This window comes from Eubalaena glacialis, chromosome 4 (genome assembly GCF_028564815.1).
Source record: "Eubalaena glacialis isolate mEubGla1 chromosome 4, mEubGla1.1.hap2.+ XY, whole genome shotgun sequence".
NCBI lineage: Eukaryota > Metazoa > Chordata > Mammalia > Artiodactyla > Balaenidae > Eubalaena > Eubalaena glacialis.
Genome location: NC_083719.1, coordinates 32891423 through 33035601, shown reverse-complemented (window position 1 = coordinate 33035601; position 144179 = coordinate 32891423). Strand labels below are relative to the sequence as shown.

The 144179-nt window shown below is 37.3% G+C and overlaps 1 long non-coding RNA gene and 2 pseudogenes across 2 annotated transcripts; 1 reads left to right on the top strand and 2 right to left on the bottom strand.

Moving 5' to 3' along the window:
• Positions 1-41823: 41823 nt before the first annotated feature.
• On the bottom strand, positions 41824-138608 carry LOC133089645 (uncharacterized). Of its 2 annotated transcripts, XR_009700729.1 has the most exons (5): positions 138328-138608; positions 67918-68040; positions 57638-57752; positions 46001-46392; positions 41824-41947 (listed from the first exon to the last, which is right to left on the bottom strand). It is a non-coding gene; the product is annotated as an uncharacterized LOC133089645 (long non-coding RNA). The 2 variants fall into 2 exon arrangements; XR_009700730.1 differs by lacking the exon at positions 67918-68040.
• On the bottom strand, positions 74630-76325 carry LOC133089644 (probable inactive 1-aminocyclopropane-1-carboxylate synthase-like protein 2; annotated as a pseudogene).
• On the top strand, positions 135717-136938 carry LOC133089499 (cilia- and flagella-associated protein 53-like; annotated as a pseudogene).
• Positions 138609-144179: the final 5571 nt, after the last annotated feature.

The window sequence follows — 144179 nt, the reverse complement described above, 5'->3', positions numbered from 1 at the left end:
TGGTGATGTTCTGACTTGCAGAAAGAATGGTTTTCTACTAGTTGGGATTCCCCACATTGGTTGGGACTATTCTGCTATCCCTGGGTCCTTGTGAGCCTTAAGCTGCTTTTAGTAGCAGGATCAATCTACCTTTTCCATCAGATAAGGCAACAAATTCCTCTTTGACAGGAGTGGTGACACTGGACAAATCAGAGCTTTGGGATGGCAATGCCATACACACTGGATTCTTATATTTTGTTCCTGCAAGGTGATTGTCCAAAGTGGCTGAGGTTAGAATTTATTACTGTTTTGTCCCTTCTTTCTAATAATTATTTTATATTTGACAGATATTGGTTTAAACTTGCTTTTACCACAGCATTTCACCAAATAAAGAGATTATGAAGGAGCTTCTAAAATCTAGAGGGACTGACATTTATTTCTTCCAAAAACAAACAAATGAACAACAAAAAAAACCCTGACAATTAACAAATGGTTGAACTGATCAGTTCTCAAACTCTACCAAGGATAATAAATTATCATAACCAACAGATGATGGGAGAAATTATAAAAGAGGTAGGGGATATTTTGAACAACAATGGGAAACTTGGAATACTCTTTTAAGTTAAAAATCACAGATAAAGAACAATTACTAAATAAAACATCAAAAACAATCCATCTAAGTATACTAATATCAAAGATGAGGCAAAATCAGAGTGATGGAGTTGATCAGGGAAAATCTGCTGGAGATGAGTTTTAAATCAGCTCTTGAAGGAAGATGTTTGATTATATTATTAAAATCAGATTTTTCTGGTTTAAAAGGGCAATTCTTCATGTTTTAGATGAAGAAGTTCTCTAAGTAGGGATGCAGAGTAATACAGATAAGGCATGAAGATGAGAACTACAATGTAAAGAGAATCTAATGAAATGAGGATGGCTGGCCTAAGCCCTTGTAACATAATTTTGATGTTGGCAGCCCATGTAATCTGTGCAGTAACTCCATGACCTAACTCCAGCAAGAAGTGACAGAATCCCATTTCAAGATGAAAAATGTTTAGAATGCTTTAGTTATATAGAACTCAATGCATTAAAATTATATTTTTGGCATAAACTTGTATTTGGATTTTAAATGAAAAGCAAAATTTAAGTATTGAAAAACAAATGTAACATATTAACTTTTGGAAGCAGAGCGGAAGCAATTGTTAGAGAAAAGACAAGGACTACTGCCATGATTAAAAATGTGACCAGTGAGTTTATTTCCTTGCCAAGCAAAGGAACACAGACCAATAAAGCAATTTACTAAGGGATGATCTTAGCGGAAAATATCAAGGGGTTTTAATGTGCTAGAAAGGTGGGGTTCGTTATAGTTATGTTAATTAAGCATTGCAAATCACTTTCTGGATAGGATGGAATAAGTTACTAAGTCTGTGCTTAATTAACAAATCCTATTATTCCTTGTTAAGGAAAGAATCTTTATTTAGATCTCATGAGGGTATCGGCTACTGATAGCACTCCAAGTTCTTTGTCGTTGATCTCCTTCAGTGGATGGGTCTCTTCATGGTTTCAATGAGTTGTGATGAAAAACAGCATTTGGTTTTGATATCTTCTAGGTAAGTGCTGCTTTAAGTAGAAAGATCTCTTTTACACAATGTGCAAGTTATCTACACTGGATTTCTCTGTGATTAAATTTCTCTATTATGTCTTCTTCTTCCCACCCTCTATATTTCATGACCCCAAACAAACAAGGTCGGCAAAATATAGATCACATCAGGTGCAATTTCTGATAATGGCAACATGAATAAGCTTCCCAACTATAAGGTTCATTGCTTAACATTTCTGTACCTTGAATGAATAAAAGAATGGTGTGGGATAATAATGCTTTCCATTCGCTGGAAATGGTTCACTTGTGTTCATCTGGAATAACTTGATCCATCTTCTCTTGTACAATTTATTAGATTTACCAAAACAATGACATTAAATTTAGATGCTTGGAAGAGGAACTGTATGAGGCAACATGAATTTACAATAATATTCAATTCCATACCTCTTTCTTTTGACCAGAATAAATTGGCCAATTTCACAAACAATTTAACATTGCTTAACGCTAACACTTAAAATGCAGCAGTGTGTCCTTTCCTTATTCAGAGTAAGTTGGAAATGTGATCTGTAATTAAAGCACCATGACTTAACATCTCCCTAACAGGAAAGGTTGGCCTCTCTCAAAGGGAGTTACATTCCTTTGTGATGTTTGCCAAGTGGCATTTTGAAATGCAACCCTTCATATATGCCCTATTTTAATTCAGAAACTCAACAATTATATGTCAATACCCAATACCAAATGGAAGGCATACCAGTAAATGCCAGCCCATCCACTAATTTCCCACACTAAATAAACTAAAGTGGTCTGCATATGTGACCATGGACTGACTATAGTTGTGTAGCCCTAGACAAGTTACTGGAATGTTATATGCCTTCATTTCCTCATTTGTAAAGTAGAGATAATAATAGCATCCACTTACAGGATTCTTGTAAGGACCAAATAAGATAACACATGTAAAACTCGTGGAACAGAGTCTGAAATATACTAAGTACAAAATATTTTAGCTCCTGGTACTATTGCTACCAGATTCCATACATTTTGGTGATATCCTATTGTTCATTGTCACGCTACCATGAAATCATGCTATCAACTCACCAGATCAAGAACTGGGAATAATAATTCTCACAAGCATAGCATTTTATTTTGAGAGATTATGAATAGTCAATTTAACTTCTGCATTAGAAAATCTGAGATAAAAGGAATTTGGGGCATTAATTTCTTTCTTAGATGGGTCAAAAACAGAGCTAGGAATAAAAGAATTCCCTGGTTTGATACATCCTGATCATTGGCTGTGTGGGTTTTTGAAAGAATTATGGTAGAATTATGGCTAATACTTATTTTTCATTATGCTTTCCTTGATCTTCAAATTTTTCTAAGCCAAACAAGTATTAGTTTTTTGCTCTTGGCAAAATCTGAAACAAATAAACACACACAAAACGTTAATTTAATAACTTCACTTGTTGAAAATATAGTTTTGTGACCTTACTAAATAAGTTTTAGTGATCTAAAACATTTAAAAACCACAATTCTTAATCTGATGATATGCATGAAAAGTAGCCACAGTGACTTGAAGCAAAATTTCCAATTTATTGTCTATGAAAAACTTGTTCAAGACTCATCTTGGGTAAAATGGGAGACATCCCCTCCACCAATACACTCACAACAAAGCAAATACAATGTAGGACTATTAACATTAATATTCATTAGTACGCAAATCTTGAGCTCCGGATCCCTACTTGCCTACTTATGGAGATCACTTCTTAGTGTTTGTCTTCAAGGACTCTCACGGGTGCTTACAAGATTTGTCTCATCAATTCTGGCCTTTTGCCTCCTTCTGCTACCGGTGCTTTTCCTCAGCCTGGTAGATGTCTTTGCACAGGTACCACCTTGGAGCTGAAATCCTACTCCTGACCCATTACTGTATCACCACTCTTCTTTTTTTTTTTTTTTAATTTTACTTATTTATTTATTTATTTATTTTTGGCTGTGTTGGGTCTTCGTTTCTGTGCGAGGGCTTTCTCTAGTTGTGGCGAGCGGGGGCCACTTTTCATCGCGGTGCGCGGGCCTCTCACTATCGTGGCCTCTCTTGTTGGGAGCACAGGCTCCAGACGTGCAGGCTCAGTAGTTGTGGCTCACGGGCCCAGTTGCTCTGCGGCATGTGGGATCCTCCCAGACCAGGGCTCGAAACCGTGTCCCCTGAATTGGCAGGCAGATTCTCAACCACTGCGCCACCAGGGAAGCCCTCACCACTCTTCTTGCATGATGCTCAATTTAGGGAAAGGTCCTATAGCAAGGGGTTCATGCCTTAAAATCTCCTGGTAGCTAATGATAGCGCTCTTTCCACTTGTCATATGAGAACATGGCCAGACAGTTTCTCACAGCCCCAGGCATGCACTGAGAAGGGCAGCTCTATGCAGTCACCAGTTCCCTTGACCTTGAGTGTCACCACCACCACTGCCATCTCTGCCTTCGAGGTTGCCTCCTGATTTACCCAGGATCAGCATTATATGTGGTGAGGTGAATATGTATTTTCCACCTATCTACCATGTTCATATCTTTTGCTTAGTCAGGGAATACTCCACAGCAATGGTGCATGAGTCCCAAAATGTTTTAGCTTTTTCTGTGCTCACACATTTAATCATCAGTCCCAGGTCATGCAAATACACCCACAGTCCCCAACTGGAATAAGTTTCAAAATCAGCCATGTCCTTTTATACCTTTTTTGATTAAAAATAACTACTTGTAAGTATTGAAACAGTATGGGACCATATAAGGTAAAAGTGTAAGAAAGAGAGAGTTAGAAAAAGCACAGGAAAATCAAGGAGGAGTCATGCTAAAGTCCTAAAAGTGGTTGTGTTGGAAACGGTATTGGAGAAATTTTTCACCCTTTATATAATTGTGTAATAGTGTGGTTGAGGCTGAATTTCACTTTTTTTGGTAATATGAGAAAAAATGTAATAAAAAATGCAGTAATGTATTTGCACCTTTAGGGTACACATTTTTACTCTTTGAATGGCACTATGTTTGTACTGAATAAATTCTCTAAATATTGAAGTAATAGAAATAGAAATAACATCAACATCTTTTGGCACAAATTATTTTCAATTTAAACATTCTGCTATTCACTGATGTAATATTACTGTAATCTAGTTTTTCCATTTTTTAATTTTGTCCTCAAGCTATCAGATGAAATCAAGTTCAGTTGCTTTCTTATCAGGAACCTAAAGTTGTCTGTGTTACAAGTGGAAAAGGAACCCATTTCCCATAAATTCAAAACCCACTTCTATTCTGTGTAAGATGTAGTCAAATAGTAGGATGCATTATCTTAGATAAGCCTTTTGATTTATGTGGAAAACAGAAACTCCACCCAGTGTTCAAGGATTTCAAGCCTTCTGTCTTGAAAGTAGATTTATAGTTTCATATTTGTCATACTAATCTCATACTAATGAATGAACTATTCGTTCATATTTTCTCTCTCTCGCTTGCTCTCTTTCTCTTCTGTTGATATGTTTTTTGAAGAAAAAATAGCTGGAGTAAAGGTCAGGTTGTGAAAAATGATCCCATTTATGTTGTAAATAGTAAGACACAGCTTCTTACTTAGTTTTTAGATAAAATCAATATTTCATTAATTTCTTTGAAAGCTACAACTGATAAAGTCAGTTGTACAGCCTCTAGAGATTGCAGGGATCTATTTCTCTTTAATCCGTCCTTGATCTGACTTGTGAGCCCCTTTTGGAACAAATGACTCTCCAAGAAAGAAAAAATGTCTGTATTCCCATCCCATACCCCAACTTTCACTTAGATACTTTACAAAAAGAACAGTAAACATGGTCCTAGGGATGCAAACTTGAAGTTTGGAGGCCTGAAGCAATCCTTGTGGCTGGTGCTAGTGATGAGACATGGAAGAGAGAAAACAAGATTTATTGCCATATTTTTTCTCCTTTGCAAGCTTTTTATGTATTTCTTTTTTAAACTGAAGTATAGTTGATCTACAATGTTATGCTAGTTTGGTGTACAGCAAAGTGATTCATTTATATATATATTCCTTTTCAAATTCTTTTCCTTTGTAGGGTATTATAAAATATTGAGTATAGCACTACCAAACGTAAAATAGATAACTAGTGGGAAGCAGCCACATAGCACAGGGAGATCAGCTCGGTGCTTTGTGACCACCCAGAGGGGTGGGATAGGGAGGGTGGGAGGGAGGGAGATGCAAGAGGGAAGAGATATGGGGACATATGTATATGTATAACTGATTCACTTTGTTATAAAGCAGAAACTAACACACCATTGTAAAGCAATTATACTCCAATAAAGATGTTAAAAATATATACATATTGAGTATAGTTCCCTGTGCTATACATTGGTTCTTATTGGTTATCTATTTTATATATAGTAGTGTGTATATGTTAACCCCAAACTCTTTCTATAATATATGATAGAGATAAATGGAATTGGGTTGACTTGTCTAGCTAACCCCACGCCTGAAGAAGAATAACATTAGACCGACTAAAAATGAAAGCCCAGTGGAGACGAATAATATGGGTTCTCAGCTGTAGGGAGGGCAAGGAGCTGGATTCATGGCATAGCCTAACAGGGGAGGCCATAAGGACATTTGTATAGGATAAGCCCTTTTGTCCTTAATCAATAGGAAACAGTAATTGTGGGCCTTAGGAAGAAATGCACCAAAGAAGATTCTTCTCGAGCAAGGCTAATGTCTAGTGGAGTAGTTGTCAATTAATCAGGTGGTCTTTGAAAATCTTGAGCCAAGATAAGACTTAGCATTCCATCTGTTCTATTCTGTCATCAGGGAAGGATGGAATGTGAGAAAAGATGAGAGTTTTCATAAATCCTATTGAAAGGCTTAAAAAAACTAAGAGTAGAAGTCTATGGGAGTTTCAGTTACCAACTTAGATGCAGGTTAGGAACTACCTTTATAAGAAATTTGAAAGTCTTATCTTTCCTTATGTTTGCAATTTTGTCATTGTTATAGGGACTTAAAAAAATACTTATTTATTTATTTGGCTGCACCAGGTCTTAGTTGTGGCACATGGGATCTTTAGTTGCAGCATGGGAACACTTAGTTGCAGCATATAGGATCTAGTTCCCTGACCAGGGATACAACCCAGGGTCCCTGCATTGGGAGCATGGAGTCTTAGCCAGTGGACCACCAGGGAAGTCCCATATAGGGACTTTTTATTAGTAGTAGTAGCCTTCCTGATTATCCTTGAGAACAGTAGATACCAAGGGAACTAGGGTGATGGTGTCTCATTTATGAGTTCTATTTTGTAGGGCAGAAAGGAAGTCCAAGGGGCTAGAAGATAAGGTAGCCCTTACAAAAGAGGAAGAAATCATTTGAATCCTTGCAATCTATTGAAAAGATTAAAGAACATGGGTGGCTGACCTGGTTTTGCACGATTTTAAGAAAGATTTTAGCAATGAAAAGCACTAGTTGAAATTTTTTAATAGTTTAATTTTATTCACAAAGTCTATGGAAACTTTTTGATTTCTATAACATTGGGTTAAAAGTTTATACAAGTAGGAAGTACCAGGTTGTTCACTAAAGTCTGTTTTCTTGGCTGAAGGGAAACAAGGCTTAAACAAAGTCAAAGATGAGTATCCCCAAATTCCCTTCCTCAAATTATCTCATCCTTATCCTGGCAGAGACATAGTTGTACTAAGGGTTACATTTGTTATATTAGTAAAGGACAATCTGTTCCATTCACTTGGTGTAATTTTAGGAACAGAAACATATTTTAGTAGTAAGTTGTAAATTTTCTATCAAATATGTTTCCTCTATATCCCCACACTCAATGCTCAGCAGTCTCCAGAAAAAGTAATAAGACAATCCTGTGAGAACTTTCTTATTAAATCATTTCCCTTCCTGTGGTTCATATACTAGTTTCTAAAAAGAGTTCTAGAATATGAGCTCAAATGGGACATGCAATAATAAAAATTACAATCAGAAGACTAGATATACATGAATTCAGAATGCTGATGATCACTCCCCAATCCAAAAATGTAAATAGTTTGACATTTGCTCATGTTTTTCTCTGACCTGAAACAACTTAGTAGTGATGGCAATCATCGCCCACGTGCTCTTGTATCCCTCTGAAGTATTCTACCCATCCACAACCTCTGCTGCCCAAGTAGCCACAGGATCACACCCCTCTCATTACCTACCTCAGCTAATTGAAGCAAGACTAGTCCCTGATTAGAGGCAATTTATCCATGGGATGCTTAATCACTTGGTCTGACACGAGAGTTAATCATATTCTCTCTGTTGATTATAATGGGAAGTAAAAAATTCACAGCTGGAAAACCGAGAAAACTAAGTGTGTTCTTCATACTTTATTGGATACTTGCTCTGTGCATGTGTGTGTGTGTGTGTCTGTCTGTCTCTCCTAGCTACTCTTCCCCCATATGGTCTCTATGTTGATGCCCAAGGCCAAGGTCTATATCTTGAGCCCTCATCTTTTCCCCACAAATTCTACGGCATTAAAATGCAGCTGTATACTAAAGGTTTTCAAATTTACATCTTGATCTTCAACCTCTCTCCTAAACTCCAGACTTGAATATCTAGTTGTTCAATTCATATATGTGATGGATGTCCAATAAACAGTCAGGTTCGGCACAGATTGTATCTTCATGATCTTTAGGTCTTTCTGCAAACATCACCTCCCTGCTGACACTTCCCCAACAAACCTATTTAAAAGAGCAAATCCACCTTAAGCATTCCTGTTTGCCTTGTAACATTAAAATTTTCTTTATTATACTCATCACCATCTGACATCTATTATTTATTGATTGTCTTCCCCACAGGAAAGGTAGCTCCATAAAGATAGAGGCTTATTCTGTTGCCTTCACAGCTATATTTCCAGGGCTAAGTATAATCATGGGCTAGTAATGTGCACTCAAAAATATTTGTGAAATTAATATCCCTCACAACAAGTCTTTCCTGCTCAGAAAATGGCATCACTGTGTACCCATTTGCTCAGAATGAAAGCCCCCAGAATTATACCTAATTCTTCTCTTTCTCTCACCCTTCACAGTCCATCCTGTTAGTCTAATTCAAAATGCATCCCACATCTTAAAATTTCTCACTATCTTAATTGCTTTTCACTTTCAGTCCAAGATACCACCATCTCACTGGGATATTTCTGTAGGCTCCTAACCGTTTTCTCCGCACCACCAATTTTGCCCTCTGGCCCAAGAGATCCTCCTGCACACTACATTGAGTGTTTTTTCTAAATCACAAATCTGAGCCCACCACACCTGTACTCAAAATCCTTTAATGGCTGCGCACTGAAACTATAAAACATTCCAAACTATTCCACACAGTATGTGAGGTCCTATACAATCTCTCCTTTGCCTGTATCACCATCCTTATCTCTTACTACTGCTCCTAATCATTTCCTTTGGACACACCATGAACATTCCCATCTCAAGTTCCTCTGCTTGGAAGACTTCCCCTGGAGTATTTACCAGTTGATTTCTTCTCATAACTTGAATCTTAAATGGTACCTCTTCAGGCCTGGAGTTGTAAAACATGGTTAAATCTCAAATCACACCATTAACTCATTTTGTGGCTGAGTAAATAATTTAACATCACTAAATGCTAGTTTTCATAATATAATGATAACAGACCTATAAATTATAAGACTATAATGAATCTCAACTGAGATCACAAATGAAAAGTTCTGTATAAATCATAAAGTACTAGAATTATACTCCAGTCACCATCTATACAGATCGCCTATTTTATTAAAATTCTGTGAAGACTAATTGGAGTTTTATACAAAGCATAGGCCAGGAAATAAGTGAAAATTACAACTTCTACATGGAAATATATGCTTTTTTTGTAATAGTATTTGATCTTTGAAATAGTGTATTCATATGTTACTCTTTATGTCAACAGTATGAAAATAATATTCAATATCGGTTGTCATGCACCTTATTGGAAATTTATTTAATTAAAGAGGGAACACCCTTAAAGAAGAATTTTGTTCAGTGTTCTTAATTAAATTTTGAAATCTCAGACATGATACTTACGAAAAATCTACCAGTATGCCTCAGTACTGTGGCCCTTTCTGACTATATCATTTTACTAGCTACCTGCACAAATTCCTAGAGTTCAATCATGGGGAAACTCTTGAGTCAAAAAAGGAAATAAAAGCTACGCTTCAGTGGAATGGCAACTGTTAAATACAAATTGCAACTCCATCACACAGCTAAAGATACCATTGACTAACAATTAGCCAATTAAAATGACAAGAGTGAAAATCTGTAAATACATAGATTAAATTTTGACCAGAGTGTAGGAAGATTTACTGGAAAATTAAATAACCTGAATTATTCTGTTGAATTGAAAATAAAGCAGTGATATGGAAGTAAGAAATGCAGGTTCTATTCCTGGATTTAGAATTTATTAACTGTAATGGAATCTTCCACCTCTCTGGGGATCAATTTCTTTTCTATAAAAAATGAAAGGTATAGATGACTTAGATGACCCCCAAGGTCTTTCTACTTCTAGAATTAGAATGCCAGGAACATCTTCTGAGAGAGCAACTCCAGGATGGTATAAGCTACAGAGAAAAAATCCCAGTGATAAGAAGCTGAAAGGAGCTCTCAGGGCCTGGACACACACATCATTTAGATAGAAGGATATCCGGGTCGGCCCCAATTGAGTTCCTAGCTTCACTGCAAACTCTCTGAATGACCCCTGGGAATTTTTGCTTTATTTTGGTCCCCAAACTCCAGAGAGTTTTGAAAATTACATGAGATAAGGGTGGGAAAGCACCTTTCTCTCTTGGAAAATTCCAAAGGAAAATTATAAATAGTTTCTATAGCCCATAATCTCAGTGTTGCTCATGGGTATTTATTTAAATTTTTGCCCAGACTTTTGCTATCATAAATGATATCAGAGATGACAGATTACTTCTCTACTTATCAGGCTCTAAAAGGAATGTACACACTTTGACACAGCATGTTGGGAAAATTAGAATGAAAACAACTCTGGACTTTGTAATATTAAAGAAATAGAGCTCTGCTAAGGAATAAATTTAAGACATTTGTCTTCAGTAGATGTAGATTTTGCCAGATTAGGTGAATTAAAATTGCATTGGAAAAATTTTCAGGAAATTTGGTATTTTTACATTTTCCCACAAATCCACTTGAATAATTTTGAATGTTTATGACTTCTTTACACTTTTTTCCCTGAAATTCTCTCTCAGACAAACAGTGATTTAATTAATTACATTTTTAGGTTCATTGGTAAACGCAGCCAATCCAAAGTAAGTGTAGCTATCAGTGAGCAAAATGTTTGGGTTCCAGGTTTAGTCTAGCCTTGCCACAGGGTATTTGCTAAAAAGCCTGTCTCTTAGCTATGCCAATTTGTCAAGGAATTATGCTCTGAACCTGGAAGCTTAGTGGTCAAATGTTCTAACAAAGAAAAAGTTGTATTCTATCTAAAAAATACCAAGAACATTAAAATTAAATCAAAACTTTTAATTCAATTATCTTTTTTCCTTTTCTCTCTCTGCATGACAGAAAATAGATAGATTTGAATTCAGTTAAAAATATAATTAATTTAAAATAATCACTTAAGATCCCAGAGATGGATGTTAGCAAACACATATAGTCATCTTACCACAAAGCCCCTCCTGTTTTCAACTTTCCAGAAATAGAGAAGGGAAATGGAAGATGGGAGCAAAAAGAAAAGATGACAGAACAAATGAAAGTGAGAGAGGGATTTCAAGAAGGCAGGGGAGGAAAAGGCAGAGTGAAAAGAGAAATAAATGAAGAAAATAAGGGCAGAATAATGAGGCAGTAGCATGAGAGATAGTTAAATGACTTGCTGACTTTTCTTTTCCATGCCTTCCTGTTTGATACTTTGTGCCTCATGATTTTAAAAACTTAGTGTTTTCTGATTATTTTGCTTCATAGAAACTGTTTCTTCTTCCATTCAACTCACAGTCAAGCAAGTGGTGGTGGAGATCAATTTTTTTTTTAACATCTTTATTCGAGTATAATGGCTTTACAGTGTTATGTTAGTTTCTGCTGTATAACAAAGTGAATCAGCTATATGCATACGTATATCCCCATATCCCCTCCCTCTTGTGTCTCCTTCCTACCCTCCCTATCCCACCCCTCTAGGTGGTCGCAAAGCACCGAGCTGATCTCCCTGTGCTATGCAGCTGCTTTCCACTAGCTATCTATTTTACATTTGGTAGTGTATATATGTCAATGCTACTCTCTCACTTCATCCCAGCTTACCCTTCCCCCTCCCTGTGTCCTCAAGTCTGTTCTCTATGTCTGCATCTTTATTTCTGTCCTGCCCCTAGGCTCATCAGAACCATATATTTGTTTTTGGATTCCATATATATGTGTTAGCATACGGTATTTGTTTTTCTCTTTCTGACTTACTTCACTCTGTATGACAGGCTCTACTAGGTCCGTCCACCTCCTTACAAATAACTCAATTTCGTTTCTTTTTATGGCGGAGTAACATTCCACTGTATATATGTGCCACATCTTCTTTATCCATTCATCTGTTGATGGACACTTAGGTTGCTTCCATATCCAGGCTATTGTAAATAGAGCTGCAATGAACATTGTGGTCCATGTGTCTTTTTCAATTATGGTTTTCTCAGGGTATATGTCCAGTAATGGGATTGCTGGGTGATATGGTAGTTCTATTTTCAGTTTTTTAAGGAACCTCCATACTGTTCTCCATAGTGGCTGTACCAATTTACATTGCCACCAACAGTGCAAGAGGGTTCCCTTTTCTCCACACCCTCTCCAGCATTTATTGTTTCTAGATTTTTGATGATGGCCATTCTGACCAGTGTTAGATGATACCTCATTGTAGTTTTGATTTGCATTTCTCTAATGATTAGTGATGTTGAGGATCCTTTCATGTGTTTGTTGGCAATCTGTATATCTTCTTTGGAGAAATGTCTATTTAGGTCTTCTGCCCATTTTGGGATTGGGTTGTTTGTTTTTTTGATATTCAGCTGCATGAGCTGCTTGTATATTTTGGAGATTAATCCTTTGTCAGTTGTTTCATTTGCGAATATTTTCTCCCATTCTGAGGGTTTTCTTTTCATCTTGTTTATGGTTTCCTTTGCTGTGCAAAAGCTTTTAAGTTTCATTAGGTCCCATTTGTTTATTTTTGTTTTTATTCCCATTTCTCTAGGAGGTGGGGCAAAAAGTATCTCGCTGTGATTTATGTCATAGAGTGTTCTGTCTATGTTTTCCTCTAAGAGTTTTACAGGGTCTGGCCTTACATTTAGGTCTTTTTTAAAATTAAATAATTTATTTATTTATTCATTTTTGGCTGCATTGGGTCTTCGTCTCTTTGCGCAGGCTTTCTCTAGTTACAGCGAGCGGGGGGCTACTCTTCATTGTGGTGCGCAGGCTTCCCATTGTGGTGGCTTCACTTGTCGCAGAGCATGGTCTCTAGACACGTGGGCTTCAGTAGTTGTGGCATGTGGGCTCAGTAGTTGTGGCTTGCAGGCTCTAGAGCACAGGCTCAGTACCTGTAGGCTTAGTTGCTCCATGGCATGAGGGATCTTCCCAGACCCGGGCTCGAACCTGTGTCCCCTGCATTGGCAGGTGGATTCTTAACCACTGCGCCACCAGGGAAGCCCTACATTTAGGTATTTAATCCATTTTGAGTTTATTTTTGTGTATGGTGTCAGGGAGTATTCTAATTTCATTCTTTTACATGTAGCTGTTCAGTTTTTCGAGCACCACTTATTGAAGAGGCTGTCTTTTCTCCATTGTATACTCTTGCCTCCTTTCTCAAAGATAAGGTGACCAAATGTGTGTGGGTTTATCTCTGGGCTTTCTATCCTGTTCCATTGATCTATGTTTCTGTTTTTGTGCCAGTACCATACTGTCTTGATTACTGTAGCTTTGTAGTATAGTCTGAAGTCAGGGAGCCTGATTCCTCCAGCTCCATTTTTCTTTCTCCACATTGCTTTGGCTATTCGGGATCTTTTGTGTTTCCATACAAATTGTGAAATTTTTTGTTCTACTTCTGTGAAAATTGCCATTGGTAGTTTGAAAGGGATTGCATTGAATCTGTAGATTGCTTTGGGTAGTATAGTCATTTTCACAAAGTTGATTCTTCCAATCCAAAAACATGGTATATCTCTCCATCTGTTTGTATCATCTTTAATTTCTTTCATCAGTGTCTTATAGTTTTCTGCATACAGGTCTTTTATCTCCTTAGGTAGGTTTATTCCTAGGTATTTTATTCTTTTTGTCACAATGGTAACTGAGAGTGTTTCCTTAATTTCTCTGTGAGATTTTCCATCATTAGTGTATAGGAATGCAAGAGATTTCTGTGCATTAATTTTGTATCATGCTACTCTTCCAAATTCACTGATTAGCTCTAGTAGTTTTCTAGTAGCAGCTTTAAGATTCTCTGTGTATAGTATCATGTCATCTGCAAACAGTGACAGTTTTACCTCTTCTTTTCTGATCTGGATTCCTGTATTTGTTTTTCTTTTCTGATTGCTGTGGCTAAAACTTCCAAAACCATGTTGAATAATAGTGGTGAGAGTGGTCAGCCTTGTCTTGCTCCTGATCTTAGAGGAAATGGTTTCAGTTTTTCACCATTGAGAATGATGTTGGCTGTGGGTTTGTCATATATGGCCTTTATTATGTTGTGGTAGGTTCCCTCTATGCCTACTTTCTGGAGAGTTTTTATCATAAATGGGTGTTCAATTTTGTCAAAAGCTTTTTCTGCATCTATTGAGATGATCATATGGTTTTTATCCTTCAATTTGTTAATATGGTGTATCACATTGATTGATTTGTGTATATTGAAGAATCTTTGCATTCCTGTGATAAATTCCACTTGATCATGGTGTATGATCTTTTTAATGTGCTGTTGGATTCTGTTTGCTAGTATTTTGTTGAGGATTTTTGCATCTATGTTCATCAGTGTTATAGGCCTGTAGTTTTCTTTTTTTGTGACATCTTTGTCTGGTTTTGGTATCAGGGTGATGGTAGCCTCATAGAATGAGTTTGGGAGTGTTCCTTCCTCTGCTATATTTTGAAAGAGTTTAAGAAGGATAGGTGTTAGTTCTTCTGTAAATGTTTGATAGAATTCGCCTGTGAAGCCATCTGGTCCTGGGCTTTTGTTTGTTGGAAGATTTTTAATCACAGTCTCAATTTCAATGCTGGTGATTGGTCTGCTCATATTTTCTATTTCTTCCTGGTTCATTCTTGGAAGTTTGTGCTTTTCTAAGAATTTGTCCATTTCTTCCAAGTTGTCCATTTTATTGGCATATAGTTGCTTGTATTAATCTCTCATGATCCTTTGTATTTCTGCTGTGTCAGTTGTTACTTCTCCTTTTTCATTTCTAATTCTGTTGGTTTGAGTCCTCTCCCTTTTTTTCTTGATGAGTCTGGATAAAGGTTCATCAATTTTGTTTATCTTCTCAAAGAACCAGCTTTTAGTTTTATTGATCTTTGCTATTGTTTTCTTCATTTCTTTTTCATTTATTTCTGATCTGATCATTATGATTTCTTCTGCTAATTGTGGGGTTTTTTGTTCTTCTTTCTCTAATTGCTTTAGGTGTAAGGTTAGGTTGTTTATTTGAGGTTTTTCTTGTTTCTTGAGGTAGGATTGTATTGCTATGAACTTCCCTCTTAGAACTCCTTTTGCTGCATCCCATAGGTTTTGGGTCTCACTTTTTCATTGTCATTTGTTTCTAGGTATTTTTTGATTTCCTCTTTGATTTCTTCAGTGATCTCTTGGTTATTTAATAGCATATTGTTTAGCCTCCATGTGTTTTTATTTTTTACAGTTTTTTTCCTGTACTTGCTATCTAGTCTCATAGCGTTGTGGTCGGAAAAGATACATAATGTGATTTCAATTTTCTTAAATTTACCAAGGCTCGATTTGTGACCCAAGATATGGTCTATCGTGGAGAATGTTCCATGAGCACTTGAGAAGAAAGTGTATTCTGATGTTTTTGGATGGAATGTCCTATAAATATCAATTAAGTCCATCCTGTTTAATGTGTCATTTAAAGCTTGTGTTTCCTTTTTAATTTTCTGTCTGGATGATCTGTCCTTTGGTGAAAGTGGGGTGTTAAAGTCCCCTACTATGATTTTGTTACTGTCGATTTCCTCTTTTATGGATGTTAGCATTTGCCTTTTGTATTGAGGTGCTCCTATGTTGGGTGCATAAATATTTACAATTGTTTTATCTTCTTCTTGGATTGATCCCTCGATCATTATGTAGTGTCCTTCTTTTTCTCTTGTAATAGTCTTTATTTTAAAGTCTATTTTTTTTTTGATATGAGAATTGCTACTCCAGTTTTCTTTTGATTTCCATTTTCATGGAATATCTTTTTCCATCCCCTCACTTTCAGTCTGTATGTGTCCCTAGGTCTGAAGTGGGTCTCTTGTAGACAGCATATATATGGGTCTTGTTTTTGTATTCATTCAGACAGTGTATGTCTTTTGGTTGGAGCATTTAATCCATTTGCATTTAAGGTAATTATCGATATGTATATTTCTATTACCATTTTCTTTATTGTTTTGGGTTTGTTTTTGTTGGTCTTTTCCTTCTCTTGTGTTTCCTGCCTAGAGAAGTTCCTTTAGCATTTGTTGTGAAGCTCATTTGGTGGTGCTGAATTCTCTTAACTTTTCCTTGTCTGTAATGGTTTCAATTTCTCCACTGAATCTGAATGAGATCCTTGCTGGGTAGAGTAATCTTGGTTGTAGGTTTTTCCCTTTCTTCATCACTTTAAATATGTCCTGCCACTCCCTTCTTCCTTGCAGAGTTTCTGCGAAAGATCAGCTGTTAACCTTATGGGGATTCCCTTGTATGTTATTTGTTGTTTTTCCCTCGCTGCTTTTAATATTTTTTCTTTGTATTTAATTTTTGATAGTTTGATTAATATGTGTCTCTGCATGTTCCTCTTTGGGTTTATCCTGTATGGTACTCTCTGTGCTTCCTGGACTTGATTGACTGTTTCCTTTCCCATGTTATGGAAGTTTTCAACTATAATATCATCAAATATGTTCTCAGACCCTTTCTTTTCTCTTCTTCTTCTGGGACCCCTATAATTCGAATGTTGGTGCGTTTAATGTTGTCCCATAGGTCTCTGAGACTGTCCTCAATTCTTTTCATTCTTTTTACTTTATTCTGCTCCTTGGCATTTATTTCCACCATTTTATATTCCAGCTTACTTATCCGTTCTTCTGCCTCAGTTATTCTCCTATTGATTCCTTCTAGAGTATTTTTAATTTCAGTTATTGTGTTGTTCATTGCTGTTTGTTTGCTCTTTAGTTCTTCTAGATCCTTGTTAAATGTTTCTTGTATTTTCTCCATCTGATCCAAGATTGTGGATCATCTTTACTACCATTACTCTCAATTCTTTTTCAGGTAGGCTGCCAATTTTGTCTTCATTTATTTGGTCTTGTGGGTTTTTACCTTGCTCCTTTGTCTGTAACATATTTTTTGTTGTTTCTTTTTTTTTTTTTTGATGGGTGGGGCTGTATTCCTGTCTTACAGGTTGTTTGGATTGAGGCGTCCAGCACTGGAGTTTGCAGGCAGTTGGATAGAGCTGGGTCTTGGTGCTGAGATGAGGACTTCCAGGAGGCCTCATTCCAATTAATATTCCCTGGGTTCTTAGGTTCTCTGTTAGTCCAGTGGTTTGGACTCAGAGCTCCCACCACAGGAGTTTGGGCCTGACCTCTGGCCTGGGGACCAAGACCCCGCAAGCTGTGTGGCACGGGAAAACAAAAAAAAACAAAAGAAAGAAAGAAAGAAAAGAAAGAGCAGTACAATGTCAAAGAATAAAAAACAAAATAAAATTAGAAAGATTAAAAAAATTATGAAAAATAAAAATATAATTGAAACAACTGCAACAAGTTAATATAAAACCACAACAGGAAAAAAAAAAAAAAGGGGGTGTGGGGGGAACAAGCCAAAAGGAGAGAATAATAGCAAAGTATAAAGAGTAAAATAAAATTAGAAAAATAAAAGATTTATTAGAAAAAATAAAAATATAAATGAATGAACAGCAATGAATCAACAAGGTAAAATAGACTCCCAATCTAAAAGAAGAAAAAAGAAAAGAAAAGGAAAAAAAAAAAAGCCTTGGCTTTATGGGGGGAGTTTAGGTGGTGATGGAACTTAGGCAGTGGCAGGGTTTAGGGTGGGGCATAACCTAGGCATGTGGGGGTGTTGATGTTTGAGTGTGGAGTGGGGCCTAGGCTCAGGATCGGAAAAGGTCCTGGGGAAGGAACCTCAGTGGGGCGACGTTCAAGCATGGGGCAGGGCCTCTGCTTAGGACCTGCCCAGAAGGGGAGAGGCAGCATGTGGAAAGGAGGGCCTCTGGAGTGTGGCGTTCCGGAGTTTGGAGGTAGGGCCCTGAGTGAGGGTGTGTGGGTGGGGTTTAGGCCCAGCGTGTTGGAGGGGGTCTCAGAGGGGGTCTCCGAGTGTAGAGGTGGGACCCTGGGTGGGGGTGTAGGGGCAGGCTTGGACTCTGCACAGCAGGAGGGAGGCTCCAAGGGCAGAGGATTAGACCCAGGAGCCCAACAGGCTTCCCAGTGCCTAAGTGGACAGGGAAAGCACTGGCCACGTTCCCTTCCGTTCCTCCGCATCCCCCCACATCTTCCCCAGGGTCTCCCCCATCCTGGCTGGACCCCTAACCATGGATGGGTCCCGCTGGGTGTAGGAGCTCCTCCCCTCCCCCAGCCACCCCTCAGGAGTGCCGATCCCGGAGGTCTGGACTTTATTTTTGCTCCCCCTTCCCTCCCTCCCACTCCTTCAGGACCTGCGCAGCTGGAGGGGGCCTAGGTGGGCAGAAGATCAGGCCTGGGATCTCAGCAGGCTCCTGGGGGCCCAAATGGGCAGGGGAAACCTGGCCACGCTCCCTTCTGATCCTCTTCCCTCCCAATGGTCCCCCGATTTCCCCCTTCGGGTGTGGGATCCCTTCCCCTCCCCCAGACGCCCCTCAGCGGTGCCAGTCCCATCCCACCTCCACTTCTCCTCTCCCCTCACTCCCTCCACACACCACGTCTTACCCAGTCAATGGGGGGGGGGTTCCTTCCATCCCCTTAGGTGTCCATGGTCCCCCACCAGTGCCTGGTAGGTGCCCTAGTTATGCGGAGACACAAATTCTGTGTCCTTCTAGTCTGCCATCTTGGCTCCACCCTCTGGAGATGACTTTTGATACCATTGCCTCTTCCCCAAATCTAGTAGATCTTTATGGAGAAGACAAGTGCCTCAACTTCCAAGATGTTACAATTACACACTGATTATCTTTTCTATGTGTTCTGAGACTTGATATTACCCAGACCCATGCACCCAGTGGTGAAATGAGCTTGAGAGTCTTCGTACAAGTACATGCCATGACATATGCAATCTTTATATATTCGTGATGAAAATACAGAGAGGAATGAGCAGTGCAGGCATAATGAGATGATGAGACTATTTTACTGTTAATATTTTAGCTTATTTTGCTTGACTTTTATTTTAAATGCTAGAATTGGGCCTCTGGAAAAAACAGGCAAAGTATAAGGAAGCTTTAGGTCCCAGGGCTGACTCAGTCCTTAACTAGCTTTGAGAATTTAGATATTCCTCAATGAACAGTTTATTTTTAATATATAAATTCAAAATATAATATTTTCGTACTGTTTTCTGTTTTCTTTTTTTTAGTACAGTTGATTTACAATGTTGTGTTAGTTTCAGGTATACAGCAAAGTGATTCAGCTATATATATTCTTTTTCAGATTCTTTTCCATTGTAAGTTATATCAAGATATCAAATGTAGTTCCCTGTGCTATATAGTAAGTCCTTGTTGCTTACCTATTTTATATATAGTAGTGTATATCTGTTAATCCCAAACTCCTAATTTATCCCTCCCACCCCTTCTCCTTTGGTAATTGTAAATTTGTTTTCTATGTCTGTGAATCTATTTCTGTTTTGTAAATAAGTTCATTTGTATCATTTTTTTAAGATTCCACATATAAGTGATATCATATGATATTTGTCTTGTCTGTCTGACTTATTTCATTTAGTATGGCAATCTCTAGGTCCATCCATGTTGTTGCAAATGGCATTATTTCATTCTTCTTTATGGCTGAGTAGTATTCCATTGTATATATATAGATAGATATATATATACCACATCTTCTTTATCCATTCATCTGTCGATGGACATTTAGGTTACTTCCATGTCTTGGTTATTGTAAATAGTGCTGCAGTGAACATTGAGGTGCATGTATCTTTTTGAATTAGAGTTTTTGCCTTTTCTGGATATTTGCCCAGGAGTGGGATTGATGGATCATATGGTAACTCTCTTTTTAGTTTTTTAGGGACCCTCCATACTGTTCTCCATAGTGACTGCCATACTGGTTTCTTATTTGCTCTGCTTTGTAAACTGTAAAACAGCAACAAAAATGCTGGTCGCTATTACTATTTTTGTAGTAATGTTACCAACAACATAGTGGTATAATAATCTATTTCCCATTTGTAAGGTTCATTGTACCAGTTTACCCCATTTCTTATGTACTTATTTGTGGCATTTAAGGAGGTGTTTTGGTATAATTGTCCTCCCTTTGCTTTGATCCATTCTGCCTTGTCTGTAATTTTTTCTCTCTTTGGCAATTGTTCCCCAGTTCCCTTTGTTACAGTTCACTTAAGCCTCTGGAATCTCCATCCAAGCCTATAGCTCTGTTTGCATAGGCAGCAAACTGTTCCTCATATGTGGGGGAGACAGTAAGTTAAACTAACCTATTTACAATAACAGCCATGTGTTGCTATGAGATGTGCCACGACAGGACTGAAAATCATTCTCTTGGTCATGCAAGCAGAAGGTATAAATAAGGCAGCCAGAGAGGTTCTATTTGTATTAGCAACAGATGCAGTAGAGCAAAACAGCTACTCCAATAATACTGTCCATATGCTGGTGCAAACAAAAAGACCTAGCCGTCCCAGGCTAAGTGAATTAGTGTTCTTCAGTGATGCCATTGCCCAGGGCAGGGTTTTGTTCTTCCTCTATGATGTCTTTTCAGTGCCAGATATCTTGTCAGTCCCACAAGCAAAGAGCCAGGCCACCTGGGCTCTGAGCTGGACATATTCCAAGGATAGCAGTTGCTTTATTCACAGCCTGTTAATGTGATATCTTCTTTGACCTTGGATGCTCTTTGGAGTCCAAACAAGGCAAATAGGTTTTTGTTTTACTTTCCACTTTAGTTTTCAAAATCACCTCTCTTGGACCTGTCACCACTTCTAGCTAGAATTTTACATCCTCCCTTTATCATTTGCTTCACTACCCCAAATATGAAGTGGAAAAGACTGACCCTGCCCATGAGGCAGACTAAGTAGTTATACTCAGCTGAAGTTTAAAGAACAAAGACCTTGAAGTTGCATTTTAACTCACAATCCTATGAGACTTTTACATTTTTTTTTAGCACAATTGATGTGGCCGGTGAACAAGTCTCCCTTTCCCACCCCAGGGCTCCCTCCTCATTCATATCAACATGAAGAATAGTCTTGATGCAAGATGGAGAGAATATGGGGATATATGTATACATATAGCTGATTCACTTTGTTATACAGCAGAAACAAACACAACGTTGTAAAGCAATTATACTCCAGTCAAGATGTTAAAAAAAAAAAAGAATAGTCTTGAAAGAAAACAGAAGTCCTAGTCTGGTCAATGTGGACTCTAAAAGAAGGAGAAATACTCATTTTTGCCTTCGTGTCAGTGATATAATATGGATTCCCTACATGTGTATCTGAATGTCAGGATTTTTTAAAACAGCCTTTTTGCTCTGACTGGTTTCTCAAACAACCTCAGAAGATTTGTGGTCTGTAGATAAGATTTTGGTAGTCCACATTTATCCACTCATAAATCAAGTACTGCTTTGAGACTAATATTACATGCAGTATATTAAATACTGTAAGAAGTAAAAAGATGAATTAGTGTATTTATCAAATAGATTAGCATCCAATGGAAGAGATTAACATCTAAACATAAACAACCTTTATACCTGCTTTATTCTCTTTCATGGAGAATGGAGTTACCATTGACTTAGCTCAAGCTAGAAATCTCAGCATCCCCCTCAAATTTCTCTCCCCCTCATGTATCATACAACATTGGTTATAAGAGTCTGCATAATTCATTTCCAAAATGTTTTTGAATATTTCTCTTCTAATACACAAATTAGTTCATACATTTAACTTTCATAAATTTAGCACTAGTTCATAAATTGAAATTTTCTCATTTGATCTATTACAATGATTGCCTATTTGATTATTCTGGAAACAGTAGGAAGTTATTGAAATATTTAGAGCTGAAGGACTATGTGATTATGCCTGCTCTTTAAATGAATTTTTTTTAATGAATTTATTTATTTGTTTTTATTTTTGGCTGTGTTGGGTCTTCATTGCTGCACAAGGGCTTTCTCTAGTTGCAGCGAGCGGGGGCTACTCTTCGTTGTGGTGTATGGGCTTCTCATTATCATGGCTTCTCTTGTTGTGGAGCACGGGGTCTAGGCATGCAGGCTTCAGTAGTTGTAGCACTCAGGCTCAGTAGTTGTGGCTCATGGGCTCCAGAGAGCAGGCTCAGTAGTTGTGGTGCACAGGCCTAGCTGCTCCGTGGCATGTGAGATCTTCCTGGGCAGGGATGGAACTTGCGTCCCCTGCATTGGCAGGCAGATTCTTAACCATTGCGCCATGCCTGCTCTTTAAAAAAAAATTATTGTTGATAACTTAGGGTCTGGTTCCTGACTAAACAGTTTCTCTAGGAGTGACAAAGACCATTTCAATCCCATTGATGAAGAAAAAGAAGAAAGCAGTAAAACCAGAAATCAATTGCAACATGGAATTATCAGAAACTTAGTTTATTTCCTTTATTAGAGCCATAATAAATGTGTGACAAAATACAATTTCTCAAATCAACACACTATCCACTGAATTCAGAGCATCACATGTTGTATGTGTGATAGACACAGAAATGCGCCACCCAGATTCCCTTTTTAGGCCTGACTGATAATTGCCACAGACATACTTGGAAGTTGAAAGAACCCCCACTTTTAGGCCTTGGCCTGGGAAGCAAGAGGTATCACAATGGAAGAAGCCAAGTGAAAGCTCATAACACTATACTCCCTACTCTTGGCAAAGGTACCAACTCAGAAAAATAATCACATCCAAGGAAAGGACTCATGAGCAGTAAAAAATGATTTAGCTAGCTAGTCAAGGGCCTGGAGGAGAGAAAGATTAGAATAGAGTATGTGGCTAGACCTACCAGAGGAGACTAAATATGAAGATTTTTCTAGCGTATATTAACATGCACAAGAGATCAACCATCACAGAAGAGGCACCAAACCACCAAGTACACAAAATGATTTGGCAGCTGATATAAGCCAGCATCTATTATTAGCTACTCCAGTGCTGACATGATAAGCACATTAAAAAAATGGTCACGGTGGCAAAGATGGACCAAAGATGATATAACGAGTGCTATCACTGAACCTCCAACCTGCCAATAAGAGTGGAGAACTAATACCATTCTCAGTAGGGAAAAACATTGAACCCCCAATATGGCACCATTCCTGTAGCCACTATGGAAAACAGTACAGTGGTTCCTCAAAGAGTTAAAAATAGAGCTACCATATGATCCAGCAATCTTACTACTTTGGGTATATATCCAAAGGAACTGAAACCAGTATCTTTAGAGGTATTAGCACTCCCATATTCACAATAGCTAAGATGTAGAAACAATCTAAATGTCCATTGACAAATGAGTGGATGAAGAAAATGTGATATAAACACACAATGGAATGCTATTCAGTCTTTAAAAAGAAGGAAATGTTACAATAGGTGACAACATGGATATTCTGTTAAGTGATAGAAGCCTAACACAGAAAAACAAGTATTGCATGATTCCACTTATATGTGTAACCTAAAATAGTTAAATTCATAAAATCGAAGACTGGAATGGTGGTCACCAGGGGCTGGGGGAGGGGAAATGGGGAGTTATTAATCAAGAGCATAAAGTTTCAGTTAAGTAAGCTAAAGAAGCTATAGAGACCTGTACCTATAGTCAACAGTAATGTATTGTGCACTTAACATTCATTAAGAGTATATACTTTATGTTGTTTCTTATTACAATAAAATTAAATTAAAATGAAGAACACACACATGCACATACACACACATACATACATACAAAAAAATATGGCATCATTCCTCAAGGAGACCAATTAGCTGCATCATTAATCACTAGTTCACAGGCCAGCTATTTGTTTTGATAGAAATAGATACATATTCTGGGTATGGATTTTTCTTTCTTGATACAGTTGCAACCAGCAGCACTACCCAAGAGCTTATAAAAGATTTGACCCTCTAGTGTGGAATCCCACATACCATCACAACAGACCAGGCAGCTTGACTTTACAGTCAAGGATACTGGGGAGTAGGTCCATGACATAGCATCCACTAATCATGTCACATATCATGCCATCCAGAAGCTGCTGGCCTCACTGAATGCTGGAACAACTTCCCAAAGGCACAGCTGAAGCATCATCTCAGATATAATTCTTTTTGAGGATGGTGCCTACATACTCTAGGACACAGTATCTACATTGAATCAAATAACTTGATATGGTTCTGTGGCCCAACAAGAAGAATACAGTGGTGACCAGTCCCTCCCATCAGGAAACTTGTTCAAGCCTCTTAGATAGCCTCATCCACCAGAGGGAAGACAGCAGAAGCAAGAAGAACTACAATCCTGCAGCCTGTGGAACAAAAACCACAATCACAGAAAGATAGACAAGATGAAAAGGCAGAGGGCAATGTACCAGATGAAGGAACAAGATAAAACCCCAGAAAAACAATTAAATGAAGTGGAGATAGGCAAACTTCCAGAAAAAGAATTCAGAATAATGATAGTGAAGATGATCCAGGACCTCGGAAAAAGAATGGAGGCAAAGATCGAGAAGATGCAAGAAATGTTTAACAAAGACCTAGAAGAATTAAACAACAAACAAACAGAGATGAACAATAAAATAACTGAAATGAAAACTACACTAGAAGGAATCAATAGCAGAATAACTGAGGCAGAAGAATGGATAAGTGACCTGGAAGGCAGAATGGTGGAATTCACTGCTGCGGAACAGAATAAAGAAAAAAGAATGAAAAGAAATGAAGACAGCCTAAGAGACCTCTGGGACAACATTAAATGTAACAACATTCGCATTATAGGGGTCCCAGAGGGAGAAGAGAGAGAAAAAGGACCTGAGAAAATATTTGAAGAGATTATAGTAGAAAACTTCCCTAACATGGGAAAGGAAATAACCACCCAGGTCCAGGAAGTGCAGAGAGTCCCATACAGGATAAACTCAAGGAGAAACACACGGACACACATAGTAATCAAATTGGTAAAAATTAAAGACAAAGAAAAATTATTGAAAGCAGCAAGGGAAAAATGACAAATAACATACAAGGGAACTCCCATAAGGTTAACAGCTGATTTCTCAGCAGAAAGTCTACAAGCCAGAAGGGAGTGGCAGGACATATTTAAAGTGATGAAGGGGAAGAACCTACAACCAACATTACTCCACCCGGCAAGGATCTCATTCAGATTCGAGGGAGAAATCAAAAGCTTTACAGACAAGCAAAAGCTAAGAGAATTCAGCACTACCAAACCAGCTCTACAACAAATGCTAAAGGAACTTCTCTAAGTGGGAAACACAAGAGAAGAAAAGGACCTACAAAAACAAACCCAAAACAATTAAGAAAATGGTAACAGGAACATACATATTGATAATTACCTGAAACGTGAATGGATTAAATGCTCCAACCTAAAGACACAGGTTCGCTGAATGGATACAAAAACAAGACCCATATATATGCTGTCTACAAGAGACCCACTTCAGACCTAGGGACACATACAGACTGAAAGTGAGGGGATGGAAAAACATATTTCATGCAAATGGAAATCAAAAGAAAGCTGTAGTAGCAATACTCATACCAGATAAAATAGATTTTAAAATGAAGAAGGATACAAGAGACAAGGAAGGACACTACGTATTGATGAAGGGATCAATCCAAGAAGAAGATCTAACAATTATAAACATACATGCTCCCAACATAGGAGCACCTCAATACATAAGGCAACTGCTAACAGCTCTAAAAGAGGAAATTGACAGTAACACAATAATAGTGGGGGAATTTAACACATCCCTTACACCAATGGACTGATCATCCAAGCAGAATATTACTAAGGAAACACCACAAGATTTAAATGACACAACAGACCAGATAGATTTGATTGATGTTTATAAGACATTCCATCCAAAAACAGTAGATTACGTTTTCTTCTCAAGTGTGCATGGAGCATTCTCCAGTATAGATCACATCTTGGGTCACAAATCAAGCCTCAGTAAATTTAAGAAAATTGAAATCATATCAAGCATCTTTTCAGACCACAATGCTATGAGATTAAAAATCAGTTACAGGGGAAAAAACGTAAAAAATACAAACACATGGAGGCTAAACAATACGTTACTAAATAACCAAGAGATCACTGAAGAAATCAAAGAGGAAATCAAAGACTACCTAGAGACAAATGGCAATGAAATCACAATGATCCAAAACCTATGGGATGCAGCAAAAGCAGTTCTAAGAGGGAAGTTTATAGCTAAAGAAGCCTACCTCAAGAAACAAGAAAAATCTCAAATAAACAATCTAACGTTACACCTAAAGGAACTAGAGAAAGATGAACAAACAAAACCCAAAGTTAGTGGAAAGAAAGAAATCATAAAGATCAGAGCAGAACTAAATGAAATAGAAACAAAGAAAACAATAGCAAAGATCAAAAAAACTAAAAGCTGGTTCTTTGAGAAGATAAACAAAATTGATAAACCATTAGCCACTCATCAAGAAAAAGAGGGAGAGGACTCAAATCAATAATAAGAAATGAAAAAGGAGAAGTTACAACAGACACCGCAGAAATACAAAGCATCCTAAGAGACTACTACAAGCAACTCTATGCCAATAAAATGCAGAACCTGGAAGAAATGGACAAAGTCTTAGAAAGGTATAACCTTCCAAGACTGAAGCAGGAAGAAATAGAAAATATGAACAGACAAATCACAAGTAATGAAATTGAAACTGTGATTAAAAATCTTCCAACAAACGAAAGTCCAGGACCAGATGGCTTCACAGGTGAATTCTATCAAACATTTAGAGAAGAGCTAACACCCATCCTTCTCAAACTCTTCCAAAACTTTATAGAGGAAGGAACACTCCCAAACTCATTCTATGAGGCCACCATCACCCTGATACCAAAACCAGACAAAGATATGACAAAAAAAGAAAATTACAGACCAATATCACTGATAAATATAGATGCAAAAATCCTCAACAAAATACTAGCAAACAGAATCCAACAACACATTAAAAGGATCATACACCATGATCAAGTGGGATTTAGCCCAGGGATGAAAGGATTCTTCAATATATGCAAATCAATCAATGTGATACCCCATATTAACAAATTGAAGAATAAAAACCATATGATCATCTCAATAGATGCAGAAAAAGCTTTTGACAAAATTGAACACCCATTTATGATAAAAACTCTCCAGAACGTGGGCATAGAGGGAACCTACTTCAACATAATAAAGGCCATATATGACAAACCCACAACAAACATCATTCTCAATGGTGAAAAGCTGAAAGCATTTCCTCTAAGATCAGGAACAAGAGAAGGATAACCACTCTCACCACTATTATTCAACATAGTTTTGGAATTTTTGCCACGGCAGTCAGAGAAGAAAAAGAAATAAAAGAAATACAAATTGGAAAAGAAGAAGTAAAACTGTCACTGTTTGCAGATGACATGATATTATACACAGAGAATCCTAAAGATGCTACCGGAAAACTACTAAAGCTAATCAATGAATTTGGTAAAGTTGCAGGACACAAAATTAATGCACAGAAATCTCTTGCATTCCTATACACTAATGATGAAAAATCTGAAAGAGAAATTAAGGAAACACTCCCCTTTACCACTGCAACAAAAAGAATAAAATACCTAGGAATAAACCTACCTAAGGAGACAAAAGACCTGTATGCAGAAAACTATAAGACACTGATGAAAGAAATTAAAGATGATACAAACAGATGGAGAGATATACCATGTTCTTGGATTGGAAGAATCAATATTGTGAAAATGACTATACTACCCAAAGTAATCAACACATTCAATGCAATCCCTATCAAATTACCAATGGCATGTTTTACAGAACTAGAACAAAAAATCTTAAAATTTGTATGGAGACACAAAAGACCCCGAATAGCCGAAGCATCTTGAGGGAAAAAAACGGAGCTGGAGGTATCAGACTCCCTGACTTCAGACTATACTACAAAGCTATAGTAATCAAGGCAATATGGTGCTGGCACAAAAACAAAGATATAGATCAATGGAATAGGATAGAATGCCCAGAGATAAACCTACGCACCTATGGTCAACTAATCTATGACAAAGGAGGCAAGGGTATACAACCGAGAAAAGACAGTCTCTTCACTAAGTGGTGCTGGGAAAACTGGACAGCTACATGTAAAAGAATGAAATTGGAACACTCCCTAACACCATACACAAAAATAGACTCAAAATGGATTAGAGACCTAAATGTAAGACCAGACACTATAAAACTCTTAGAGGAAAACATAGGAAGAACACTCTTTGACATAAATCACAGCAAGATGTTTTGTGACCCACCTCCTAGAGTAATGGAATTAAAAATAAAAATTAACAAATGGACCTAATGAAAATTTAAAGCTTTTGCACAGCAAAGGAAACTACAAACAAGACGAAAAGACAACCCTCAGAATGGGGAAAAATATTTGCAAACGAATCAAGAGACAAAGGATTAATCTCCAAAATATATAAACAGCTCATGCAGCTCAATATTAAAAAAACAAACAACCCCATCCAAAAATGGCAGAAGACCTAAGTAGACATTTCACCAAAGAAGACACACAGATGGCCAAGAAGCACATGAAAAGCTGCTCAACATCACTAATTATTAGAGAAATGCAAATCAAAACTACGATGAGGTATCACCTCACACCAGTTAGAATGGGCATCATCAGAAAATCTACAAACAACAAATGCTGGAGAGCGTGTGGAGAAAAGGGAACCCTCTTGCACTGTTGGTGAGAATGTAAATTGATACAGCCACTATGGAGAACAGTATGGAGGTTCCTTAAAGAACTAAAAATAGAATTACCATATGACCCAGCAATCCCACTACTGGGCATATACCCAGAGAAAACCATAATTCACAAAGACACATGCACCCCAATGTTCATTGCAGCACTATTTACAATAGCCAGGTCATGGAAGCAACCTGAATGCCCATCGACAGACGAATGGGTAAAGAAGATGTGGTACATATATACAATGGAATATTACTCAGCCATAAAAAGGAACGAAATTGGGTCATTTGTAGAGACGTGGATGAATCTTGAGACTGTCATACAGAGTGAAGTAAGTCAGAAAGAGAAAAACAAATATCGTATATTAATGCATGTATGTGGAACCTAGAAAAATGGTACAGATGAACCTGTTTGCAGGGCAGAAATTGAGACACAGATGCAGAGAACAAACGTATGGGCACCAAGGGGGGAATGTGGTGGGGGGGTGGTGCTGTGATGAATTCGTCAATTGGGATTGACATGTATACACTAATATGTATAAAATGGATAACTAATAAGAACCTGCTACATAAAAAATTTTAAATAATTAAAAAAAAAAAAGAATACAGTGGTCAGGAACCAAGTGATAGAAGCAGGAGTGGCCCTACCAACTCTCACTTCCAATAACCCACTTGGGGAACTTGTTCTTCTCATACCCACAACTCTGGCCTCTGCAGAGTTAAGAGTTCATGGTTCCAAAGAGTGGACACTTCCTCCAGGGGACACAGAAAGAACCCCATTGAACTATAAACTTTAGCTGCTCTCTGGGCATTTTAGGTCAGTACCAGCAGTAAGAAGAATCATCATAGTAGCTGGCAATTAATCCTAACTATTGGGAGGAGGTAGGACTGCTCCCTGAAGAGGGAAGCAGCGAGGAATATATTTGATTTCGACTAGAGCACTTCCTGTCACTCCCTTGCCGTGCTGAGATGTTAAATGGACAATTGCAGCGCCACAGTCTGAGGATCGTAACCACAGTCTCAGATCCGCCAGGGATATGGTCTTAGTCCTGACACCAGATAAGCCACTGAGGCCAGCAAAGCTGTTCACTGAATCGAGAGAAATCTAGAATGGATGGTGGAAGAAGGAGACCATGATCACTTGTTGTGACCCCAAAGTCAGCTGCAATGGAGAGAGCTGTAGTTGGTCCCACCCGCCTCTTTCTCCTGTTTCTCTTGGGAAGAGGGGCCCACCAAATGCCTAGGGGAATTCCTCCCCAAATATATAAGAAGTGACTCCAAGCAGTGCAGGCCTACACTGTGATGGACATGGAGATATAACACTCAGATCTCCTTCCAGAAAGGACATGGTGCCCAGCCTCAGGGAGCTTGTCAATGGGTAGTCTCCGGCTTCCAGCTTCATCTGAAGAGAGTCAGCATACCCACAGGCATGTCCTTCCCGAGGGGACCCACATTCAATGACTGATGGAGTGGGGGTGATCCATTCCTGTCCAACCCTCCCCGTGCCACTTTAACTCTACAGCTCCCTGGAAGAGGCTGTTATTAGGCCTGTACTTCAACTTGACTTCCCTGCAAAATGCCTGCTACACTGTGTTTCAGACTATGGTTCCCAGAAAACCCAAAATTTAGAAACAGTTATACAGTGATTGATAGACTTTTAAAAAATGCCCTTCAAATGATTTGGGAAGCTTGTGTAACAATGCTAAGAAAAGGTATACAAGTTATAAATTCCTTGAGGGGTGGGAGCATGTTTTATTCATCTTTATATTTTTTCTGCCTGGTGTGGTAGTTGATAGAGAGCATTAAATTGCAACGAATTAAATCATACTGAACTGGCAGGCCGGAATAATATATAATATTCAACACATTTTAGAGGTTCCTTTTATAATTAGTCACCCTTACTAGTTCCTATTTACTTATTTGCTTTTAGAGAGCAAAGTGTGAGATAATTACAGCCATCACCTCTTTGAGATTTTACACACTTACTGTTGAAGGAATCCTGGTCCCCAATCCTCATATTTCCTTGAGGACCTATCCATTAACTCTACACTTCAGGCCACTCTTTTACCTTCTTATCTGACTTATGAGGTTGGGATAAGTTGTATGTGTAGTTCAGTCCCTTTATTTTGGAGCAACCTGCTCACAGCAGATACGTTTTTTTGCCTATTTTATAAGAGGTCTGCCTCTGTGGTGAGGGCCGTAGAATCTAGGACTATTTGGGAATTATTCCAATTTGAGGGAATATGAAAAAGTTTAAGGAAGTCTATTTATCTTTTAATCCAAGTCATATTCTCTAAAACCAGTTCTACCAATCATAACAATGATATTTTAATGTCTATCAGTTGACACTTGATATGCAAATATCTCAGATGGGGAGAGGGGTGTGATTAAACCCCAAACGCTAGCTGACTCTCCAACAGCTATGACTTCTCTTCCTGTTTCTAAGAGCCTACTCCCTCTTTGCACCCAGCCATCCAACCCCCTTCATCAACCCATCCTCATATCCCATGTGGCACTGAGTCTACCTGAGTCTTAACTCATTGTCAGCATATAGAAATTTAGGGCTAAGAGATGTATATAAATAGGGGTAGGAAGCATTATCCTCCCTAATCCATTGTACTTGCCTCTATAACCTGGAGGGCAGGCAACCAACCCTAGCAGGTAACCACTTCTCTGTTAAGGTGAAGAAGGCCTCTGTGATGATAGTAAGTCATTATCACCCACTTACCTTTCATTCTAAGAATTACATTGAGAAATGTTTGTTTTTCATAGATTATAAGCACACTTAACATAATGAAGAACTTATATTTATTTTCTTACTATTTTATTTCACTTTTATTGGGGAGAGTAAAACTTTGTTTTATAATTGTTTGTCCTGAATAACAAAAATAATATCTTTGAAAAACATTAAACTGGTATATTAAATCAATTTCTCATAGTTCAAGTTTCCCTGCAGGTACCCACAGATTGTAGATATCACCGAGAACAAAGAAGGAAATCGTAACTTCAAATCTCAAAATAAATTTTTGAATCTATAATGACATTATGGCCATGAAAGGTTTCTTTGAAATATGAAAGTTTTTTTCTGTATTACAAAAGCTTTCCTTTACATATTAAATCATGGAAGTCTGAGCTCAGAGGTTTACCTTAGTTATGGAGGATGATGAATATTCAGTTTCATATTTGTTGTATTTGTTTTAATGATAAAATAGAAAAAAATTATATTCTTCACTTTCATTTAACTTTATATTTTTCTATTTTTATAATGTCATTTTTTCTTCTCCATCCTCTCAACACATAACTGCATCCAAATAAACAGGTCAGTAGCCTAGTGTGTATTATTTCACTCATTTGTCCCTTTTCATATAATCACAATAAAGAAATAGGGCGCTTTTGTTTATATTTGTTTTTACAACTCAACTTATATATGCTAATCTTTGACCATCTTTCTCACTTAATAATGCATTAAAGATCCTTTTTTCAACTCAGAAAATATGCATCTGACTCAATTTTTTATCATTGCTTTGTGTATTTTTTTAAATTAATATAATTTTTAGGGCAGTTTTAGATTTACAGAAAAATGGAGCTAAAGTAGAAACTTCCCACATACTCCCGCAGACACACACAGTTTCCCCTGTTATTAACATCTTGCATTAACATGGTGCTAATGTAAACTATGGACTTTAGTTAATAATAATGTACCAACATCATCTCATCAATTGTAACAAATGGACCACACTAATGCATCATTTTTTAAACAACTACATGACATTATATTGTATGAATATAGTTCTCCATTCCTTAAGTGATGAGGATGCTAGCTGTTTATAATTTTTTACCACTATAAACAGTGCTGCAATAAACATCCTGAACATTTATCCATATGTACTAGGAGTTTTATTTCTATGAAATGAATTTTCATATGAAATTATCAGGTGAAAGTGTATGCATATTTTACTCATTTACTGTCACTTGGGTATTCACCCCCTTTTTTTCATGAGATATTACAAATGCAGATCACATCTTCTAGGGTCTTGGTACATATCTATTGAGATTTTTGAAGCTCATTTAATATATTTAGATTTTCATCAGCGATTGGATGACAGGTTTGGCTGATATTACTGTAAATACTGTGTTCTCAAAAGATGTAAATGACTATATAAGAATCTGTACCCACATACTCTTATTTGAATGTCGCAATTTTTTTTCACAAGTTTAATATTTCCTTTGCTATTCCTTGGCAGAATTATTCCCTGTGTTCTCTGCTAAATGATCTGTGGGCAGGTGGTCCAATCCAACATTCAAGCCTTAAAATTGATCTAGTTTTGTATTTTATATTGTGTATCCCATTATACTCATATCACTTCTCATGTATCTGGAACTATTGTTTAGGGAAGTACTATAAAGTCATGTGCTTATTATGAAATAAAACATCAAAGATTCATATGTAGTCAACAGTATGCCCGTAGCAGTAGTAATTTGCTTCTTGACTGTAAACTTGTTGACGAGGAACACATGTATGCAAGGCACTAGGAAGCAAGTGGAGTTAAATCACAATTTGTGAATGGTATTTTTGTGGGCAAGGAAATCTAGAGATGATCCATTTTAACAACAAAATTTTAGTTGGAGAAACTCAATTTCAGAGAAGCAAAGTGAATTGCTACAGATCACCCACTTAGTTATTAATAGGATCAAGACTAGAACAAATGTCTTCTGAAATGACAGTTCAAGCCTTTTTTCCCTATGCCACACTTAGTCCTTAGAATATTTAGGACTGGTTCTGTATGAACTCAACTATCCTACCTCCCTTCTCAGTTCATTCAGTTGAAAAATATAAACAAAATATCTGCTTCTCCTCAACCTTGCAGTATTAATCATTAAAGAGAATATTACATTCAAATTGTAATGGCTAATTTTTTTGATCATTTACTATGAGCCTGGCATCATGGTTGTTTTTTTTTTTTTTTTAGTGATAATAATTTTTTTAAATTGTGGTAAAATAAACATAACATGAAATTTACAACCTAAACCATTTATAAGTGCGCAGTTCAGTAGTATTAAGTACATTCGTTTTTGTTGTACAGCCAGTCCCTAGAACTCTCTTTATTTTGCAAACCCCAAATTCCATTTCCATTAAACAACAGCTTCCCATTCTTTGCTCCCTCCAGCCCCTGGCAACCACCCATCTACTTTCTGTCTTTATGATTTTGTCTACTCTAGGTACCTCATATAAATAGAATCACAGTATTCATCTTTTTGTGACTGGCTTATTTCACTTAGCATAACATCCTCGAAGTTGATCAATATTGTAGCATGTGTCAGAGCTTTCTTCCTTTTTAAGGCTAAAGTAATTGTCCTTTGTAAATATTGATAGAGACCACATTTTGTTTATCCCTTCGTCTATACATGAGCAGTTTGGCTACTTTCACCTTTTGGCTATTGTGAGTAATGCTGCTACGAACATGGTGTACAAATATCTCTTCTAGACTTTGATTTTACTTCTTTTGGGTATATAACCAAAAGCAGAATTGTTCAATTATATGGAAATTGTATTTTAAATTTTTTGAAGAACTACCAAGGCTGAAAAGTGAGCATTTCATCTCTCTCTCTTTCTCCTTCCCCCAATGGACATGAATAATAATAGTAGTAAATCTTTGGGAAAAAGCACAACAAAATATTTACACAAGCAGTGAGTTTATAAATAGAAAATTGATAGCAACAAAATTTTTTTAAAGACTATATATCAAATATGTTTTCTATCCCTTGGAGACTTTGTTGGCAATAAAACGGAGAGCTAAATAGATTGTAAGCATAGGGCAGTGTGGCAAATCCTATCTTCTTACAAACTAATCATGGGCAGGTTGACAATTCTACACCACGGAGATGCCAATGTCGATAAGGTTAATTTTAAAAATCTGGTATTCCTATCTGTAACCTGAATAATTCAGGGAATCAAGATTTGTGTATTGTTTCTCTTTGACCATCTATACTATGAAAACCTGAACAAAAATGATAAAGTTTTAAGTTTTCGGAGGAGATATTTTTGTTTGAATTGTGATTGAGAATATTCCTTGGAGACGAGTCCCACCAGTTTTCAAGGGGTAAGTCTGTAGCCAGTCAGCACAGGAAGGGAAACGCAATGGTGAGTGAGAAAGAGGCTGGCGTGTGAACCTGTCTTCCCGTCTTTCCAATCCCGATAGATAGCCTTAAGCAGAACCCTGTCTAAGGCTGTGGCAAGAGACGTGGGACACGGGGAAATCTGAGTCTGGCTGGAGCCCGTTAATGCCATTTTTCTCATAAAGCTACATCTAGTAATCCAGAGCCTTTGTGCCTGGCCAGAAATTTTTAAGTGGCTCTGATGCTTACTATCTGGTAACTCTGGGAAAGTTAACTTCTTTTTGCCTCAGTTTCCTTTCAGTAAAATAGAAATACTCATACTACAAACCCGAGGAGGGTTTTGTAAGGATTTTAGAAGGCAATACATGTAAAGGCACATACAGGGACTCAGCAGATGTTTATTGTAAAAAAAAAAATTAGAGTATAACTTGGTTAGAATATTCCTCTGGAAAAAGAGACTCTAGATTTCCAACACGGTGATAAATAGCTCACCACTGTTAATGACACTATGACTTCCTTATTTCTACTCTCAACTCCCCAAGGGACCACCAGGAGAAAATGGTGATCAAATGAGGTTAATGAAGACTCAACCGCAGATAGGAAGAATAACAAATGCACGGAGTCTGAATCGTGTCTTAGAGTGGAAAGTTTAAGAGAGAATATTTATAGGGTTTGGGGTTTGAGCTCCAGTGATGAAAGGCAGATCTTTCAAGGGAAGGAATGAATTGGGATTAGGTAAAATTTGTGACTAAAGATCTCATGCTGAAAAATCAGCTAAAGGATTCTGGATTGTGCTAGTCTTTTTCCTGTACATATTCCATAATTAGCATGATATTTGAAGGTAATTAGCACATAATGTTGATAAATTTAATTTAAAAATCTGTTTTTTAATTTATTTAATTTAATATTTAATTAAATTAATTTATTTATTTAATTATTTAGTACCTAAATAATTCAGGGAAACAAGCTTTGTGTATTCCCTCTGAATACCTATACTACAAGAATCTGAACAGAAATGATAAAATTTTAAGTGTTTTCTATTTTGAATTAATAGTAGATACAAAAAATAGAAGTTACTAAGAAAATAAATAGTGGGGCCCAATGAGAGTGGTGATTCCTGAGATCATTATACTATTACAACAGGAAATGTAGGAAACATTTTTTGCCATGGACTGGGTGATAGATTATATGATGAAGTAATAAGAATTAAGTATGAATTTAGTAGTGACCCTTGGCTCCATTGCAAGAAAAAAGAGAGTAAGTTATTAAAATCGTCCATTGAAATGTGCTTCGTATTATACTTTCATATACAATAGAAAACATGCAAGAAATATTATCTAAGAACTACAACATTGAATTAAGAACATAAAAACCTCTAATCTTTCAAGAGTGTCCTGTACAGAAGAGGGACAGTTAGACTTTCAACTACCAGGATCTAGAAATGTGAAAGATCAGATTGCATAGCTCTCTATTTCTTCTGATTTATCATTATATACAACAGTATATAAATCAAATTTCTCACTTAATTTTTTAGTAGTTATGCTCTTCTTTTTCACGATTATGAATCATATAAACATTTATTAAGAGTCTGCCCTAGGGCCAGGATCTGGGCTATCCATTGGGCACTGAAAGATGAATAATCCATAGCCCCTTTCTCCAGGAGTTTACTCTGATCCAGATTAATAAATAATCACCTAGAATAAGGAAACTTATGACAAAGAAATACTCTACAGGATGTAAAATTTGAAAATGTAGTTATGATCTTCTTGAGATATGTTGCCTTGTTTACATTCGATTCCACAGAATTGCACATTAATCCCTGTGGAGAATATATGTTCTACTCTGATACCTAGATTATCTTGGAACTGATTATAATTCACATCTCATAGGAATTAACTTCCACAGCTGATCCTGTCTCCTCTATCCATGTAGTGTGTCATTAACCCAATATTTTAAATTTTGTTATTGAAGTTTGAGTAACTATTTGAGGTGAACATGTTGACCTCTTTTTTCAGAATGCTTCCTAAATATTTGATCATCGCTAAAAAGTCTGGTAACCAAAAGAATGTATAGTTTGAAGAACACACACCGAATACCTGACAGTCATGGAGATTCTTGCCTAAAATTAGGGAAAGAAAGTAAAGAAAAGGAAGGGAAGAGCTCTTATATTAATCATCCCTTCAGCTTGGGATGATTAAGATGTGGGATGTGAGTTGAAGGTTTAAGACTGTTGAGTAGCTTCTAAGTAGTTCAATATTTGCTAGCAAAATTGAGACAAAAATTCCAAGGGAATTCATTTTCTCAACTCAGAGTAGACAGAAATGATCAAGCCAGTAACATTTTTTTCCTTGAAGAAGGTAAATGTTCTAATTCTAATTGATATGATTTTACTTATTTCATAGACTTTGGAAACCTTTGTTTTTCAGTCATTTTAAATGCTTTTGAAAAAATGGTCAATGATTATATAAGCCATAAAAATAATTGGTCATGTGAAAGTTAAACTCAGTTAATTTAAAAGGTTCAGCAGTCAGTAAGCTCATTTAGCTCTGCAAAGATCTGTTGTATCTAAACCACGTGAAAGCTTAATTTATCCTGACGCAATTAAATCTTGAATAATTCATGATAATTCTTCAACAGATAATTCTTTCTGCTTAGGCAAAGCATTGTCCATGTGAAAGTAATATAGTAGCAAATTTTTTTCAGGACAATTATGAGCCTAAAATGTGCTAGGTGTTTTCATAAGCATTATTATTTTGTCATTTTAAAATAGGTGCTAATATTCTCAGATTCCCCACATTCAGTCCTACCTACCTTTATGTGTTATCAGGCTTTGAAAAGTCCTCTTGTTTATAAAAATAATAATAGCCTGTGATGATTGTCAAAGTTTAATTTTCAAAATGTTAAAAAAATAATTGTCGTGTGTGTGCGTGTGTGTGTGTGTGTGTGTGTGTATACACACACACATATATATAGATAGTGGTGAGCATACCTAACAGTTTTATTTAACTCATTAACGAGGGAACCAGTAGAATGAAAAACAGGAATTTAATATGGTCAGTGAAGAAAGGTGCTGAAATAAAATGGCTAAATTAGATGCAAATTGAGTTATGTTCTACAGAGCAATAAAACTGTGACTTTGAAGTCCTCAAGTCTGACAGAAGAAAAACAAATCATTGCATCTTATCAGTTTTCCACAACTTAAATTCTGTATTTCAAAGCTGTAAAATGCCTGGTTCTTAATCAATTTTGATTACTACAGTGAAAGTTCCATTTTCTGAGGGAGTCAGGTGTGTTGGATAACGCTTTGGCATAGTATTAAAAGGTTGCACAATCATCTTGCTGATTTACTTCCAAGTTAAGAATAGTTCTCTGTAACATCATAAATAAATTATTAAAGAATATAAAAACTTTAAAGTTACTAAATACATATTGATTTAAGGGGAGCAAATTTACTAACTAATGTGAACTTCTAGTTGAACTTTCTAGTTGAAAACAAGGTTTTCATTTATTAAATCCGGTGCTGGCCTGTGCTACGTCAACTTGGTGAAGCTGGGATTTATGTTTTCCTGAATCTCCTTCTCTGTGCTAGATGGGACTTAGAAGGTGGAAGTTAAATAGCAGCCATGATTCATTGAAGGACAGTGGGATCATTTACAAAGATGTTCGTATACAGAGGCACCCAGCGATCCTAGCTTGTCCCCACTCCTTCCTGCTCTCTAATCAGCTTACCTTCCCAGCCCAGGGCCAGGCTGGGCAACTGCTGTTCTGGGCCCACAAGCAGATGTTTGGCAATGGCTACATGGAGGTTAAGAGCTTCTTGTAGACATCTCCATGGCATTCCCCTCTGCACGTACTTCATTGTCTGGGCACACTTAGCTTTTGTATTTACCTTCAAGCTCTGACTTATCGATTCTTGCCAGTGTTTTTGACAGATGAACTGGTTAGAAGTCTTTGTCTGATCTCTACTCCCTGTTCCAGACCTTCACTTCACCAGCTGCTCCCACATTTCTCTAAGATCTAATGTCTATAATAAATCTCTCATTCCCCAAATGCTCAAAGGAGCTCTGCTTCCCTGACTTAACCCTGACTAATGCATTCATATTATTTTAGACCTATGATCTCTAATTTCAACCCTCTCAAATGAGATATTTCCAACCACATTCTGACATTGAGTCTATCCACTAAAATGATGATGATGATAATAATATTAAAACAATAATAATAACAATAGTAATAGCTAACACTTACCTAATACTTGTGAGAGGCCTAGCATTATTGTAAATGATTTACTGCTAAATGCTTAGATATTTCTCAGTCTCTTTAAGACTGCTTCCTTTGTCTCTCAACATCACGCTTTAGCATGTTCGAAGTACTCTTCTTAATCCTGAGGTCATATTGGTATGAAAGGATCACAGGGAAATCTAGTGGTGTAGTTAGATGTATGGTGTGGGTAGCTAAATCTAATCATTATAAATTATGGAAGATGTTAAGAACCATTGCTATAAAGGATCACGGGCACATTTTTTTGGACCCAAAATGCTGTATATTGCAATAACAGGACTTACTGTGAATTTGTCATATGTCAAACACCTTGCAAATGTGTCTATATATACTATCTCATATAATCCTGCCAATGACTCTAAAAGATAGGAAATATCATCCTCTTTATATAGGTGAGAAAACTGAGACTGAGAAAAGTAACATGTCCAAAGTCACACATTATATATATAATTATAATGGAGACTTGTAGTTGTCTTCTTATATTCATTCTCTCCTATTACTAGACCCCTGAGTCTTAGCTGAACAGATATTCACAAAAATAGTGACTACATTCTTACAGTGCCTTGGAACTAAGTATTGCCACTTGGCTATATTCTGACTAATGAGGTAAAAGTAGAAGTGATGGAAAGTGGCCCTAGAGGGAGAAACTATATTCTCTTATTTGCCTTCTTCCCTGATTGCTGTAATGCAGATGTAATGGCTAGATCTTCAACAGCCATCTTGGGTCATGAGGTGATCTTGAGAATGGCGGTCAGACACAGTGGAGCAGGATTCTGTAAGAATCTTGAGTCATTGATACGCTGCAATGCCTTAGACACATTTAGAACTTTTACCTGAATGAAAAATAAATTTCCATCCTATTTAAGCCACTGTTATTTGGGATTTTCTATAACATGCACCTGAACCTAATCTCAGTTAACACAATAATATAAACTTTTATGTACACACACAAAAATAAAAGTGAATAACCTTACCATCAGTATCACCATTCATTCTTACCATTCTTTCCTCCTTGTGGTAGATTAGAAATTAGAAATATGTCTCTGTTGTTATAGATTTCCAACCTCAAGTCTGAGAACTTATATTCATCAGGAGTCCTTGAAAATGCCAGTTCTCTATCAACACGACCTCTCATCAGAGTACTAAAAATAGAGAGCTATTGCTAAACTGTAACTTTGATTTTTTTCTGTAATAGCACGTTGGTGGGAAAATGCATTACTCAAGATCTTGAAAATTAAAATGACTTCTATCTTAAGTGACAATCAATTGAAAAATTGGACTGGATTGCTTTTTACAAACTTTAAGAGCATAGCCCTGATGCACTTCAAAATATGTTTAGTCAAAACATATTTTGACTAACTTGGAGTCTTTTGTCCCTCCTTTATACCTATGGGAGAGCTGAATAAGTTTGTTTTTGGCTTGGCAACAAGAGTAAACAGGTTGTATCGTGAGAGAATATTTTCGTAGAGTTATTAAAATCAAAGAAGAATGCTAAAAAAAAAAAAAAACTCTTGTAAATGTGCATATGTAAATGTGCAGACAGCAAGGCTAATGCACTACGACATACCCAAGCTCAAAATATTTTCCTAGTTCTTACTATTCTTGGGGCCAAATTTCCAAGACCATTGATTTTTGTTGCCAATCTCAATTTCAGTATGGAAAGTGGTGGGCCTTCAGTTCACCAATAACATTTATTTCTGCTGGGCACTCAGACTTTACCAAGCCTTGTGGGTTTATGCACAATTTATGACCCAAGCACTCAGTTCTGGATGAGGGGAAATAAATAAACTCTGCGTTAAGAATTGATTTGGGTATTGTCCTGTGGTGACTTTATGGGAGGTAGACAAAACCAACTACATTTGGGATTTTAAGGTTTGATGAGACAATTTCTCTCTAAATTGACTCCCCCTGGACTTCTAGATGCCAACATTTCACCATTAGAGCTTCATTTAGTCATGAGATGAGTACATCTCTTGTTTAAACACTCCTGAAGTGAATAATGTGCTAAGTACATCAACTCCTTTCTAAGCATGTACATCAAGAGTAGACTATAAAAGAATGAGGGACATTGGGCTAGTACAGTGTCTCAGCCCTCCCATAAGTAGGCAAACTGGAGCAACATGCTTGGTTCACCAGGAGCATTAGGAAGGCATTTTGTACCTTTGGGCAGATATAAGATAAAACAAAGCAAAATAGTAAGCTAGCTGCAAAAAGGGAAGGTGATGGGATCAGAGACTTATTTCTCCTACTGGCTTCTGTGTTGTTTTCAGATTGCACTTGAAATCAAATCAATTTGCTTGTCAGTAATACTCTATTGAAGTGAGGGGAAAAAAGTTGTGAAATTCAGTTGAAGATTGAAAAATAAATAGTTCAATCAACTGAATATCTACTTTTATGATTTCAAGATGGTTTTACCAACGTATTTCCCTAAGTTTATTAAATTGAGCAACTTTTTTGGCATCATTGGAATGAGGCCAGGAAAAGAAGACATGAGGTTGATTCCCTCTTTGAGTGGGAAGGAAGAGGGTCAAGGGTGAAGACAAATTTAGCTAAAAAAATCATCCCATAAGGAACCTTGTACCAGTTTATTTATCCCACTTACTATATAGCAATTCCCCATTTGTTGTTGTTGTTGTGGGCAGCCCTGCTTCTCTTCTAGAAGGAACCAAAATTTCCAATAGCTTGGAATCCATTTCCATTTCATTAGAGACAAATTCAAAGACACATTTCTACTTCAACTTTCCAGGCCCGCTTTCAAAAAGTCATCTGCAATAGAGAAGAAAAACATAATACAATGAACATCATCCTACTTCTAATTTAAATACTAGAATCTATTCGTAACTGAATAAGCACAGAGTAAACATTGAAATAATCTTAATAGAACTTGGTCAAACACTGATCCCACTGGGAGAACTTTTTCCAAATCCTGAGTCCCTTCCCTAGGTACAGATTCAGAAAGGTCCAATGGAGCCAGAACTCGATGTCTGTAAGGATCTAAGTTGTTCAAATGGGAAGTGGGTTCAGTTGCCAGTAGTTTCCCTCTTGCTTTCACTATTTTTTCCTATCACTCTGAGATAAAATAAGGATCTTATGGTTTGTTTTTTGGAGGTATAGGCCCTCTTCCTATAGTTCCTTCCCTGTGAAAGCAGGTAGCGCTGTTATTGCATATTTGACTTAATAGAGCTACTGCTTTTAATGTAGTAATCCTTGCAAATGAAAATTGAGTCTGGAATGGAGACTCCAAAATAACGAATAACAAATGCACAACAGACAGCAGGACCCAACAGTCCAGCAGTACACACTTGTCTTCATTTGGAAAATTCTATGTGTGCTCACCTATAATTGGGGGGGCCCAACCAGGGCTACAGCAAAAAATAAGCAGCCAGGAATTGTCTTCATGTTTGTGAGCTTGAGATGACAGACCAGTGTCCAGCTTCTTCATTACTAGAGAACCATATGGCCTATTTCTACAGTAAACACATCTTTAGGCACTGACATATATACACTACCAAATGTAAAATGTATGGCTAGTGGGAAGCTGCTGCATAGCACAGGGAGATCAGCTCAATGCATTGTGACCACGTAGAGGGGTGGGATAGGGAGGATGGGAGGGAGGCTCAAGAGGGAGGGGATATGGGGATATATGTATACTTATAGCTGATTCACTTTGTTGTTCAACAGAAACTAACACAACATTGTAAAGCAATTATACTCCAATAAAGATCTATTAAAAAAAAAAAAAGAACATGAGAAAAGAGGCCCATATCGGTAAGGATTTGGGCCACATTATACTGAGAAACACAAAACAAGAATTTCTGAATTATGTTTTATTTTATTTTATTGTATGTAATAATATTCCTGTATTAAAATTACTGCTACTATATTAGGTGACAGTGTGCTGGATTCAGCTCTGATTTTTAAGAAAGAAAACTATTTTCTGCCTTCAACTAGCATGAATTTATTCACTTGAAATGGTTTCTCAAATACCTGTGAAATTATGTTTGTAGGGTCAGTCACCACATGCTTTTAGAAAACATACGTTCCTGGTCAAATAGGAGAAGAAAAATATGTTCCTTCATTTCCCTAAACATATAAATCCCTTAAATTTGTGGAAAGATTTCTCTGTTTTCTCATACTCAGAGATGAAGTATTTGTTGGGGTTTTTTCCCAGATTTTAATTTTTTAATTAAAATATAGTTGATTTACAGTGTTGTGTTAATTTCTGCTGTATAGCAAAATGATTCAGTTATACATATATATGTATTTTTTATATTCTTTTCCATTACGGTTTATCACAGAATATTGAATATAGTTCCCTATGCTATACAGTAGGACCATACTCATTCTAAATATAATAGTTTGCAACTGTTAACCCCAAATTCCCAACCCCATCTCTCTCCCGCCACCCCTCCCTTGGCAACCACAAGTCTGTTCTCTATGTCTGTGAGTCTGTTTCTGTTTCATAAAAGTTCATTTGTGTCATATTTTAGATTCCACATATAAGTGATATCATATGGCATTTGTCTTTCTCTTTCTGACTTACTTCGCTTAGTTTGATAATCTCTAGGTCCATCCACATTGCTGCAAATGGCATTATTTCATTCTTTTTTATGGCTGAGAGTATTCCATTGTATATATGTACCACATCTTCTTTATCCATTCATCTGTTGATGGACATTAGGTTGCTTCCGTGTCTTGGCTTCCATGCCTTGGCTGCTATGAACTAGGGGTGCATGTGTCTTTTTGAATTATATTTTTGTCCAGGTATATGCCCAGGAGTGAGATTGCTGCATCATATGGCAGCTATATTTTTAGTTTTTTGAGGAACCTCCATTCTGTTTTTCATAGTGGCTGCACCAACTTACATTCCCACCAACAGTGTAGGAGGGTTCCCTTTAGAGAGGAAGGATTTGAAAAAGAAAAAAAAAGTTATTTGCAAAGGATTACAAGGGATCTAGACTTTAGAAGACTGGCTAATCAAATAAAAATAAAACAGGTATCTCATTGTAGTTTTGATTTGCATTTCTCTAATGATTAATGATGTTGAGCATTCTTTCATGTGTTTGTTGGCAATCTGTATATCTTCTTTGGAGAAATGTCTATTTAGGTCTTCTGCCCATTTTTTGATTGGGTTGTTTTTTTTTTTGATATTGAGCTGCATGAGTTGCTTGTATGTTTTGGAGATTAATCCTTTGTCAGTTGCTTCATTTGCAAATATTTTCTCCCATTCTGAGGGTTGTCTTTTCATCTTGTTTATGGTTTCCTTTTCTGTGCAAAAGCTTTTAAGTTTCATTAGGTCCCATATACACTACCAAACGTAAAATAGATAGCTAGTGGGAAGCAGCCGCATAGCACAGGGAGATCAGCTTGGTGCTTTGTGACCACCTAGAGGGGTGGGATAGGGAGGGTGGGAGGGAGGGAGATGCAAGACGGAAGAGATATGGGGATATATGTATATGTATAACTGATTCACTTTGTTATAAAGCAGAAACTGACATGCCATTGTAAAGCAATTATACTCTAATAAAGACGTTAAAAATAAAAAATAAAACATACTTTATTATAAAAGTTTAACCATATTACCGAGTTTAGACTTCATCTATTCATAATGTAAAACAATTTTCTTACATGAATGTCAGACCCACAAATGTCTTCATATCATCAGGTACTACATTGCAAAATTCAGGAATAAAGCTCTTTGTGTTAGGAAGTCAGCAACTTAAGGTGAATGCTAGAGTTTTCATTTCTTCGGAAGACTAGAATTCAATCAGAAACCTATTTTTTTTTAAAGTATTTGTTTATTTATTTATTTATGGCTGTGTTGGGTCTTCGTTTCTGTGCGAGGGCTTTCTCTAGTCGAGGCAAGCGGGGGCCACTCTTCATCGCGGTGCGCGGGCCTCTCACTATCGCGGCCTCTCTTGTTGCGGAGCACAGGCTCCAGACGCGCAGGCTCAGTAATTGTGGCTCACGGGCCCAGCTGCTCCACGGCACGTGGGATCTTCCCACACCAGGGCTCGAACCCGTGTCCCCTGCATCGGCAGGCAGATTCTCAACCACTGCGCCACCAGGGAAGCCCCAGAAACCTATTTTGTTGTTGCTGCTGTTGCTTTTGGTTTTGTTTTGCTGTTTGGACTTATCTCAGGATGTAGTGATTGTTCTCTCTATTTACTGAAAGAAGTTTCCACTTATCCATGATGTCAGCAGGGCAAAGTATCATTGTCTTCACAATCAGATGCACTCAAAAGTTTTACATTATTATTTTGAGGAATTAAAGAAGAGTGGAAGGAAGAATGGTACCCAGAATGGTGTGAAGAAAAGAAGACAGCCAAGGAAATGAGGCAACAATTGACATGATTAATAACTCAGCATTATCAGAAATATGGACTAAGGAATAAACCCAATAATATAATCCCCTGTGAAATTCCATACTTTGAGAGAGCGTGGAGACTTCTCACAAAATGTAGACTGGAAGCTCAAGCTTTTTATTTGGATATTAATAAAGAGAAATCCCGCTAAAGGATTTCTGTATATTTAGATATTCTACTCTCTGATTTCCAAAGTGACAGGCTCCTAGGATAAATGAACACATGCGCAGTATTTTAGAAAAAAGGTGGTCCCCATAACTTTGTTCCCTTTTAGTTAAAATATGTGTTTTAGTACCAGATTTCTGAAGATAACCTCTTAAGCTAAAGGGGCCTTTGTACACCATAACAAACCAAGAAGGAGATGGTACGTCTGGAAGGAGAAGGAAGGGGTTTTATTGTGTTTCATATTATTCTACATAAAAAAATCAATTTTATAAATTCAAAGTTGTCTTACCCAAAACTCCAAATTCCTTTTTAGAAGAATTGTCCTCCTGTACATAACACTGCTCTTCACCTTGTGATTTTTCAAGTTACCACTCAAGGATAGTATCTTCCATCTCTTTAAATACAATTGACCATTTCTTTTTTGTACATGGCACTGATGTGGCATGAGCTTGCAGAAGAGAAAGGGACTGGTACACGGTGTGTCAGCCAGCAGAATGTCTTGCTGCGTAACCAGACAGCTCTCAGTGGCTTAGCACAATCCACTGGACATCCATACAGAGTCCATCACAGTCCAATGACGTGTTTACTGCGGAATCTTCTAATCAGTGATTCAGGGACCCAGCTCCTTCCATCTTACAACTAGGCCATCTCCAAGGTCTTTGCCAGGTTCTCAGAAGCTGGCTAACAGACAGAGGAAGAAATAATCATGCACAGAAAGATTCTATAGCCCAAGCCTTAAAGTAGCACCCATTCTTCCACTGATATTCCATTGGCTATAATTCAGTCACATGACCAGACCTGACTGCAAGGGAGAATGGGATTTGTAGCCTAACTGCTTATCCAGAAAGAAAAATAAATGCCTTTGGTAAACATCTGGCTAGTCTCTGACAAAAGGTACATATCATTAACTGTAACACAACTTGTTTTTTTCTTAGACATAGATATTTAACAACTTTGTATAAAATAATTTCAATTTCCAGCATCAAAGATACACCTGTAATCATATCCAAGAACTAAAAATGTTCCAGCAACAACTACACTGTGTTATTGCTTCTGTTTTGAATGTTCCCATCCCTACTCACCTCCTTTAATACTGACTGTGCTCAGAATAGGAGTATATATTTAATGAAAGGACATCTGGCTCTTTTTAATGTCCAAATTATCAAAATTTTATGCATCCATGTCAGCCCCTTGTATTTTCCTTTGAAACAGGTTCAAGTAAAGTTCACTTTGACAGAAAGCTGTAGTGACTTCATGCATTAATTAGCCTGGTTTAAGAGTAAGAGCTCTAAATGAAAGCAGCAGTCGTGTTTGTCATCACCTTTGGACCAGCTTTGCTACTATCTTGCTGGAAGTATTTTTGAAAACTCAGGACTCATTTTCTCCAGCTGTCACAGAGATAATCCTAGGGTACAACAGGTCATTACAATTCTCTAGGCTCTGAGGTATGACAAACTCCAGTGCTGCCAAAGTTCCTGCAGTTACTCAAAAGGGTACCAGAATGGGGGCATACACTGTTGCCCCAGGACCTGGTGTTCCATAAGCTCTAGATTCATACATTAAATGAAGTGGAGTTCCAACCCTTGGATCTGATTCCAGAGGCTTAGTGTCAGTGCTTAGGCATCTGCATTTCAAATGCTCTGTAGTCAACTACAATTGTCTCACCAGTAGAACCATGGATCCATGTTTGCTCCAAAATGGGCTGTGTGCATACATTGATGTATAAGGTCGTCTACTAGACTAGAACAAGAGAAGAAAATTTTGGAACGCTGTTGTATATTTAACTGTTATGAAAAAATACAAAATTAAGCTCAGCTAATATTAATATAAAGCTGATGCTGTCAGGCTCACTCAGACCTCTATAACATAAAGAAGAGAATTATCCTGATGGAAGAGTAAGAGTCCCACGGGTTTAAAGCTAGCCAGTTAAGTGGTTTAGTAAATTATATTATGTGGTTTTAATTAAAGTAATACTTATTTTTAAAATGGGGAAGGTCCATAAAATTTTTTTCCAAGAAACTAGGGATTGAACATAATATCATTATTATTACACATATAAACAAAAGCAGTCAACCAAAAAAATGGCAGAGCTGACTTCTTCTTCTGTCTTTGTTAGCCACATGGGGGCAAGGAGGTGACAAGTAATGATCTCGTAAGCTAATGTTACCTAGGATGTATTTGGGGAAAAAAATAAAAGATCTTTTTCCATCTCCTTATTGTAAAGAAGACTTTTTTTAAATCACTGAAGAAGTAATTGGTTTTTAAAAAATATCTGTGCTGTAGAAAGAGTATGTTGAAAATGGATGTTTGGAGAAATTTCCATTATTACATGATTGGATGCAGAAATAAATTAATAAAACTTTGTGTGCAATGTGCAAAAACATTGGAAAAAATCACCTGGACATAAAATTATCTGACTCATTTAAAAATTTTTCAAGTGAGGAATTTCAGTGGATTTTGAACTAATTTATTAAAATTGTACAAAATCTGATTGTTTTGCATGAATAAACAATTGACCTTAAGGACTATATAAATTTACTGATAAAATCACCAAATAAGCCCTTTATTTAATTTGTGACTGACATTTAAAAATAATAGTATCCTGAGTTAGTAAAGCAGCCAATAAAGCACTTGTTTTATTCGGGTTTGCATACAATTATGGGAATCTTCCTCAGCTATGATAACCAGTAGTAATAAGTGTCACAAAGAGCTACATAGAAATTAAGGAAGAAAACACTGATCTACTTTTAATCACATTTCTTCCCTTCCAAAAATCGCAGTCAAGCAATCCGTATGGGTTCAGTTTTGTTTTTGTTTTTGTTTTTGTTTTTGTTTACGGGGGAAGGGAAGAGACAGGATGACTGCAAATAGCTAAAATTAGAAACTAATTTAAAATTATTTTCTCATACTATTTTGTTTCTATTTCATTTTTATTTAAAATTTGCATAATGTATTAGACTATAAATACATATATAAATCATAGAATAATGAAAATATGCATATTTATTATAGGAGCATATTCAATCAATATATGCTCAAGTGTTCTTTAATGATAAAGGAGAATAATAAAAATTCTGGGGCTATAACATGAAGCTACAAAGAAGGATATACTAGCTTACATAAGAAATGTGCTTACATACCAAACATTTAAAGAAGCTATTCCCAAAATATTGAAGAGGAAGGAATGCTTCTGAATTCATTCTACAAGGCCAGCATTACCCTGATACCAAGACCAAAGACATAACATACAAAAAAAGAAAATTATAAACCAATATCACTGATGAACATAGGTGCAAGAATTCTTAACAAAATATTAGTAAATCAAATTCAGTAACATGTTAAAAGAATCACACACCATCATCAATCAATCCATGTGATACAATACATTAACAAATTGAAAAATAAAAATCATATGATTATTTCAGTTGCTGCAAAGAAAAAGCTTTTGATAAAATTCAATATCCATTTATGATAAATCTCTCAACAAAGTGGACATAGAGGGAACATAACGCAACATAATAAAGGGCATATATGACAAGCCCACAGCTAACATCATAATCAATGATAAAAAGCTGAAAGCATTTCCTCTAAGATCAGAAACAAGACAAGGATGTCCACTCTTGCCATTTTTATTCAACATAGTATTGGAAGTCCTAGCCACAGCAACTGGACAAGATAAATAAATAAATAAATAAATAAATAAATAAATAAATAAATAAAGTAAAGGAATCCAAATTGGAAAGGAAGAAGTAAAACTGTCACTGTTTGCAGTTGACATGATACCATATATAGAAAATCCTAGACACATCATCAAAAGACAATTAGAACTAATAAATGGATACAGTAAAGTTGCAGGATACAAAATTAGTATAGAAAACTACAGGCCAGTATCACTGATGAACACAGATGCAAAAATCCTCAACAAAATACTAGCAAACAGAATCCAACAGCACATTAAAAGGATCATACACTATGATCAAGTGGGGTTTATCCCAGGAATGCAAGGATTCTTCAATATACTCAAATCAACAAATGTGATACACCATACTAAAAACTGAAGGAGAAAAACCATATGATCATCTCAATAGATGCAGAGAAAGCTTTCGACAAAATTCAACACCCATTTAGGAAAAAAACCCTCCAGAAAGTAGGCATAGAGGGACCTTTCCTCAACATAATAAAGACCATATATGACAAACCCACAGCAAACATCGTCCTCAATGGTAAAAAACTTAAACAATTTCCACTAAGATCCGGAACAAGACAAGGTTGCCCACTCTCACCACTATTATTCAACATAGTTTTGAAAGTTTTAGCCACAGAAGTCAGAGAAGAAAAAGAAATAGAAGGAGTCCAAATTGGAAAAGAAGAAGTAGAGCTGTCACTGTTTGCAGATGACATGATACTATACATAGAGAATCCTAAAGATGCTACCAGAAAACTACTAGAGCTAATCAATGAATTTGGTAAAGTAGCAGGATACAAAATTAATGCACAGAAATCTCTTGCATTCCTATACACTAATAATGAAAAATCTGAAAATGAAATTAAGAAAACACAGTGGGAAAACCAACCATTTACCATTGCAACAAAAAGAATAAAATATCTAGGAATAAACCTACCTAAGGAGACAAAAGACCTCTATGCAGAAAATTATAAGACACTGATGAAAGAAATTAAAGATGATACAAATAGATGGAGAGATATACCATGTTCTTGGATTGGAAGAATCAACATTGTGTAAATGACTCTACTACCAAAAGCAATCTACAGATTCAATGCAATCCCTATCAAACTACCACTGGCATCTTTCACAGAACTAGAACAAAAACTTTCACATTTTGTATGGAAACACAAAAGACCCTGAATAGCCAAAGCAATCTTGAGAACGAAAAATGGAGGAGGAGGAATCAGGCTCCCTGACTTCAGACTATACTACAAAGCTACAGTAAGCAAGACAGTATGGTACCGGAACAAAACCAGAAATATAGATCAATGGAACAGGATAGAAAGCCCAGAGATAAACCCATGCACATATGGTCACCTTATCTTTGATAAAGGAGGCAAGCATATACAGTGGAGAAAAGACAGACTCTTCAATAAGTGGTGCTGGGAAAACTGGACAACTACAGGTAAAAGAATGAAATTAGAACACTCCCTAACAAACACCATACACAAAACTAAACTCAAAATTGATTAAAGACCTAAATGTAAAGCCAGACACCATCAAACTCTTAGAGGAAAACCTAGGCAGAACACTCTATGACATAAATCATAGCAAGATCCTTTTTGACCCACCTCCTAGAGAAATGGAAATAAAAACAAAAATAAACAAATGGGACCTAATGAAACTTAAAAGTTTTTGCACAGCAAAGGAAACCAGAAACAAGACGAAAAGACAACCCTCAGAATTGGAGAAAGTATTTGCTAATGAAGCAACTGACAAAGGATTAATCTCCAAAACATACAAGCAACTCATGCAGCTCAATATCAAAAAAACAAACAACCCAATCCAAAAATGGGCAGAAGACCTAAATAGACATTTCTCCAAAGAAGATATACAGATTGCCAACAGACACATGAAAGAATGCTCAACATCATTAATCATTAGAGAAATGCAAATCAAAACTACAATGAGATATCATCTCACACCGGTCAGAATGGCCATCATCAAAACATCTACAAACAATAAATGCTGGAGAGGGTGTGGAGAAAAGGGAACCCTCTTGCACTGTTGGTGGGAATGTAAATTGATACAGCCACTGTGGAGAACAGTATGGAGGTTCCTTAAAAAACTAAAAATAGAACTACCATACGACCCAGCAATCCCACTACTGGGCATATACCCTGAGAAAACCATACTTCAAAAAGAGTCATGTACCACAATGTTCATTGAAGCTCTATTTACAATAGCCAGGACATGGAAGCAACCTAAGTGTCCATCATCGGATGAATGGATAAAGAAGATGTGGCACATATATACAATGGAATATTACTCAGCCATAAAAAGGAACAAAACTGAGTTATTTGTAGTGAGGTGGTGGATGGACCTAGAGACTGTCATACAGAGTGAAGTAAGTCAGAAAGAGAAAAACAAATACCGTATGCTAACACATATATATGGAATCTAAAAAAAAAAAAAAAAAAAAAAAATTAGTATACAGAAATCTGTTGTATTTCTATATACTAACAATGAACTATCAGAAAGAGAAATTAAGAAAACAGTTGCATTTAGGATTGCATCAAAAAGAATAAAATACCTAGGAATAAATCTAACCAAGGAGGTAAAAGACTTGTACTCAGAAAACTATAAGACAGTGATTAAAGAAATAGAAGACAACGAAGACAAATAGAAAGACATACCTTGCTCATGGATTGGAAGAATTAATATTATTAAAATGATCATCTACCCAAGACAATCTACAGATTCAATGCAATCCTTATCAAAATACCAATGGCATTTTTCATAGAACTAGAACAAATAACTCTAAAATTTGTATGGAACACAAAACACAAAAGGCTCTGAATAGCTAAAGCAATCTTGAGAAAGAAGAACAAAGCTAGAGTTATCATGCTCCCTGATTTCAAACTATACTACAAAGGTACAGTAATTAAAACAGTATGGTATTAGTACAAAAACAGACAGATAGGTCTGTAGAACAGAATAGGGAGTCCAGAAATGAACCCACACTTATATAGTCAATTAATCTATGACAAAGGAGGCAAGAATGTACAATGGGGGAAAGATGACCTCTTCAATACATGGTGTTGGAAAAACTGGACAGCTACATGCAAAATAATCAAACTGGACTACTTTCTCACACCGTAAACAAAAATAAATTCAAAATAGATTAAAGACTTGAACATAAGACCTGAAACCATGTAACTCCTATTGAATCACTATGTTGTGCACCTGGAACTAACATAGTGTTGTAGGTCAATCATACTTCAGTTTAAAAAAAAAAAAAAAAAGAAGGAAAGAAAGAAGGAAATGAGCTTACAAATTTAATTAAATATCATTGGCCTTTGTGTCTCACCCTTACTCCTTAAAAATCTGCTGCTATCTTGCAAATGTATACAATTTGCTTTATAGAGGTAATAAAATAATATACAAATGGAATTTCTATAATGATCCCACCCAACCCATTGATTCTCTCAGGGAACCCTTAAACTAGTTCCATGAAAATAAAGTATGGTGCCTGATTAAATCAGAGTTACAAGTTATACAAATATTTTTAACATAGCTATTTATTGTGATCCTCTCAACACTCAAATTTTAGCCTGTGTTCACAGTGGGAAAACCAACTATTGCATTATGAATGACAGTAATAGTAATAAACATAATGGTTATATATCATGACATTTCACAGATTAAAAATAACCTGATTCTCTGTCTGAGAAGGCAGTAGATTCAAAGACATAAGCCCTGGATGTAGGGAAAAAACCTGCTTTTTGTACTGATTCTACTTATTATTATTAAACTATAGACAAAGAATTTACCTTCTCTCTGCTTCAGTTTCTTCATACAAATTGAGGATATCTGCTCTATCTCAAGGAGTTGTTGAGGGGATCAGATAATATTCACATGCTCTGTATAAGCTATAATAATTTATATTTGATATAATTTGATATAGGTTAGTATTGTTATTTTATCATATACCCACGTATCAAGCTCAGGCATGAGGTTATAGGACTATAAAGAAAAGAAAGCTATATAAGGAATAGGAATATAAAGATGCTCATCAAAAAAACCATAGGTTGGAAAGGTAAATAATTTAGACAGGAAGATGATTTTTGATGGATTAAGCCTGGGTCATGTACAAACCTATGAAACATACATTTCGCAATAGTCATTCAATTAGCATTTTTTTCTACTTGAGTCCTAGATGAAGTTGACATTTGCAAGTAATCAGGTCATTTGTTGTATAAACACTGACTTAGAAAATCAATAAGAATTCAAAGCAGATGTACTTATCCTCATAGCCTATTCTTTTTGAAATAGATTGCTGCCTGAGGGTGTAATCATTATATCTATCTGTGTTTGTGAAAAAAATCACAGAGGTATTTCTGAATTATTTCGCTTCATAATGAGACACAATATTTCTCTGAAGTTTGCATTTTTACAAACTTTTGCCTCCCTGCATCTGAGTTCCAGATAATTTTGCAGAGATCAGTTGGGTTCGTATATCATATAACTTACTGTCTGTAGTAAAAGGCAATATAATTCATGATCGGTTTATAAATCTGATTCTTTTGCCCAATTTTATATAACACTGAAGGCTTCTGTTGGACAGCTGTCTTTGAATAGTAGAAGTTGATCTACTGTCAATCAAAGAAGGAGAAACAAAGCAAAATTATTTAGAGTAGGCGTTTTTCTGTAAAGTGGCAGATAGTATATATTTTCAGCTTTGTGGGTGATATAGTTTTTGCTGCAGCTACTCAACTCTGACATTATAGTGTAAAAGCAGCCATAGGCAGTACATGAAGGAATGGGCAAGGCTGTGTCCCACTATAACTTTATTTACAAAAAGCGACCATGGGCCAGATTTGTCCTGCAGGGCAGAGTTTAACAACCCTGATGTAAAGATTACTGGAGGTCTATACCAGTCATTAAAATGAATGAGTTTCACAGATTGTTTTATTCCCTTGTTAAAATTAGCACCTGCCTTTTCTAAAACTAACTCCTTCATATTTTAACTAGTGCCTCCTATATACACTTGTCTTACACTCATTAAATATTTTCTAAAAGGAGGTCTATATAGCTTCTTCTTCACAATACTTAATCTTACTTGAATTAGCTTTCTGCTCAGAGTATCTTGCTTTCACCTACAAAACTTGTGCTGAGTGGAGTAAAAAATGATGATGCTTTTCTTCTTAGAGTTCAAACTCAGAAAAAATGGCGCATACAGAAGCAAAAGAGACAGACATAGGAGAGGGCCTGACTTGTGATTGCTACCTAACAAGAATTAATAATTTTTTTAAAAGGCATTAAAGAAACAATGGGTCCAATAAAGAAAATAAACTTCCTGAAATCTGTTAATGGTACAGTCATATAAGAAATAATCTAGTAGACCAGTGTGTCAGCCCTTGAGCGGTGAAAAGTAGGTACTGTATAAAATTCTTAGCAATCTAGTGCTTATTGGGTGGATTGGTCAAATGAAAACCGTACTCGTTTGAACTTGAGAGTATTTTATAGAACACTTAAGATGAAGTAGATGACAAAATTTTACATGCTATTATTTTAGAATAATGTCTTGAAGTTTTCCAATAAAAGAGCATATTTGAAAGTTTTTAGAGCAGTGAAAACACTCTTGAGTTTGAGTAAAACAATCAAAATACATTGCAAGCAGTGCAGAGGCAGGACTGCTTTTGTCCTGTGCCCTTCCTCATTTCTAGCGCGTGGCAGAGTGCCACCTGCAGCTATCCAGATAGTATTTGTTTAAAGAATATTGACTTTGTTTTAAAACAAAAATTTCTAACAGCACAATGTTTAAAATATTCCTATTACTAAAGCACCATTCTAACCTTAAGAAAAACACATAGTCATTGAGAGAGTTGTATGTGTGTGTTGTGTGTGTATTTTAGTGTGGAGTGTCCAATGAAAAGTGAATTATAATTCTTACCAGGTCATTTAAAAGGTCTTCTTTTCTGAATTTAGTCTTTGAACTGTTTAGTCGTGTTTTAAGTAAATATTCTGACTTTGCCTTATTTTTCAGCATTCTTTCTGGCTCAGCCCCTACTATATATTAATCTTTTATAATTCTAAGTACTTATCTATTTCCCAAACCTTCAGTTTCATCTCAGACTAATGAAAACTGATCAGAAGACCTACCACATTTACAAAAAATGTCCTAAGTTTCTACTCTTTAATGAAGCACACGCCAAATCAACCAAGTAAATAACAGAAAGTGAAGTATAAATGTCAGTCCTCAGCAAAGGTTATGGTTTCTCTCATTTCTGTGCCAACCATCATTAGGCTGGGAATGACGAGAACAGCCTGACAGAAAGCAGAGAAATGTCTTTGGCTAGCAAGATAGCAGGCATTTGGGGCTCTGTTGGGTGGCTAACTTACCTGGTCAGCCCTTGTTTCTGGCTTATTACTTCATCCCAGAGTCTTTCTCTGCCTCTTCAGGTACGTTAGCTCTCCCTGTCCTGTGTTCCCATAACAACCTGTCCTTCGCATTTCATTATATGCATCACATGTATCTCACTTGTCATATTATAAGTTCCATGAAGGCAAAGATTTTGCCTATCTTGTTCATTGCTGTTGGCCCAACACCTCGGACAGTCTCTGGCCCTTTGTCAGCATTCAGTAAATTTTTGTTGGATGAATAAATGAATGAAAATACAAATTGCCTGGGAGATTCACATTATTGGAACTGATCAGCTTGCTATGGTGGCTGACTGTATAATTTGAGTAGAGGAACCAGGAAAGCCTGTATTTTTAAATGTCTCACCTACGTCCTCCCCAGGATGCTTAAAATACCACCATTAAGGCATCATCTCTACAAGGCACCATCTGATCAAATGAAATTTAAAAACAAAGGACCTTGTTTTCATTCTCAAATAGCTTCTTATAAAAAGTCCAACCAGGGCAACCTATTCCAGGAATTAGCCAAGAGAAACGCCATAAAGAGTACCATCATAGGATGGAGAAGAAAGGAAGAAGAAGGGAGAAGAAGGGAAGGAGAAGAGGGAAGGAGAGGTGAAAGGAAGCCTGGCTGGGAGCCTGTGGCTGGCTGTCCTGGTCAGGGTCCTCCCCCTGATTCCACTACCCAGGGAAGGTCTGTGATGGCTAGCGCTTCAATTGACCTAGATGAGAGGCTTAAAACATAGAGAGCTGTGGTGCTCAGGACACAATGTGCCCCTTTGCTTTTCCTCTGTCTGTTCCTATTAATGTATATCCTATCATGCAGGGAACCACTTTTTTCACACATCTCATTTTTCCCTGATGCTACCCAGAATAGTTACTTTGTATACTAAAAATTATAAGACAAATAGTTTAGAAGACATTACCTTTTAAAAATTAGCATGTAATTCATTTACCTGGAAAGTACTTTGGTACTCCTATCTGTTTTTACAAATCACTTAGAGCTCAAAGTAAATGTAGCATTCTTTGAGAAAAACAAACTTTTCCCTTTCAAATTTCAATTATGTACATAATAGAATATGAAAAGGGGGCATCCTTGACACTGGAATCATTTGATTTTGATTTGCTACTAAGTACATATCGAATGGTATTTTAAAATGGGCCCTCTTAGTCATATGTCATTAAAGAGTACTTAACATTTCTTAAAAAGTGGTTTGCTAGTAGGTATGTCATCCAACAGAGAAGTATACCTTAGTGGATTTGTTTTACATTTTATTATTTACGCCACAATATCTTCCTAGTTCCAAGAGTCTATGAAGTCCAAAATGCATTATATAGATTTTTCAAGTGTGCAATGGCCTGAGAGTCTTATCATTAAATATCATGAAATTATCATAGAAGTCAAACACTGTTAAAATTTAAAGTCTAAATTCCTAAAGAGATGAACGGGAGTAAGCTAGGAAAAATCTATCCTAACAGAGTGTAGTGGTATTTGAAGCCACCTAAAAAGTTTATTTTTCTTTTCTCAAAACTTGTTACTGCATAACAAGAAATACATATTTCTGGCTCTCATAGCTTTTGAGTAAGGGATCTTTTACTTTAGGGGAATTTTGTTATTATAGGTAGAAACAAGAGCTGTGCAGCTCTTCAACAACCTGTTAGAAACCTCATTTAGGTTGTGTAGAAAGCAGACAGTTAGTGACAATGCATCAAATAAGCTGTTAACCTTGTGTGGTTTGAAGGTGCTAAACAGAAGTAGAGGAGAGTAGAAAAGAGAACAAGGGACTGGGAATCAGAAGGCTGCCTAATTGGATTCTGAGCCTCGGTTTTTCTCACCTGTTAAATCAAAAAAGAGTTCGTAAGAGGATCTGTAGCTTCTCTTCCAAGTCCATTCATCTTGTCTTCCAAGTCAATCCCACAACATTATCAACTCCACTTGGGGCAGCAGAAACTATAGAGGAGGGATGAGAGTAAGGAAACAGTTGTTTTTATTAGATTAAGGCCACAGTTTTAGATCCTCCCAGCAATTTCCCTTTGTGACTAGCAAAGATTCCTAGAGAAAGTCCATTAGCACCCGTAACTAACTTCAGTTTTACATAGGAGTTTTAACTAAATTATTCATGTTAAAGCTCTGTTTATATCCCAAAGATGCCATGAACTGTATCTAGTTCATATATTTACAATTGGCATTCAAATCATAAAATGTAGCTTGGCTTATTAAAATATTCCAGCAGCAACACTTCTAGAATTGACCATTTTGCAATAGTTCCAGAGGCAGATTATGTCATGTAGATAATGTTTGTTGTCTTGATTTACTAAGCCTTTATATCCCAAGTAATGACAAAGTTAAATAAGTAAAACATGAAATAAATCTTAAAAATTAGATCATGTAAGGAAACTTGGGAGGCTGAATGTAAATCCCATTTGATTCTTATGTACAGATACTTAGACAATTTATGGCACTAATTAAAGCAATCTACATCTTCCTGCCACTATCATGTGCCATTAATTTTGCATTAGAACTGTTGCCCAGTGAAATGATACAGATATGATTGAACACTGATGATGTATGTCTAAGTCCATCCCTTGAGTTCATCCCTCATTGGACTTCAAAATGAGGAAAGAATACAAATCAAAAAAGAAAGTTAATGGGCTTCCCTGGTGGCGCAGTGGTTAAGAATCCACCTGCCAATGCAGGGGATACAGGTTCGAGCCCTGGCCCGGGCAGATCCCACATGCCGCGGAGCAACTAAGCCCGTGCGCCACAACTACTGAAGCCCGCACGCCGTGCTCCGCAATAAGAGAAGCCACTGCAATGAGAAGCCCACGCACCGCAACGAAGACCCAATGCAGCCAAAAATAAAAATAAATGAAATATATTTATAAAAAAAAAAAGAAAGTTAAAAACAATTAATAATGGTGATAAGGGCCAAAATCAAATTAAAGAAGTTATCTTAGAACAGCATTAAAAGCTTCTGGGACATTCTTTTTTTGTTTGTTTGTAACCTTATTAATTTTATTCTTTACTGCGTGAAATAAGTAAGGTGTATGTGTTCATATTCATGGATATATTGTCACTGAAGGTCAAAAGTAATAAGAGGCCAAGCCAGGGTTGAATTTAATTCTCTTAGCATGCCCTTTAGCTTCAGAATTTATCGTGGTTATAGTGAATTCACTCCCATATTAATATCAGTGAGATGTGAAAAGTGATTCTTTTACATAGTCATACTGCTAAATTCAATTCAGATGCTTCAAGAAACAATATCATCAACTGTGTGGGGAAACCAAGTTAGGATATTAGTTAAATAAGTAATATGAATCATTTTCTTCCTACAATTCAGCAAAAAAATTAAATTTTCTTTCTGAAATTCTTTGATATGATGGTTAGGAAGCTAAAGTTCCACTGTAGACAGTAATTAGATGTCTTCTCTTTCTGATCAATGATCTAATGTTCAGGGTGTTTGGTGAATAAATTCAAGAAGGCACCCCACAACCTCTGCTCTCTTGAATTTGTTCACCAAACACCCCGTACCTGTGGGGTGCCATACCCTGCTGTCAGTGAACCTGGCCACAACTCTAGTTCAGCCACTCACTAATGTTGCCACCATAGACAACTTATTTAACTCATTAAGCCTTGGTTTCCTCATTTGTAAATAAAGATTGTAATAATCTATCTTGCAGAGTTATTGTGAGAACAAGAAGTAATGCATGTTAAACACTGATTGTGAATGATCTTCCTCATTTGAGTTTTATAGACATGTATGTCCCCCTAACCTATGACCACCAAAAGCCAAACCAGCTGCAAAGTCTAAAACAAAAACACTTCTTTTGTTTAAATGGAAGTACTCCCTACCCCTCCCCAACTTCCACCCTCCCCACCCCCAACTTGGGCAGAGGAATCACAGGGAACGAGAATAAAGTGTAAAACAGACTATAATTTATGTGCAATTCTCTTCCTTTAAGCAAGTTGCCTACACAAGGACTCCCATTTGCAATACTCTAAGGAGGGATAAATAAGGGTTCCAGAGGAAGTAAGAGAGTAGAACATACATAGAAAGGAAGGGGTTGAGGCATAGCAGAGAGCCTAGGGAACCTAGGCTGAATAAAAGCAATTTGTGAATGTGCAGTCAATTCATGTATGTTGCAGGCTACTTAGAGAGGACTTTTGCAGTATAAACTTCCAAAGCAGAAACTTTATCTTCTTATGACATTTAGTATTCAGTATTCAACAAATAATTTGCAAAGTAAGAATACTGTTATATAAACTTGACTCGTTATTCAATGTGGCAAGGTACTTCAAGAGAGAGACAGAGATCTCTATCTCTATCCATCTATCATCTATCTATTTCTGTAAAGAGAAGCTTAAATACCATCTGCTCAAGTCTCTTAATATTAAAGAAAAGAAAATCTAAGCCGGAGTTGTTTATTATTTCTTAACTCACAAAGTTAGGGACAAGGAGGAAACAAGCGCTCAGGTTTCCAGATTCCCAGGTGGAAAAGACCACACACACACAGCCATGCCCTACATTCAGTCAATCACAGTAGAAGATGTGGTCCTACTCTCTCTAAAACTGTTGATCCGTGGTCATAAGTCCATCAGGCAGGTCAGCTTTATATTTTGTTCCCTCTCCATTTTTAAAACCCGATCATTCAAAATTTCCCCACATGTCCAATTTCCTAAGTTCTCTTCAAGATTAGATTCTTTAATAAAATAATTCGCTTAACTTCTAACAGGTAGACTCCAGACAAAATAAGTCATCAGGTGAGACTGAGAAGTGAGACAGGAACTTTTAAGTTCTCAGGCGATGGTTTTCTGAGAAGGGCAGGCGATCAGATGGAAGAAGAGTGCCACACGCTGGGAAAAGAGAATATTGTCTCCTCAGATACTTCTAAAATGGTATTTAAAGGAAAGTTCTCAAACTGAGAACACTCAAATTTAATTCTCCCTCTCCCTTTTATTGTCATTTATTTTGCATCATCGAGTACAGAGGATTGGATTTTGGATTAGTCGTAATCCCGGTTCATGGCAGAGTCATCACTGTTGCATTTAAGGCAAGGTCTGCTTTTCGTTAGTGAGTCCTTGAACTGAAATTTTTCAGTAATGTAGTAAGCCTGATGGACCCACCACCCCAAACAAAAGCAAGGCCCTTGACAATAGCCTCCATGCAGCTATGACCCCACCCCATCTCCTTGACTTCCCCCACCCAGAATGACCAGGCTCATGCAGGTCTAGACCAGAGTTGAGGTGTGGTTGTCAGAGGCAATAACAATTCTGGGCTTTTTGTTATATTGAACTAATAATTATTTTTCCAACTGTCACCACTGGCCAAACCCACGATTCTCATACACTTAGTTTAATCAAATTTCAGATTTCAAACTGGCGAAGCAGTTGGGCACTTTGGTTAAAGGCTCGAATTCTGGAGTCAGACTGGCTTGGTTTTAATTCAAGAGCCACCACTTATTACCCCTACGTACTTTTACCCCGGGCAAGTTGGCATAACTTCCCTAAGCTTCAATTTCCTCTTTGCAAAGGGCAACGATAGTTAGTATTATGAGAATGTGATGATATAATCATGAAAACTGTTTAACATAGTGCCTGACACAGAGAAAATGCTCAATTTATGCAAGCTATTATTATTTCTATCTACTATTCTCTGGGCAGTATTTTTTAAGAATTATGTTTAAAAATAATGTCATAACACAAATTTCATGTCATTGTGGACCTTTACTTCCAAGGAGATGATTACTATTACTATGCGACATGTAATAGTAATGATATACTACATTTTTTGAAACTACATGATTTTTAGAACATCTTTACCTCATCTGATACATAAAAGAGTTCTAGGTATGTTTGAGCAGGTGACATTATTTCAAATGTATACAATTGAGACTCAGTGCAATTAAGTAACTGGTAAAAATGCATGACACTCATAGGCCTGACATAATCTGACATTCAATAAATTATGTTTGTCTTCAAACTCTCCATTCTGCTCAGAGAATGTGGACAACGTTTTAATGAGTCTCTCCTTTATGGTACCTGGTCATATTTTGTTAACTGGGACAAGGTAGATTCCTCTTTCCCAGCCAAGGAAATTTATCACTTAGCTTCCTATCATGAACCACTCCTTTAAAAAATCAAACACACACCAAAACTTTTTACTTAATTTATTATTATTACCATTTATTATATCCTATATTAGAGAAGATATTTTCATTTCCTTGGAACCTGTCACATTTCCTCTGCCATTCTTCCCACATCAGTCAACAAGTCTTCCAAAGCATTTGAATGACATTCAAATTCAGAAACAGCCTTGTGAACTTTTCGGAGCTAGAAGTCACACTGGTCTAAACCAGCCTGCACTTCCTGACACATTTTAATTTCTAGGTTAATAAAGCCCCTTGTATACTCAGAGTTATGAGTTTCATTATTTTATTTATATTTCTTTATTTTTAAACTGAATTTACACGAGAAATGAGAATCGTGGGGGAAAATAAAACTGAAGGAATGGTAGGAGAAGAAAGATCTATGAGAGAAGCTAAGAAATCATGGGTGGTGATTAGGAAGAGATGTTTCAGGGACTTCTATTTATATAAATGTATTATTTATATTTATATGGTTGAAGGAAAACTGCAGTGGGTTAAAAGCAAAATGAAGTAACAAAACCCCACCATATTGAAACTAAAATAAATAAAGAAAAGGTACATGAATAAATAAATATATAAACACATACTTAGTAATCCTTGTGTAAAGGAGAAAAAAATAAAGCAAATCAGAAAATACTTATAGGTGAATGACAATGAATAGACAATTTCAAAATTTCTGAATTGCAGCTAAGCAGCACTTTTACATGACAAATGGCTATAGTCATACTAGAAAACAGGAAAGACTGAAAACATAAGAGTCAAGAATTCAAATCAAGAAATGAGGAACAGAACATCTTCCTCACAAAAGAAAAGGAAGACAATTTTAAAAGGAAAGAATCAAGAAAGTTTATTTGTACTATTTACCATTTTATTGCTACATCCCAGGCACTGAAGCATAGTGAATTCTCAATAAATATTTGTTGAAGGAAGGAAGGAAAAGCAGTCCGTCTGTAATACCAATAGGAATGGAAAGCAGGATGCTGGCCCACAGGATGCTAATGGTCTCCCACTCTATGTTCTTATTGGACAAAAGCAGCAAGGAATTGAGAGCTTCTTCAGGAAAACAATGCCAACATTTGCATATCAAAAATTGAGGCTTATTAGAACTAGGAAAAACTATTAGATTGGGCAAACTGAGCAAGAAATCCCACAGAGCCAATGGAAGGGCTGAGCTTGACCTTTTCCTTTAAAATCCTACAGCTGGGTGAATGCCAACATAAGGAGGACTCAAAGGCCTTACCATACCATCTAATCCAGATCCAGCCTAGTCCTGTGAGTATCAGGAAATCAGTTCCTGGAACTGCAGTGAGTTAAATAGCAAAATGAAGCAACGAAAACCCCACCATATGGAAACTAAAATAAATAAAGAAAAAGTACATAAAGAAATAAATAGATAACATATACTTAGTAATCCTTGTGTAAAGGAGAATGAAATAAAGCAAATCAGAAAATACTTATAGGTGAATGACAATAAAAAGACAATTTCAAAATTTCTAAACTGCCTCCACCCCCCATCAAAGAACTGCTTTCTGAAGAGTCCTCTGATCTATGAATGACTTAGAAATGCACCAGAAATCCCAGAACTGTCCAAATCAGAACAGATGTAGGGAATATCCCTCTTCTAGATGAGTGTAAGTTTCTACAGTAAAGCCAAAACTGACTGTTTTCTGAGGAAAAGTTGAAGTTTCAGTTAGAATTCTGTTCTAAAGCAAGAAAATCTAAAATAATGGCATTCTTTAAACACTAGAAATTGATTTCTTTCTCACTTAAAAGAAGTCTCGAACTTAACAAAACCATCAGGGACCCAGGTTCCTTCCATCTTGCAGCTCTGTCATTTTTGGCATGTGGCTTTCTCTTTGTAGTCCAATATAGCTTCTGGAACTCCAGCCATCATGTCGGTATTTTAGCTAATAGGAAGAAGGAAATGAGAAGAACACACCATCTCCCTTCCAGAATATTTCCCTAAAGTCATATACACACTTCTGTTTACATCCCATTAGCCAAACCTTAGTCAAAAACCCATAACCAGATGTAAAAAGCCAGAAAATAAATATTTAGCCCAAGCAGCCATGATTGCAGCTACAAATGAGAAGTTCTGGTGAAAAGGAAGGAAAAAAATAGATATTTGGTCCAAACTAGGAGCTTCTGCCATAGAGAGTACAAACCATCTTCTGGGACTTTCTGTCCACCGTACTAAGTCTTCTACTTGCCCCAGTTAGGAATCTCAAAAGGAGGACTGAGCTTGGTGCCCTGCAGCATACTCTTTGGTTAAAGCTGCTACAACTTATTTTGCATCCAACTATTGTCCTCAGTGCTGGCTACCATGAAGCTAGGCTTGAGTTTATGAGAGCAAGTAGGACAACATGAGGGCATCAATTATTGAAAATCTTTTCTAAAAGCTTAATTTATCTGACATCATTTTATAATCACTGCACCTGGAACAGGAAACTGGGGTACAAGCCTTTAATAAGCATAAAATATTCCTGCCTGCTTATCTTTCCTTCCATCTCTGTATTCATTTCCTTGATGAGTAAGCAGTCTCAGAGTTTCAGGGATCACCAAATACAGGTGTCAGCAAACTAGTGTCAGCTGGCCAAATGTGGCCCACTGGTTGTGTTTATAAATAAAGTTTTATTAGAACACAGACAAATCCATTCATTTACATATCGTTTATGGCTGCTTTCATACTATAGTGGCAAAACTGAGTAGCTATGGAAGAGATCATTTGGCAGACAAAATCTAAAATAATTTCTATGTGGTCCTTTACAGAAAAAGTTCACCAACCCCTGACCTAGAATCCTGGAGCTGGAACAGTTTAGAGATGCCCCAGTGCATGGGTTCCCATCTTCGACCCTTCAAAAAATACAATATTCCTTTTTTCCCTCAATGTCTTTTGCCTTACACGTTTGTACCTACCAAATTATAATTTATTAATTAAATAATTTAATGCACATAATGACTTTCGATCAGAATAGCTGCTCAACATGGGACCACTTGTGGGGTTACATTAAACTGCTATTATTGCTGTAAAAAGTAAAGAAACAGTTTTTTTCAGACCATGTGACCCAATTGAGAACGACATAATTGATTTCAATTAAGCTTTATTTAAAATTCAATAAAGCTTTCAGATTCCCTTGACATCCTAAAGGACCCAGAGGGGTTTGGGGACCCCCAGGTTGAGGATAGAATAGGTGAGGAAACCAGCCTAGAGAGGTTCTTGCTCAATGTCACCAAATAAGATTTAACAGTAAGACCCAGGTATTCGGACTCACCTTTCCATGTATTGCCTTGACAACTGCACAAATGAATGAGAAACCAGGAAATAATGACAATGCCTCTTACAGCCTTGGTAAGTATACATCAGTAAACAACATGGATTCCTGAGAGAGGTGGGGCCCTCATTGAAAGATCAGGGTGGGTCCGAACCTTGGAAACTAATAAATCTCTTGGAAGGGAATTTTTTTAAAAAGAAAGATAGATAGAAAAATGTAATATTTTAAAATGTTAATGGATATTCAATGTTTCAACACCTAACTTTCTAAGGCACAACAAATTTAAAGCATCCTTAATCGTTACCAGAGAGTAAAACAATTGTGGAAACTTCTGCATTCTCTGAAGGATTTCAGGCAACTCTTCGTTTCTTCTCCATGTCAACATCCTGTTTTCTTTCTAACTTTACCCATTTGGCAAGAAGGGCCTTCCTGTCACTGTGGTCTCCTTCCCCCCATATAATGAAAGTTTGCAGAATAGTTTGTTCAGGTTACCAGGAGTGATTCCAGAACTGTATGCTCCATATTCACTAGCAACTTTGGAAATGTTTTGCCTTGAAACATGATTAAGCCTTGCACAAGTTGGAATGGGAAAAGGCCAGACAAATTCCATGGCGAAGAAGTCTGAGAATCAAGCTCCTTTAAAATGTATTATAGAGTTGCTGTTGTTATTTTGTGGTTCATTTGTTTCATTCAGAAATAAAGTGTCAGCAAGGTGACAACAAACATTATTGAAGTATCTTTTATCCATCCATGTGTTGAAGGAAGGCTTGTTTTAATTTACTAAAGATGCGAATAGGAAATAAAAACCAAGAAAGAAAGAGATATCCCCCATAAATGATCTGAAATTTGTAACCCTAAGAAACTCTTGTGATCACCTAGCTCAACCTTTTAGAGAAGACAACCAGCTAGTGTAGTCAGGGACTTGGCCAAGTCATGGAAGGAAGAGCTTGAAAGATGAAGCAAAGAGACCTGGTTATCAGCAGCTCTAGGTCCACAGATACATGAGCGCTGCTTTCCTCTTCCATAAAATAACAAAGAGAAGTACACCTCGGAGAACATTTCCACCTACACAACTCCATGACTCAGTGCCTTTGGGGGGGACTCCAGGCTGTTCTTGGACCCTAAGTCTCCTGATTCCCAGTGCAGTGATATTTCTGCTAAATCGTACGGTTATCATCTTCGATTTAATGAAAGTAATCAAACTTAATTGACATATGTCTCCATAATCCATCTACATGTTTTCTTTGATAATACCATGGTATAATTATTTAATATTTACAATTTTCAATAAATTGTGTGCCTAATGCCTCAATTCATTTCATTCACCTATTAAACTTTAGACCAACTGTTTTCAAGTACCTACCAGTGCCTAGCACTATAAAAAATGCTAGGAAAAAATCTCTCGAAAATGACAAGATCTCTGCCCTTAAGGAATTTGTAATCTGTGAATGAATGCATAGATATTATTGTCTGTATCTGACAGATGAAGTAACAGAACCACAGGGAAGTTAAATGATTTGCCACGGCCACACAAGGAGAATGAGGCAAATTTTAAGCCAGAACTCAGAGCTCCTGGTTACCACTTACATGTTCTCATCACCGTATGCAATTAGGCTTACCTAATACTGTACATTTTTTTCATAGCTTCCCTCCACCCACTATCATATTTAGTGCAAAATAAAAGTAATATTTAACTCTAACACAAAATTTTCACATAAGCTGAAATTACAGTTAAGTCCCCTACATACGAACAAGTTCCATTCTGAGAGCACATTTATAACTCCAATTTGTTCGTAAGTCTACCAAAGTTAGCCTAGGTACCCAACTAACACAATCAGCTATATAGCACTGCACTGTAATAGGTTTATAATACTTTTCACACAAATAATACATAAAAAAACAAACACAAAAAATAAAGGAAACATTTTTAATCTTACAGTACAGTACCTTGAAAAGTACAATAGTACAGTACAACAGCTGGCATACAGGGGCTGGCATCGAGTGAACAGGCAAGAAGAGTTACCGACTGGAGGAGGGAGAGGAGGTGGGAGATGATAAAGCTGAAGGATCGTCAGCAATAGGAGACAGAGGGCAAGCTGCAATTTCACTCACGCCTGATGTTGATGGCACAGGTTCTGGTTCCTTGCTGGATTCAATTCTATCTACCCTCTTGAAAAAAAGTGATCCAGTGATGTCTGGGTAGTAGCTCTTTTTTTCTCATCATAGATGACACGGTAGCACTGGATTGCATTGTGAGCAGTTGCTGCAACCTTCGTGTACCATTCTATGTTCGGGTCCTGTGCCTCAAAAACTAACAGTGCCTCCTCAAATAAAGAAAATGCCCTTGCCATTTCCTGTGTCCTGAATCTCTTCGGTTCTTCAGTTACTTCTTCTTCCTCTTTTCTTTCTTTGTCCTTTCTCTGGGCCTCCAATTCCATCAGGTCTACCATCTTTTTGCCTCGCTCCACTCTCAATCATTTTCACTTTTGTTTCCATCATTAACACTTGGAGCTTCTTAGCATTACCAGCTACATCACTGCTGCTTTTACGCTTGCTTCCGGACATCCTGGGCTTGAAATAAAGATACTGTACTACTGTACTCTATACAGTACTGTACAGTAAAGAACACAAAAGCACAACCACCTGTAGAGGATGCACGCACGTGACAATGTACGCCAGACACGTGAACTAACTTACCTGACTGGACATGCGAACGCACGTTTGCATCTTTGAAAGTTCGCAACTTGAAGGTTCATATGTCGGGGACTTACTGTAACACTGCTTCAAGCAGTACAATTCTGAGCTCAGGCTAGAACAGAACTGAAACAAAAAATAGTGATGTGAAAAAAAATCACATGATCATAACTAAATTCTTTAAGTATGCACTCTTAGGATTAAAAAAGTAGGACACGGTGGGTGGGAATAAGGGAGAATTGGATGAAGATAGGCAAAAGGTACCAACTTCCAGTTATAAGATAAATAACGGCCAGGAATGTAATGTACAACACGATAAATAATTAACAAGGCTGCAAGTTATATATGAAAGTTGTTAAAAGAGTAAATCCTAAGAGTTCTCATCACAAGGAAAAATATTTTTCTTTTATTTTGTATCTATTTGAGATTATGGATGTTCACGAAACTTATTGTGGTAATCATTTCATGATATATCTGAGTAAAAGTATTATGCTGTACACTTTAAACATATAGTGCTTAAACTTATACAGTATGTCAATTATATCTCAATAAAACTGGAAGGAAAAAAAAGAGAAGAACACTTTTTGGTCCAGTCCCACCATCTCATACCTATTTGCCCTAAATCATTCCCAGGAAAAATGACTTAAACTCTGATTGATTCTAGTGATCAATTTGGAAATTCTGCTCATTAAAAACTTTTCATTTATCTCTTCTATTTTTGATAGTTTTCTAAATCATTTTGTGAACGCAGTGCTCCAGGAGTGTTAATTGTCTGAATTTCAAGAGCTTTTACAAAACCCTTTTATCTGTGAAGTGCTGTTATCTAAAGCCATCTCTTTAAATGAAAGATCATTTAATTTATGGAGAAGAGGAAGTATAATTTTATACCTAAAGATTATCCCAATATTTTAAAATATTGAAATAATTATCTGACCATTTTATCTACATATTGTCAAATTTCTAGATATTGAAAACCTCCACAGTTGTCTGAGTTATCCTGTTTATTTTTTTCCACATAATTTTCACATGAAATTATAGGACTGCCTACTATTAAATAGTCAGTCCTGATCAGTGAGTATTTGCTACAACAATAAATTATGCTGTAACAGTAATGTGGGTTCTTTACGGACTTAAACACAAACAATTCAAAAACAAAACTTGCAAAGTACACTTATCATTAAATGGCATCAAATAATTTATTTCAATTTGTTATAACTGCTTATGAAATTTTAAAGAAACACAAACAAAAACCACCCCTGAATTATTTTGTGAGAGGTGTAGTCTATAATAATCTTAGATTCAAAATACCACACCTACACAGTAATAATTGGGTGAAAAAATCCAGTTATATTGATTTATTTCCTGCATCTTAGCCTGTTTTACAAACTCTTAACAGCAGCAAATATGTTTTCATTACTTTTCTTTCATGACAGTATGTCTTAAAATTCTATTCAAAATGCAAACGCTCCTGGTATTTGAGAATTGAGATAACGTTAATTCGAAGACAAAAGTTTTCCATTTGTTCAGAGTTGCCCTTTAGCCATTACCCTACCATCATTTTATGTGTGATTTTTAAAAAAAAATACAAGAAAGAGAAACACCAAAAAAAAAAAAAAATCAGTGTTTTCGTGAGATATTTTTACCTATCATTTGTCAATGTTTCATTGAAAACACTGCTTTCTATAGACTTTATTTCAATGAAAACCACCTTTATTGGATGCTTTTAGGTTTTCATGCTTTGAAGTTTGTGCAAGTAGACAAAGTTCCATTTATTTCTGTAGCTGGTGAAATGAAAAGTAAGATATTGTCCCTACCTAACCCTACAGCCTTGAGGCATCATTCATATCAAAATTCAGTTCTGTCACTTAAAGTGACAGTAAACTCCCTCTCACCTTTCCTGTTTTCCTCCCCCTTCTTACATTTTGTCCTCTTTCAAAGGAAACCATATATACTTCAATTCAGCTAATCCAAAATGCTGCATTATCAAAATGTTCCACTTAGAATAAAACTTTCACAAACTAATGTTTTTCCAGGAGCTTGGAGCTTTCAAGATAACCACTGTGGCATGTACTCAGTAGAAAGATAAGTAGCCATAAGATATTATTTTCAAACCATCCAATAGCTTTAATTTTGATTCTCATAGAATATCTAGGAGTAAGTTGCATACAGAAAAAGAGATTCTACAAACTAGAATGAACAAACTCTATATGTATACACATTTCCCCGATTTTAAGATAAACTTCCATTCTCCTCAAAATTAAAAAGACACAAATTTTAAATTAAGCTTGTGATATAAATTCTGCACAAATTATTTTAGAAATAGTCTCAGTGGTTCTCAACCCTCTCTCTTCATATTCACCTAGAAGCTTCTAAAACCAGCAGAAGCCCTGGTTTCATCCAAAGATTTAATCTCATTGGTTTGGGAGGTAGTCTGGGTGTCAATATTTTTTAAAAGTTCAAGGCATGAGTATAATATGCAGCCAGGATTAAGAACCAATGAGCTAGGGTAAAAATAACTTTATCACATAGCATTTAAATCACCTCTAGAAACTCACCCAAGCTCAAATGTACGTTGTCTATGTCACGCTTGGCCAAATATTTTCTATTGAAAAATTGATGTCACTACAAAATATTAAAGCATCCTTAAATGTTCAACATTGCTTGTAAAATTATTTCATGGAAGTATTATTTCATAACAATAATTCTTCCATTATTTCAGTGGAAGATAATGCATTCCTTCTGAAACCAGAAATATGGTCCTTAGAAATAAGTGGGAACTAAGTATACACAAACATGCAAAAAAATATTGTGAGGTAATTAAAATAAAGATATAGATCTATATTTATTGATATCCATTCAATAATACTAAGTGAAATAGAGATACAGATTAAAGAATATTAAATTAAAATGCTAATAATATTTTTATGTGAATGATATTTTTGGTTATATATATTCCATAGTATTTGATCTTTAAAATTAGTATGCATGCTTTTAACAAAACAACAAAGAAAACTCACAATTTGGAAGGAAAGAAAAAGCAATAAGAACAAGAAAAAGAGAAAAAAAAGAGACAAACTGGGCACAAAGTTGCTTGTATTACTTTGAGACATCAAAATTATAGCAGGTCTTGAAAGATGAGTTTGTAAAAGCCTTGAGAAAAAATCAATTCCAGTTTCCTAAATGTATTTGAAACAAACTGTACAATTTCCTTGTCAATGATACCACTGATAAAATCTTCTGAGAGTACTGGAACTCTTAAAAGAAATGTATATTATTTTAAGAGTTTATTATTATTATAACAAATTATGTTATATTATTATATTAATTATATTATTATTATAAATTATTATAATAAATACATTGTTATTTTAATGTATATCATCTACAATTTTATAGTTTCATTATTTACAATGGGAGATTCATAAGTGATGGTTTAGTTTACACAGTCTATTCTCCAGATGAAAAGCGATTAAAAAGTATTTTTTGTTTAAGGATGTGAGAATTTACCATACTTGGGAAAAACCTAGATCATTCCTCTATGAGATTTTCTCATTCATATAAGTATTTACTCAATAACAGCTAACTAACAATCTAGAAATAAATTATAATGTATGTTTCTATCATTCCCCTATTTTATCCTTCAGATGAAAGGATGCAACTTTGCAATCTTTTTTTCTTCCAAAGTTATAAACATATGGTTCTTTAATCAAAAAACCTTTAAATCATATTTTAATATCTATAAGACTCCACACCAGATATAAATGAGATACAAAGGTGCTATGAGCAAGTCTCTAGGAGCTTGGAATGCACTATAGAAAAGACAAAACGCACACACACACATAAATTCTAACGTGGAGATATAACTTCATACATGGCACTGACAAGCAGGACTTTTGAACTAGACCTATCTTGCCAATTTCAATAGTCAGAGGTTGTATAGTGGAAAAAAGTTCTAGTAGCAGAGCTATGAAAAGTAACTTGGGGTCTGATGAATACACTAGCTGGGCTGATGTGAAGAATTCATGTTAGGGGGCTATGAAAGTAAAGTTGGAAAAGGTTAAAAAAAAAATAGGCAGTGGGGAGCCTTGGTTACCCAATCAAGGCGTCTGAATTTTGTTCATTGAAATATATGGAAACATTTGAACAGGTTGGGGCATGGGACTCTGATGACCTGGCCATTCTGTATGTTTTCTGACTTTATCTCCTACCGATCGTCACCAGATTTGCTCTGTTCCAGCCACACTGACCTTCTTGCTCTTTGTCAAATTCATCAAGGTTTTCCTGCCTCAGGGCCTTTGCACTTGTTGGTTGGTACATCATTACTGCCGTGCTTTCCCCTCAGATCTTTGCTTACCTGGGTCCCTCACTTCACTGTTGTACCTGCTGGGATAAATCAAAAATAGCACCTTCCACACCACCATTCTATACTTTTATACTTTGCTTTAGTTTTCTTCATAGCATTACCTAACATATTTCCTTCTCACACAGAGACACATACATTTTGTTGTTTATTTATCATCTGTCTCCCTTACCAGAAGATGAAAAATAAACTTCATGCGGCATGACCAGCACAACTCTGTCATGTTTACTTCAGAGGCTGGAACATGGGTGAAACAAACAGAATGTTCAACATGTATTTATTAAAGAATTAATAGCATCTTAACTAATTAAGTAACTAACAAATAATCAAAGAAGAACTTTAGGAAGATTGGCATAGTATATGGGAATCTGTGACAATAAACTAGACAAGAGGTAATAGACTGACCAAGAATAAGCACCACGGGGATAAAAAGAAGAAAAGAAATGGATGTAAAAGCTTGGGTTTCCTCACTGGACTCAGTATCCTTACCTGTAAAACAAGGATTGTTGAACTAAAATTATGACTATAATTATTCAGCATAGTAAAAATAATGCCTCTCTCAGGGCTAAAGTTCAGGCAGGCTTACTGCTGATTATAAAAGAATCAGGTTCCCTACGTGTGGGTCTCTTCTCCTGCAACCCACCCCACTGCCTATGCAGGCATCACTTGGTCCTCCACATTTTGCCCTGTAGAAAGCAGGGCTTGGGGAACCAAAGCAAAAGTCATACTCTGATTACTGCTATTACCGTCAGTAATAAGTTGTCATTTGTCTCTGACCCAGGCTTCTCATGCCTTCTGTCAGCATTCGTGAAACCTGTTAGCTTGCAAGTAGGGTAAAACCTCAGAGCCTTCAATGTTCTTGATAGATACAAGATACAATATACTAACATCAGTTATTTCAATATACTAGCAACAAATAATTAGAAAATGAATTAATAAACAATACTTTTAAAATAACATGAAAAGCATAATATAGTGATAAATTTAACAAAATGTATGTAAGATTTTTACACTGAAATCCAGAAAAACGTTGCTGAGAGAAATTAAAGACCTAAATAATGGAGGGAGATTCCATGCTTGTAGATGTGAAAATGTTCTTTTTCTCCACTCTCTTACTTGAATCTTTGCAACAGAAGACAGAAACAGCCTATCCCTTCCACGGAAGGCACCACGCTTCCATCCCAGGGACGGTTCCCTGGTGAGACTGTCTATTAGCTGCTGTTAACAGAGATCCCAAGAGCATCTCTGGTCACAATAACTCCTTCATCTTTCCAATGAATTCCCTTTATGTTTTTATTAGCTGTAGTCGATTTCTAAAGAACACTCTCTGGTATTAAATAAAAACAACAACCTTCAAGAATTGGGATTCGTTGGTATGCTGCTTTTTGTTGATGTTTTAAAAGGAAAATTGTCATTGAAGAACAAGAACCACCAAACATAGACTCAAGAGAGGGAAGATGGCCACAAACCGAAGTGATTGACCAAAGCCACCAGTTGGTGCTAAAAGCCCTTTCATCATCTATAAAATGATGGTGGTCCCTGCCCCACCCATCTCACAGCATCAGTGCTCAGCCTGAAGCTCAGATATGCAAAAGCTTTGCAGAGAAACTCACAAGTGGTGTGATTAGAACAGTTGAAAACACTAGAGATAGAAATGGAAGACCCCAGGCTTGTCACAGAGATTCATTTTAAAAGTCTTTTGAAAAGGCAAGAATGGAAAGAACTGATATTCGGAAGCAGGAACTTCTGGAATTCAATCCCCACCCTGCCATTCAGTCATTCATGGGTAAGGATGGTGTGATCTTGTCAGGATCCTATGGGACAGTGCCTCCAACGCCTGGAATGTGCTCCATCAGTTAGGGATCATCTTTTCCCTTCCTTTCTGGCCTGCCTCTGACATTATTCTTCACATTCAACCTGCTTTAGAATTTTTGAAAGACAAAAAAATCATCTAGCTCCCAAAGGTGATTATGAAAAATATCAACAAGAAATAGAACAGGCCCGGAATTTAAGAGAATATAGAATTTAGAGGACATCAGATACAAAAATACACCCATCTAAATAGGGCCCCAGGAAGTTCCCTTTATTCCTGTAGGCTTTTCGGCCCCAACCGATAAAAATGTTTTGCACACACAACGGCTAGCAGAGACTAAAAAGATGCAAAGCTTCCAAAAATTACACATGCTCAGCTGAAGGAGGTTGATGACTGCGTCACATGAGCCCATTCCTGGAGGAGCCCGTTGTTTCCTCAGTCACAGCACCGGTTCAGTGCCCCAGCCTTCTGGACCAGAGGCTGATAGCAGGGCCCCCTGAGCGTTGTGACTGGCTGGAGTGACTGACTGGAGGGCAGAGCGCTCACTCCCTCTGCACATCCTCCTGCTGCTTCGCTATCAAATCCTGCTTCTGCTTCACTACCACCTGATAGAACTGATGCGGGAAGTGTGTTTTAGCCCGATGAGATTATCCACCATGATTAGGTGGAAAATTCCAGGCTTCTTATACTTGTAGGTCTCACCACGGGACAATATCAGCTTATTGTTCAGGAAGCAGCATTGGAGGAGCAGCTCTTCCTCAAATGCACACAGGTCCAGGAAGTTTTCCAAGTTGACCCAGATATAGGGGCCAGAGCCACAATTGAGAAAGGGGATCTTCAATGCCTTCAACTTGTTAATGATGTACCTGTGAGGGTCAGCAGGTGGATACGCTTTGTCAATCTGTTCTCTGTCCTGGAGCAGCCAACACAGTTTGTGCTGGGTGATGCCAGAAACGCTGCAGAGGCAGCCAGAGGAGCTCACGGCAGAGCCCACTTCCTTGTTGTGGGTCTACAGAGTGCCAAAGCAGAAGCCAGAAATGATAAAATCCTTACTGGTGCTTCAGATCACGTGGGCCCTGTTGAAACCAGGCAAACTTTCCATGCCCAGAACACTGTGAAATATAATGTATTCATCCAACACAGATAGCATGTAAATCTCATCTATAATGACACATAGGTTGCACCTCTTGGCAAATTCCAGGTACTCCTTCAGTGGGTCCCAGGAGTAGAGGTCACCCAGAGGATTCTGAGGGTTAATTAACACAAGGTCTCTGACCTCACTGCCCTTAAGAATAGCCTCAAGTGGGGCTTGCTCCACCTTCTACACATGAGCTGGAAAGGATGGATGTTCACATCAGTGATCTCACTGTCCGGGTGGGCAAGCTCAACTTTCACATACCGGTGGGAGCTGAAGAGGAAGCCACCATAGAAGGTGGTGAGGGGTCAGAAAGGCCTCGCCTGAATCGCACAGCACTATGGCCAGCACGGAGAAGACAGGGTGGCAGCCATTTAGAACAAGCAAGTTTTCTGGATCCAGGTGGGCAGGTGTCTTGCAGTAGTAGGTCAGGAACGAGCCCACTTCTTCCCACAGGGATGGTTGCCCTCTCTAATCAGGATATTGCAGCAGGATCTCCTCAATGCAGTTCATGTCACTCTGATTCAAGATTTCAGTAATCAGATCAATGCACAGCTTATTCTCACTGGTAACAAGATTAATGAAACCCAAAGTGTTCTTGTCCTCATGGTATTTGTCTCCATGGCAGTTCTTGTAGCCCTAGAAGCTGGAATGGTACAAGGCAGAGATGTCAGTCCCACAGTTGGATAGGTCATGGCTGGCAAATGCAGCTTCAAAATCACTCCGTTGATGAACTAGTTGGTCAGGCTGCCTGGCTGCTGGGCCCACTGCCCACCTCTGACTTCACCCCTAGAGTCCTGGGAAGGGCAAGACAGTTGGAATCCCAGGCCACCCATGGCCCCAGACTACAGGAGGTACACCAGTTGGCATATTAAGTGGCCCAGGAGGGCTTCCTGCTCCTGACTGGCCTGATTGTGCCTCTGCTCTTCCAGCACCAGGTCCTGCTGCATGTGCTTGGTCATCAGCTGCATGATATGTTCTTCAGTGATCTACAGCAAATGCACCATCATCTCCATCAACTGGCTAAGAATGTTCTGGTTTCTGAGGCCCTGGCTCCTCATCAAGCCACAAGGCACGTGGAGTGTGTCTGATCAGTGATTCATACTCTGGGTATTTGCACTGGCCTCCGCAGGCTGGCTAAAACTTTTGCCTCTGTCTCCACTCATCTTTCCCTGGTCTAAGATCCTTATGCCTGATGAAATCATCCTGGAACGTCAGGGCTCAGAGACCTCTCCAACACTCTCCTCTCACTAAGCTTGCTTACGCACCTTTTTTATTATAATCATCCTAGTTAGTTTGAAGTTATAGGTATTTCATTGTAGTTTTGCCTGGCATTTCCCTACTGACTAATGATGTTGAGCATCTTTTCATGTGCACATTGGCCATTTGTATATTTTCTTAGGATAAAGGTATATTCAATATTCTTTTCCTACTTTTTTTTTTTTTTTTTTCAAATTTACCAAGTTCTTTTTTTTTTTTTTTAAACATCTTTATTGAAGTATAATTGCTTTACAATGGTGTGCTAGCTTCTGCTTTACAACAAAGTGAATCAGTTACACATATACATATGTTGCCATATCTCTTCCCTCTTGCATCTCCCTCCCTCCCACCCTCCCTATCCCACCCCTCTAGGTGGTCACAAAGCACCGAGCTGATCTCCCTGTGCTATGCGGCTGCTTCCCACTAGTTATCTATTTTACATTTGGTAGTGTATATATGTCCATGACACTCTCTCACCCTGTCACATCTCACCCCTCCCCCTCCCCATATCCTCAAGTCCATTCTCTAGTAGGTCTGTGTCTTTATTCCCATCTTGCCACTAGGTTCTTCATGACCTCTTTTTTTTTTTTTTTTCCCTTAGATTCCATATATATGTGTTAGCATACTGTATTTGTTTTTCTCTTTCTGACTTACTTCACTCTGTATGACAGACTCTAACTCCATCCACCTCATTACAAACACCTCCATTTCATTTCTTTTTATGGCTGAGTAATATTCCATTGTATATATGTGCCACATCTTCTTTATCCATTCATCCGATGATGGACACCTAGGTTGCTTCCATGTCCTGGCTATTGTAAACAGAGCTGCAATGAATATTTTGGTACATGACTCTTTCTGAATTATGGTTTTCTCAGGGTATATGCCCAGTAGTGGGATTGCTGGGTCATATGGTAGTTCTATTTTTAGTTTTTTAAGGAACCTCCATACTGTTCTCCATAGTGGCTGTATCAATTTACATTCCCACGAACAGTGCAAGAGTGTTCCCTTTTCTCCACACCCTCTCCAGCATTTATTGTTTCTAGATTTTTTGATGATGGCCATTCTGACCGGTGTGAGATGATACCTCATTGTAGTTTTGATTTGCATTTCTCTAATGATTAACGATGTTGAGCATTCTTTCATGTGTCTGTTGGCAATCTGTATCTCTTCTTTGGAGAAATGTCTATTTAGGTCTTCTGCCCAGTTTTGGATTGGGTTGTTTGTTTTTTTGTTATTGAGCTGCATGAGCTGCTTGTAAATCTTGGAGATTAATCCTTTGTCCATTGCTTCATTTGCAAATATTTTCTCCCATTCTGAGGGTTGTCTTTTGGTCTTGTTTATGGTTTCCTTTGCTGTGCAAAAGCTTTTAAGTTTCATTAGGTCCCATTTGTTTATTTGTGTTTTTATTTCCATTTCTCTAGGACCTGGGTCAAAAAGGATCTTGCTGTGACTTATGTCATACAGTGTTCTGCCTATGTTTTCCTCTAAGAGTTTGATAGTGTCTGGCCTTACACTTAGGTCTTTAATCCATTTTGAGTTTATTTTTGTGTATGGTGTTAGGGAGTGTTCTAATTTCATACTTTTACATGTACCTGTCCAATTTTCCCAGCACCACTTATTGAAGAGGCTGTCTTTTCTCCACTGTATATGCTTGCCTCCTTTATCAAAGATAAGGTGACCATATGTGCGTGGGCTTATCTCTGGGCTTTCTATCCTGTTCCATTGATCTATATTTCTGTTTTTGTGCCAGTACCAAACTGTCTTGATTACTGTAGCTTTGTAATATAGTCTGAAGTCAGGGAGCCTGATTCCTCCAGCTCCATTTTTCGTTCTCAAGATTGCTTTGGCTATTCGGGGTCTTTTGTGTTTCCATACAAATTGTGAAATTTTTTGTTCTAGTTCTGTGAAAAATGCCAGTGGTAGTTTGATAGGGATTGCATTGAATCTGTAGATTGCTTTGGGTAGCAGAGTCATTTTCACAATGTTTATTCTTCCAATCCAAGAACATGGTATATCTCTCCATCTATTTGTATCCTCTTTAATTTCTTTCATCAGTGTCCTATAATTTTCTGCATACAGGTCTTTTGTCTCCTTAGGTAGGTTTATTCCTAGGTATTTTATTCTTTTTGTTGCAATGGTAAACGGGAGTGTTTTCTTAATTTCACTTTCAGATTTTTCGTCATTAGTGTATAGAAATGCAAGAGATTTCTGTGCATTAATTTTGTATCCTGCTACTTTACCAAATTCATTGATTAGCTCTAGTAGTTTTCTGGTAGCATCTTTTGGATTCTCTATGTATAGTATCATGTCATCTGCAAACAGTGACAGCTTTACTTCTTCTTTTCCGATTTGGATTCCTTTTATTTCTTTTTCTTCTCTGATTGCTGTGGCTAACACTTCCAAAACTATGTTGAATAATAGTGGTGAGAGTGGGCAACCTTGTCTTGTTCCTGATCTTAGTGGAAATGGTTTCAGTTTTTCACCATTGAGGACAATGTTGGCTGTGGGTTTGTCATATACGGCCTTTATTATGTTGAGGAAAGTTCCCTCTATGCCTACTTTCTGCAGGACTTTTATCATAAATGGGTGTTGAATTTTGTCGAAAGCTTTCTCTGCATCTATTGAGATGATCATATGGTTTTTCTCCTTCAATTTGTTAATATGATGTATCACGTTGATTGATTTGCGTATATTGAAGAATCCTTGCATTCCTGGAATAAACCCCACTTGATCATGGTGTATGATCCTTTTAATGTGCTGTTGGATTCTGTTTGCTAGTATTTTGTTGAGGATTTTTGCATCTATGTTCATCAGTGATATTGGCCTGTAGTTTTCTTTCTTTGTGACATCTTTACCTGGTTTTGGTATCAGGGTGATGGTGGCCTCGTAGAATGAGTTGGGGAGTGTTCCTCCCTCTGCAATATTTTGGAAGAGTTTGAGAAGGATAGGTGTTAGCTCTTCTCTAAATGTTTGATAGAATTCGCCTGTGAAGCCATCTGGTCCTGGGCTTTTGTGTGTTGGAAGATTTTTAATCACAGTTTCAATTTCAGTGCTTGTGATTGGTCTGTTCATATTTTCTATTTCTTCCTGGTTCAGTCTCGGCAGGTTGTGCATTTCTAAGAATCTGTCCATTTCTTCCAGGTTGTCCATTTTATTAGCATAGAGTTGCTTGTAGTAATCTCTTATGATCGTTTGTATTTCTGCAGTGTCAGTGGTTACTTCTCCTTTTTCATTTCTAATTCTATTAATTTGAGTCTTCTCCTTTTTTCTCTTGATGAGTCTGGCTAATGGTTTATCAATTTTGTTTATCTTCTCAAAGAACCAGCTTTTAGTTTCATTGATTTTTGCTATTGTTTCCTTCATTTCTTTTTCATTTATTTCTGATCTGATCTTTATGATTTCTTTCCTTCTGCTAGCTTTGGGGTTTTTTTGTTCTTCTTTCTCTAATTGCTTTAGGTGCAAGGTTAGGTTGTTTATTCGAGATGTTTCCTGTTTCTTGATGTAGGCTTGTATTGCTATAAACTTCCCTCTTAGAACTGCTTTTGCTGCATCCCATAGGTTTTGGATCGTCGTGTCTCCATTGTCATTTGTTTCTAGGTATTTTTTGATTTCCCCTTTGATTTCTTCAGTGATCACTTCGTTATTAAGTAGTGTATTGTGTAGCCTCCATGCGTTTGTATTTTTTACAGATCTTTTCCTGTAATTGATATCTAGTCTCATAGCGTTGTGGTCGGAAAAGATACTTGATACGATTTCAATTTTTTAAAATTTACCAAGGCTTGATTTGTGACCCAAGATATGATCTATCCTGGAGAATGTTCCATGAGCACTTGAGAAAAATGTGTATTCTGTTGTTTTTGGGTGGAATGTCCTATAAATATCAATTAAGTCCATCTTGTTTAATGTATCATTTAAAGCTTGTGTTTCCTTATTTATTTTCATTTTGGATGATCTGTCCATTGGTGAAAGTGGGGTGTTAAAGTCCCCTACTATGATTGTGTTACTGTCGATTTCCCCTTTTATGGCTGTTAGTATTTGCCTTATGTATTGAGGTGCTCCTATGTTGGGTGCATAAATATTTACAATTGTTATACCTTCCTCTTGGATCGATCCCTTGATCATTATATAGTGTCCGTCTTTGTCTCTTGTAATTGTCTTTATTTTAAAGTCTATTTTGTCTGATATGAGAATTGCTACTCCAGCTTTCTTTTGATTTCCATTTGCATGGAATATCTTTTTCCATCCCCTCACTTTCAGTCTGTATGTGTCTCTAGGTCTGAAGTGGGTCTCTTGTAGACAGCATATATATGGGTCTTGTTTTTGTATCCATTCAGCCAGTCTGTGTCTTTTGGTGGGAGCATTTAATCCATTTACATTTAAGGTAATTATCGATATGTATGTTCCTATTCCCATTTTCTTAAATGTTTTGGGTTTGTTATTGTAGGTGTTTTCCTTCTCTTGTGTTTCTTGCCTAGAGAAGTTCCTTTAGCATTTGTTGTAAAGCTGGTTTGGTGGTGCTGAACTCTCTCAGCTTTTGCTTGTCTGTAAAGGTTTTAATTTCTCCATCAAATCTGAATGAGATCCTTGCTGGGTAGAGTAATCTTGGTTGTAGGTTTTTCTCCTTCATCACTTTAAGTATATCCTGCCACTCCCTTCTGGCTTGCAGCGTTTCTGCTGAAAGATCAGCTGTTAACCTTATGGGGATGCCCTTGTGTGTTATCTGTTGTTTTTCCCTTGCTGCTTTTAATATGTTTTCTTTATATTTAATTTTTGATAGTTTGATTAATATGTGTCTTGGTGTGTTTCTCCTTGGATTTATCCTGTATGGGACTCTCTGTGCTTCCAGGACTTGATTAACTATTTCCTTTCCCATATTAGGGAAGTTTTCAACTAGAATCTCTTCAAATATTTTCTCAGTCCCTTTCTTTTTCTCTTCTTCTTCTGGGACCCCTATAATTCGAATGTTGGTGCGTTTAATGTTGTCCCAGAGGTCTCTGAGACTGTCCTCAGTTCTTTTCATTCTTTTTTCTTTATTCTGGTCTGCAGTAGTTATTTCCACCATTTTATCTTCCAGGTCACTTATCCGTTCTTCTGCCTCAGTTATTCTGCTATTGATCCCATCTAGAGTATTTTTAATTTCATTTATTGTGCTTGTCATCGTTTCTTGGTTCCTCTTTAGTTCTTCTACGTCCTTGTTAAATGTTTCTTGCATTTTGTCTATTCTATTTCCAAGACTTTGGATCATCCTTACTATCATTATTCTGAATTCTTTTTCAGGTAGACTACCTATTTCCTCTTCATTTGTTAGGTCTGGTGTGTTTTGACCCTGCTCCTTCATCTGCTGTGTGTTTTTCTGTCTTCTCATTTTGCTTATCTTACTGTGTTTGGGGTCTCCTTTTCACAGGCTGCAGGTTCGTAGTTCCCGTTGTTTTTGGTATCTGTCCCCAGTGGCTAAGGTTGGTTCAGTGGGTTGTGTAGGTTTCCTGGTGGAGGGAACTAGTGCCTGTGTTCTGGTGGATGAGGCTGGATGTTGTCTTTCTGGTGGGTTCGTCCACGTCTGGTGGTGTGTTTTGGGGTGTCTGTGGCCTTATTATGATTTTAGGCAGCCTCTCTGTTAATGGATGGGGCTGTGTTCCTCTCTTGCTAGTTGTTTGGCATAGGGTGTCCAGCACTGTAGCTTGCTGGTCGTTGAGTGAAGCTGGGTCTTGATGTTGAGATGGAGATCTGTGAGAGATTTTCGCCGTTTGGTATTATGTGGAGCTGGGAGGTCTCTTGTGGACCAGTGTCCTGAAGTTGGCTCTCCCACCTCAGAGGCACAGCCCTGATGCCTGGCTGGAGCACCAAGAGCCTTTCATCCACACGGCTCAGAATAAAAGGGAGAAAAAATGGAAAGAAAGAAAAAAAGAGGATAAAATAAAATAAAATAAAGCAATTATAATAAAAAATAAGAAAAAAAATTATTAAGAGTAAATTTATTAAGAAAAAAAAATTTTTTTTTAATTTTTAAAAATAGATTTATTAATTTTTTATACTAAAAATAAGAAAAAAATTATTTAGAAAAAATTTATTAAGAAAAAAAATTTTTTAATTTTTTAAAATAAAAAACATGAAAAAACTTATTAAAATTTTTTTTAAAAATAGAAAATAAGGAAAAAATTATTAAGAAAACATTTATTAGGGAAAAAAAAAATTTTTAAGCCCAAAAAAAAAAAAAAAAAAAAAGGACGGACCTAACCCTAGGACTAACGGTGAGAGCAAAGCTATACAGACAAAATCTCACCCAGAAGCATACACATCTACACTCACAAAAAAAAGGAAAAGGGGAAAAGTTAATATATCCTGCTCCCAAAGTCCATCTCCTAAATTTGGGATGATTCGTTGTCTATTCAGGTATTCAACAGATGCAGGCACATCAAGTTGTTTGTGGAGCTTTAATCCGCTGCTTCTGAGGCTGCTGGGAGAGATTTCCCTTTCTCTTCTTTGTTCGTACAGCTCCCGGGGTTCAGCTTTGGATTTGGACCCGCCTCTGCATGTAGGTCCCCTGAGGGCGTCTGTTCCCCACCCAGACAGAACGGGGTTAAAGGAGCAGCTGATTCGGGGGCTCTGGCTCAGTCAGGCCGGGGGGAGGGAGCGGTACGGAGGAGGCGGGGCGAGCCTGCGGCGGCAGAAGCCGGCGTGACGTTGCAGCAGCCTGAGGCGCGCCGTGCGCTCTCCCGGGGAAGTTGTCCCCGGATTACGGGAGCCTGGCCGTGGCGGGCTGCACAGGCTCCCGGGAGGGGCGGTGTGGAGAATGACCTGTGCTCGCCCACAGGCTGTTTGGTGGCGGCAGCAGCAGCCTTAGCGTCTCATGCCCGTCTCTGGGGTCCGCGCTGATAGCCGCGGCTCGCGCCCGTCTCTGGAGTTCGTTTAAGTGGCGCTCTGAATCCCCTCTCCTTGCACGCCGCGAAACAAAGAGGCAAGAAAAAGTCTCCTGCCTCTTCGGCAGCTGCAGACTTTTTCTCGTGCACCCTCCCGGCTAGTTGTGGTGCGCTAGACCCTTCAGGCTGTGTTCACGCAGCCAACCCCAGTCCTCTCCCTGGGATCCGACCGAAGCCCGCGCCTCAGCTCCCAGCCCCCGCCCGCCCCGGCGGGTGAGCAGACAAGCCTCTCGGGCTGGTGAGTGCTGCTCGGCGCCGAGCCTCTGTGCGGGAATCTCTCCGTTTTTCCCTCTGCGTCCCTGTTGCTGTGGGATCCGCGCTGATAGCCGCGGCTCGCGCCCATCTCTGGAGCTCGTTTAGGCGGCGCTCTGAATCCCCTCTCCTTGCGCGCCGCGAAACAAAGAGGTGAGAAAAATTCTCTTGCCTCTTCGGCAGCTGCAGTCTTTTTCCCGGACTCCCTCCCGGCTAGCACCGAAGCCCGAGCCCCAGCTCCCAGGCCCCGCCCGCCCCGGCGGCTGAGCAGACAAGCCTCTCGGGCTGGTGAGTGCTGGTCGGCACCGCTCCTCTGTGCGGGAATCTCCGCTTTGCCCTCCGCACCACTGTGGCTGCGCTCTCCTCCGTGGCTCCGAAGCTTCCCCCCTCTGCTACCCGCAGTCTCTGCCCACGAAGGGGCTTCCTAGTGTGTGGAAACCTTTCCTCCTTCACAGCTCCCTCCCACTGGTGCAGGTCCCGTCCCTATTCTTTTGTCTCTGTTATTTCTTTTTTCTTTTGCCCTACCCAAGTACGTGGGGATTTTCTTGCCTTTTGGGAGGTCTGACGTCTTCTGCCAGCGTTCAGTGGGTGTTCTGTAGGAGCAGTTCCACGTGTAGATGTATTTCTCATGTATCTGTGGGGAGGAAGGTGATCTCCGCGTCTTACTCTTCCGCCATCTTGCCCCTCCCTCCTTTTCCTACTTTTTAATTGAGCTATTTGTCCTTATAGCTTGGGTTGTCAGGGTTCTTTATATATTCTGGATACAAATCTCTTATCAGACATACGATTTGCAAATATCTTCTCCCATTTTGTGGGTTGTCTTTTTATTTTCTTGATTGTATCATTTGCAGCACAAAAAGTTTTAATTTGGATGAAGTCCAATTTAGCTATTTTTTTCTGCTATTTCTTTGCTTTTGGTATGATATCAAAGAAACCATTGCCTAAATTAAGGTCACTAAGGTTTACTCCCATGTTTTCTTCCAAGAGTTTTCTAGATGTAGTTCTTACATTTAAGTTTATGATCCATTTTGAGTTCATTTTTGTGTATGGTGCGAGGTAGATGTCCAATTTCACTCTTTTACATGTGGATATTCCATTGTCCCAGTACCATTTGTTAAAAGGATTATTCTTTCTTCCATTGAATTATCTTAGCACATTTGTTGGAAATAAATTTGTCATGAATGTAAGAGTTTACTTCTGGACTCTCAATCCTATTCCATTGATCTATATGTCTATCTTTATGCCACTACCACCCTGTCTTGATTACTGTAGCTTTGTAATAAGTTTTCAAACCAGGAAGTATGAGTCCTTTAACTTTGTTCTTCTTTTTCAAGATTGTTTTTGCCATTTTCAGTCCACATCCATTACTTTAAGCTGTTGAGAACATATTCTTCCAGCTTGCCTGGTTCCAGACTGAAATGTCTTTTTTAGTCCTTCCTCAAATGCCAGACCATTCATTCCCTTTGCTTGCAAACATGTTGCATGCCTCCCCAAATTATCACTCATGGTAATCAACACAAAGAACAGCTGGAAATCAAGGACAGGATGGAAAACAGGGGCTTTTAAAAGAAAATGACAGATTTAGGTCACCAGAAAGTCTTTGAATAGGATGTTGTGGGAACAAAGTGACTGTCATGGTGAAAAATTAGATCATAAATCTTAGAATAAATCCTAAAACAGATCTCTTGTGTTTTCCTCTTCCTCATGTGGACTGGGTAGATTGTGTTGATTAAGTTAGTTCATTCTCTCAGACTTCCAAAATGAAATAAAGCTGTGCTGTTTCTCAAGTTCTTATTGCAGACCCTGCCTTTTGGCCTTTTGTAGCTAGTGTCTGTGAGATTTTTTATACCTGTTAGAGATTAAGCACTTCATGCTTTAATTATGCTCAAATGAAAAAGGTTATCATTTGGAGATGCACCTATATTGAGAGGGTTACAATAAACATATCTATATATGAGGGCTTCTGAGATCACATGACCATGTGTGAACACTTTACATAGTCACATCAGACCTTGTCAGTTGGCCAGAGAAAGTTATTTTTTTATTATATTATTTATTCATTTATTTTTTTTATTGGAGTATAATTGCTTTACAATGTTGTGTTAGTTTCTGCTGTACAACAAAGTAAATCAGCTATATGTATATATATATATCCCTTCCCTCTTGAGCCTCCCTCCCACCAGCTCCATCCCACCCCTCTAGGTCATCACAGAGCACAGAGCTGAGCTCCCTGTGCTATGCAGCAGCTTCCCAGTAGCTATCTATTTTACACATGGTAGTGTACATATGTCAACGCTACTCTCCCAATTCGTCCCACCCTCCCTTTTCCCCACTGTGTCCACATGTTCTTTCTCTATGTCTGGCCAGAGAAAGTTACTGCTCTCATTTTACAGAAGCATAACTGAAGTGCCAAGAGGTAAACTGACTTGCTTAGGAAATTGAGCATGGCAGGGACAGAGCCAGTATGAAAGCACAGTATATCAGCCTCCTGGGGATGCCGTTAAGGGTTAAATTGTGTCCTCCAAAAGGATATGTTGAAGTCGTAAGCCCTGGTACCTGTCAATGTGACCTTATTTAGAAATAGGGTGTTAGTAGATGTTGTTAAGTTGAAATCATTAGAGTGAGCCCTAATCAAACATTACTGGTATCTTTATGAGAAGAGGAATGCCATGTGACAACAGAGGCAAAGATTGGAGCTACAAAGCTGCAAGCCAAAGAATGCCAAGAGTTGATGGCAATCCTCAGAAGCTAGGAAAAGCAAAGGCAAGATTCTCCCCTATAAGTTTCAGAGGGAGTCTGGCCCTGCCAACACCTGGATTTCAAATTTCTAGCCTGTAGAACTTTGAGACAACAAATTTCTGCTGTTTGATACCACCTAGTTTTAAGTACTTTGTTATGGCATACCTAGGAAATTAATACAGACACTATGCATTCCTTGACACAGCACTTAATAACAGAAAATCAGCCTTCTCAGAGCACCAAATGGTGCTTCACAATTTAAGAACCATTCCCTGCTATTTACACACAATTCCACTGCCCTAGGACAAATTCAGTCTTGGACAATGACCCTCGTATAAAATACTCTTCCCCTGCTTCAATACTGTCAATAAAGAAAAGCTTCCTATGTCATGATTCAGAGAACCTCCCCGTCGCCACCCTTTTTTGCACAGCTCTGGCTGTTTAAAGGTTTTTCCTCATAAACTAATTTGCCTTCTTCTCACATCTATCCATTAATACTAGCTCTGTTTTATGAGGGCACTCAGGAGGACCCTAATCCCTCTTTCATATGATAAGCCTTTAAACATTTAAAATCAGATACATGTCCCCCCACTTTCTTTTCTACTGAGAATTTCAACTGTTCCTCTTAGACCATGCTCCTGAAGACATTCACCATCCCTGCTGGACATCCCAGTGTCCCTCCTAAGTGTAGCATCCAGAAGTGAACGCCAAATTCCCAGTGTCAACTCCTTAGAACAGATGAAAGCAGAACCAGCTTTTCTGCTGTATAGACACTTCTTCTGATGCAGAAAAATATTACTATTACAGCCCAAACTGCCTTTCAATGAGGTAAATCTTGAGAAATGAAAGAACCCTTTATTCTCATTAGCATTTTGATATATTTGGGGAAGAGGTGAGGTCCATCCAGTTTTCCATGTGAAGAGTTTCCCAAAAGTGTAGGGACATGAGATGGCAATACACCTATATAAGTGTCTACTCCACAGAATAAAAGCTCAAAGTATTACAGACAGTTAGAAAGATGGGCAAAATAAAACTATATCAAATTGAATATTGATAAATATGAAATCCATCACTTAGGATTTTAAAGTTTATACTTGCTATAGACTGAATTGCATCCCCTGCCAAAAAAAAAATTATATATTGAATCCCTACCCATACCCCCCCACCTTTATGATTGTATTTGGAGATAGGGCTTTTAGGAGGTAATTATGGTTAAAATGAGATTATAAGAGTGAGATCTTAATAGAATGGGATTGGAGGCCTTATAAAAAGAGGAAAAGAGTGCCTCTCTCTCCACCTCTATCTCTATCTCTCTATCTGTCTCTCTTCGCATTAGTATGCATGGAGGAAAGGCCATATGATGATATACCAAGAAGGTGGCCATCTGTAAATCAGGAAGAGAGTTCTCACCAGGAACTAAATCAGCTGACACCTTGATCTTAGACTTCTCAGCCTCTACAACTGTGAGAATTAAATTTCTGTTATTTAAAGCCACTTAGACTATGGTACTTTGTTATGGCAGCCTGATCTGACTAAGACAATACTAATAAAAGATGAACAGAGAAGATGAATAGCAAATGTGACAGACTCAAGAGTTTCTCATCAGAGAGCAACAGTCAGCTCTACCCACCACCAGTGCCTCCCATCAGAAAACTTCCACAAGTCTCTTAGATAGCCTCATCCACCAGAGGGCAGACAGCAGAAGCAAGAAGAACTGCAATCCTGCAGCCTGTGGAACAAAAAACACATTCACAGAAAGATAGACAAGATGAAAAGGCAGAGGGCAATGTACCAGATGAAGGAACAAGATAAAACCCCAGAAAAACGACTAAATGAAATGGAGAGAGGCAATCTTCCAGAAAAACAATTCAGAATAATGATAGTGAAGATGATCCAGGACCTCAGAAAAAGAACGGAGGCAAAGATTGAGAAGATGCAAGAAATGTTTAACAAAGACCTAGAAGAATTAAAGAACAAACAAACAGAGATGAACAATACAATAACTGAAATGAAATCTACACTAGAAGGAATCAATAGCAGAATAACTGAGGCAGAAGAACGGATAAGTGACCTGGAAGACAGAATGGTGCAATTCACTGCTGTGGAAGAGAATAAAGAGAAAAGAATGAAAAGAAAAGAAGACAGCCTAAGAGACCTCTGGGACAACATTAAATGCAACAACATTCGCATTATAGGGGTCCCAGAAGGAGAAGAGAAAGAGAAAGAACCCGGGAAGAGATTATAGTAGAAAACTTCCCTAACATGGGAAAGGAAATAGCCACCCAAGTCCAGCAAGTGCAGAGAGTCCCATACAGGATAAACCCAAGGAGAAACACGCCGAGGCACATAGTAATCAAATTGGCAAAAATTAAAGACAAAGAAAAATTATTGAAAGCAGCAAAGGAAAAACAACAAATAATATACAAGGGAACTCCCATAAGGTTAACAGCTGATTTCTCAGCAGAAACTCTACAAGCAAGAAGTGAGTGGCATGATATACTTAAAGTGATGAAAAGGAAGAGCCTACAACCAAGATTACTCTACCCAGCAAGGATCTCGTTCAGATTCGATGGAGAAATCAAAAGCTTTACAGACAAGCAAAAGCTGAGAGAATTCAGCACCACCAAACCAGCTCTACAACAAATGCTAAAGGAACTTCTCTAAGTGGGAAACACAAGAGGAGAAAAGGACCTACAAAAACAAACCCAAAACAATTAAGAAAATGGTAATAGGAAAACATATATCAATAATTACCTTAAATGTGAATGGACTAAATGCTCCAACCAAAAGACACAGGCTCGCTGAATGGATACAAAAACAAGACCCATATATATGCTGTCTCCAAGGGACCCACTTCAGACCTAGGGACACATACTGACTGAAAGTGAGGAGATGGAAAAAGGTATTCCATGCAAATGGAAATCAAAAGAAAGCTGGAGTAGCAATACTCATATCAGATAAAATAGACTTTAAAATAAAGAATGTTACAAGAGACAAGGAAGGACACTACATAATGATCAAGGGATCAATCCAAGAAGAAGATATAACAATTCTAAATATATATGCACCCAACATAGGAGCACATCAATACATAAGGCAACTGCTAACAGCTATAAAACAGGAAATCGACAGTAACACAATAATACTGGGGGACTTTAACACCTCAATTGCACCAATGGACAGATCATCCAAACAGAAAATTAATAAGGAAACACAAGCTTTAAATGACACAATAGACCAGAGAGATTTGATTGACATATATAGGACATTCCATCCAAAAACAGCAGATAACACTTTCTTCTCAAGTGCGCACGGAACATTCTCCAGGATAAATCACATCTTGGGTCACAAATCAAGCCTCAGTAAATTTAAGAAAATTGAAATCATATCAAGCATCTTTTCAGACTGCAACGCTATGAGATTAGTAATCAATTACAGGAAAAGAAATGTAAAAAACATGAACACATGGAGGCTAAACAATACGTTACTAAATAACCAAGAGATCACTGAAGAAATCAAAGAGGAAATCAAAAAATACCTAGAGACAAATGACAATGAAAACACGATGATCCAAAACCTATTGAATGCAGCAAAAGCAGTTCTAAGAGGGAAGTTTATAGCTATAGAAGCCTACCTCAAGAAACAAGAAAAATCCCAAATAAACAAACTAACGTTACACCTAAAGGAACTAGAGAAAGAAGAACAAACAAAACCCAAAGTTAGCAGAAGGAAAGAAATCATAAAGATCAGAGCAGAACTAAATGAAATAGAAACAAAGAAAACAATAGCAAAGATCAATAAAACTAAAAGCTGGTTCTTTGAGAAGATAAACAAAATTGATAAACCATTAGCCAGACTCATCAAGAAAAAGAGGGAGAGGACTCAAATCAATAAAATTAGAAATGAAAAAGGAGAAGTTACAACAGACACTGCAGAAATACAAAGCATCCTAAGAGACTACTACAAGCAACTCTATGCCAATAAAATGCAGAACCTGGAAGAAATGGACAAATTCTTAGAAAGGTATAACCTTCCAAGGCTGAACCAGGAAGAAATAGAAAATATGAACAGATCACTCACAAGTAATGAAATTGAAACTGTGATTAAAAATCTTCCAACAAACAAAAGTCCAAGACCAGATGGCTTCACAGGTGAATTCTATCAAACATTTAGAGAAGAGCTAACACCCATCCTTCTCAAACTCTTCCCAAAAATTGCAGAGGAAGGAAAACTCCCAAACTCATTCTATGAGGCCACCATCACCCTGATACCAAAACCAGACAAAGATACGACAAAAAAAGAAAATTACAGACCAATATCACTCACGAATATAGATGCAAAAATCCTCAACAAAATACTAGCAAAGAGAATCCAACAACACATTAAAAGGATCATACACCATGATCAAGTGGGATTTATCCCAGGGATGCAAGGATTCTTCAATATACGCAAATCAATCAATGTGATACACCATATTAACAAATTGAAGAATAAAAACCATATGATGGTCTCAATAGATGCAGAAAAAGCTTTTGACAAAATTGAACACCCATTTATGATAAAAACTCTCCAGAAAGTGGACATAGAGGGAACCTACTTCAACATAATAAAGGCTATATATGACAAACCCACAGCAAACATCATTCTCAATGGTGAAAAACTGAAAGCATTTCCTCTAAGATCAGGAACAAGAGAAGGATGACCACTCTCACCACTATTATTCAACATAGTTTTGGAAGTCCTAGCCATGGCAATCAGAGAAGAAAAAGAAATTAAAGGAATACAAATTGGAAAAGATGTAAAACTGTCACTGTTTGCAGATGACATGATACTATACATAGAAAATCCTAAAGATGCCACCAGAAAACTACTAGAGCTAATCAATGAATTTGCTAAAGTTGCAGGATACTAAACTAATGCACAGAAATCTCTTGCATTCCTATACACTAATGATGAAAAATCTGAAAGAGAAATTAAGGAAACACTCCCATTTACCATTGCAACAAAAATAATAAAATACCTAGGAATAAACCTACCTAGGGAGACAAAAGACCTGTATGCAGAAAACTATAAGACAGTGATGAAAGAAATTAAAGATGATACCAACAGATGGAGAGATATACCATGTTCTCGGATTGGAAGAATCAATATTGTGAAAATGACTCTACTCCCCAAAGCAATCTACAGATTCAATGCAATTCCTATCAAATTACCAATGGCATTTTTTACAGAACTAGAACAAAAAATCTTACAATTTGTATGGACATACAAAAGACACCTAATAGCCAAAGCAGTCTTGAGGGAAAAAAATGGAGCTGTAGGAATCAGACTCCCTGACTTCAGACTATACTACAAAGCAACAGTCATCAAGACAACATGGAACTGGCACAAAAACAGAAATATAGATCTATGGAACAGGATAGAAAGCAAAGAGATAAACCCACGCGTCTATGGTCAACTAATCTATGACAAAGGAGGCAAGGATATACAATGGAGAAAAGACAGTCTTTTCAATAAGTGGTGCTGGGAAAACTGGACAGTTAACCTGTAAAAGAATGAAATTAGAACGCTCCCTAACACCGTACACAAAAATAAACTCCAAATGGATTAGAGACCTAAATGTAAGACCGGGCACTATAAAACTCTTAGAGGAAAACATAGGAAGAACACTCTTTGACATGAATCACAGTAAAATATTTTTTGATCCACCTCCTAGAGTAATGGAAATAAAAACAAAAATAAACAAATGGGACCTAATGAAACTTAAAAGCTTTTGCGCAGCAAAGGAAACCATAAACAAGATGAAAAAACAACCCTCAGAATGGGAGAAAATATTTGCAAATGAATCATCAGACAAAGGATTAATCTCCAAAATATATAAACAGCTCATGAAGCTCAATATTAAAAAAACAAACAACCCCATCCAAAAATGGGCAGAAGACCTAAATAGACATTTCTCCAAAGAAGACATACAGATGGCCAAGAAGCATATGAAAAGCTGCTCAACATCACTAATTATTAGAGAAATGCAAATCAAAACTACAATGTGGTATCACCTCACACCAGTTAGAATGGGCATCATCAGAATATCTACAAACAACAAATGCTGGAGAGCACGTGGAGAAAAGGGAACCCTCTTGCACTGTTGTTGGGAATGTAAATTGATACAGCCACTATGGAGAACAGTATGGAGGTTCCTTAAAGCACTAAAAATAGAATTACCATATGATCCAGCAATCCCACTACTAGGCATATACCCAGAGAAAACCATAATTCACAAAGACACATGCACCCCAATGTTCATTGCAGCACTCTTTACAATAGCCAGGTCATGGAAGCAACCGAAATGCCCATCAACAGACGAATGGATATAGAAGAAATGGTACATACATACAATGGAATATTACTCAGCCATAAAAAGGAATGAAGTTGGGTCATTTGTAGAGACATGGATGAATCTAGAGGCTGTCATACAGAGTGAAGTAAGTCAGAAAGAGAAAAATAAATATCATATATTAATGCATATATGTGGAACCAAGAAAATGGTACAGATGAACCGGTTTGCAGAGCAGAATTTGAGACAGATGTAGAGAACAAACGTATGGACACCAAGGGGGGAAAGCAGCGGGGGGTGGGTGTTGTGTTGTGATGAATTGGGAGATTGGGATTGACATGTATACACTGATGTGTATAAAATGGTTGACTAATAAGAAAATAAATAAATAAATAAACATTAAAAAAAAAAAAAGTTTCTCATCAGAAACTCTATGTGAATTGCAAATGTGTTAAAGCTGTTCCAAAAGGTAATACAGCCAAAGCTGTCCTAATACAGGTGTAACCCAAATGCCGGCTGGGGCCTCGTCTCCATTAGATTTAGATGAGCTTGCACTGAATTGCCAATTTCTAAGCTGCTTACATATAAATGCTTCCCTGGACTTCCGTGCATTCCTAAAGCTTGTGAGCTCATGTCCTCACAATCCCCTCAGCCCCCCAGCTCCTGCGTTCACACTTCAGTCTCTGCTTTGCCTTGAGACAACGATCTCCAGCCTTTTAGTGCCACATCTCAAAGATCACAAGCAGGGCCAGCTTCATGAGCGTGTAACCACTGCAGTTATGCATGGTCCTGCATTCAGAAGGACCTGAGTTTAGTCCCCTGTTGTAACTCTCTTGAAATTCTTAATTATTCTGTCTTTGAACTTGTGTTTCTGAAGTGAAGTCTGATGGGACAATGGTGCATGTACCTTCTAAACAGCTCACCAGAAGCTGGAATTGAGCCCCTGTAGCTACAGTAATGACCAATTTGATAAATTATTCCAATCATTCCTTTCCCTCCTTCCAGGTTACACTCCCTCAGTCCCCATTCCTGTTACCTGGGGTCTCTTCCTAAATGAATTACCTACACACAAGCCCCTGTTTCAAACTTTGTTTGAAAGGGAAGGGAAACCGAGGCTAGGGCAGTTGTGACACTAGACATTCGGATTTAGTGTCCCTAGAAAATGGACCCTCAGAAACAATTGAGGCCACCTATACAAATTTCCTGAGTTCCTGTACACTTACCCTTTCAAATAGTTAATATGAGTCATGTATTTATTGGTACATATATTCAACAACATTGTAGAATGTGGTCTATTTATGTCATGTTAAAATATGCAGATAGACAATATAATTGATGATCTTACAAGCTTATCAAATGGATGTCTAAGTCTGGATAATTGAAAACCATGACCTTGGTGTTTATGACCAATTATCATGGTAAGACTAAGGAAAATGAGAAAGAAAAATTATATTTCTAAGAAAAATCACATTTTAAAATATCTGCAAATAAGACACGAGAAATGAACTAAAGGGAGATAAGCTGTGACTGCAAGAAGCAGGTTTTTTAGAAGGAAAAAAATCCTTAACTTAAATAAAATATTTATTCAATTATAGAATTAATAGAAGTTAGATAACTTGTAGCAATAGAACAGTCTGAGGTTCAAATACATTTATTTTAAACTGCTAACTAGTACAAAGGTTACTTCCTCTATTCATACCACTGCAGCAAGTCCAGGTCAAATAAATTAATTTCCTTTTTCCTAGAACTTTCTGGTCAAAATAGACAAACAGAGCTTTATAGTAAAGCAGAGTAAGTATAAAAGTACAAAACAGAAATGATTTCACACTTGTGCAAGGCTTCCTGGAGCTGGGAAATTTTGCTTGGGTCATGTTTATCAGAGTAGTTCTGAGTTCACCTAATGGATAGGAAACTTTCAGAAATATAGTGCAATGAAAATGATTTTTAAAAGTAAGTTTTCCATGAATCCAAAAGAATATTTGATACTTGTTTAGGTTGTTTTTTTTTAATTGAAGTACAGTTGATTTACAATATTGTGTTAGTTTCAGGTGTACAGCAAAGTGGTTTGGTTATACATATATGTATATATCTATTTTTTTTTATTCTTTTCCATTATAGTTTATTATAAGACATTGAATATAGTTCCCTGGTCTATACAGTAAATCCTTGTTGTTTACCTATTTTATATATGGTAGTGCACATTTGTTAATCCCATACTCCCAATTTACCCCTCCTCTCTGCCTTCCCCTTTAGTAAAAATAAGTTGTTTTTTTCTCCTATGTCTATGAGTCTGTTTCTGTTTTGTAAATAAGTTTATTTGTACTAGTTTTTAGATTCCACATATAAGTGATATCATATATTTGTCTTTGTCTGACTCACTTCGCTTAGTATGATAATCTCTAGGTCCATCCATGTTGCTGCAAATGGCATTATTTCATTCTTTTTTATGGCTGAGTAATATTCCGTTATATATATGTACCCCATCTTCTTTATCCATTCATCTGTTGATGGACACTTAGGTTGCTTTATTATCTTGGCTATTGTAAACAGTGCCGCTATGAACATGGGGGTGCATGTATCTTTTCAATAGTTATTTGTGGTTGAATTACAAATCACCACAAAACTTAGTGGCTTAAAACAACAGCAATAGTTTATTGAGCTTTCATACCTTCAATTTGGACTGTGATCTGTGTGGAAGGCTCATCTCTGCTCCACGTGGCATCAGCTCAGCTGAGGACTATGGGATCACTTCCAAGGTGACTCACTCACATGGATGGCAAGTTGGTGCTGGTTGTTTGTTGGGAGTTTAGTCATACATGGCTGATGACTGGACCCTTGGAGGCTCTCCATGTGTACCTCTCTACGAGCTTCTTGGGCTTCCTTACACTATGGTGACTGAATTGAGTGAGCGTCCCAAGTGAACAAGGCCAAAAAAAAAAAAAAATCACCTTTTATGATTTAGCATTGGAAGTCACAAAGTGTCACTACCACTGACAACGGGATTTAAGTGGAAAGAACACAGATCCCATTCCTTGGTGGGAACAGTGTCAAAATTTAGTTGCAAGAAGAGCATATGGAATAGAACACATTGTTGCACTCATCACAATCATAGGAGTGAATAAGGGAAAGGAACAGGAAGACTTTCTGTAGAGCTGATTTCATTTGAAAATCCTTTTGATACTATTTTTGATACATCATTCTTCTAAAAAGTGTAGGCCTAAGTACACCAGGAAAATAAAACAATTTAGTCTTTAAATTCATGGGCTCTGCAAAAATCACGAAAAAACTTAAGCAGTAGGGGAAAGGAGCATTACCACTTACTAATATGACCTTGGCCAAGCTTTTGAACATCTATAAATCCTAACTTCCTCATCTCTAAATTTTGGAATTAATTATATTATAACAGTTGAGAGAATAGAATAAAATATTTTATGTAAAGCACAAAACTAATGAATGCATTCAAATAACATTATTTACCCTCTTTCTTAAGCGTAGTATTTCATTGGCTATTACCACCAACTCTTGCGATCCATAATGTGATATATTAAATAACAAATATGAAAGGAGATCACTTCTAGAATTGTATTTCACTAGGAAAATTCTAGATACTGGGCTGTGGAGTGATGTATTGGAAATTGTCTTTGTTACCTATTAACCAAATACTTCATTTAAAAAAAAATAACTCATTTAATAAATGGTGTGTGGGTATACTTTAGTGATTGCTCAAATATTCCGTGGCAAGTTGTTGCCTACCCAAGAAAAACACAATTAAGAAAGCCTTGGGGAACAGTAAAATTAAAAACAAAAATAGAAAAACCCTGCTCAACTTCCAGTAAAAGCAGGAAATGGGTTGTGTAAAGGAAATAACCAAAATGTGAGCATGGAAGACACTTAAAGTACTTATATGAAATTAGAATCCACTAATTCATGTGGATTAAATACAATTAAAATCAAAATATATTTATTAAATGTTATAATCAGTAAAAATATCCAAATTATTTGTGTATAGTTTTACTATTTAATCACAACTAATCAAATAAGTACGAAGAATGTTAAATGCAGAAAAGTTAGGAAAAGAGCAAGAGGTATGATTAGAGTTTTAGAAAATGGTAACCAGGAGAGAAAGTTTCACATGAAATTTATGCAATCGGGTTAAAAGGAAAAGACAGGCAAGCACTTATTAATAACTGCTTACAACTATGCAAAAAATATATAAAAGAATTCTTGCGTTTCCTTTAATTTCCTCAAAATGTTAATAAAGGGGCTTAGTCAATGACAAAACTTAAGTGCAATAGTTTTTAAGCACCTGGGACAAGCTGTAGAATTAGGCTTGCAATCAGTCTTTCTAGAAAGGAGAAACCAATTTGCTTCTTAGTGTTTATGTTTTTCTAGCTACAGATCATGAACTTGACCAGTGATGACTATCAATACATTCTCAAAGCTAAAATCCTTTGGGAAAAAAAAATGAACTACTCTCTGAAAAAATTACATATAACCTGTCATTTATGTAACAAAATAGGTAAAATGCCATTCTCTTGGCAGTCCCTACAAGAATTCTTTTATGGAGGGACACACATTTGTTAAAACAATCAGTTATAATCTTGGCAGTGGAGGGGAAGGGAGTTGGTAAGGGGCGTTACCAGGCATGCAGCGACAAAGAGAGATAGGGATTTGTTTGTTGCTTCTGAGAGGAAGGAAAAAGATGGGTGGGTGCGGCAGTGTCAGCCTTGACCCCAACAGGAGATCGAACTCTGTGAGGCTGCCCTTAACACATCACATCATCAGTACATCTTCTAAAATTTGACAGTGGAATATTATTCAGCCTTAAAACAGAAGGAGATCCTACTATTTGCAATGACATGGATAAACCCAAAGGGAATTATGATAAGTGAAACAAGCCAGAGAGAAAAAGACAAATACCCTCATAGTATCAATTATATATGGAATCTTAAAAAAAAAAGTGAACTCATATAAACAGAGATTAGAAAAGTGACTGCCAGGGGCTAGGGGTGCGGGAAATAGGGAGAGGTTGATAAAAGAGTACAAACTTTGTTATAAGATGAAAAAGTTCTGAGGATCTAATGTAAAACGTGATGACTATAGTTGATAACACTGTTACGGTATAACTGAAATTTGCTAAGAGAGTAGAACTTAAATGTTCTCACACACACAAAGAAAGATAAATACGAGAGGTGATGGATGTATTAACTTGGGATGAATCGAGATGGGATGAATTTTACAATATATATTTATATCAAATTATCACACTGTACACTTTAAATATCTCACAATTTTATTTGTCAATTATACCAAAATAAAAGAGGAGGGAAAATGCTTTCTTGGACTGGAGTAAACAGATTTCCTGTGAAAACAGCTGAAGGAAGATGAGATTTGCATCTAAGGTGCTATGAGGCCTGACATACCCAGTGAGGTACCAAGTGCAGAGCTGTGGGTAGTGGGAGAGGCACAGTGAATGATGGGAAAGGGGATTGCCAGTAGGAGATTTAAAGACACTACTAAAATGAACTAAATGTCTGTCTGTTTAGGCTACCAATTCTAAACAACATGAGTGATACAGTACTCTTCCTTGGAAAAAAATTTGGTTTTTTCTTGCTCTAAGTTCTAAATCTAAACAATTGTCCTTATTACTGTTGAAATTTAATACCATATAAGCAAGCTAAAAATGGGCACACTTTTATTACTTATCTTTTAATAAGCATTGTGTTCTACATAGAAGTTAATTTGAAGAAATTCCAATTAAACCATCAGCCCCCAAATTTGCAGACTTGGTGTCATGTATTCATTTCAAGACTAAGAAGTCAACTGTTTCTTTCATTTTACAGTCACTGTGGTATCATTGTTCATTTCAAATTGCTTTTTTTTCCATTGAAATATAGTTGATGTACAATATTATGTTAAATTCAGGCATACAACGTAGTGATTCAACGTTTAAATACATTACAAAATGATTACCACAGTAAGTCTAGTAACCATTTGACCCCATACAAAGGTATTACAGTATTATTGACCATAAGGCTAATGCTGTATATTACATCCCCATGACTTACTTATTTTATGACTAGAAGCTTGTACTGCTTAATTCCCTTCACTTATTTTGCCATCCCCCCACCTCCTCCCCTCTGGCAACCACCTGTTTGTTCTTGGTGTCTATGAGTCTATTTTCATTCTGGTTTGTTTATCCATTTATTTGTTTATTCATTTGTTTTGTGTCTTGGATTCCATATATAAGTGATAAAATATGGTATTTGTCTTCCTTTTGTCTGACTTATTTCACTTAGCATAATGCCCTCTAGAGCCATCCATGTTATTGTAAATGGCATTTTTAATGGCTGAGTAATATTCCACTATATATATCACATCTTCTTTATCCATGTGTCAGTAGACACATGTTGCTTTCATAACTTGGCTATTGTAAATAATGCTGCAATGAACATAGGGGTGCATATATCTTTTCTAATTAGTGAGATTTTTTTGCTTCTGGTTTTCTTTCCTTCCCAGAAAGGAAATTGATGGACTATGTGGTAGTTCTATTTTTAATTTTTTGAGGAACCTCCATACCATCTTCATTAGTAGCTGCACCAATTTACAATTCCACCAACAGTGCACAAGTGTTCCCTTTTCTCCACATCCATGCCAACACTTGTTATTTTTATTTATTTTATTTTATTTTATTTTTTATAATAGCCATCCTGACAGCTGTGAGGTGATATTTCATTGTGGTTTTGATCTGAATTTCCCTGATGATTAATGATGTTGAGCATCTTTTCATGAGTCAGTTGGCCATCTGCACATTTTTGGGAGAATGTCTATTCAGGTCCTCTGCCCTTTTTTAATCCTATTGTTTTGTTGGTATTAAGTTGTATGAGTTCTTCGTATATTTTGGTTATTAACTCCTAATCAGATATGTCATTTGCAAATTCAGTAGGCTGACTTTTTCATTTTGTTGATAGTTTCCTTTGCCGTGCAAAAGTTTTTTAGTTTGATGCAGTCTTATTCGTTTAATTTTGCTTTTATTTCCCTTGCCAGAGGAGACAGGTCAAAAAAAATATTGCTAAAACCAATGCCAAGGAGTGTATTGCCTATGTTTTCTTCTAGAATTTTTAGTTTCACGTCTTACATTTAAGTCTTTAATACATTTCAAGTTTGTTTTTGTATATGGTATGAGAAAGTGGTCCAGTGTCATTCTTTTGCATGTAGCTGTCCATTTTTCTCAGCCCTATTTATTGAAAAGGCTGTCTTTTCATCCACTGTGTATTCCTACTTCCTTTGTCATAGACTAGTGGGCATATAAGAATGGGTTTATGTCTGGGCTCTCTGTTCTCTTCCATTGACCTATGTGTCTGTTTTTGTGCCAGTACCATAGTGTTTTGATTACTGTGCTTTGTAGTATGGTTTGAAGTCAGTGAACATGATACCTCTGGCTTTCTTCTTTATTCTCAAGATTGCTTGCTATTCAGGGTCTTCTGTGATTCCATACAAATTTTAGGATTACTTGTTCAAGTTTTGTGAAAAATGCCATTGGTATTTTGATAGGGATTGCACTGAATCTGTAGATTGTCTTGGGTAGTATGGTCATTTTAGCAATATTAATTCTTCCCATCCTTGAGCAAGGTATAACTTTCCATTTGTTTGTGTCATCTTCAATTTCTTTCACCAATGTCTTAATAGTTTTTCAAGTATAAGTCTTTTACCTCTTTGGTTAGATTTATTCCCAGGTATTTTATGTTTTTTATGTAATTGTATACAGAATTGTTTTCTTGATTTCTTTTTCTAATGGTTAATTATTAGTGTATAAAAATGCAACAGATCTCCATATGGTAATTTTGATTGAGTGCTTCAATTAAAAGGCAAAGAGTGGCTGAATGGGTAAAAAAACAAGACCCAAATATATGCTGCCTACAACAGACTTATTCTAGATCTAAAGACACACATAGATGGATAGTGAGGGGAAGGAAAAAGATATTCTATGCAAATGGAAACAAAAAGAATGCTTGGGTAGCATACCTATAAATTACACTTTAAAACAAAGACTGTAATAAGAGACAAAGAAGAGCATCACATAATGATAAAGGGACCAATCCAACAAGAAGATAGAACACTTGCAAATACATACGCACTCAACATAGTAGCACCTAAATACATAGGGCAAATATTAGCAGACAGAAAGGAAGAAATTGACAGTAATACAATAATAGTAGTAAACTCTACCACCTCACTTACATCAGTGGACAGATCATCCAGACAGAAAATCAAAAAGGATACATTGGCTTTAAAGACAAATTAGACCAGATAGACTTAATAGTTATATGTATAGAATGTTCCATCCAAAAGTAGCAGAATACATATTCTTTTCAAGTGTACATGGAACATTTTCCAGGATAGATCACATGACAGGCCACAAAACAATTGCAGTAAATCTAAGAAGATTGGACATCCTAGCCATGGCAATCAGGCTAGTGAAAGAAATAAAAAATAATCCAAGCTCCCCAAAATGGCTGCCACCAGTGTATCAGTCCCCAGGGGGTGTCCCTGCTGCCTCCTGCCTCTGAAGGAGGCTCTCCAGCATGTGGGTCTGCCCACTGTCCTCTGTGGTGGGACTCGAAGCGTGTGAGATTTTTTCATGCTCCCTTTAAGTGTGGGGTCTCATAAACAACAATGGGTTTCGACCTTGTAAATTGATAATAACTTAAAATGTAAAAAAAATTTTACATTCATGAGCAAAAAAAAAAAAAAAGAAGTGGACTCCATTTCTCCAGTCCGTGTGAGTTGCTTTGGCATGTTAGGTGCTAGCAAACATGATGCAAGCAAAGGCTTGAAAAGCACTTGTGCACTGGGGATTGTTGCCTCTTGCTGCTGGGAACACTGCAGTCACCACTGTGGGGAGGAGCCGGGCTAGCCCACTGGATGATGAGGGATGCATGGTCATCGAGCCAACTGCTGCACATATGAATGTAGAGGACCTCTAGATCTCCCAGTCCCAACTGAGCCCGCCAAGGCCAGAATTGCCCAGCCAATTCATGGAATTATGAGAAATATTAAATTTTTGTTGATTAAAGCCAAAAAAAAAAAAAAAGTGGAGTCTCTGTTTCCTATAGCCCTCATGTAAGCACCACTAGTTTTCATAGCCTGACTTTTGGGGGGTTCATCTTCCTGGGCAGGACCCTTGGGCAGGGGTTTGGACCCCTCACTCCTCAGGGAGGACCTTTGTGGTTGTGATATCCTTTCCATTCATGGGTCACTGACCAGGGGGTGTGGGTCCTGACTAGAGTGCGTCTCCACCCCTTCTACCTATCTTGCTGTGGCTTTTTCTTTTTCTCTTTAGTTCTGGAAAATCTTTACTGCTAGTCTTCAGGTCATTCTCATAGTTAGTTTGTTTCTCTGTAAATAGCTGTAATTTTGGTGTATCTATAGGAGAAGGTGAGCTCAAGGTCTTCCTACTCTGCCGTCTTGATCAACTCAAATTGACTATTTAAATTCAGGAATATGTAATATTAGATCTCAAACTTCTTCAAACCGTATACAGAAATTATGAGTTTTTGGTGAATATATCATTTGAAAGCCACTAACTAAAATTGATCTAGGCAGACATGACAGTTTTGCAACTTCCTGAATGTATTGTAAAATGGGGGGGGTTTTATGGATCTCTGCCTAACATTCTTATGCTTACATTTTTTCCTAACTAGCAAACAAAGGACATTAGGTAAAAATCTAAGGAAATTTAAATAAAGTACATGCTTTAGTTAATAATAATGCTTAAATATCAGTTTATTAATTGTAACAAATGTACCATTCTAATGTAGCTTGTTAATAGGGGAAATGGGTGGTGGTATATGGGAACTCTTTGAGCTAGCTTCATGATGATTTATATAATTATTATTGCATGTGGAAGAAAAATTTTGAAGCTAAAATTAATAAAAATTGTTCTTTCATCAAGTATGAGCAAATTTGACTATGCTTTCTATTGAACATAAATACACAAAGAAAAATAATTTCTATGAAGTCACCTCAATTTTTCAGAAGTTAGAGATTAAAAACACAGTAGTGTTATTTATTATTGTGACAGACTAATATGTAGTTATAAGTCCTTATGTCTTTGTTTCAAAAATGCATCAGTGTAACTTAAAAATATTAGCCCATAATTTTTTCTTTCAGTACTGTTGTATTTATTCTATTTTTCATGTTTTTATGGTCATAATTGTATATATGTAAGAAAAAAATATATATGTATATATATACAGTGCAATACCCGAGAATTTTCACTATCTTTTCTGGCCACTAGTATTATTTGTTTAATTTCATGATTAGCATTAAAAATACTTTAACATGTAGAAGGAGAATTTTGACAAAAAAAATTATCCACTCCAAATTGTGCCAGTGCACAGATCCAAACAGCATCAAGATAGAATAAGCTCTGAGAACTAGTAAAAATCTTGTCAAGGTTCACATGATGCTCCCAAGGCCAGGAGAATCCAACTGTTACCTGGGTAATACACTTAATAATAAAAGAAAGAAATAGAGGTGTGGGTACATGTATAGAAACTAGGTATTTTACAGAGATACCAGAGTGACCAAAGTTTTATATTTAAAAAAGGATATTTTTTCTTTCTGGTTTGCTTCCAGCAACTATTCTTCTCATATACATTCTATCTTCATATAGGACACTAGTTGTCAGGATTTCTTTTTCCCACCCCAAACACATGGGTTTCTTACTGCTTTAATGTCAGGGTAGGAGAGAAGGAGGACAGAAAATACAAAACACAACCCTAGATATACATTTCTGAAGTACAGTACATAGTGTAAAAATGATCCCCCAAATGATTTATGATTGTGATTAACTCTGTCCCTGGGGGTATAGCCCCATCCCCTTGCAATCCCAATTAAGAATCCCTGATATAAAGGATCTTTCATTCATTGGACAAACATGTAATAGATATTGACCATATATTGTATCCAGGCTGGATTTCTCAATTGCATTCTTACCATTAGTTCACCACATTACTGCTATGATAGTCTATCTCTGGGGTTGGGTCATCTTCTGGCAGTAGTTCTCTATCTCAGCTCAAAATCATTATCAACAGCATGCATGATTCCCAAGTTTCAGAACATCACTGTCTCATACCAAACATTACCTCACTTCACTTTTAAAATCCAACCTCATCTCCTCACCCCCTTGGTGAAATACATTTGAGAAGGAGGAGGAGGAAGAGGAAATTTATTCCCTGAAAGTTTAAAAGAAGAATCTGCAACTATTCACCATGTAAAACTCCTGTTTTTCATAACCAGGATTTTGTCTCATTGTTAGCTTTTAATCCACTGATCTCACATTCTCATTTTCCAAGCTTAGGAAATAAACACAAAACCTATAAATTTGACAGTCATATAGTTCTCAGATTTTCAAGGATAGTAAAAACTATTTTCTATTTTGCCCTTTAAGAATATTCATATTTAGCTTATTTTGTGTCCTCATTTTTGGTACAAGAAGTAACATTGTTTTATCTATATATCTACCTACATAACATCAAATTAAATAAGAAAAAATTTAAGTTCCTTCATAGCAACATACACTGAATATTTGAGTTTTTCCTCATGAAGTCAGTTTTCCAAAGTTTCTATTACTTTCAAAACTCTCCTTGTGAGTGAACAGTCATTGTAATAATAAAACAACCAGCTAAGTAGATCAATTCAGAGAGAAAAAAAAAAATCATCACCCAATTCAGTCAAAGCATTCAGGATTATTCTTAGACCCAAAGAATGGGCCCCATGTTTACTTCAGCATTTGGAGTAGCAAAGTGACCCTAGGGTCTCCCAACTATTGACACAACATGTTCTCTTCCAAAGCCTATATGCTTTGCCCCCACTTAGTCTATTCCCAGCGTTAATAAATTGTGTTCCAGATGTCCATTTATTGAGCCTGTGTGGATTTGTAATGTATTTTCCCAGAGAAATGTGATGGGTGAGTTCTTAGGCCTGCTCAAGAGCTCTTTTTAGTCATAAAGTGTTAGAGCTAAGGGGACCTAAAAAATCATCTAATCCAACCATTTTAAAACCATGATATTGCTGAAACTGTAGTAAGAGTTGACCCAAGAGAGTCTTTGGAGACCTTCTTGAGTTCGTCAAGTCTCCTCTGTGTCCTGACGGGGCCAGTTTGTTTGGGGTTGTAGAAGACAATGTCCAAGGCCTATACCAGGAACTGGGCTTATCCTGGGAAAATCTTTGCAGCACAGAGAGCATTCTCTAGTTTTGGAGATCCAGTGAGGAAGGGACACTAGCAGTAAAGCATCACTGAAATCACTCCCAGGGTGGAAGTGTCTCTCTAGGAAGCAGGAGTCTCAGTCTAGAATTTCTCTACATAAACCAGATTTTATCTATTTTATCATAGTTTTCCTTGACTGACTTGACTTTATACTGTGGTTCTCTTGAGCAAGTGATGAGGGGAAATGTCACTTCAACTGCCACCAAGACCCCATGCTCAGCTCAGAGAACTTTAGATGGCAGGAATGTTAACCCAGGAGTTTGGACAATCTCACATGTATTTCCCAAATGCCAGGACTCAGGATTATTTACCCTCTATAGACTCCACGCAACAGCTGGGAGAAGTCAGGCCTCACTCCTAAATAGCAAAATCGCAATAAGGCAAAATAATATTTGTAAATAGATTCTTTCTAGCAAGAAAGATTCCAGAATAAGATTGTTCCAGTTTTTGTTTTCTCTAAAATCATGTCTCTTTTAGCTAATCACGTCAGAAAAATCTCATCTCCTTCAACCCCATTTTCAAAAAATTTTATTGAGGTATAGTTGATTTACAATGTTGTGTTAATTTCTGCTGTACAGCAAAGTGATTCAGTTATACATATATATACATTATTTTTCATATTCTTTTCCATTATGGTTTATCACAGGATATTGAATATAGTTCCCTGTGCTATACAGTAGGATCTTGTTGTTTATCCATCCTACATATAAGAGTTTTCATCTGCTAATCCCAAACTCCCAATCCTTCCCTTCCCCACCCTCCTCTCCTTTGGCATCCACAAGTCTGTTCTCTGTGCCTGCCCTTCACCCCCATTTAAAGTCACTTACTTCCCCCTAGGATGACACGGACAAACATAAAGAATTACTCTCCTGGGACCAACTATGATTTCTTCTGTAGAGAAAATAAAACCAAAAACTCATGGTACCCTATTTGGTAGTCTGTACAGTATTATGATACTGTGATCATATAATTAGAGACTTTTTACTTCTTACTACTGAAAAAGGTACCCCAGCTGATTATTCAGGCTAATACAAACTCTGGAGTCAGATCCAAATCTTTGTTCCACTAACTTAATAGCTTGCAAACTTGGGAAAGTTACCAGATGATGCCAAGCCTTAGTTTTCACCACTGGTGAAATCATGATAATAATAGCACCAAAACTCGCAGGCCAGTTTTAAGAATTAAAAGAGTAATGTATAAAGAGGTACAAATGATTAGGTATAAAATAAGCTACAAGGATATGTTGTACAACACAGGGAATATAGCCAATTTTTTTTTTTAACCATCTTTCTTTATTTGGAAAACTTGGTTATTTCCAGTTTCTCATCATTATAAATTACACTGAAAGCAATATCTTTAAATACAAAGCTTTTTCCTTTAAATACAAAAGAGTATTTTTTTAATGTTTATTTATTTATTTATTTATTTTCTTATTAGTCAGTATTCTATAATAACTATAAATGGAGCAGAACCTTTAAAAATTGAGAATCACTGTATTGTACACCTGTAACTTGTATAATATTGTACATCAACTATACGTCAATTTTAAAAATGGCTGCAAAAAAAATTTAAATAAAAAAAAAAGAGTAATGTATATAAATGGCCTAGCACAATGACTGGCACCAGAGCAAATACTCAGTGAATACGTAGCTTTTACTATTGTTAATATTGTTATTTCTGTCATTAGTTTTATTTTAAATCTGATCTAATTCCTTAGATCATTTGGCTTCCTATTTGATTTGCTGTAACCATGTAAACTTTAGTCATATTTATATAAAACAGTCTCCCCAAATTTACTACAAGTTATTTTTAGATAAATTTGCTTCTCCTTAAATGTTATTTTGGCAGTGTTCATTTATGTTTCCAATTTGTTCAAATAATTCTGAAATCTAATCCTCTCTAAAGAGCAGCTTCCTCCTCTTTTTTTTCCTGTTCTCCACTCAGTATGATATTGTTGTGAACACAGATTATGTCACGAGCAACATCAAACACACAAATGTTTAACATCAATTCCTAGAACTCTTCACTACCCAACAAATTCATGGAGGGCAAAGATGATACTTTATTAATTTTTCCCTTTTTTTTCTATTCCCCCACCTACAAAATGCAGATAATCTTTTCACCTAATAGGTGATCATTTAATGCCTTGAACAAAGTAATTTCAAATCTTTCAATATAATTGTCCACTTATTATTTTGTCTCTTGCCCCCCCCCCGCCGACTAATTACTAAAAATGTTAAGCATATGTATTTGAAGTGAAGATATATTACCTCTCTCACTTCAAATTTGTCACTACATTGCAGAGGTATTTTCCTTTCAAGTCAAATATCACAGAACATAAGGGAACACACACTAGGGTGGAATTTAATATTCTGAGACTGTTTGTCAACACTGGGCTGTGAATATGATCCAAATAGTACATTTTGTACTGTCTGCTGGAGCATAGTGAACTGAAATTTAAAAGACTGAACAATTTCGCTAGATACCCTACTGTCTTAAATAATTGGCATTATCTATCCTAATGTGGCCTAAAAAAAATGGCTGTAAAAGATCTGAGAAGGCACATTAAGTGGCAGTCACACAGTGTACCTTGATTTTGTTAAGTAAACTAAAAGTAAAATCTGGTGGAGAGATTTTTAACAAAATTTACAGGAAGTAGGGATCTTAGATGCTTTTTAAACTTCTGATTTGTCTGCAATTTTTATGGCTTTTCCTATTTTTCACTACCAAATACACATTTTTAATAATAACAAGGCAGTACATCTAATTGGCTTGATTTAAAGAGCATTTGAACATTACTCATCAGTTCAGAATGAAAATGAATAACATATTTCTGATATTAAAGTTTACACACTTTTTCAATTTATGGGTTTATTTCCCTTGAAGAAATTTTGTACTGGCCAGTTAAGAAAGCAACACGGTTGTAACTTTTTCTATTCATATTTGCTGTGTCAAAACACTGTTATTTAACATTTCTTTCATGAAATCTGATAGGAAGACCACTTTCTGGAATCTGAAGAACTCATTTTTGTTAAAAAAACTCTATGTGTTATCATTGGTTTATCTAGTTGCTTATTCTCTCCGCCCTTGTATGAGAAATGTGACATTTGCCACTGTCGAAGATACATAAACACTAGTTAAAGCAGTGAGGATGGATTTTATTCAGTAATAAACTCTTGCAATAGGGAAAAGGGTCTAACATGAACTGAACTCAACTTCGCAGAGGCCACTGGGATTTTAGGGAAGAGTGAGGGAATAGAGATTGAGCAGAATCGGGGAAGGGAAAACTTACAAAAAGCAGGAAGGGGGTCAGATAATGTGACCAGGCCATCTGGGTTTGTTAACTGGTGCTTATCTGGAGGAGAAACAAATTTCTGTATCTTTATGACAGGAGGTAGTGATGTAAGAAGTTAGGCTCTTATCCTCCCATGGGGAGCGGGAGCTAGAGTCATCAAATATTTGAGTTTCAAAGAGATGGCTCTCAGGTCCCAGAGGAGTGGTTCTAGTTGGTGGAAGAGTTACATGTCAAAGAGGCAGAGAAGGGATTTATAATTGCAAGCTTTCTCAAGTAACTGCTCTAAGAGGGGGTTTAGGAACCTACCTATCACCAGGTTTGGGCTGGAACAAACAGTAAATATTCCTGGCAGTACTGAGCTTTCTCAGGCATGCATTTTAAGAAGGGTTAGGGTCATCCAAGATGTGTGTGAGTGGGGAAGGGAAGAGGGGTGTGCTGAGGATCTGATGTTTTTATGAGCCAAGATTAAGGCCTAGTGGAGAAAAAGGATCAGAGGAATTTGACTAGAGTTTGGTCAAAGAGACCCTCTTTGCCATCATGCTGTCCAGAAGAAGCTTTAAATACCACAGAATGACTTGTATGCTGCCCTCTTGCTCTGGCCTTCCATCATGGTAACAGTATATCCCCAAAAGTAACTACCAAAAGATATATGGAGCTGAGTCTAGCCCACAGAACCCAATGGAGCTCAGAAAAGCCTACTAGTAGAGCTAAGTAGAGTCCAACAGAGCTTGAAAAGGCCTAGAAAAACCCAAGAGAGCCCAGTGAAGCCAGTGACGTCCAATAGATCCCAGTAGAGACTGGGAAAGTAGCAGATAATCACAGCAAGAAATGAATGTTGTTTCCTATATGCGATTGTTTACTGCTGTAGCAAAGCTGACTGATAAACCATGAAATCCTTGTCCTGGAAGATGCTTTATCACCTGATCCTTCCCCCTCCTTCAGTCAGACATGGGTGATGAACTACATCTACCCATGCCCAAATGGATTCAATAAAGCAAAGGAAATAAAACTGTAATTAAGTCGGACCTGTTTGCCTCCTAACTGTCCCAAGCAATGCACAAAGTCCGAAAAGAAAGGGGTGGAGGTGGGATATTTGTCTTATCTGTATTGTGGAGAATGTTTCCTTTCACACACATAAAATAAAAGCTTTTGATTCCCTAGGTTTAGAAAACTATAATCAGCAACAGTCGTTAACCAGAATATATCCAAACCCCTTTTTATAACATGTAAGAGCCTTCATAAGCTGGCGCAAATCTGTTTCCTCTCTCTGTTCTAGCAGCATAGAACCACCCACCATCCCCTGAGTGGTTTTTTGTGTCCAAGAACTTTGCACATACTATTTCCTCTGCCAGACATACCTACCATTACATTTTCTCTATGTAGATCATTCCTATTTCTCTATGAGATCCAGGTCAGATGTCCCTCCTTTTATGAAGCTTTTCTCAGTTTCATTGTTCCCCAGTGTCCTAATCGCTCCCCCATATTAATCAAATTCTATTTCGACCTAAAGATCTATTATAATTCCAAGTGTCTCCAATATCCATGTGGTTGACTCGTTTGACAACCTAGTTTGACACTTCTTTGACTTCCTGAACCCCAGTGGTCTTCATATTTAATCCATCTACATGGATGGCATCCATAGGAATTGTTTCACCTCTGAAATCTTAAATTCTAAAGCCCTTTTTCTGACTACAGCTTCCCCTCTAACTCTTTCTCCCAATGTGACAATTTTTTAGTCTCATCAAATATTGACTTTCTGTTTTTGGTCATCCCATCAAAACCATCCTGGCTCTTGGCATGTCCCTACCCAGCGCCAACCTCGTGGTTCAGTGCTTTAGGGAAACGCCTACACCGTCGACTGCTTTTATTCAGACAAACTCACCCTGCAAAACTTCCACCGGTAATTCGGTAATTTGCTTCATTTTACCTTAATCTAATGTTCTGAGGATTTTAACAGAAAAACCACAAAACCGTTTTCTTTTACTTAGGAAACTCTTAGCTGCAAGTTGTGGAAAAACTAAATGAAAATGCTTTAAACAATAAGGATGTTTATTATTTCATGTAACAAGAAATCCAAAGGAATGGTGCTTCATTCCTAACATTGATTCATCAGATTGTTATCTTGGCTTGGTCATTGGGCTTATGCCTTTAAGACTGCAAAATGTTGCTACAGTTTTATGCATCACACATAGATAGAAAAATATTCAGAACAAGAAAGCACGAGTTTAATCCTATTCATTTGTTTGAATGAGATGAAAGTCTCTCTGAAAATTCTCTCGGTGTATTTCCCCTAAGCTTTCATTGGCCAGGTTTGGGTCATAAGCCTTTGATATAAATGTGAGAGAGAAAGCAAGGATCTGGCATTTTAGTAGGAGTTCAGGTTTGTCACCAAGCATGGATTGGCTTCTGGATAGTCAACGATAAGTGTTTACTATACATTGATATTGATGCTTATAAATGTATAGTCTCCATTTTCAGCTGGCACTTCAGTGGTACTTGACAATACGCCTGCTTGTCCCAGTGCATCTCAAACTTTAATGTACACACAAATCACCTGGGGATATTTCAAAGAGAAGATTTGATTCAGTTGGTGGGGTGCTGAGATCTGCATTTCTATCAAGCTACCAGGGGATGCCAAAGCTACTTGACTGATGGCTACTCTTTGAGTCACAAGGCTCTATCGCCTTCTCTTATTTCAAATATTCATCATCGCTCTCCACTAACCTAGCACTATCCCTGTCACTGTCAGGAAATTATCTCATTCTCTATTTCACAGAGAAAATAGACCCATAAAGTAGGGTATTCTCAACTTAAGAGGTAATATTGTATAAGCATCAAGAGAGAATGGCCTGTAGCATTAAAAAGCTGAGGTTTCCAACTCCCGATATACTACTTCCTCCCCTGTGATGTTTTCCAATATCTTTAACCTTCCTGAGCACCAGATCCTTAACATATAAAAATAATAATGCCAAACTCTTGGTGTTTTGAGAATTGATATAATTTGAATAGGTCCTATTTAAGTTTTTTTGATTATAAAGAAACAACTTAACTTAGAAAAAAGAGTTGAAAGCATTTTTTAAAAAATTGGAGTATAGTTGCATTACAATGTTGTGTTAGTTTCTGCTGTACAGCAAAGTGAATCAGCTATATGTGTACATATGTCCCCTCTTTTTTGGATTTCCTTCTCATTTAGGTCACCACAGAGCATTGAGTAGAGTTCCCCGTGCTACACAGCAGGTTCTCATTAGTTATCTATTTTATACATAGTAGTGTATGTATGTCAATCCCAATCTCCCAATTCATCCCACCCCTCCTTTCCCAACTTGATGTCCATATGTTTGTTCTCTACGTCTGTGTCTCTATTTCTGCTTTGCAAATAGGTTCATCTGTACCATTTTTCTAGATTCCATATATATATACGTTAATATATGATATTTGTTTTTCTCTTTCTCACTTGCTTCGCTCTGTATGACAGTGTCTAGGTCCATCCACGTCTCTACAAATGACCCAATATTGTTCCTTTTTATGGCTGAGTAATATTCCATTGTATATATGTACCACATCTTCTTTATCCATTCACCTGTCGATGGACTTTTAGGTTGCTTCCATGTCCTGGCTATTGTAAATAGTGCTGCAATGAACATTGGGGTGCATGTGTCTTTTTGAATTATGGTTTTCTCAGGGTATATGCCCAGTAGTGAGTGGGATTGCTGGGTCATATGGTAGTTCCATTTTTAGTTTTTTAAGGAACCTCAATACTGTTCTCCATAGGGGCTGTATAAATCTACATTCCCACCAACGTTGCAAGAGGGTTCCCTTTTCTCCACACCCTCTCCAGCATTTACTGTTTGTAGATTTTTTGATGATGGCCATTCTGACAAGTGTGAGGTGATACCTCTTTGTAGTTTTTATTTGCATTTCTCGAATAATTATGAAAGGATACTAAGTAATATATTGGTTAAGATTAATTTTAAGTGTAAGAGAAAAACCCAAAATCACAGTGGCTTAAACAAGTTAGCTACTCATTACTGTCTCATAGTCAAGGGTCTGGAGATATCCTGTCCAGGTTGGTATGGCTCTTCACAGTGACAGAAACTCAGGCTGGGATTCTTCTAGTTGTAGAGAATATTTATTTCAAGCACACACTTGGAAATAGAGATGGACTCAGTATGTACTGAGCTTACTGTGAGATGGAATCAAATTAAAACTACATTTATCAGCTCACTACACAAGGCTCCACTATTCCTGGTTGGCTGTTGTGTTTGTGATCTCAGGAGCTGGAGTTGACTCATAGTCTGTACTCAATGAAACCTGAAGGGTCTGGTTATTTCCCTTTGCCCAGTGCACATTTACTCTGATAAATGGATGTAAGCATATTAGAGAAAAGTAAGAAGAAAATTTACAGAAAGTATTTGTGAAGTGATTGATCCATCCTGCCTCAAAGTTACCCAGCTTCTTTTTAATTCAGGGGATGCTAGATTTGGATTTGGGGTGAGATATTTTGACTTTATATGGTGATGGCCTAAATCAGGCCTCTGGTGGCCAGAACTAGAGTCCTTTCAGTTATAAAAATCAAGTATAAAACTAGTGGGTTACACATATATTTCGGTTGTATGCTTAAATCAGGTCTCTGGTGGCTAGACCTAGAGTCCTTTCAGTTATAAAAATCAAGTATTAAACTAGTGGTTTACACATATATTTCTGTTGTGTGCTCAAATCTTTCTGATTACTTTTACACACTTTCTGCCTACTTTGATAAACATAGCCCATCTATTGTCTGGAAATTTAGATGTCATTTGTCTCCGACAACTTGAGAGTCTTTCATTTCTCTGAAATATGGGAACCGATCTCAATAGCACTCTCTCTACCAGGGACTACAAACAACAGAAAACAGTCAAAATGCTTTTTAAAGCTGAAAATGTTCCTGACCTTTATCATTATCACTATCTCTCTCTCTCACACACACACACAAACACACACTCATAATTGTAAAAATAAAGGAGAGGTATATATAAGGCAAATGTATCAACCTACAACAAATTAGAAAATAAAATAGCCCTTCACAATAGATAGTTTGAGAAACACTGCTAATGCATCTGTGCATCTCCTAAGGATCCATGAAATCCAGTCTATAAAACTTTGGGAAGAAAATCAAGCTTTAACAAATGTGATTTAAATATATTTACATTTCTTCATTTGAAATGTAGTAATTTCTCAGCATTTGTGTATTTAGCATTCCATATTTCAGCTATTTTTAAGCAACTCAGAAGGTTCTTGGCATTCAGTACTTTGTCATTTTGCAGAGGCAACCATTTGAATTTTGCTTTATGTCCAAGTGAGTTACTGCTAATAAGTAAGGCTTGTCTGACCCAACATCCATCACAGTGTGATTCTGTAACATTTAACTCCTTGTCACCCACACAATTTATAGTGAGGATTTTATATTGCCATTGTATTAAGGAGTATCTGAACGTCACAGGAAGTTCTTTCAAATGCCTCTAAAAGTCAACATTAATTAAACAATCATTATAGTTAACATTAAATAAATAAACATTCAAATGGAAAGAGAAATATACTTAAATGTCAGATATATAAAATAACAAGGAAAACAAAATATATATGTTCACTGAAGAGAATGAGAAGACAAGTTACAGAGTAGAAGAAAATATTTGCAAAAGACATATCTGGTAAAGGACTGTTATCCAAAATACACAAAGAACTCCCAACACTCAACAGTAAGAAAATGGACAACTTGATTAAAAAATGGGCAAAGGTCTGAGCTGACACTTCACCAAAGAAAATATACATATGGCAAATAGGCATGCGAAAACATGTTCAACATCATATGTCATTAAGGAATTTCACATTAAAACAACAATGAGATACTACTGCATACCTATGAAAGTGGCAAAAATCCAAAACACTGACACCACCAAATGCTGGCAAAGAGGTGGAACAACAGAAACCCTCATTCATTGTTAGTGGGAATGCAAAATGGTACAGCCACTTTGGAAGACAGTTTGGCAGTTTCTTGTAAAACTGAACATATTCTTACCATATGATCCATCAATTGCACTCCTTGGTATCTATCTAAATGAATTGAACACTTACGTCTACACAAAACACAAACACCTGAACATGGATATTTATAGCAGCTTTGTTTATAACTGCCAAAAGTTGGAAGCAACCAAGATGTCCTCTAATAGGTGAATGGATAAACAAACTGTGTTACGTCTAGACAGTTGGAATATTATTCAGCACTAAAAAGAAATGTCATGAAATGCTATGAAAAGACATGGAAGAACCTTAAATGTACATTACGATCTGAAAAAAATCAACCTGAGAGAGTTATAAATTGTATGATACCAGCCATGACACTCTGGAAAGGCAAAACTATGAAGACAGTAAAAAGATCAATGCTAGAGGTTGGGGAGTGGTGGAGGAGGAAAGGATGAATTGCCAAAGCACAGAGGATTTTTAGGTTAGTGAAACTACTCTGTATGACGCTATAATGGAGTACACATGTCATTAGAAATTGGTCAAACCCATAAAAGGCGCAACACCAAGAGTGAGTTTTAACATAAACTACGGACTTCAGGTGCTAATGGTGTAACCATATAGGTTCATAGATTCTAACAAATATACCAGTCTTGTGTGGGATGTGGTTGGTGTGGTTGGGAGTATGTAGGAACTCTCGGTGTTCTGCTCCATTCTACTGTGAACCTGAAAAATAAATCCTATTAAAAGAAAGAGCCATGCAGACAGAATTTATTCATAATTAATTTACAGGCATGTTGAGCCATGATTCCATAGTTTAGAATAGTAATTACAAAGAAACCTTAACATGGCAATTTATTCATTTAAGGTATGGCCCTGGGAATAGATGCATCATCCATTATTTTGTAAAAAGCATGCTCTGTATAACCAATTAATTGGCAACACACTCTCTAGAAATGGGCCTGATCAATTCAACATGGAGCGTTTATCCCGTAATGTGTTTGCTTGCAAAGTCATATGTTTATTTACCAAAGATTAAAGACTATATTACAGTGCCAAATGTTTTGTTTCAATTAAAATATTTTAATGCTAGTAATTCCATAACTTGCTTAGAAAACAGACAACTGGGAAAAACAATGTTTATTAAGTACAAGTGTTGCTTTTACTGGAAGGAAGCTAACTCTCAAAGATAACTCTCAAATTATAATGCCCTACATATTTTAGAATTAGCATGAAGATTCTGATATACACAGCTTTTAGCCCTCTGGCTTGTTTTCTGATTGAGTGTCATTTGTTTTAGCTCCTTATCATTTAATATCTGACAGAGTTGAGTGTGTGTTATTTTGTTCTTTCTTTCTTGTATTCCACAAATGAATTGAAATAGCCTACTCTCATATGAAATAATTATCTGATATAAACTTTCTGGCAGAGAATAAATTAGTTTATAGGAATTTGGTAGCCATTTTCCCGCAGCAACCAACGTACATTCTTCAAATTTTTTCACTTCTTTTTTCCAACTTTAAAGAAATTTTGCTGAGAAAAACACCTAGAGTTAGACTCAATAAATCAAATTATTACCATATTTTGTCATACTAATGACAAAAAGTTACTAAACTTTAAATCAGTGTATAGAGAAAACATGAGGAACATAGTATATGATAAAAGTATCATCTCAATTAGATTAGAGAATTTTTCATTTTAAAATCATTTATATTTGTATTTTCAAATACATGGGGCAATTATTTGGAAAAAATTCAATCAGATTCTTACTTCATGCTTTCAAAAAAAAAAAAAAAAAAGATGAAATGAATGTTTGCATGTGTGGTAGGCTAAATAACAGCCCCAAAGATACCCAGGTCTTATTCATTGGAACCTGTGAATGTTACCTTATCTTGCAAAAGAGATATTGCAGGTGTAATTCAGTTAAGGATTTGAAATGGAAAGATTATCCTAGAATATCTGGGTACACACTGAATGTAATCACAAGTGTCCTTATAAGAAAGGGGAAGACAAAGAGAGATTTGACTACAGAAGAGACGTGACAATGGAAGAAAGAGGATGGAGTAATGTAAGAAAGCGACTGCCAGCCAAAGGATACAGCCATTTAGAAGCTAGAAAAGGCTTGGAAACGGAGTGTCCCCTAGAGCCTCCAGAAGGAACCAGTCCTGCCACCTTTAACTCAGTGAAACTGATTTCACACTTTTGGCCTCTAAAACTATAAGAGAATAAATATGTTCTTTTAAGCCACCCAGTTCTTAGTAATTAGTTTCAGTTGCCATAGGAAACAAAACTACATGTAAAAGTAAAAAGACAAAATATATATATCAAATACATACGGTATGCATACTGAGGCATTTGGGAAATGTAATTGATGAGTGCCACTTTGAAATGAACAAAACTAGATTGATGTGATGGATAGAGTGATGGAAAGATGGATAGATATATAAGAAAGGAAGAGTACAATGATAATGGTAGAATCTAGATGGTAAGAATATAGGTTTCCACTGTGAATTTTTTTTTCAGGCTTTCTAAGTTTGAAATATTTCATAATAGAATATTGGGGAAGAGTCATAGATGAAAATATAGGTTATCATGGGGTAGGAAACAATCTTTTTTCCATGAGACCAAGGGTAAAAGCTGGAAATTAAAAGATTATTGGATTTGCATGAGTCAAAATGAAAAGCTTTGAAGTAGAAAGTTTTTAAATGAACAAAGTTAAAACAAAAATAATGAAGTGGGAAATATTTGCAATATGTGTATCAAAAGATATGTATCCATAATATGACAATGAAATATTGTCCCTAGAAATCGACATTATATACACTACTATGTGTAAAATAGATATCTAATGAGAACCTACTGTGTAGCACAGGGGATCTACTTAATGCTCTGTGGTGACCTAAATGGGAAGGAAATCCAAAAAAGAGTGGATATATGTACACTGTGCATACGTAAAACTGATTCACTTTGCTGCATAGCAGAAACTAACACAACACTGTAAAGCGAGTATACTCCAATAAAAATTAATAAAAGCAGAAACATTGTCCCTAGAGGTTTTTAATGGTCTCCTAATGATGCTGAATACATAAAACTATTGTGTTTAAGATTCAGATTAATACTCTGTAGCTAATCTTTGGAGTCAACTCCTTTCCTTTATCAACTATATCATAACTTTTATTATTTGGGGAAAATTATATGCAAAAAGTATGGAAAAAGAAACCCAATAAGAGGTTATGAGAAAGTTTTCCTTTATTTGTCATAATAAATGATGCTAATTGGTGATGTAGATGATATTCTGGACCTTTCATCTCAGAGCATGCACATTGGACGTTAACTCTGAAGTAAATGTGCATCTAGATGACCTCGCCAGTCTTTCCTGGATCTCTCTTCCAACACTCAAGGTGGTTTCTTTAGAAACTAGCTCACCTCAAGTTAATTTAAACATTATAAACCAAGTATAAAATATGAAGTGCTATTTTCTATAATAAAGATCATTTAACCATTATAAAGATGAGATACCACCTCAAGAGTCTCCACTGGAAAAAGAATGAATAAGAATATTATGGTGTAACTAAACAGTGGAAGAGTATGTAGCCAGTGCAAATTGTTTTCAGAGAATTCTCAGCCATCAGACAAATTGTTCATAAAGGATGTTCTATGAAATAGCAGTTATGTATAGTTATTTGTATGGTATGGTCCCAGTATTTCAACAAAATCTTCTAAGTAGAAATAAATACACAAAAAATAAAGACCAGAAGGAAGAACATCTAATTGTTGGCAGTTGTTTTCTAGATTGTGGGAAATGGCCTTTGTTTCTATCTTTTGGTTTTCTACTGTATTTTTCTTTCCTCCCTCCCTCCCTCTCCTTCCTTCCTTCCTGTCTTTCTTTTTCTTTCTTTCCTTCTTTTGCTGTAACCATGAATCATTTTTATAATAAAATAACTATCTATCTAACACAAAGGTACATTTCTGTATGCATGTGTGTATAAGTGGACAATGTGATTCCATGAAATCATGGCAGCAATGATTCCAGTCTTAGCAAACGGAAGGGGGTTGGTCACTAATGATTCCACCCTGCCTGCTTCTCACCTGTGCGTCCCCAATCAGTGAGGGAAATTTTTAACATAAAATACTTGAGCCCTACCCTTAGAAAGGCTGAGATTTTCTTGAATGGGGACAAAGCATTTGTATTTCATTAATTTTCCCCAAGAAACTCTAATACACAAGCAGATTTGAGAATTACACAGCTAAGCAATGCTTCTCAGACTTTAATATGTAGAATTACCACCTGGTGCTTGTTAAAAAATACAGATTTTTGGACTTTTACCTTTCAGTCTGAGGCAAAGCCCAAGCAGAAATCTGCATTTTTGACAAGCACCCAGCTGTTCTATGTGTTTGATAGGAAACACATTATGAAATAGAGCAATCATGCTTTAAAATATACAGGGAAGTTGAGAGAAAGTATTTTATGAGGGCAATTTTTACCTTTACTCTAAATTCACCCTGCCATGAACACATGTGTATGTATGTACTTTTTAAAAAACTATTTCATGGCTTCCAACTATTAGTTTCTGTTTGTAATTTATTTTATAAATACAGAACTGTCATCTAGGGGTCAAAAGAGGTAACTGCAAGTTTATTCAAGTTTTTGCATTAAATTATTTGTACTTAGTCCATTCCTAAGAACCCCTCGCCCAAACACTAGAGAAGCAAGACAGTTTCATGCTTGAAAGAGTTCTGAAGTCCCTCTGATCTTTGACTGCTTGCTTTACCACTTACTAGCTGTATGATCCTCTGAGTCTCAATTCTCTTATCTGAAAAATGGGGCTGTCAGTAGTGCTTACTCCACAGGGTTAGGTATCAGTGCATGAAAGTACTTAGCACAACACCTAGTGTCCACTACAAGCTCAGTGAAAGGTTATGTTTTCTTGTACCAAAATCCATGCGCTAAATTTGATTCATATTTAAGTTGAATAATATGACTCCAGTGGTATGTATTATTCCTGATCATTGCAAAAGTGCTAACATCTAAAATCTGGAATAAAAGTTTAGCTACAGTCACACTGATGCAAACTACTGATGTTGTTATGATTGCTAGCCCTAACATGTGTACTCAGAACTAAGAATCAGTTGTGAATTCAAATTAGTTCATTTCTTTCTATGACCTAAAACTTATACAACACACTCCAAAGCATACCATGTATGAGGCAGTCCCTGTTTTCCAGGCATGGGCAATTGCTCTCCTGAGTCCTATAATTTTTGTTGCAGAACACCAGCCTACAGCCCATGGGCCAAGAGTAGCCTGTGGGTGATTGTCATCTACCTGTGTTCCTCTTGACACTTAATAGAATACCTATCCTCTATTGCTTTCTAGAGACATTGTGGCCAGCTGCCTAAGAAGCTGTGGCAGGAAGATGCTCCCCAACACCAGCCTGCATACCAGGATCAACAAATCTACCTTTGTCCTATACAAGAAAGGCTACATATCATGTTGCAAGGATGGCTGGTCCCAGGTTCACAGTTTATTAGCCTGGTTGCTTAGGACATGAGGTTCATGGAAGTAATGTCAAGGACATGGCAATATTGGCCTGAGTGGGATCTGTAGTTTATCTGACCCCAAACAGGTGCCTCTCCTCTTTCTCCCTCTCTCTCTCTCTTTCTGTCACATACATGTGTGTATGTCTATATTAAATATTATACTATAACAAATGGGAATATATGTAAAGCTTTTCACACAGTGGTTGGCACATATAGAATATTTGCTATATGCCAGCCAGTATGCTATGAGCTTTACATACATTCTCATTTATTCTCACAAAACCTTAAGAAGTATATTACAATATACTCATTTTACAAATATTATTGCAGGATTAAAGAAGTTAAGTAACTTATCCAAGGGCATGAAGCTATGAAGTGATAGAGCCAGAATTCAATACTCAATCTCAGGATTTCTAACTTCAAGTTATATATACATATGATATTTTATATATATATATATATATATGTGTGTGTGTATATATATTTGAAGTTATATATATGTTACATATAACATATATGTTTAGATGTAGTTTTTCAATGGAAAAAATACATATATAGATACATAGGTATACATTTACCTACATATATATATTTAAGCTACTATAAGTATAAAATTAAAGCTACTGATCCACCATTAGTAGAACATATGTTTTGAGTTATTTTCTCAGTTTATAAATGAATTTAGGTTACACCTCTACTGAGTTCTTTTTTGTTCACCGAATAACACATACGTGTGTGTGTGTGTCTTGGATACGTTTTATATATATGTTTAAATCTATACATCTATTTGTGTGTATATATATATATATATATATATATATATATATATATATATATATATATATGCATACCCCCCCCCACACACACACGTTCTTCAATGAACAAAAAAGAATCCAGTAGATGTGTGACCTGAATTCACTTGCAAGCTGGGAAAATAACTTAAAACATATGTCTTACCCCTTGTGGATAAGTAGCTTAAATTTTACAGAATATGCCAATTCCATGAGTTTTATGCAATCTCTTGGTTGTAAGGTACACATTTTTAATTTGTTTTCTGATCCTCAAAGAATAGGAGAAAAGATGCAACAATCTTAAGAGATCGCTTGGGTTCACAGCAGATATATGCATTGTTGCTGTTAATCCTTGTTTAGAACTGGGCAAAATCCAGAGACATCAGAGCTCTCTCCAGCATTCCTTCAGTGTTATCTTTGGAAAATCAAGTCACTCTGTATTAACCACACAAATGAAAATCTTCATGCTTTAGCCAAATGAGTGGATTTGTTAACTCTGTTGACTTAACCTGGTTCTCCTTTCTATTCATTTCAGAATATTTCCTTCTTTAATTGTCCTTTATGTGTCTATTCATTATCTACCTTGATTATTAGCCAGATTAACTTTTAAAGCCAACTAGAATCTGTTTTCAATTTGTTTTAGAATGGTCAACCACACAGTGTTCCCAGCCTTTAGCCTGGAGTTTTCAATTAGGTTGCAATGACTTTTTAACTTGAAAATATTGTTGTTTTTTCTGGCTGTATACTTAATAAGAAAGGAAAAACAACTTTCCCTTTACTTTGATAGTCTTCCACCAAATAATAAAAACCTGATCCAAAACACTAAAGTAGATCCGTCCATTGAAACTGGTGGGAAGTAAGACACAATGAAAATGAAGTGGCACTGAAAAATTTTGACAATAAGTTAATTTTGTATGTTTTTTAAAGAAAGCTAATATAATCAAAGCAAATGGAAATGGATATGTGGTACTTAAAAATAACATTTGTTCTATCTTTAGAGTTTATTATAAAAATATTATTGACTCTGACTTCTGTAGTGTTTTCATTCTAAAGATCTCCAATTTCAGTCTAATTTTCAATTTCTATTTGAGGATGATTTAACAAAGGCATGAGGAGAAAATCATTTTCTATGGGGTAAATTTTAATAAGAGAAGATATAGATTCATAAGCTTCCCACTTGTCTGCTGTATTTCTAATACTGAAGCTATAGAGCTTTATTCTCCTCGATTTTCCACATCCTATCATTTGAATCACTGTGTGGTATTGGAATAGATTTAATGAGCAAGATTTGAGCAAATAGTGCTCTAGCATTATCACTGTGACCAAACACTCTTCAACGAAGCCCTGACATACTTACTGAATACTTAGTGTTTTATTCAGACTCTGGTTGGAAACTAATGCTCCGGTAGGGAGAATACATTTGCCAACATACTTAGAACACCGCTAGTATTCAGTGAAAAAAACTAAAGTGTAAGATATAAGTTACAAATGCATACGTTGTAGGTATACAACTGCCACTAACTATAAACAGACACCACATTCCAATCATTTCCCTGTCACTGGCATTTTTTTTCTTGTGATTTTCTACTGACAAGGTTACCAATCCATCTAATCATTGATTTGGAGAGTACAAAGATAAAAATACTAATTATTTTGTTCCACCCTATGTATTACATCATAAATATATAACATTTTAATTAATCTTTAATAAATATGTTGACAGCAATCACTTATCATTAACTATATGCCAAGTACTCTGCTCAATGCTTTATATGCATTTTTTTCATTTAATCCTCATATCAACCTTAAGAGATAAGCATTATGTTTGTCTCCATTGATAGATAAGGAATCTGAGGCTCAGTGAGATTCAGTGGCAGTGAGGCACACTCAGTAAGCATCCATTGATTGTCTTATGTTATTCATGCCATCGCTTCTAATACCCCTGAGCAGCCACATCTCTTACTTTAGCAGGGAAAATAGAGATGATGTCCTTTCAGCCTTATTTCTGGATATCAAAGAACGGCTGGACTTGCAGCCACCCATTCCCTGAAGAAAAGCTAAACAATGAGCAATAGAAGTAAAGCAATAGAGTCACAGACCAATTACAAATATAAATTGTACCCAAGTGACTACAAGTATAATTATGAATTTGGTCAAGGACTTACTTTTCAGAGTTCAAACAGAATCAATTTTACCCTCCAAAATGTGCCAAATCTGATATTAGAAACATTAGCTAAGAGAAGCCAAGTTTCTAGATATGGAAAAGCTAGAAACTAACATGCTTTACTGTTAATCAGCCAAAATGATTTATTAGGCCAAATGAATGTCAACATCATCTTTGCCAGGCAGATATATTATCAACAATTACCTTGCCTCTTCCCTACACAAAAACTCTGAGCAACACCTATTCTAAGAGCATTAAAGAGTCTTGATGGAAAACGTTGCCTCCTTCTCCAAGTTCCCTGGCCCAACTTGAACACAGAACGCTGTAAAAAGTAGAGTCACAATCAGTTGCCCTGGTGTGTCATACCCTAAAGAGGACAGAGTAAAAGTTATTCTTCCTCAAATACAGGCAAGATTGCTCATTGCCACAGAATTACTAGCATACTTCTTTCTTCTCCCATTTCCCATCTTCCACTAACTATAACCCTTCCACAACCCTTTTTGGTGAAAGTGGCAGAGTAAACATAACAGTATGTTAATTTATCCAAAGCTCATAGGCTTACCTCTAAAAGGCATCCCCTTGGGCTCACAACTCTGAGTCTTTGGGAAAAAAATAAACTAGAAATATATATTGAGACAAAAAGTGTAAACTGAGACTACCAGTATCAAACTGACTTAGTTGTTCAATAAAACTTTGCCCAGAAAAGACCATAGATCAATAAATATTATTTTTTCAAAATATTCATGCATTGATTACTTGAGCAAAGAGTTGTCTTCTCAAATAGCAGTTTATCCATCAAATCTTCCCTTGAGACACTCACCTTACTCTGTCCACCAATCCTAAACTATCATGTCACAAATTTGGGGCAATTTCATCATCTCTACACCTTGAAACACCTGCCCAGACCCTAACCCCCTATAGATGTCCATTCATACTTCCCTTTTGTGAGATACTGCTGAAATCAGTCAAGATGGCATTCTGTCTCACTGCAGTGACTTCTAATCTATTGACCTTACATAATCCATAAGATCTTACGGAAAACCCCGAACGAACTTTTTGGCCAACCCAATATTTAGCTGTGCTTTATTAAATGGTTGTTTTGTAATATTTTAGGGAATTCAATAAAAGAATGTCAGTATGGTACAGAGAGCTGGACTCTTCCAAGTGTATTCATGAAGAACTCAAGCTGGTTTTGTTTAATCCTTTTTATGAGCATCTTTGTTTTTCAAGATTTCAGGGAACAGATTTGGATGATGCTATCACAACCACAAGTACGGAGATTTCACTGAGAGAATATCAAGATTATTTAACATAATCTCATAGATTATAAGTGCAGATAAAAAATACTTTTCAGTGGTTGACTTTAAAGTGTCAGCAGCTTTTGAAAGTGCAAAGGAGTGCAAAAGACAGAATTTCATTTTTTTTCAATTTGTGTGTGCATTTTTCACAAATTAAATCCAGACTTGTTTCTTAACTCAACATTTGGAAGATATTTTTTAAATAGGCCAACAACTAATTATTTGCCCACTTAAACAAATAAGTAGCTTAGAGAAGGTAATTTTTTATTTTGTTATTTTTAAAATCAATTCCAAAACTAAAAAAAGGAAAAACAATTGACTTAAAACCATAAAAGTAAAATCTTACAAAAATTAAGCTATAGGTCTCTAAACATTTATTAAAAGTCTCAATTTCAATTATCTCTATTTTCAGGAAGTATTGTCAGATTTATCTTTCAAGAAGAAATTTTTGAGGAGCTGTAAATAAAACAGTTGTATTAATAACAGTTTGAATACATGGTATAAATACCCTTTCACTGCAAATGGATTAATATCTGTGCTAACCACATATATCATCTATGTTAACTGATGTTGCACTGACATATTATTTGATTAAACACCTTTCAATATCAGACGCTTTTTCACTCTTAGCAGGAAGTTTTAATGCAAGGGATCTAACCTGGGTTCATGGACAAATAGTTTAGTCTTTTACAAAAGATACAAAGAACTATTGACATGATGATATTTCTACTTTTCCTTGGCAAAAGCCCTACATACAGAGCTACAAAGGCCGACCTCATTGGACCAGATGGAAGAGGAAAGAAAACTGAAAACAATAAAATGCACAAATTAAGGCCTCAATGACTTAACCAGGCTCAGAGCCATCCTGTGGAACACTGGAAGGCAATAGAAAACTTCTCTTCAGCTATTCACTTTTTAGACAGGAGAAGAAACACAGGAGCGAATTAAAAATGAAAAGCTTAATAAAAACAGGAAATTTTAACCTTAAAATACAGGGGGTTTGTACTAACAAAACACACGTTTTATCATCAGAGACTCGGAAAATGTCACGTGAAGAATATTGATACGCCAGTTAGAAAGAATAACGAAGGAATTTTTCAGCAGAGGTATGAGGTAATTAGTAATCCTGCTGTGGTTACTGAAAATAGTTATTTCTCCTTTCTTTCTTTCTTTTTTCTTTCTTTTTTTCTTTCCTCCTTCCTTCCTTCCCTCCTTCCTTCCTTCCCTCCTTCCTTCCTTCCTTCCTTCTTTCCTTCCTTCCTTTTCATATATTTATTTTCCAGTATTTAGACATATGGAAAAGAATAGCAATGTAGATCATTCAAAGTTACAATTAATTTACATCAATTTATATTTGGGTTAAGTAAACAGTTTAGAAGTTGTGTTTTGATGTGGAATTTTGGTATAATGGCTAGGCTTGCCATGCAGTACCACTTCATAAAGCAATAGTGTGAGATGGGAGGGTACAGAGCCTGTAAGCCTCTGGAGACAAGGCTGTATGTCTTAGTTATCTTTGCCATCTTTGCTCAGCTCAGCATCTGACACTTGATAAGCACTCATTTTTTAATCTGTGAAGGACATGTTCTTGAGGAGGTTGAAGGACCTAGTATATCCAATTACAGATGTCAATACTACACGATTGTTTTATTTAGTAACTTGTCTTAGAGATGTAACTGGGAACATAGACAGCAAGTTTACCATCATTTCTTCAGCAGCACAGCGAGGATGGTTATGGAATCAAGGTGGCTGGAGTTCAAATTCCGTCTCCAGTGCTCACTTGCTGTGTGATTCTGGGCAGGTTCCTTACCTTCCTTGGAGTGGCTCTCCTTGCTGGGAAATGGAGGTAAGAGGAGAAGCTGCCTCAGAGGACTGTTGGGAGGACTAACGAGGAAATCCATGCAGAGAGGTTAGTGTGGTTGCCTGATCCATAGAGGGCATTCAATAAATATCATTTATCACTATTACTCATACCCTAAAATAAAATCATACAATTTTTGACAGCTAACTCTATTAATGTCCTGTGGCTGCTGTTACAAATTACCACAAACTGAGTGGCTTAAAACAACAGAAGCGTTTTCTCACAGTTCTGGAGACCGAAGTCCAAAGTCTGTATCACTGGGCTGAGATCAAGGTGTTGACAGGGCCGTGGTCCCTTAGAGGCTCTGGTAGAGAATCCTTTCCACTCCTTGCCTCTTCCAGCTTCTGGAGGCTGCCAGTATTCCTTGGCTTGTGACCTCATGGGTCCAATCTCTGCCTCTGTGGTCAACTGGTCTTCTGTTCTGTGTGTGTTTGTGTCAGTCTCCCTCTGCTTCCCTCTTATAAGGCTACACACGGTTGTATTTATGGCCCACTCTGATAATCTGCTCTTTCTCAAGAATCTTAAACTTAATCACATTTACAGAGGCTTTTTTGCCATATAAGGTAATCTTCACAGGTTCCAGAGATTAAGACCTGGATATCTTTGGGAGAACCATTATGTAGCCTGCCACATGGATATTTAGAACTTCAGAAATCGGAGGATTTGCTTCCCCAGCTGCGTATTATGGGAGTAGTCTGTTTGTCTCTCTCTGTCTCTCTCTCATACTCTCTCCCTCTTTCTCTCCCTTTCTTTCTCCTCTTCTTCTAACCCCTGTCCCATTTACCTAATTATGTATGTCAAGTGGCTTGACCAAATAAAGTTGTTTTCTTACGTACTGAAAAACTGGGATAGGCAGCTACAAGCCGAAGTCAGGACTTGCATCTCTGCAAGGCTCTGTGATTCTTTTGGATTTTCTAGCATGCTTATTGCCACATGGTGACAAAATGGCTGTCCCAGATCCAGGCGTTCAAGGTAGGAAGAAGAGCGTTTCCAGCTGCTTCTGTCTGTTTATCAGTAAACCAAAACTTTCCCTGAAAATTCTCGGGAGATATCCTTTTATGTCCTATTGGCCAGAAGTGTGTCCTCCATCTCTAGATGCAAAGGAAGCTGGGAAAAGAAAATACAGCTTTCCTCGCATGGACAATGGAAGGCGTCAAGACAGATCAGAGAGAACTGCTGTGTAAGCCAAGCACCAGGTTCTACGGGATACCTGGTCTGTAGAAATGTTGGAGGGAGGGTGTGTTGGGCAGAGGAGGAAGGAGAAAGAGAGAGGTAGAACTCTAATGAAGACCTACTAGGAGTCAGGTTGTGAGCCTACAGTTCCATTCAGCCTCTCATTTCCTATTCACAGGAGTCTTCTGAGGTCAGAATGAGTGTTCCCAATTTGCAGAGAAGAAACTGAGATTCTGAAATTTTTTAAAACACACTCTAATATACAGAGTTAATAAATGATGAAGCCAGGAATAAAACTGAACTGGGTCTAAATCCAGACACTCCGCTCTTTCTAGTATCCAAAATGAAGTATCAGACCAAGCAGAACAACTGTAGTTGACTTTTTTCCTCAGCAGCCACTCTTCTTCGAACGCTATTTTATTTTGACAGTGTTGACCAAAACTCAGAGCACTTCACCCAGATCTTAAATCTGCTCCAGGACTGTGGTTATGGGGGCAGCTAAAATGCTCCAGTTCCATCACAAACATGTCATGAGAGGCAGGGCCTGGTCAACACATTGCAATATGCAGCTGAGATGGGAATGTGGTACAGTGAGCCTGAGAGCTTGTCCTCACCACAGAGAGTGGGATCCCTGGGCTTCCCATGGCACACGTGATGCTTTTCATCAAGAATCATTGGCTAAATTGTATTTGTTGGTGACAAGTGCTAAAAGGAATGCAGCTCAAGTATTGCTGCTGACATGTGGAGTTAAATCAGACTTATGTCCCCAAATCTGCCTTTATAGACATGAGTTTCCAAATATATTGCTGAGAGATTTTTACAGAGAAGAAGTTCCATTGGTGGATACTGGCTTATTATTAAAGAAAAGCAAACCCTTTCTTAAAATTTTCTACAAATATAGAAAATTTTAGACAAGAAGAAAAAATATAATTTAAAAATCTGCTCCAGAACTAAAACAACCATTTTTGATTATCTGAATTATATCTCCTGCCTCATCTCCTTCTCCTTGAACTAATCTAATGCTTTCTGTCCCTGTTGGGTTTATATAATTCAAACTCATCAGTTTCTGTTTGTTTTATGAAAACAATAGAGAAAATAAAAATTTTGGTGCACCCATCAAAACATACTGTACAAGACAAAAGTTTTCGATTTACGTTTTCTTCTGATAAAGTGTAATGACTGTAGCAATACAAGTTAGCCAATATCAAGAGGATCTCAGATCCTAAAATGGAATTTATTCCTTTATGGTTAAAGAATGTTCCACACAGTGAAGATACAAAATAGGATTTCATAATTTGCACATTCTTGGGGGTGGGTAGGGACTCCTTTATTCATCCATGAAAATAAGCACTGGCCCATCTACCTATGGCTCTGGAGAACAGGTAAGCACTAGAGACCAGGAGTGAGGATATCAACCTCTAGGAGAGATCCAACCCCTTTACAGTGAGGAAAACTGAGGAAAAAAGAAGAAATGTCTTTCAAATCATTATGCTGTACGCCTTAAACTCGTACAGCAGTGTATGCCAATTATACCTCAATAAAACTAGAAGGAAAAAAAAAGAGATGCCTTCTCAGCTTGCTGGGAACACAGATTGGGTTCAGACCCAGTTTCTGCATCACTCAAAGCCAATAAGTCTAACTCAACAGACCCTTCCTGCCCACACTTGACCACTTGTTTTGATTACTGGCCAGCAAGAGTGGTTCCAGAGGCAGGCACCAAATGCCAGTGGAGTCACCATTATAGATCCCACATATGACACCAACTGCCAAGAAGAAACTGGATTAGAGCACTGCTGGATCTGTTAATGCACCCACTGTCCTGCACTCTAGATTTCCCGGGACTGAACCCCCAATAAAGCATTAGCTTCTAAGCTTATACATTGGGCTTTGTTTTCTAAGAAACCCATGTTAAGATAGAGAGTGATAAAAATCACACCTGCTCCCAGAAGTAGTTTATAAGGCAGGGGTGGCAGGGATTTTGTGCTAGGCATTTGTGAAGTTTAAAGAGTGTGGAAATGGGCCTGGTAAGATCCAGGGATGGTCACAGGTCTAAGTCAGAGCCAGTATGAAGCAGAGAAGCTATCCCCTCCTTTGGAAATAGAAGTGGAATTGGGAATCACACTTACCCATGCCCAAGGAAGATAAATGATCAGAAAGAGGAAGGGCAGGAGTTCTCCTGTGAGGCTGGACTCCATCTCACCTCACAGATAACAGTGAGGTTCTCGGAACAGGGCATTCCATTTTTAGTAAGAGCAGACTGAATTTTCAGTACAAATCAGTGAAAGGCAGGAAGAAGATGGGACAAATGTGAAAAAGAATTTCCTTCCAAATCTTTATGTCTAGGAATACTAACAATGGACTCCCCCAGAGTGTTAGGAAGAGACCAGCCTTTAGCAGACCTGAAAGTTCATGAGGGATTGCCTGAGGAATAAAGGAAATTTCCCCAAGATTGCAGCTCCACTCATCTCAGCAAATCTTTACTCATCCTTACTCAGCCCAAGGTAAACAATCAGGTGCATTACACAGAGCACGTGCAGGGTCATCCAAAGCTAGGATTTCAGTGTTACGTCTGCCACCTACTAGTTTTGCAATGTTAGTCAAGTCAGCTCAACTTTCTGAGTCTCGACGTCCCCTGTAGACTCCAGATAACACTCACAAGATTATTAGCAGAATCAATGAGGTAATGTGAGAGATCTTTTTAAATTGCTGCCTCAGTTAGAATGTTTTTGGCTACAAAGTACAAAATATCCAACTAAATGTGGCTTAAGTCCTGAGGGCATTTATTATCATCTCTCATGGCCGGAAGCCCAAAAGTAGTTGCCAACGTTGGTGAATCCTGCCACTAAGTGAGCATTCTGCTTCAGCTCTTTTCAGTTCTCTAGCTTTCCCCGCGAGTGTGGCACTGCTACAAACATGATGTCCTCACACAGTTGTATTAAAAAGTAGGAAAGGTGAAAGGGTCTCTTCTACGTTTCCCTCTTTGCATCAGAAGAGAAAAAACTCTCAAAAGTCCCCGCAGACTTCCCCTCAGATCTCATTGGCCAGAACCGGTTTATATGTCCCACTCTAAACCAATCATAAATGAGGATGTAGGAGAGCCAGCCCAATTTGGTTTAAAACCAATCACCATTCATCTCCTGGGCTGGGGGGAGGACCTCCCTCCTTTTCTAGAGTCCATTGCCACCAGAGAGTTAAACGGAATAAAGGTTTTGTTGGCTCAGAAGTGGGAATGGCTGTTGACTTGAAAACTGAAAGTGACTGTCAAAATTTAAGAGTTAAACAGGTAGTATTTTTAAAATACACTGTATGACAAAAATAAACACATAAGTAAATAAAAAATAAAAAATGATAAGAACAAGTTCCTGTCCTTAAGGATCTTAAGATCTAACCTAAGAAAACAACTTTATTGAAAGTAGGAGGATCTATTTTGAGAATCTGTTTTCTCTATGAATTTGGATTCCCACTACTTCCAAAGCAATGATCAGGATAATAGGTGTATAATGCGTTTACCACCTAATCAATCGATTCTGCAAAAAATATAAAAAGGAGTAAATGAATGACATGCCCTCCCCGTTAAAAATAAATCTCTGTTTACTGAAAGTCGGAGTTAAAATTGCATTTCTGATCTTTACAGATGTAAAAAAAAAAAAAAAAGTTGATTTCTTCGCTTTCTCTGTTTGGGTTCTGATATACATAAAAATTGTATTGTGCAGCCGTCCATGGTGGCCCTATCTTTTACCAGACCACAACATTCCCGGCCCTCCAAACATGTCAACATGTGGGGTGAGATACCTAGCAGGCGGGAGTAATTTCGTCATCTTTCACTTGATGTTGACAGAAATGGTACAGGGTGGTTTAAAAGAATTGAAAGCAGAGACAGGTGTTTGGGAATTTATAAACAAACTGTGCTGTAAAGAACACATAAGAGTTCCTGGAGGATTTTCCCCCATCTTCTCCCTGTCTTTACTTTCCATTGTCTCTGTGCTTGAAAATTCTGTCTTGCTATTAGTTTTTAATGAAACCAGTATGTTTATCATATTTGATGGCAGACTTGGTTGTTTGCAACTCAAGGCTATGTTATTTTTTCCTCAGACAGATTCAACTGGCAGCCTCTGCAGATTCCTTTGCACAAAAATGACACCATGACACAAAAGTTCTAGTGGCAAGAAGCAAATTCTATACCTCAGGAATTCTGCCAACAAGATAAAGCATTGCCAACTGATTTTTCTTTTCCTTAAGAAAAAAAAAAAAACAAAAAACCAGAAAGGGTAGAATTAAAAGTTTGGACAAGAAAACATGCTCACATCTCACATATCATAACAGAGCAATGCACTTTAGAGTTTTCTATGATTCTAAATGCTTGGTTGATGCTACAGCAGCCCCTTCAGAGCTATCACTTGCTGCCATTTCAAAAGATCTTGGACTCTGGGAACAGACTTGATTAGCATGACTAAGTTTCATAGTCCCAAAGCTTCAGGCATCAGCAACAGAGAGGAGCCAGGTAGACACTGGATAAATAATAAATAATGAGAAACATGTTGTAACATTCACTGTCAAATTATATTTCCCATTTTTCTTACATCTACAAATTTCTAGTAAAATGAAGTTATGCAGTTTCATTAAATTATCTAGATGCCATTTAAGAAGAAAAAGGAAAACAGTTTTCGTATAGTTTCAAATGTCTCCTTCACGGCAGATACAAACATACGGAAAGCTCTGTGTTGTATAAAAATTTCCCCTTGTCCCCACTGTCCAGTTAATCTACAGAACCAGGTCTTCCCTTCCCTTCACTGCCAAACTTCTCAAAAGAGAGTTTACAGGTACTTCCCTGGTGGCGCAGTGGTTAAGAATCCGCCTGCCAATGCAGGGGACACGGGTTCGATCCCTGGTCCGGAAAGATCCCACATGCCTCGGAGCTCTCTAGGGCCCGCGAGCCACAACTACTGAGCCCACGTGCTGCAACTACTGAAGCCCACGTGCCTAGAGCCCATGCTCCACAACAAGAGAAGCCACTTGAATAAGCATGCGCACCGCAAGGAAGAGTGCCCGCCGCTCGCCGCAACTAGAGAAAGCCGGCGTGCAGCAACGAAGACCCAACGTCGTCAAAAAAATTTTTAAAAGGAGAGTTTACACTTTTTCTTAAGCTCTCCATTCCTTTCTCATAATAATCTTTCTGCCTCCATCCATTTGTTTAATGGTTTCTCAAAGTCCAATGACCTCTTTACAAAGGATCTCAAAGTTTGTGAAATATCTATTACTCTTGTTCCATTTGTCCTTGTTCGTACGCCCTTGAAGACAGCATGCTCACCGGAAAATCCTGCTAAACTTAATCCTATCATCAGTTTCTCCTAAATGCAAACATTCTCCAGAAGGTTTCTAGGACTTCAGACTTCTTCTCTCTCAGACTTTCTCATCTACTCCTGTGGCTGCAAATACCCACCATGTGTGCATCTGTCTCTTAAATTTTGCTTCTCATCGAAACAGCAGACTGGCTGGTCAACTGCTAAGTTAAATCAGCATATAGGTGCATCATGGCACTGCAAAAACTTCCCTTTGGTCCAAACCCATTCCTGCTCCTTCTAGTAAGCTTTCGCCCAAACCAGGATTAAAACACAAGAGTTATCTTTGGCTCTTCCTTCTTTGGAACTTCTAACGTTCAATCAATTGCTCAGGTCTCTCACTTGTGTGCCTGCAGTTATTTCCTCATCTAAGCCATAGTTTTTACTGCCATGGCCAAGATCAAGTTCCTATTACTTCTGTTCTAGACCATTTCAAGCAATATTTATTCCCTCTTTCCACATCCTTCCGTGCGTCCTTTCCCTGTCAGAGTGATTTTCCTAATGTACAGTTCTGACCTTGTCAGTCCTGACTCAAAAACCATGTACTTTTTCCCCATTTTCTACAGAATAAAGATCAGTGTTTAGTTTAGCATTTAAAGTCCTTTATAATTAGGGTGTTAAGAAAGCTTTGCAATCTTTAAAAATCTTGTGTAGAATTCATTGTTTTAGCTTACCACAGAGAAGGACTCACCACAGAGGTAAATAAATAAATAAAGTTGGTTTTGTCTTTTTTTTTTTTTTTTAAGTTGGAGAGTGAAAGAATTTTTTTTAACAATGATTGTATTGCCATCTGCTGGAGTGACTGGAGCACAACATTTGAAGCAATTTCTTTTTTCAAAAGTGTGAAAGGTTTGGCTTCAATATTTTAAAATTCTCTCTGAATACGGCTTTTAATGTCTAATCTAACAGCAGATGTTAAAGTTTCAGGTAAGAATTACCTTTGATTTTAAAGCACACCAAATTACAATGAACAAATTGACATGACTTTTGCTTAGGAGAGACTGTGAGTGTTCACCCATATCCCAGTTGAGTCCAAGAATGAAATGATTGACTTTATGAGAAGTAAAGTGCCTTGTCTCACATCAGGTGACTTTCAGAAAGTCACATTTTCTGATGCTACTCAACCATTCAAATCTTTCTCAAACTTTAAGACGCTGAACTAGAATTACCTTTCCCAATGAAGGTTTCCCATGCCAAGTCTCACCCTTCTTGAATTCGTAGGACTTACTATTTGCATATACCCTTCATTTGGGAGATTAAACAGACTGCAATGTATTGACATGTACATTTCCTGTGTTTGCCTCTCACCGTGCAGTCATGGTTAAGAATCTGGTCTCTAAAGTCAAATTACCTGTTTCAAAATGTAAATTTGACACTTACTAGCTGTTAATTAATATTTTTGTGATTAGTTTCTTCCTCTGTCAAATGGAGATAACAATGCTTCCCTCACAGGGCTGTTAGAAAGATTATTTTATCAAGAACTGTAAAATCACTCAAAAAAGTGCCTGCCATGTAGTAAACCCTTAAGAATTAATAGATAGTATCAAGCATATTGCTACAGGTATGATGCTTATGCAGCAAAAATCCCAAGAGGTAGCAGTGAGTCCCACAACTAATAATAGTACTATTATTAAATGACAGACTTTATTAGGTATTTTTAAATTAATTAGATTTTTAAAGTATAATTTACATACACTAAAATTTATCCATTTTAATGGTACAATTTGATGAGTTTTGACAACAGTTGAATAACCATAACCACAAATAAGATAAAGAAAATTTCCATCACCCTAATATGTCTTATGCCCTTTTTCATATATCCCTTGTTCTTACCCCCAACCCCTAGGGACCCCCAAGCCCTAGCAACCACTGGTCTACTATATGTCACTATAGCTTTCCTTTCAGATAGAACTCTATGTGAATGAAATCATACCATATGCTATCTTTTGTGTCTGGATTCTGTTACTTAGTGTAATGATTTTAAGATCCCTCTATGTTGTTTTGTATAGCAGTAGTTCATTCCTTTTATTTCATATTAGTATTTCATAGATATTTGGATTGTTTCTAGGTTTCAGCTACTGTGAACAAAGCTGCTATGAAAATTTGCATACAAGACTTTGTGCAGACATTGGTCTTGGCAATATCTTTCTGGATACATCTCCTCAGACAAGGAAACAAAAGTAGACAAATGGGACTGCATCAAACTAAAAGCTTCTGCACAGCAAAGGAAACTATCAACCAAATGAAAAGACAACCTACCAAATGGGAGAAGATATTTGAAAATCATATATCTGATAAGGGGTTAATATCCAAAATACATAAAGAACTCATACAACTCAACAACAGCAAAAAAAACCCTGATTTAATAATGGACAAGGAGTTGAATAGACATTTTTCCAAAGAAGACATACAGATGGGCAATAGTCACATGGAAAGATGTTTAACATCACTAGTTATTAGAGAAATGAAAATCAAAACCACAGTGAGCTATCACCTCTCACCTGTTAGAATGGCTATTATCAAAAAGGCAAGAAATAACAAGTGTTGGAAAGGAGGTAGAGAAACACCTCACACACTGTTGGTGGGAATATAAATTGGTGCAGTCACTATGTAAAACAATATGGAGATTCCTCAAAATATTGAGAATAAAACTAGCATATGACCCAGTTATTCCACTCTGGATATTTTTTGAAGAATATGAAAAAACTAATTCAAAAAGTTGCATACACCCCTATGTTCATGGCAGCATTATTTACAATACTGAAGATATGGAAATAACCTAAGTACTCATCAATGGATGAATGGATATAAAGATGTGGTATATATATATATACAATGGAATACTACTAAGCCAGAAAAAAAATGAAATCTTGCCATTTGCATATAGATCCATATAGATGGATCTTGAGGTTATTATTCTAAGTGAAATAAGCCAGATGGAGAAAGACAAATACCTTATGAATTCACTCATATGTGGTAAATAAATAAACAAGTAAATAAACCAAACCAAACAAAAATAAACATGTAGATACAGAGAACAGAGTAATGGTTACCAGAGGGGAAGGTGTGTGGGAAGGTCTGAACGGGTAAAGGGAATTATGTATCACAATGGATAGAAGCTAAGCTTTTGGTGATGGGCACACTGTAGTGTATACATTAGGTGAAATATAATGTACACATGAAACTTATGTATGTTATAAACCAATGTTACCTCAATATATTAAAAAAAATGTAAGTACAGTATTCCATCTACACTGACAAAAGATAAAATAAACTACATGAACATTTAACCTCAGAAGAGAATCAGTATTTTACTGAAATGCAGTTGAAAGAAGAAACAATTGAGGAGGAAAACAAAGAATGAGAAGAAAAATCATTATTGAAAGAGAAAGAAGAAAAATAAAGACAGAGTTTTGTGGCTGAAAAGTTAGATGACAATTCAAGTAGTGCTGCGAGAAGGTCCATGTTGAGTTGCTTTATATCCATCAGAAGGTGTGTGAGGAGTGGAAAGCACAGGCAGAATTCAGTGAGGAACTGAAGAGGTAGAAGCTGGTGGAAGAGGAGATGTTCTCAGAATCCTGGGAGGAAGACCAATGAGCCAAGAAAAACTGAGATGCCCAGGAGGCGAGGAGACAGAAAGAGCTGGTGGAGAACACACACCTGGGGCTGGGCGCCCAGGTCACCAGCATCAAAGCACAAGAGCATGTGGTGCAGCGACAGAGAAGAGGAGAAACAACGGTACAAAGGGTAAACTTGAGAAAGAACAGGATAAGCTAAAGGAAGAGAAGACAAAGCAGGAAATTAGGACCTTTTTGCAAAATGCCCTCTGAGAGAAGGTAGGACTTATTCAACAGGAAGAGAGAACAGAGCAGGACTTGAACATGAAGCTCATGCAAAGGGCCCTTCAAAAGTTCCACGAAGAGACTGATAACAAAGAAGCAAAAAAAGAGAAGACATGGGAAGAAAACGGAAGCTTTCTCAGGGATATGTAGCAGAGCAACGTGAAGAGGAGGATGCTTGGGAGAAAGAATTAGACAGAATAATAGAGGAAAAGAAGGAAAAGAAGTTGGCTGAGAAGGACAGTTTGCTGTGACTTGACAGGAAGGAAAGGAAACAACGTGGGAATGAGGTCATGTGTACAAGAAAAGTTCAAGCGCAAGAAAGCTTGCAAAGAAAAGGAAAAGAACAGGAAGAAGGTGCTATGGAACAGGATGACACAAATGAGGGTCTTGAAGAACTTAACAGAGAGTAGGAGAATTTTGCAAGAGGCTAAGGTTAAGCCCAAGAGTACAGCAGGCTACTGCAGATGCAAATATCCTACCAGCTGCAGTCTCAGGAAGCAGAGGAGGACGAAGTTTGAAGCAGAGGTAGCAGGAAACAAGATTTGTCAGGACAAGATCCAGGAGACCTGGATCACCCATCAGGTGTCATTCAGAAACATGCACCCCATGCGGACAGTTTGTCATAATAAGCTTCCAGCATAGTCTCATAAACACCAACATATTTTTTCTCAGTCTTTTAATATTTTTGACTACAATATGCTTGTATGTTCTTTAAAAATAACAAAGTATCACCATCCTTGCAGACCCACAAGCAGCCCAGCATATTATTATTAGGAGGGAGATTCCTTAGAACTGGCGATCTGTTTCCATGAGAGTTGTGAATTGGCAGACAGAAAAAAAAGAAATTGCTTTACTATTCCAGGAGGCTGATGACAATGGGCCAACCAGCTGTGATCTTGGGATTAATGGATAGGGACAGAAGCCACCAGATTCCTGGGCTTCTCCTGATCTCGAGGCAAAGAAAGTTAACACCAGAGGGGAACAGTTTGGCTCAGCCAGGCAGGCCTCTTCTGGAAACTGGCAGCCCCTCCTGGGGTCACTGAGGTGACAGGCCTCGACAGCTGGCTGACCTCCTCAAGTATCTGCAGTAACCTTGGATTTTTGGCCCAAGCTCCTCTGGATGTGCTAGCCTCTTCTCAGGGGCTAGGGTTTTTCTGCCCCCCTGTCCCAGGGCCTTACAGGGAAATCACTTGGCTGCCCCAGACTGTGGCCAGGAGCCCTTGATCTTTGCTGTGCAGGTGGGACTCCTCCCCCTCCTGACTCTACAGCTGGCTAACATTTCCCTCCCTCCTTCCTGCCCCAAACTTATACAAAACAAGTCTTCAGGGTCTCAGTGGGGACCCTGGGGAGAGAAAGGGGTCAAGCACATGTATTGAACCTACCATCTTCACAGAATCCTTGGCAAATTATATATTACACTTTTGTTATAATTTCTAAGTAGTTTTACTTTTCCCACACATTATATGTTCTTTGAGAATAGAAATTTTATCTCTTAATTCTCTCTTATCTCTGCTCTTTCATAGTGTTTGGTTTAAATTTGAAATTCAGTAAAGACCTTCTGCTCCCAGAATCCCCTTTACAGGCAATTCCAAGTCATACCTGTAGGTGGGGCAAGTGATATATTTCTCCTGCCTGAGAAAAGCAAGCCAGGATTCCATGAGGTAGCTCTGAGACTTTCTGAATTTTGTTTCTCAAGTTTGGTAAGGATTTACCTCATATGAAAGAGGTGGGTAAAAAATCTCCTTTAAGTCTTGAGAAATTGTTTCTATGGGTGAGGGAGAAAATGAGTAACTTCCCAGCCCATACCTCACAGCATTAGCTAAGTGAAATGGTTATTTCAGAAAGTGAGAAGAACAGATGTCAGAAGGTAAAAAAAAAAAATGTGCTAAAAAAAGTAGGTTCTTCTGCCAAGATTTTATCTTCTGGGGTTTTGATTTAAAATTCCATTCAGATACTATTTGTTAAATACCATTAAAAAAAAAAAAAAAGTCATTCCCCCATTCCGCCTCCACGACGGGCTGGAAAACTTACTTTTGATGCTTCATTGACCTTGGCTGTCCATCTTGTTCCACTGAAATGAGCAGGTTATTTTCTCTAAAAGTAAATGCCTGGACTGCGGGTAGCAGAGGGGGGAAGCTTCGGAGCCACGGAGGAGAGCGCAGCCGCAGTGGTGCGGAGGGCAAGGCGGAGATTCCCGCACAGAGGAGCGGTGCCGACCAGCGCTCACCAGCCCGAGAGGCTTGTCTGCTCAGCCGCCGGGGCGGGCGGGGCCTGGGAGCTGGGGCTCGGGCTTCGGTGCTAGCCGGGAGGGAGTCCGGGAAAAAGACTGCAGCTGCCAAAGAGGCAAGAGAATTTTTCTTGCCTCTTTGTTTAGCGGCGCGCAAGGAGAGGGGATTCAGAGCGCCGCCTAAACGAGCTCCAGAGACGGGCGCGAGCCGCGGCTATCAGCGCGGATCCCACAGCAACAGGGACGCAGAGGGAAAAACGGAGAGATTCCCGCACAGAGGCTCGGCGCCGAGCAGCACTCACCAGCCCGAGAGGCTTGTCTGCTCACCCGCCGGGGCGGGCGGGGGCTGGGAGCTGAGGCGCGGGCTTCGGTCGGATCCCAGGGAGAGGACTGGGGTTAGCTGCGTGAACACAGCCTGAAGGGTCTAGCGCACCACAACTAGCCGGGAGGGTGCACGAGAAAAAGTCTGCAGCTGCCGAAGAGGCAGGAGACTTTTTCTTGCCTCTTTGTTCCGCGGCGTGCAAGGAGAGGGGATTCAGAGCGCCACTTAAATGAACTCCAGAGACGGGCGCGAGCCGCGGCTATCAGCGCGGACCCCAGAGACGGGCATGAGACGCTAGGGCTGCTGCTGCCGCCACCAAACAGCCTGTGGGCGAGCACAGGTCATTCTCCACACCGCCCCTCCCGGGAGCCTGTGCAGCCCGCCACGGCCAGGCTCCCGTAATCCGGGGACAACTTCCCCGGGAGAGCGCACGGCGCGCCTCAGGCTGCTGCAACGTCACGCCGGCTTCTGCCGCCGCAGGCTCGCCCCGCCTCCTCCGTACCGCTCCCTCCCCCCGGCCTGACTGAGCCAGAGCCCCCGAATCAGCTGCTCCTTTAACCCCGTTCTGTCTGGGCGGGGAACACACGCCCTCAGGGGACCTACATGCAGAGGCGGGTCCAAATCCAAAGCTGAACCCCGGGAGCTGTACGAACAAAGAAGAGAAAGGGAAATCTCTCCCAGCAGCCTCAGAAGCAGCGGATTAAAGCTCCACAAACAACTTGATGTGCCTGCATCTGTTGAATACCTGAATAGACAACGAATCATCCCAAATTTAGGAGATGGACTTTGGGAGCAGGATATATTAACTTTTCCCCTTTTCCTTTTTTTTGTGAGTGTAGATGTGTATGCTTCTGGGTGAGATTTTGTCTGTATAGCTTTGCTCTCACCGTTAGTCCTAGGGTTAGGTCCGTCCGTTTTTTTTTTTTTTTTTTTTGGGCTTAAAAATTTTTTTTTTCCCTAATAAATGTTTTCTTAATAATTTTTTCCTTATTTTCTATTTTTAAAAAAAATTTTAATAAGTTTTTTCATGTTTTTTATTTTAAAAAATTAAAAAATTTTTTTTCTTAATAAATTTTTTCTAAATAATTTTTTTCTTATTTTTAGTATAAAAAATTAATAAATCTATTTTTAAAAATTAAAAAAAAATTTTTTTTTCTTAATAAATTTACTCTTAATAATTTTTTTTCTTATTTTTTATTATAATTGCTTTATTTTATTTTATTTTATCCTCTTTTTTTCTTTCTTTCCATTTTTTCTCCCTTTTATTCTGAGCCGTGTGGATGAAAGGCTCTTGGTGCTCCAGCCAGGCATCAGGGCTGTGCCTCTGAGGTGGGAGAGCCAACTTCAGGACACTGGTCCACAAGAGACCTCCCAGCTCCACATAATACCAAACGGCGAAAATCTCTCACAGATCTCCATCTCAACATCAAGACCCAGCTTCACTCAACGACCAGCAAGCTACAGTGCTGGACACCCTATGCCAAACAACTAGCAAGAGAGGAACACAGCCCCATCCATTAACAGAGAGGCTGCCTAAAATCATAATAAGGCCACAGACACCCCAAAACACACCACCAGACGTGGACGAACCCACCAGAAAGACAACATCCAGCCTCATCCACCAGAACACAGGCACTAGTTCCCTCCACCAGGAAACCTACACAACCCACTGAACCAACCTTAGCCACTGGGGACAGATACCAAAAACAACGGGAACTACGAACCTGCAGCCTGTGAAAAGGAGACCCCAAACACAGTAAGATAAGCAAAATGAGAAGACAGAAAAACACACAGCAGATGAAGGAGCAGGGTCAAAACACACCAGACCTAACAAATGAAGAGGAAATAGGTAGTCTACCTGAAAAAGAATTCAGAATAATGATAGTAAGGATGATCCAAAGTCTTGGAAATAGAATAGACAAAATGCAAGAAACATTTAACAAGGACGTAGAAGAACTAAAGAGGAACCAAGAAACGATGACAAGCACAATAAATGAAATTAAAAATACTCTAGATGGGATCAATAGCAGAATAACTGAGGCAGAAGAACGGATAAGTGACCTGGAAGATAAAATGGTGGAAATAACTACTGCAGACCAGAATAAAGAAAAAAGAATGAAAAGAACTGAGGACAGTCTCAGAGACCTCTGGGACAACATTAAACGCACCAACATTCGAATTATAGGGGTCCCAGAAGAAGAAGAGAAAAAGAAAGGGACTGAGAAAATATTTGAAGAGATTCTAGTTGAAAACTTCCCTAATATGGGAAAGGAAATAGTTAATCAAGTCCTGGAAGCACAGAGAGTCCCATACAGGATAAATCCAAGGAGAAACACACCAAGACACATATTAATCAAACTATCAAAAATTAAATATAAAGAAAACATATTAAAAGCAGCAAGGGAAAAACAACAGATAACACACAAGGGCATCCCCATAAGGTTAACAGCTGATCTTTCAGCAGAAACGCTGCAAGCCAGAAGGGAGTGGCAGGATATACTTAAAGTGATGAAGGAGAAAAACCTACAACCAAGATTACTCTACCCAGCAAGGATCTCATTCAGATTTGATGGAGAAATTAAAACCTTTACAGACAAGCAAAAGCTGAGAGAGTTCAGCACCACCAAACCAGCTTTACAACAAATGCTAAAGGAACTTCTCTAGGCAAGAAACACAAGAGAAGGAAAACACCTACAATAACAAACCCAAAACATTTAAGAAAATGGGAATAGGAACATACATATCGATAATTACCTTAAATGTAAATGGATTAAATGCTCCCACCAAAAGACACAGACTGGCTGAATGGATACAAAAACAAGACCCATATATATGCTGTCTACAAGAGACCCACTTCAGACCTAGAGACACATACAGACTGAAAGTGAGGGGATGGAAAAAGATATTCCATGCAAATGGAAATCAAAAGAAAGCTGGAGTAGCAATTCTCATATCAGACAAAATAGACTTTAAAATAAAGACAATTACAAGAGACAAAGACGGACACTATATAATGATCAAGGGATCGATCCAAGAGGAAGGTATAACAATTGTAAATATTTATGCACCCAACATAGGAGCACCTCAATACATAAGGCAAATACTAACAGCCATAAAAGGGGAAATCGACAGTAACACAATCATAGTAGGGGACTTTAACACCCCACTTTCACCAATGGACAGATCATCCAAAATGAAAATAAATAAGGAAACACAAGCTTTAAATGATACATTAAACAAGATGGACTTAATTGATATTTATAGGACATTCCACCCAAAAACAACAGAATACACATTTTTCTCAAGTGCTCATGGAACATTCTCCAGGATAGATCATATCTTGGGTCACAAATCAAGCCTTGGTAAATTTAAAAAAATTGAAATCGTATCAAGTATCTTTTCCGACCACAACGCTATGAGACTAGATATCAATTACAGGAAAAGATCTGTAAAAAATACAAACACATGGAGGCTACACAATACACTACTTAATAACGAAGTGATCACTGAAGAAATCAAAGGGGAAATCAAAAAATACCTAGAAACAAATGACAATGGAGACACGACGATCCAAAACCTATGGGATGCAGCAAAAGCAGTTCTAAGAGGGAAGTTTATAGCAATACAAGCCTACATCAAGAAACAGGAAACATCTCGAATAAACAACCTAACCTTGCACCTAAAGCAATTAGAGAAAGAAGAACAAAAAAACCCCAAAGCTAGCAGAAGGAAAGAAATCATAAAGATCAGATCAGAAATAAATGAAAAAGAAATGAAGGAAACAATAGCAAAAATCAATGAAACTAAAAGCTGGTTCTTTGAGAAGATAAACAAAATTGATAAACCATTAGCCAGACTCATCAAGAGAAAAAAGGAGAAGACTCAAATTAATAGAATTAGAAATGAAAAAGGAGAAGTAACCACTGACACTGCAGAAATACAAACGATCATAAGAGATTACTACAAGCAACTCTATGCTAATAAAATGGACAACCTGGAAGAAATGGACAGATTCTTAGAAATGCACAACCTGCCGAGACTGAACCAGGAAGAAATAGAAAATATGAACAGACCAATCACAAGCACTGAAATTGAAACTGTGATTAAAAATCTTCCAACACACAAAAGCCCAGGACCAGATGGCTTCACAGGCGAATTCTATCAAACATTTAGAGAAGAGCTAACACCTATCCTTCTCAAACTCTTCCAAAATATTGCAGAGGGAGGAACACTCCCCAACTCATTCTACGAGGCCACCATCACCCTGATACCAAAACCAGGCAAAGATGTCACAAAGAAAGAAAACTACAGGCCAATATCACTGATGAACATAGATGCAAAAATCCTCAACAAAATACTAGCAAACAGAATCCAACAGCACATTAAAAGGATCATACACCATGATCAAGTGGGGTTTATTCCAGGAATGCAAGGATTCTTCAATATACGCAAATCAATCAACGTGATACATCATATTAACAAATTGAAGGAGAAAAACCATATGATCATCTCAATAGATGCAGAGAAAGCTTTCGACAAAATTCAACACCCATTTATGATAAAAGTCCTGCAGAAAGTAGGCATAGAGGGAACTTTCCTCAACATAATAAAGGCCGTATATGACAAACCCACAGCCAACATTGTCCTCAATGGTGAAAAACTGAAACCATTTCCACTAAGATCAGGAACAAGACAAGGTTGCCCACTCTCACCACTATTATTCAACATAGTTTTGGAAGTGTTAGCCACAGCAATCAGAGAAGAAAAAGAAATAAAAGGAATCCAAATCGGAAAAGAAGAAGTAAAGCTGTCACTGTTTGCAGATGACATGATACTATACATAGAGAATCCAAAAGATGCTACCAGAAAACTACTAGAGCTAATCAATGAATTTGGTAAAGTAGCAGGATACAAAATTAATGCACAGAAATCTCTTGCATTTCTATACACTAATGACGAAAAATCTGAAAGTGAAATTAAGAAAACACTCCCGTTTACCATTGCAACAAAAAGAATAAAATACCTAGGAATAAACCTACCTAAGGAGACAAAAGACCTGTATGCAGAAAATTATAGGACACTGATGAAAGAAATTAAAGAGGATACAAATAGATGGAGAGATATACCATGTTCTTGGATTGGAAGAATAAACATTGTGAAAATGACTCTGCTACCCAAAGCAATCTACAGATTCAATGCAATCCCTATCAAACTACCACTGGCATTTTTCACAGAACTAGAACAAAAAATTTCACAATTTGTATGGAAACACAAAAGACCCCGAATAGCCAAAGCAATCTTGAGAACGAAAAATGGAGCTGGAGGAATCAGGCT